The sequence below is a fragment of the Electrona antarctica genome (genome assembly GCF_951216825.1).
Source record: "Electrona antarctica genome assembly, chromosome: 12".
In the NCBI taxonomy this organism is placed as follows: Eukaryota; Metazoa; Chordata; class Actinopteri; order Myctophiformes; family Myctophidae; genus Electrona; species Electrona antarctica.
The window spans coordinates 29,155,829-29,277,724 of record NC_136793.1 but is presented as its reverse complement, the minus strand read 5'-3'; the positions used below and the strand labels follow the sequence as shown (position 1 = coordinate 29,277,724).

Sequence of the window (121,896 nt, the reverse complement as noted above, 5' to 3'; positions counted from 1 at the left end):
CGATCGGTACCCAGATTGATGCCATTCAAATGGAAACGTGGGTCACAGCCAGCTATAGTAAAAACGGTCAGAAAGGTTCTGAATCTGATATTTAAAAAAACAACACACCTGGTCTTCATCGAGGCATGATTCTGTACTGTAGCCTACGTGCTTACCGTCAGTGTATGGTGGAACGTCGTAACTAAGTACACAATTCAATTTAAAGTAACCTACTGTAGTTAAACTACCCTTACTTCTATACTCCACTATGTCGATCCAAATATTGTACTTCACGCCACTAGATTTATTTGAAAACTTAGTTACTTTGTAGATTTAGATTACAAAACATACATTAACCACTTCAGCCCTACACCTTTTGGCCGATTTTGGTATTTTAAGTACATTTTACTCAAGTATATTTTGAATTCCGGATTTTTACTTGTAACAGAGTATTTTTTATATATATAGTATTTTTGCAGTATTGATACTTTTACTTAAAACATTTGAGTACTACTTTCACCATCACTGGTTACCGTAATTACAAAGTAGTACAGTATGTGGTCCCTCGGTTGGTCTGAAGTGGTGACGGCTACCATCTAGTGGCCATTCTAAGAACCAGTAGCAGTGCTGTATAATTATTTATGAGCACCTATATTACACACATACATTTTTATTTTTGAACAAAATACAACAAAGCAATAATAAACAATTGGTCAATATATAAAAGCATGCAAAAGGGGGAGAAAGAGAACAAAACAAGGGGCTTGCTAAAAACAAACTGGACAAATTAGAGGAACAACTAGATCCTAAATCTTTTTTAAATTACAGTGGTATTGGTTTGTTACCAAGCAATAAACAAGTTGTGGGTATAAAAACAACATCTCTAGGTGCAAACATCGATGACAGAAAGTTAAGCGAAGAAGGCGACAGGGTCCCCCCTGTCCCCCTCTTCTCATTCCTTTCTGTCAAGGGGGCAAAAAAAGATATAGCAACAAATAATATCTACATATATACACAGACACTGTATGCCCATGCTATAAAATGTAATTAGCAGGTTTATAGTACTCCATCATTCATAAAAGGTAATTCTATACACTATTTGCTTTGGAAATGAATGCTGTGATCATTTCCCGGAGCTGCTGGAGGTATACTAGGTTCTCTTCACTGGCCTTTGAAGTAACACGCTGCATTCTGCTGCGGTCATCCTCCAGAAATTTCTGTATAGGATTAGGCAAATACATTTTTTTACAAGAAAACATTTTTATAGTATTTCAGTAATGCATTTTAACCACATGAACATCCCATGATCAATTAGTACAATATATAAAAACAATTCTAGTATTATTGTTCTAATCATCTTCTTGCTGTTCAGTTCTACAGTACATGAAGAAATTGCACAAATTGATTATAACTTTAATCCAAGCAGAACTCATAATAGGCAAATATTCGACAAAAATAGCTAATCTGCAAGCTCACAACACGTTGCAAGCTTGAGGGAAAAAAATTGGGAACCAAATATACTCTTCCGGGACCCCAGTCAACAAAGTATAGGGTTACGTGGTTGGAGATAGATATATACGTTTTAGCTTATACTGAGCTTATTTTCTGTGGCCAAATTCCATGTTTATTTAATGGTAGCACTCAATGAATTCAGTAATGCCTTAAAAACAGTAATTATTGTTAAAGATTGTATTATTTACTTCTTTCTATAAGAGATAAATCTAGAAGACTTTATTAAATCACTATAATTTTATTTAAACGTGTTTGTATTTATGTCACTGGAAGAAATCATGGCACAGTGACAAATGAGAAGGTAGGATTCATATACTGAAAACCACATCATTCGACACCTTACTTTCACAGCTAGCAGCTAATAGTCTCTGGCGTTAACTTGTCTGTCGATTACAATTCCCACTCAAATCTATGTAGTTTGCTGGTTTAGTTAGATTAATTCTTCCCAGTGACAGATGAATTTCAAGTTATTAAATTAGCTAGTGTGGCAAACCAGGGGAAACAGCCAGGCCTATTCCCCACATAAGGAGGCTGGGGGAGGTAATAGAGGGAGTATATTACCCTGTACAGGTATTGCAGCCAATGGGAGCCTGGACATGGACGCACCTGCAGCCAGTAAGGCAATCAACAGAAGCTTTTAAATAGCCTACGCCCAAGCTGCCTGGTGAGTCAGTTTGATTCTGACTCTGAGCCTGTTATTTTATTGTGAATCTTGCCTATTCTCCCCTGGGTTGCCACACTAGTTAAATAATCTTGTACCTCTATCATGAATACGTGGTTGGTAGCAGTGGTGCAGACAGAGGCCAAGTTGTTTGTTACTGTTCGTCTCTCCTCACTGGTCTCCTGCAGCACCAGGTGGTACCTTGGGTACACAGAGGAATACACAAGTCAATGTCTCCTTCTATTATAAATACTCATACATAACTGAATGTTAGACAGACAATGCTCACACACCAAGTAATCCTTCCACATGAATGTTTCTCTGAATAGAGAATAGACACTCAACCACAACCATGCCTTTAGTTTGAATTGAAATATAATACTCTAACATAAACATTCAATATGGTGATGTATGCATGAACAACACCAGGTGACTCATCATTGATCATCCCCTCCACCACAAACGTTCATCCTGTTAAGTGTTGTAGCGGTTTGGGGGGCGAGCTCGCGTCGGGGTACAGTGGATTTGAAGTTATAGCTCTAATGGTGAAAGGTAGATAAAGAAAAACACTAACTGCTGCTGCGTTGCCTTCTGTTTCTGCACAGCATCGTCATAACCATGAGTAACCTTGTCCTCAAGGATCTTCTGGTGGTTTTCAATTGAGTCCTTCTCGGTTGCAAATTTCTGCTCTTCAAGTGCCGTCTCCTACACACACACACACCCACAGTTGAAGGTTGTTAAATCAATAATTTCCCCCAAATGCAACCTGCTCATTAAGTCAGCAATTTCCAGGTGTTGTTGACGCAAAAACCTAATCAAATGCTAATAAAAAGCAAGGCTTTTGCACACCTACAGGCGACAGGTGTGTAGGAGAAGGATAAAGGGAAAACTCACGCACAGTCTTCAAAATGCAGTTGAAAAGATTATTAAGGGATAGGCAACGTTTCGGTCTATTCTATTCAACCTTCATCAGGCTATCTTTATGAACCAGACAGAGAGACCATCTTTTGTAGGCTGTCTAACCTAAGGTGGACCTTTCGGGTCATACTCATTTAAGGTGACAGGTATTCTGATATGGATAAAATGAGAGATAACACGGTGTTGCCACAAGGGGTCACCAAGGCACAACGTGCATTAGTGACTGCAGGTCTTATCACTGCAGCCAGGTTGACACTTGACACTGAGAAACTGGAAGAGCTCGGCTACACTAGAGATCACAGACTGGACCCAACTTATGACTGAAACTGCATCTTTCGAATACTCAATTGCCGGGAGGAACAAGGTCAAAGGAAAGTTCCAGGAAACATGAGACTACTTTTATTTGTATATTAAAGGATGGTTGCATTAACAATGTGTAATTGTAATACATTACAGATATAATCACTATTGTCAACAACAGAATGTGAGGGGTGTTGTCCATTTGGGGTAGTTTTTGACTGCTAGTTGTGTTTTGTTTTTTCTTGTCTTTTTCTTTTGTGTAAGGCATGTGTATTTTGTATGCTGTAAAATAAAAATAAAAACTTTGATGACAAAAAAAGAGAACAGTCATAAATCAGCTCAATACATTAGTATTAATAAATCAAATGTTAAAATAAAGTTGTTGAGAATCAGTATGCTCAGGGGAGCTGCTCTGGATGAACAACAGGTATCAATCAGCCACACACCAAGGCAGGCTGTATAGCAAGTTGACCAATGACCACATCACTCCAGTGTGATTCTGGCGAGTTACATTTCTACCGTCTCTTTGCGTGCATGATATACTTTACCTGCATGTCTTGTTCTGATCGTTCATCCAATTTGTGAATCTGCTCTCTCCGCTGCTTCAGCTGATTGTTCTTGTCCAAGATGTTAGAGGTCATCTGAGACAAACAAACACATGTCATTTGATTACCGGATTCAAAACTAACTGCAACACATTGTTGGGATTATCAGGGTTGACCAGAACAAGATGACAAACTCTGCCGGACTGGACAGTTTGTTAAAAAACACAATGCATACATGAGTCATGCCGAGTATACACTGTGACTGTATATCGATACAAATGTATTCCTTCCAGAGCAAATACCCGAAAGAGGGAGAGAGAGAAGAAATCAGCACAATGCAATAAATTGGCAACATGTTACCTGCTCAATAGACTCCTGCACGCAGAGCTTCTTGTTGGCCAGTCGACCGCTCTGCTCCTCCATGTCAGTGATCATCTTTCTCAGGGGGATCTAAACGTGCATAAACCAGTATGACTAGAATAGCAAACTCTAGCCATTTTCTAACACAAGGCACATTAGATAGGAATAAATGGAGGAAGTCTCTACAAATGCATTTACGCTCATGAGCCTAAGCACTAGGACAGTGATGTAAACTAGGGCTACCGTATGTTGTGGTTGTTCTAATGACTTTCAAATTATGCTGAAATGAGTCAAGAATACCTATAACCAAATGCTAGATACAGGTACACACACAACTGAACAAAAGCTACACAGTACCATGTACAAAATCCACAATAAGCTGTAATGAGCCGATATTAATATTCAGTAAATTATATTGCCAATACAAAGATAGGTAAAGCAAGGAATATCAATGTGTCTTCAAATACAGTAAAGCTATGGTATTAGACCAAATCTAAGTTTACCTGTATCTGTGCTTTATACTGGAGCATAGCACCAGGTTGATACATGGAGGTGGTCGTCATCTCAAAATCATGTCCACAGGCATTCTCTGCAGATGCTGGGATGAGCTTCAATTTACGGGCCATCTTATGGTACTCTGCCAGCTTCAATTCAACCTGTGATGTTGTGGAAGGAGGAAATGAGAGGACTAGGTCTAGGTAACCATATTTTACTCATGATTCTTAATTTGTAAAGACTGAAATGTGAGAACTTAAGTCAATGCATACATATCACAAAATATGAAAAGGTGAATCACTGAGCTAAACTAAAACACCACCACTATGGCATCTAGTCATTTTGTCATACCACACGGTTACAAATGGAATTCATGCTTCTGCTTATGTACTGAATATACATACTTTTTCCTTGATTGTGGCCAGACCCATCTCTTCCTGCCACACGTGTTTCTCTGCCTCTTCCTGAGCCTTGTTGAGAATGGAGATTGTCTGCTGGAGCTCTATCTTCTCCCTGTTGATCCTCTCTATGTCAGCTGGAGTGTACTTCTGATTATCCAGGAGGTGCTGCAGTTTGGCCTGTTCCTGCTTTAGAGAATCGAGATGACGGCCTGTAGAGGTAGTAGGGGACAAAAAAAACACATTACATGTTGAGAAAAATCTATTTCAGCAAGAGGAAATAGACCTTTGGAAAAGACTAATTTTTGTACGATTTTCTGGTATCGAGGTGAGTGAAAAACACTGAAATCAACAAAGATATTGGTACTATGGAATGCCAAGAAACTGGCTAATTAGAAGTTCTTGATGGCCATTTACCAGTGGTGACCACCTCTTCGCCTAGTCTGGCATCCTTGGTCTCCAGACTGGCTTTGTAGGTCTCTAGATTGCTGTGGTAAGTGTCCAACTTCTGGAGTTCTGTCTGCAGTTTCAATTTCTCCATCCTCTTGTTCATGAGAGGATCCTGGTGGAGAAAAGGTGAAGAAGTTGATTTATCTTCATCTTGCATTGGAAAATGTAGTGCAGTGTACAAAGATGAACTTGGTTACATCTTGTGCATCTCATAATCTGAAATCAGTTTTTGAGCACACACAATATTGGACAATGGCTGTCTGACTTTGAGATTAATCTCAACATCCCTCTTGTATATCTACACTACAGTGGTTTAAGTCAAATTCCAGTTTAAGGTATCTAGGCTCATATTATGTTATGCCTAAAGACTGACCTTACAGAGAACATATGCGATACCTACAATCAGTTTAGACTTTGGAGATCTCATCACATCCTAGAATTTACAGTCAAACCCAAGGACCATGGGTTCTATGATTTAATTCTCATACATCCAAATTCTAAACATTTAGTTTCCAGCTTTGTTGCTGCCTTTAGGGCGTCGGTGGACCCTGGTCAACTCTGCGATCCAATATCAGATGAGTTGTGGGAGGAGGGCCTGTCTAGTATTCAGAGCTGCTCTATCAATTCTGGATATAGATTGATTCAATTTAAAGTATTGCACAGATTGCATTACTCTAAAAACTTAGTAACATTTACCCAGCAGTCTCCCCTATGTGTGATAGATGTGGTTCTGCAGAGGGTTCTCTGTCACATCATTTCTGCCAGTGTCCAGTAATACTAATAATAACCAATTTCTGGGTAAATATATTCAATTGGTTCTCCAGACAACTGGGAAAGAATATTCACTATATTCAGCCAGATTGCAGGTTTAGCAATATTTGGTTGCTCTGATGGTTGCTCCAATTTCTCCATGTTTCAAGAGATGGCTCAACGAGATGCTCTCCACTGCTAAACTGGAACAAATTCGTCATGACGGACAGAATACACAAGCTAAGTTCCAAAAAATGTGGATGCCATTCCTTGCAGTACTTGACAATAGTTGAGTATATGTTCTGTATATCTGGCTGCTATGGTGCAACTGTGCATCTTTCACTATAGAGCACCAAAGTCTGACGTCAATATCGGTAGAGGGCACAAATCCACAGGTTCATGTACTTTTTATTTGCATTGTAATCCCCATAGGGGGATTTTAGTTTCTTTCATAGAAGAACTGTGACGTGTTAAAATGAACATGTCATCCTGGCCGTTTCACTCATAAGGAAATGAAGAATCAACTGACTGAGAGAAAACGCTATTGTTACTGCTACTGAATTAGTTGCATTTTCGCTAGAAACAGTATCATATACGAGTGACTGACTGTCGCAAACGATACAGAGACACCTCCCTGACAATAACGCTGAGACAGCTTGTTTCTTTTTGGACCACAATGCTTATATGAAACGATTAAGATGACCTCATGTTATTTTCCATAGAGAAATTACTTCTGTGAACCAGGCAGAACCAGGGGATGAGCGAGTGACGTCAGGACTTCAGCGCTCTATTGGACTCATAACTATCCCTGCCCTATCCTTGACAAAAAAAATCAAAATAAAGTATGTACAAAATAAAATTGCAATGCTTCTTACTGATTGGTTCTCTTTCTCCAGAAGCTCCACCTGTTCATTCAGCATCCTATATTTTTCCTCCGCTGAATGCAGCAGGCCGTCATCCACATTGTAAAGTCTCTCTATGGGAGACAGGCAGACACACCAACCAAATTGCTATCAATGTATATATTTTTTTTTAAAGACCTCTGTAGAACAAGCTGTAAAGTTTACTATATTAAAAACTGTTCAAACATGAAACTTCAATAAACAAATAGTTATTTTTACAGGTGTGTAACATCCCCTGAATACTTACTTAATCTATGTAAGTGTACATGATCCTCCTCTTCAAAAGTGTCTGCTCCCTGCATAAACTTGGTGTATGTCTCACCTATGTAGTCCAGGTAGAGCTATATTGAGAGAGAGGGGGGGAGAGAGAGAGAGAGAGAGGGAGAGAGAGAGATATGCAGAGAGAGAGAGAGAGAGATGCAGAGAGAGAGAGGGAGGGAGAGAGAGATGCAGAGGAGAGAAAGGCCATCCTCTCAATACAATTCTGATAAAGAGGAATGAAGAGTCAGTGATAAGAACTAGACAGGGTGTGATAAGACATTAATGTCATAGGACAGTTTGGGAATTTGGAAAGAAATACAAAATAAAACTATGAGTGGGGGAAAAACATCTTACTGTGATATACACAGTAATAAAACTTTGCCACATGTATCTGATGACTTTTATTACAGTGTAATGCTTACCTTGTTACGCTCAACGCCATCTTCAACATTCATCCTGTCTTCAGAAAAGCCCTTGAAGAGCAGGTTATCTCCCTCGTTCACACAGCTACAGTAGATCTGACAAACACACCATATTTTAAAGTGAATATTTATTCCACAACATAAAGTCCAGTACTGCACCAGACTAAATACAAAATCCAGGCATCATCATTTATATTTGAATCTCGTCTCTCTCCTCTAATTTCTATGGTACGGTACAAGATGCTGCTTACATTGACTGTGTCGATGAGCCAGATGAGAGCGCCCAGCACCTGAGGCCAGGTGTGTGGAGCTCCAACAGAATACATGGAGCTCTTAGATAGAGCAAATGGATACCTAAATCACAGAGGGAGACACAGATGGTCAGCAGCGCAGTTTCTTAAATCCAGGAGACGGGACCCAAATTGGGCCATGGAGTCTGTTTGACAGATGATGAAACTGCCGTTTTATTTAAACCAGAAAGAAAATGTGTTTACTCAACTTGCATCACATGCTGACAGTTTTACAATGTAGAGGAAACCTAATGTGGAAAAACCAGGAATGCTAATAATCAAATCAACCTTTATTTATATAGCACGTTATAACACAACCAGAGTTGACCAAAGTTCTTCACAACAAAATATAAAACAGAATACATCAAGCATAAAAACATAGCATATAGAAACCAGCGTGAGACATGGATAGTACTGTACAGGAGTGCCTAAGTAGGTTAAAATCAGTTCACATTGAAAGCCAGGGAAAAGGGTCAATGGTTTGAGCAGCTCTATGGGGGGAGGTTGTTCCAAAGCTCAGGGGCTGCCACCGCAAAATCACGGTCATCTCTTGTTCTGAGGGTTCGGGTTGTTGGCACGGTCAGCAGTGACTGGTCCGCAGACCTCAGAGCTCTGGTGGGGTTGTGGCGCTGTATGAGTTCAGCCATATATGGGGGGGGGGGGGGGGCGTTGAGAGATTTAAAGGTGAATAAAATAATCTTAAAATCGATTCTGTTTAATGGGGAGCCAATGGAGTGAGATTAAGACGGGTGTGATGTGGTCATACTTTTTGGTCCTGGTGAGGAGGCGGGCAGCAGCATTTCGTACTAATTGGAGTCGTCTGAGAGAGGATTGGGTGATACCATAATATAGAGCATTACAGTAGTCTAGCCTTGAAGGGGTGAATGAATGGATGACTGTTTCGAATTGTTTGTGGGGGAGGTAAGGTTTTATCTTGGCAAGTAGGCGTAGGTGGTAGAAACTATTTTTGTTTTTTATCCCACGATTTTGTAACCCATTTTTCACCCGTGTCAATTATCTAATGTGATCCTGGGCTCTACACACCCTCCGCCAACCTAGTCCCCATATATGGGGGACATGGGGAGAGCAACGGACTTGAACTCATGCTTCCTTCATGCCTGAGTGTCCGAGTTGCTCCTTTACACCTGACAGGGGGGAGTTTCCCTGGTTGGACGTAGTGCGTGGAAGGAACACGTTATTCCAACCAGTTCCTTTCCCCTCCATCTGGTGCCCCGGCTGGCCAGGGGGAGGCAGTTTAGAGATCAGGATTACTGCATGTTTTTTGTGAGGGCACCTACCCTAGGGGACACAGGGAGAACATGCAAACTCCACACAGAAAGGCCCTTTCGCCAACCCCGCCTCGGGTATGGGCACCGATGACGCGGAGGAGAAGACACGCCGCCAGCGCCCACAGCGTCCCGAGCGGGAATCGAACCCAGGACCTTCTAGCTGTGAGGCGACAGCACTACCAACTGTGCCACCGTGCCCCCTAGAAACTAGTTTTAACAACCGAGCTGACATGAGTGAATGGTAATAAGCACCATTCACACTGAGCACTATAACTACTATCATATTTGTTTTTATAGTTGGTATGTTTAATGTAACTCTGCCATCCACTTGACATAGAATGATTTTTAAAACAATATTTTCATAGTTGTTAGGGCTCAGTGTGAATGGCCCTTTACCCAGGTTAGCCTGGGGGAAAGGATTTTGGTTTTGCATTATATTTGTATTATTAATTTATTTAGCAGAGACAATTCACATTAAGTAACATCATTATGCTGTGATGTAAATGTGCCATGTTTAGATAAAAGGCTTTCATCTGTTGACCATGAAAAGCTTGATGTTAAAAGGTTTATCATATAAACTTTATATCTCTGGATTGTTTCCACAGTTCTAGCACTTAACATCGAGTTTAGATTTCCTGAGACGTTATGTTCGACAGAGATCTTCAGGTGTCTATGCAAGATTAGAGGTAAATTGGCAAAGAAATTACTTGCGCAAGCAGAGCGCGCAAATACTGTGGTCGGCTGCGTATGTATGGTATGCATGGTATGTATGTATGGTATGTAGGCCTGTCCTCGGTGGTCCTCGGCTGTTGATGGTAACGGAATTACTTGCGCAAGCAGAGCGTGCAAGTAGACCATGTATGGCCTACTTGTGTGCAAGGCGCAAGTTGGCACCACGACAGAGTGCATTTCTAGTTTACTCTTGTTCAGAGTTTTAAAGTTAACCTAGTTAACCGACAACTTCATGATAACGACGAATTTGCAGAAGAAATTAATACTGTGATAGTTCTATTACACATATGAAAAAAGCCAGACTGATTTACCCAAGGTCTTTTAGGATCCGTGGTACCTCTTCCTCTACTTTGGATTTTGGCAACTGAAAGGTTGAGTCCAGCTGACTGTAAATAAACTCAAACAATTTGAGGAACTCCTTGGTGGACGGAGACTGGAGGGTTTTGGTAGACACAGCCCCTGGGAAGCCCTTTTCTGACAGGAACTACAAAGAAAAAAAGACAATCAAGATACAGAACCAAATAAAGGGTCAAATACAGGCCACTTTTGAAAGAACTTTATGTCCTCCATCAAGCATACACAGTACACCGACGGTCAAACAGTCACTTTAATGTTGACCTAGGCTACAGGTACACAAAATATAAGTAAACTTTATTGTTTTTAGGCTAATGGCCCCTACACATTGCACGATATTTCCTCCGATTATGCTGTCGGGGAGCATTTTGGCGCTCGCCGACAAAACCCCCAATCTGACACAAGATTGGGCTTTGATCGCCGCGGTTTTGCTCGTTGTGTGTGAAAGGCTCTGCGGGAAGATCCGGCGTTGTTAAAAGTGATCGCCGATACATTCCCAAGCGTTTCTGAATATCTAGCAGGTTTGATATTTGGCTCTCTCGCCGTCTGGACATCATACAGTATGGACGGGGTTGCAGCGGCAACCCGAGAAGGTCTGTACTACAGCCAATGAGAGCACAGGACAGCACATATTGATAGCTATATTATCCTAATATTGCTGTTAAATTTGGACCACGTGTGTGTGTGTGTGTGCGCGCACATTCATACAGAGAGAGAGAGAGACAGAATTATTTCATGACAATTAGCCTCCTGTCTTGCTCTAGCGCATGTAGGCTATCACATACATTTCGCCCTGTGTATTCCAGTGTGTGTGCACGTGCGCAGAGAGAGAGATGACAGCCAGTTTTTTTAAAGACTCCTGTAGTGTGAAATACATAACGATCTGATGACTTTGTGATTTGTGAAGTAAATTCATGATTCTGGATTGGAATTCAATTCTAATTTCAGAAGAGGCTAAAGGTGGACAAGCCTATCCTTGAGGAATTTATTCTCAAAGCTTAAATGTAGTGAATACTTGCATACACCTGTACATAAACACTAAATTGAAAGAATGAGAGAAAAGATTAGAATTAGAAAAGGTTTATAGAGTACCTCACATAACTTTCGGATGCACTGCTGTACAAAGGATTTATCATGCAGAGGTCTGGTGTCCTTCAGTTTCTCAGCTCCTCCAAGCCCTCCAAAGGTGCTGTTGCGATGCACACCCATTCCACTAGTCCTGCAGTGATGAAGTTAAATATTCATTATTATCATCATCATTCGATATTAACTTGGATACAACAGAAATAATCATCTATACCCATTTTAAATCGATGTGTAAAAACACCCCAGGGAGTGGCGACTAAATTGAGCAGTTGAGACAGTAATAACATAACAGTGACTCTAAGTCCATAGAAATTATCCATAATGTATAAATGATGGATACGGTGTCAGGACAGATAGGCCATTCTTGGGAGGGGTCCGAATAAATTATGGACTTAGATTGTTATTCGTCTCAACTGCTCAATTATTATTATTATATCTTCCTAATCCTATTCATGGATGTACATACCGAGCTCCAAAGAAGGTGGTCCGTCTGTCAGAGGTCGCTGACGGGGGTTTGGTCATATTGAGTTTGCCAAATGAAGGCTGTTTACTGTAAATAAGTCAAACCATACCTCAAGTCATGAACAATGGCAACAATTAGAGCTGTATGTAAAGCACATACTTGTGATGTATCAGCACAACAAAAAAGCTGGAAAAACGAATGCCACAAGGATATGAAGCATAGTAATATGTTACCCAATCTCCTATAAAAAGCCTCCATGTGTATTTCAAAAGGTGTCTAAAATCAAACGTATCAAAATTAACAGCAGACTCAAACATAAAGTAGTTAACACAATGTCAGAAATTAGAACAGGACACACTAGTATACCTGTTCTTGGTGTTACATTGATGATTGTGTCTGAAATAACTTCCTAAATATGGCATATAAAATCATTCCCTTAGGTATGTGATGTGATATAATGCACCAACAATAGCATGGTTCTCAATGTGGAGACTCCCAAAATGATTTGTGAAAAAGACGACGACTGCTAAATGGTTGTTAGGGACCAAATGAATGCTTTAAAGGGTCTGTAGACCAGGGTCCCACTCCCAGAGATAGAAATCGTATAAAATGGTGTCTGTGAAATAGAAAAAGGTTGAGATTCACCCTGACGTAGACAAGAAATTAAGAACTAATGGGCTGTGGCCGATTAAAAGTAGGGTGTGCTACGGTACCTCTGTGGTGTAGTATACATGCTCATCCTGTTGGTATCAGCCACCCGTAGAGGCATCATATCTGATGGTCTACTGCTGGACGCTCGGTTCATCCTCCCACTAGAAGTGATGGCATGACATTGGTTGGTTAACATATTATAGCAGAGATTCTCAGAAGTGGGGTTCAGACGTTTCAGGGACCCCCAGGGCTCCTTGAAGGGATTCCAGGGGGTCACCAGCAAAGTCAATGAATATAGCTTTAAACCTGTATACAAAATAGGCTTTTTTTTTTTTTTTTAAAGTAGATTCACGAGCTCACAAGTTCAACAGATTGCATTGTGTAGATATGCCATTTTGAAAGAAATCTTGGAAATTGTGAAACATTTTAACAACACATCTTGTATGGGCCGGGGTCCCTGAGCTCTGGGAATGAAAAGGTGACTTTACACATATTAACCTCGGACACAAAACGACACATTCAAAAGTGAATAATAGTGACGATTTCAAAGGATGATCATGTCTGGGACTGGACTGTGGGCTCTACACCTGCCCAACACACAGTATGCCGATTAAAAACGTCCCGGCGTTTTGTTTATCTTTGTGGACGTGTCTGATAGTGATATATATTCAAATAAAAATAATCTGTGCATGGAGGGCTTGATGTAGTTAGTTCAATGACATCATTTGTTTAGAAACTATTGTAAATAGTTGCAGCGTAGCCCTAGGGAGAGGACACATATGCGGCTACTTGCAGCGTAGTACAGCACAGTGCGGATAGCTGTTTTGTTAGCATGGCTTGTTTTGTTAGCATGGCTAACAAAACAAAACTCTGGAATTATAACCGCCACAATTCTATATATAGTTAATTCGGGCTACGTTACAAATGTTATCACAGCGACTTAACATTACATTGTTTTATTAGCTTAATTGTTTACATACCGATCCATTTCTTCTCAAGTGTAAAGTAATCCGCCCTTATTAATAAATGGGTAAAACGCATTCAAAAAACTCCGCCAACACAAAAGGCAGCCAACGGCAGTTAGTTGATGACGTCTTAACAGGAAACGGAAGAGCTGCTTGTTGTTGATGGTTGGCATAAAGCTTATTGGTGCATTACCGCCACCTTCTGTTCCGGAGTGTCCATCGGTCTTTTCAGACGGGGAGTGACTTGATTGATTGATTGATTGATTGATTGATTGATTGATTGATTGATTGATTGATTGATTGATTGATTGATTGATTGATTGATTGATTGATTGACATGCAGTTTGCAGAATAGGTACATTTCAAACGAAAGCACAACTCGATACAAAAACTGTTACAGTGGACGGCACCATGATAAAACAGCACTTCTTTACAACAGGATTCACCATTTTCAATTCATCAGAACATTTAGAGACGTACAAATATACACTTTATATATAAAAAACAAAATGGGAAATCATCATAAAGGAAGTAAAAAGGGAAAAACATACAGTATTAGGGGAAAAGGGCCAAGGCCAAGGGGGGGGGGACTCAGACTTTACAGGGGCCAGTTTCGAAGGGATTCACATGTCTTAAAGCTGTTGGTAGGGCGTTCCATATTTTCATTCCCTCCTATAGGAGGGAATGAATTTAATCCCTTGTTTGAGCCGAATATGGACTCCTTAGCTCTGGTCCATATAGTGCATAGTGCATAGCCTTAAGTTTCATCTTTTCGTGCGTGTCATTGTCACCCACTTTAACTGAGAAGCAGTCGGCCTTGATAATGAGATTACAGTTTTTCCCATGGTGTAATGATAGTTTGTTACCAGCGAGCCAGCAGGTGCAGATTCTGAATCACACTTCTCTGAAAAACAGGAAATCATCATATAAGGAAATTTAAAAAAGGCGTGGAGAGAGAGAGAGAGAGAGAGAGAGAGAGCTCTCGCGGACGGAGGTGTGTCCAGCAGGACAGGTTGATGCCCAGATCATTGCGTCATCAGGGATATAAATCAGCAGTGCGGACTCAGAGATTTAATTCATTCACTGAGTGTTCTCGAGTTCACATCAGTCTATTTTGTCCAGAAGAAGTCGGAGTCGCGGACTCACCTGAGCCTACAAATCTGTAAGTTTTTATTTGAATTAGGCCTATAAGTAACGATATCACTATTGTTGGTGAAGTGAAGTGTTTGTTGGCATTCTAGCCCTTGAAAGTGGGTTTGCACTTTGCAGCTATAAGTCTATTAGGGCATGACTGGTTTTATGCGCACTAATTGTATTTCAACTACAGGCCTATTTGTAGGCTATGTTGTATAGGCCTAGCCTAATATCAGGCCTACTCTCACATTTATACCTACATAATTTATGACAGCTGAGCTACTTCTCGAGAGCCCAAGCCGCCTCCAGGAACAGTTTAACTATATAGCTTTCTTTTCTTTCCCTTTCAGAATGATGGACAGCATCAGCACCGGCCAGGAGCTTCGTCGGGGGGACGAGCTCGACAGTAAAAACAAGCTCTTCAAGGCTATCATGCAGGTAAAGCATAATATGCTTTTATAGGCCTATTATAATAATCATGGTAAAACATAATGCTAGGTAATATGCTATAGACGAATAACAGTTTAAGTCCAAATGTTATTCTGACCCCTCCACGAAAAGGCCTCGTTGTCCTGACCCCGTATACATTATGGATAATTAGTGCTTAAACTGTTATTATAGTATACTAGGCTACTCGGTGCTGATCTGAATGTCATGTTGTATACCAAGTAAATTAGTAATTACTATATGAGCCAGACAAGATATCATTACGAAATTAATTTTAATTTGTTAGTTTTAAATTGTTTTAGGGTCAATATAAGTGTTCATCAGTTAAGGGTTTTATTCTCCCGCTTACAGAATGACGGCAACTTCGTGGTGTACATGAAGAAGTGGCAGCCTATCTGGCATGCAAACACTGCAAATTATGGCACCCGGGTCGTTCTCCAAGAGGACGGCGACTTGGTCGTGTACAATAAGCATGACATGGCCTACTGGTCTACTGGCACCCAAGAACCTGGCGCTGACCTTCGCCGGATGCGTCTCACAATGACCGACGGCGGAGAACTGAAGCCGTCCAAGAACGGTAAAACTACCTGGATGTCCACAGCCCCCAGGCCAGAGCCCCCAAGCAGCTCTGCCTCTGATGATAATCCAGGGGACAAATTGCAAGAGAATGTCTATACTAAACAGTAAATAAGTCATCAGCATCAGCATGATGTATGCTGTTGAATTGATGAAATCAACAGCTCTAATCACACATTTGTGTCCTAAACTAAAATAAGAGAGGGACAGGACATTTTGAGAACACCAATTACAACAACAATTAATGTTTTAATATTTTGATTAGCCTACAAATGCGCGGTAAAAATAATACTATATTTTTGTAATAACATTCAAGGCCCTAATATTTTTTACAAATGTGGCAAAATAATATTTTTGTAATAACATTTAAGGTCCAATTTTTGTATTATTATTATTATTATTTTTTTTTTTACAATTGCTACAAAATCTGTGATATAGCTACTAGCCATGCAGTAATAATTTACAATAATTATTGTTGAAGGGTAAATAGGTATTTATGTCCATTTTCCAAATCATAGATTTATTCTTAATTTAGGGGGGGGGGGGGATGCCAATTTAACACTGACAAGTATCTGTCCTGCATCGAACTAAATGTCAATAAATGTCTCTTTTTTGTATACATTTAAGGGGAAAAAACTGCCAATGTAATGCTAACAAGTCCTGAATTTGAACTGAATGTCAATAAATGTCTCTTTTTTGTATACATTTAAGGGGGAAAAACTGCCAATTTAATGCTAACAAGTCCTGAATTTGAACTGAATGTCAATAAATGTCTCTTTTTTGTATACATTTAAGGGGGGAAAACTGCCAATTTAATGCTAACAAGTCCTGAATTTGAACTGAATGTCAATAAATGTCTCTCTCTGTATGTATTTTGTAGCCTACTTGTGTATTTTACTGTTAATATACTTGATGAGGGATGCAGATTTTATGACATGTAAAACTAACAGAGGTGGACCGTGGACAGTAACTGAGTAGGCAAAATGTGTACCACTGCCAGTAGGCTACAGATTCTGAGGTTCTGTTAGAAACTATTGTAAATGTCTGCTTGCAGCGTAGCCCCAGTATGTTCCCTCAGCACTTGACTTAAATCAGCATGCCCCCTGTGACGTCATGTGGCGGGCAGCCTGCAGGGCGAGCCGCGACCCTCTCTGTTTAACGAGTGTGATTTTTGTTACTTCTCCACTTCTGCTCTCACGCTATAGCTACTCTCACACCAGCGGCAGCAGGGTAAAAAAAAGGAAAGTATAATCCTGTATTCCTGTTATACTAAAGATGTATAACGTAGGCTAGTTCTACAAGTACACCAGTGCATGCAGTACAGGTGGTTTCACAGTTACTTCTGTGTTACAACTTACAATGTCCAATGACATAATTACAGCAATTCGTTGAAAAAAAATAGTCTACGTTTACCCTTGAATACTTAAGTAGGCCCTTATACATTTAAAATTAAATGTAATGTTTTTACTCTTACTTGAGTAACATTTTGACTGAGCTTTATAGGCTACTTTTACTGAGTAAAACTGAACGTCTGAACAGGTCGTATTTGTACACTTTCTTACTAAACTAAGAAAAGAAAAGGCAACTATTCAAGTATATAATATATCAGTGGTGTCATGCTCGTAGAACGCAGTACCACGAATTCAACTACTTTGCATAACAACAGCTTTAACTGTTTATACCTGAGCTGTTCTGTGTGCATGCCGCGATGCGATGCGCACATGCACGCGCGTGCGCGTGACATTCCGCGGTACCAGTAAAGAAAAAAATCACCATGACACCACTGCTCTTAATTATGGGTTGGTACGCTATATGGAAATGATTCCTGCACAGAGTCCTTTACCACAGATCAGAAATGGTCAGTGCTACACATTTACTGACGCTATTTTCTAACATAAACAGACAAGACCCAAATGGAGGCTGTCTGTCTAATCACCGCCCCCCCCCCCCTGCTCTCCTCCTCTGCATACATTTACAGGAGGTCTTCTGAATGACCCTGGCTATCTACGGCCTATCCTTGTACTGAGGGCAGCACAAGGCGATCACATCCAATGTCATCCATTGATTCAACATAGTTTCGCCCGAGTCGCTGCCCGATCACCTTGATTCCTTCGAGAAGACTGAGGAGAGAAACATATTTACATTATTTATATCCTACACACACACACACACACACATACCCCCTTCAGATTAACCACAAACCCTAGGTGCAGAAATATATGGTGATATAGCTTCTACAACCTCACAATGTGACGCATAGTAAGCTTTCAAATGGGATATTTTCATACAGTACCCCCCCCCCCCCCAAGTACATCTGTTCTTGCTGCTCATCATGTCTTGTTTTGCTACTATATGCTTCTGTTTTGTTGGCAGGTGCAGACGTTGTTACAGAAAGGCTTGTTGTGTGGGCTCCATCCTTGAATGTGGCAATTAGTGTTTAACAAAACATTTTTATCAGTGAGACATACCTTTATTGAACAAGAGCTCTTTCATGCTCTTTCTCTATTCAAGAGAAACACTGCATTGTTTAAGGCATGTGAAAAACAGTTTTGTTTCCTTTTTTTCCATGAGAAATGTCATCCAAGTCTAAAGCAGTGGTTCTCAACCAGTGGTCCAGGGACCACCAGTGGTCCTTGTGGAGGTTCCAGTTGGTTTTACAGTCTCAAGAGTTAAACATCAGTATTACAAGTTAATTTACAAGACTGCTACACAATTAGAGAATGTAGAAGACTTATTTTGATTGTTTTGGCTGTTACCCATTACACACACACGACCCTGACCTGTGATCTCAACCCATGTGTTCAGTAATAATCAGAGGTATAATGATAATGTCAATTTCTGGATTGTTCCTCCTAGCTCTCTCATATATCTTGTACCAGTGGTGGCTCATGGGGGGGGGGCATCACACATATTAGACGAGCCATCACTGCGGCTTGTACTACTCAGAACCACATAATTCATAAACTCCTCTTCCTGACATTCCTCATACAAGCCCGTCTGGTGGTTCCCTTAGATTCATTATGAATAAAGTCTTACCCTGCCATTTGGTCTTGTTGGTGGTGCATGGTTGTTACTAAATTAGATGGCCTTCCTAGCAAAGGAATAAAGTTGCACTTTAACTTTGGGAATGAGTTAAAGTACTAATGTTTTAAACTTAAGCAGCAATATAGGGTTAAATTTAGGCATGGATTTGGCTAGTGGGAATTCTGTCCTTTCTAGGATGACCATAAAACGACAACTGGGTGGATAACTGACATTAGTCCTTTTTATACAGATCCCACAATATTGCCGTAAAGATGAACAAACCTGTAATGTGTGCTTTCCATATAGCATGCCACCATTCCAGAACCAGAAGTGAGGCGTGACATTAACACAACAGCATCCGAGTGTTGTGATGCCTTTGCTATTCATGCAATATTAATACTGCTGTTGAAACGCAAGCAAAGTTGCTGTGCATTGTATACAAGTTGTATGCGATGGATAGTCAATGGCTGGGTTACTGGTTCAATAATAAATGTCAGTAAAAAAATATATTGCTGTATGTTCTGCAGCTATTATCGAATGGAAAGGATCACATTTAACACTTTCAGCAGACAAGTGACAAAGAGAAGTAGAAAATTTATTGCAGTATTTGTTCCACCAAAAGGGGTATGGATCCCCTTTCCTCTTATTTCTAGGGTGACCTAATACAACAAAATCTACATTTACAAAATATCCTCCTGCGATAGGCCACATATACTGCATGCGTAGTTCGAAATAGAATAAATTATATCCAGAACTCTGCCATTGTACAGCATGGACAAATAAAAGTGAACAAAAATAAAAATTCAAATTTTTTCCAAAGATCTAAAAGCTAAAAGGAAAAAACCATCAGGGTGCTAATAGTATAATAAACTCCAAAAACACTTTTTAATAAGAACATCAAAAAGACTAATTTCCAACATTCACTTAAGGTTTTATTCTTTTTTTTACAGCTTTTTTGTCTTCAGAGATATAAACATTTTAGTTTTTTGTCGTGTTAAACTATGATACAGTGGGAGTAGAAATGAGCGACTAGAATCTGCTGCACAACAGCGAAGGAGCTCCCACAACAATGTTGACATAACATTTCCCTCCGGTTCTCTTCTCTGATAGCCTTTTTAAGGAATAATTTGAGCAAATTATTCCTTTAATGCCTTCTGGATTCTATCCTCTGCACTTGTACACAAACAAAACATGAGCAGTCTCTCTAATATAGTAAGTCTTTTGTTTTTTTTGTTTCATTTTCTTTTTTGCAAGAATAACGCATGTAAAAGTATGTAGTGTCAAATATTCTTGCCCTCTGTTTTCTTATAAAAAAGGAGGGAGAGGAGGAGGGTAGGAATCCAGTGAAGTTTGGCTGTGTTGTCGGAGGTGGCAGGTTGAGGAGGAGCCGAAGCAGGGAGGAGAGGTGACTCGATAAAGTAGAAACAGGGAGAGGGAAGTTGGGGGTCATTAGCTAGCCCCTCCCTCCCGCGCTGCATACAGCGAGCGTAAAGTCTGTACTACTTTGTTGCTCAGTTTATGGTTGCTGGTCAAGGCAACCTTTTTGCAGATGATGTCCGACTCCTTAATAGTGTCCACCCAAGGCACAAGTTTGCGGCCATCCCGTTTCTTGGCCTCGGCCCAGGGTCCTGTGTAGGAGCCAGCCATCCAGTGGATGCTGTATCCGTTGGAGGTCTTCTGAACGACCCTGGCTATCTGCGGCCTGTCCTTGTACTTAGGGCAGCACAAGGCGATCACATCCATTGATTCAACAGTTTCGCTCATACGGCCTGGGTCCGAGTCACCGCCCGATCGCCTTGATCTTCGAGAAGACTGAGGAGAGAAAGATATTTATATTATTTATATCCTACACATACCCCCTTCAGATTAACCACAAACCCTAGCAGCTCTGTTCAGGTGCAGAAATATGGTGAAAATAGCTTCTACAACCTCACAATGTGACGCATAGTAAGCTTTCAAATATATTTCAGCAAAGAGATTTGGTGTGTACAGGGTAAAAATGAGTGGACCAAGTATAGATCATTTAAATAGTTTAAGTGGTTAAATGTCTCAGTGTTTCTATGACTCTCACCCCAGGGGTCCTCTCATCCCCATCGCTGTAATCATCATCCGTCTCTGGTCCCGCCTGATTCCGTGGGCTGGGTCCTGCCATGGGCCCAGGACCCCCCAGCAGGGCGTTTATGGCTTTATTTCTGATGTTAGCACTGGCAGATGCTTCTCCTTCCTCATCCTCCTCGTCTGGGTCCAGGTGTTCCATCAGAACTTTGAACTAGAGATGTAAGAGTTGAGAAGAATCAACACAACTCAATAAAAATACAACAATTGATGTATACATTTTCAATCGTGGAGTCAAGTGTTACAGACTTACATCTAGGTACTGTTTGACTATCCGTCTTTTGATCTCATCCGTGAGTGTAGCGTGGGCCATATCATTGGCGATGAAGTCAAGGGTCTGCCGGGGGTTGTAGTGAACATTGCTTTTCCTGTTCACCGCCTTGTCATACACCTTGGCAGACTCCGTGGGTGAGTACTTCTGGATTTTACTGTGTGAAGATAAAAAAGTCATGCGAGTTATTCACTTTCTCCCATAGCCTAGTGGTAGTGAAGGTTGAATACTTCAAATGAATATCTCGTTATATCAGCTGTGCATCTCACCTATCAGAGAATCCGTACTGGTTCTTGAGGTGTTGTTTGAGTACCAGAAGCAAAAGGATGCCCTGCACAGCATTGGAAAAGTCCCGGAGTGCTGTGGGGTTCTCTGGGAGACGTCTCATCACCTTGTCCACATCCTCCAAATTCAAATCCTCCAAGTCCGAGTCCAATTCAGAGTCCGAGGTCTCTGAATGCGCCACAGGTTTTCTGGTCTTCTTGGGCCGCCGTACCACATCTTCATCGTCTTCGCTGTTCTCTTCGTCACTCCTGCCAGAGTCGCAGTTCATCTTCTCCTCCTCGTCCTCCTCATCAGAGCCTCGCTTCTTCTCTTTCTTGACCTTTTTCTCCTTGCGACCAGGCTCCTTTAGCAGGAACTGGAAAAGGGAGGGAAAAGTGACAGGTGCAATTAGCAACACAATAATGTTTGTCCTTCTAGTTTATCAACATTATGAATGTTAAGTGCACATTTTGACTCAAACACCTTTCAGGAATGCTACCTTACCTCTTTGAAGGTTTGCAGGAGGTTGCTGCCAGACACTGACAGGGTGATGTCTATGTGGTGCATGATGAAGAGTGGTTCCTCTTGGCTCTGGAAGGGGAAATATGCCAGGTTGTCTGCGATAAACAGCAGCATGTTCACTGCGGTCCTCTGCAGAGTGTAAGGGAGGGAGACAGAGAAAGGAGGAGTGAGGGAAGGAAAAGAGTGGCATTGGTCAGCAGAGGCAAAAAAATATATATTCTAGTCACCGGAAGGGAGCTGAGCAGAAAAAAAGCATGGTGTGAGCTAGGAATGACCTACATGGAAATGTAAATTTTCACAGAGACTCATCGAGCCGTAGAATTAGTGCGATTTAACTCACAGAGCTGTCATCAAACAGGTTGAGCAGGGAGATGAGGAAGGCTCTCCGGTGCTGCCGGTTCCCCCTGACCATGCTGAAAAGGTGTGAGCAAAGCGCTGTGTTCGTCTCCTCCGTCCTGAACCCTCTGATGATCGCCTTACGGGATGACACGATGGCCTGCTGTACTTGGAATGACATCTTCAGCCCAGCAACTGCCTTCATCTTTTTTTGGAGATGACAAAAAGGTTCGAGCTCAGGCATAATTTGTTTGAAATGAATTGGTAGAACTATGTACCGTACCTAGCCATGTGACAGTCCATTGCTGAAATCTTTGCAAAGCCAATCCGTTGGCCATTCAAGTACAAGTTGTAATAGACTGGACGCTTTGATTAGTTGCTTGATTTAATACTAACAAATAGACAACTGACAATGACTTTGAAGTATTTCAGATTCACATCATTGCACCTCTCATATTTGTAGCGCAAGGTTCTAGTGCTGAGATGTACGAGCAGGCACTTGTAGGTTAGCAAGAATTTTTCATTCAATTTGGTAAATACATTCTGTCCAAATACAGAGGACTTGGATAGGCTTCATTTTGAAATGAGCCTGCCTGCAACACCAACTTACATGGATAAATCCTGTGTACTTCTTATCGATCTCCACCAGTTGCGTGTCTGCCTTGTTCCTCATGCTGAGCTCTGGGTCTGTTCCCATTGCGACGAGGTAGGGGACACACTGCGAGAGGTGACACAAGAAGATGACAGCTCATGAATGTTTTCCATATGCTGCACAGGGTTGCATTTTAATTTGCATACGAACATTTTCCGTCTTGTTGCCTCCCTCCCCTTACCTGTACAGGGTGAATGAGGCCTTGGTTGAGTGTGAGCGCAATGACGCTGAGAGCGTAGTGCCGTACGCTGGACTGCGTGTGGAAAAAGGCCTCCAGCACCTGCTTAAGATAGAGCTGCATGATGGAGCTGCTCATCCCTGATGAGATGTCCCCCATCTCCTTCAGATCCTCCTGCTTCTCCTGCTTCTTCCCTACGCCAGCACAAGACAGAACATGATTTAAAAACTTGGGACATTACCAGGCACTCCGATGAAGATTATGTAGGACAAAAAGTCTTGACATTAAAAAGCAAGTCAGAACATAATACCAAATGATTATGTTACCCCAGATTAACAAATGATGGCCTGGAATAGTGTTTGTTTTCTGTGTTGCTGTAGCATAGCTGTCCCCAGTCACAAGGTTATCCTATTACATTTAAACCCTAAATACTTTCTTCACCAGTTTCCCCCAGGGGTCTATAGTTGGTTGGTCCCCTCCTTTTTCTCCCCTCTACACAAAATCTCTAGCCGATCAGCCATTTTCGATATATATTATATCGCAAATGTTTGCGGATATTTCCTTCAAGAATGGGGAGGGCTAGGGTTGAAGGTTAGTTACAAGCTAGTCTCGCGTAGCCAGATAACTATTCCACAATCTCCGAATGCTATATAGTCTGGAACTACACCTCCTAAAATCTGAGTAAGGAAGCTGCCATTTCCGTTCTCAAAAATATATTTTCAAATATCTTTAGAGCTTATTTTTTCATTTCCATTTCTGCTAAGCAGCAAGCTATATATGCTTAGATGATTTTGATTTATATTAGGGTAAATATGCGTGACTGTAAAGACAAAACGGAAGTGGGGAGGAGGCTCTACTTCCGCTTTAAATCTTACTCATGATAGAACTTCCGTTGTTCCAGACTGTATGATGGAAGCATTTGTAAATTGCGAGAGGCAACAGTCTGGCAACTTGAGACTAGTTACAAGCAGGCCTGTACGTACATTCTCTGTCGGCCTCCTGCATCCGTGTGTCCTCCTCCTGCAGGTATGTCTGCAGGTTTTTGAGGATCTGGATCTTGAGGTTGATGGAGGAGCTGGTGTCTGCCAGAATACCGTTGTACAGGGATTTCACCTCAGGCACAAACATCTGGCTGGGATGCATGATGACGAGGAAGCCTGACCGCAGAGAATGACATAAGGAATATAAAAGACACCATTTCTAAAACCAGTTAATTAACAGGCATACTACCACATGTGTTAGCCTCTTTTCAAAGAAAGAGTATAATACAACTAAATGGAACCAAAAAGGCTGGACTGGAGTTGTTCTGGTTTAATCTGTGGCTACTGAAAGTGAGATGGATTTTTATTTACACTTAGTACAAGAGTGCAATTTGCAACAAAAGTTTCTAAAGTTATAATATGCATTCGTTTTTTGAAAATCAATGTCTAAAACGATCTGTTGAAATAAATTGAGTTAGAGTTCAGTTGATGAGCATGCTGTTAATGTATCTGCAAAGAAGGATTTGCAAATATCTAGCATGTACTCAGCGATGCTGTCACACATCTGTGCATGCAAAATACCGTAGAAAAAAACCTTTTGAAAACTGTCATATGTGAGGTATCCATTTCAATACTCCAGTTCAATCAGATATAGAAGACATTCTTCTTACCTAAGCCAATGATGGCTTTGCTCTTGACTTCTTCATCCTCATGTGTGGTGAAGTAAAGCAGCAGCTCCAGTACCTTCTCTTTAATCACAACCGCCTCCTGGACACAAGTACCACAGCCAAGTTAGACAGTGTTTCCTCTACAATCTGTAGTGGCAGTGATAAGCTGATGCCATTTATTTATTTCATTATCTTCTACTGTGGTGAAAAAGTATTGTGCAACATGTCGCTTGATAAGAATGAGTCATCTTTCATGATCACAAGGCACTTTTTCCACTGAACATAAATTAAGAGTCAACATCCTCCTACTTTGTTAGGGCCTTTAAACTCCTCAAGGTCAAAGTCAAAGTGTCGCCCCAGGGCACCCACAGTGAAGAGTGATCGCAGCAAGAAGGACTTGCTGTTTATCAACGTGGTGCTGTTAGGATCCTCCTGATGCTGCACTTTCAATTTGTTCAGCGCATCTAGGGGGAAAACATGTTGATGTTGAAGGTTAAGTGCTTACAGGTAAAGACTAAAGCCTGATTTATACTTAGTCGTATGACAGTTGTTTCAAAAATAATAATAATAAAGTATGGATAGACTTGTTAACGTAAACACAAGCTCCACACAGAAAACAGACAATTTGACTATTTAAATTGGAATATTGTGGGCAGGTGTGAAGTAATAATTGAGTGGCTGTTATGTAGATATGTGCAACTTACTATAGAACTTATTGAAGCAAGCCCAGACAAATTTGTAGTTGTGAGTGACCCTGTTAACAACAGCTCCAAGACAGCTCACACAGTGCTGGACCACCTAGAAGAAAGACAGAGGTGTTGAGTGTCAAGGAGAAACACACTCTTCTTGATATGTACTGGACTACCCTTTAAATATTAGCCAACTCCATGACAGTCTGAATAATATCCATACACAACTGTAAAAGGTAATCAATGTACAGTTTTCGTGCCAGCTCTAGAAGCACACAAGTTTAGAGCATTCCTCTAGGCTGGCATTTTAAGTGTAATGGAAAACAACAAAAGGAAAAATTAGGCGTTAGGTTCCAGCCTTCCATTGTCTGTGCAATGTGCAGTATTGTGAATGAAATAGTGGAATATACTGAAAAGCCTAAACAACTAGCTAAATGTGTTTCTGGATACAAATGTAAAAATCACACTTGTGTGATGTGAGGGGCGCTCTTATGATCATACATCATCCCATTCCGGCCAATCACTTTTTCCGTCCACACTTTTCCGTCCTCTTTTGAGGGGCGCAAGCCCCTCCTATATACAGCTTTTTGTCCTAACTCGTGTCACATTTGCCATTGGCAATGAAAGGAGTCATATGTGTCTGAGCAAATCGGCTTTTTGTGCCAACACAAACATTAAATGCCATTGACAATAAAGGAGAATTTACATCATATGTGTCTGAGCAAATAGTTTTTTTGTGCCAACACAAACATTAACAGATTAATCGCCCAGGACGAAGTTCTTTGTCCTTTCTATTAGTAACGCCCGACGCTCAGGACGAAGTATTGTCCTAAAGACGAAGTTTATTGATACGAGAACAGATCGCCTGGCTGTATAGCCCAGGCGCGCCTGCTGGGCTCTCCTCGGTGACGCGCAAGACTGAGACGTCATCAAAAAACTCCCTCCTCTGTTTAGCTGATGAAAACGAAAATCTTAAAACGTTCATAAATCGCGATCTAAATCATCCCGTCTTTTTCTGAAAAAAGATCCTGTGTTAGACGGCGCTCCGCGGTCCAGTCGCTAGTCTCGATAGATGTATTCTTGTCTCCCGTTGTTGTCGATCGATTCTAAAGTGCTGTGGCTATTGTTAGCTGCTACACAACATCATGAACTTCCGGCCGGTCCGTCCGGAAAAGGCGTCCGTGTTTATAAATCGACTGGGCGCATGAATGTAATGGATTAAATAGTTTCGGGCAATTAAAGTGTTAAATGCCATTGACAATGAAAGGAGAATTTACGTCATATGTGTCTGAGCAAAACAACATGTTATGTTATGATGATGTACGATGATAAGAGCGCCCCTCACTTCAAAGGGATGTGATTTGTTATCCTCAAATCCTTGATGCTCAGCCAATCAAATCATCGCTATGGGGTACACACAAACACAGAAAGCTTGGCATAGGAGGGGCTAGCGCATGAGGGGGCATGCTTAAAGCAAACATAAAAAGTCCATAGACTTGGCAGCCACGTGATGTTACGGGGGCATGCTGATTTGGTGGGGGGGTGAATAAGACAAACATTAAAAGTTCAAAGACTTGGCTGCCACATGACTAGTGCCCCTCAACAATCTGTGGGTTCGTAAACACCATTACTCTATGGTGCCTTGTTACCTACCGTCATGCCATATTTGATGATGAGCTTCATTAGGTCTTCTTCTATGGTGGCCAGGAAGGTCTCACTAGGGTGCTCCATCAGAGGAACCACCAGCTCCAAGATCTTTGCCACGTTACAGATAACCATGAAGTCATTGGCAGTCTGCAGAAAATAAATCATGTCAATCATAATGTCAATTATTAGTAGTCAACAAGAATGCATACAGTAATGTGCAGATTTCCACCAACACCTAAAAAGCTCCCAAATGTAATCATTTGGAAGCCTGAGTTTTCCTGAATGTACACACAGGTTGTGTCAAGTTTGGCCTGATAGTGGCTCTAACAGAAACACCATGAGCTATTGAGCTCATTGCTAGCCTGAGGGGAAACATGGGGTTGCAAGCCATTTATTTTCAGTGACAACATGACATTTCACCAGGACAGCGTAATGCACATGGAGGTTACACCATCTACCCTGCTTAAAAGGTGCCCCGATTAACCAGCAGGTCAGTAGTATGGCAACAGAATGAAATGTGTGGGTACAAGGTCAGAACAATTCCCATTTGTGCAAAGTATATAATGTAATCCATGTAAGGATGGATAAGGAGGTAAACAACTTACATTGCACTTTGTAGTCAGGTAGGGTTGCATGGTCATGGCATGTTTGACCATGAGCTGGGCCTTGATTTTGCTGAACAGGTACAAGGTTGTGATACAAGCCACCAATCTTGTCGAGTTTACACTCTTGTTGTCTATATGGGAAGGACAACAAATATGATATGCTGATAATAATACAGCAATTAATATTGTTAACTGCCGACCTCAAAATTTGGAGCAGACATCGTTTCAAAACTTAAATGATTAATGTTCTGGGCATTTGTTCATAAATGTGTTCAAAGAGTGGCAGCATTTGAGGTGGTAGTCAGGGGAGAGCCTATATACCTGAAAGAGATTCTTCGTATTTGAGGATGTGCTCCACCAGATTGTCAACAAGCTGACCACAAGCCTTTTTGGCTGGTTTGTAAGACGCGTCCTCTTCAGACTTAAAAAGCTGTAATGAGAAATATTCAATTTCAGGAGACAAAGACGTGGTGAGGACTCTGAGGAGTAGTACACAGATGTACTCTTCACAAAGTGATTCCTCGACACAACATGGAGTACTTACGTTCTGAAGAAGCTGTTCCAACCAGTCATAGCCAGTGTCTCTGCAGGCAGAAACCTGAGATAAATAAAGAGCGTGAGTGACTAAATACCAAACACTCAGGAATAATGTTTCCATAAACACAGAAAGGCCTTTAAAGATGCTACTCACCACGTCCGTGATGTTGAGGATCTTTCTTGTCATGATCTCCTTGTCGTTGCCGGGCGTCGGAGTAAACCATAGCTTCTGGAATGTCTCATTTACCAGTTTCTGCAAAGGACGCAGAGCAATACATCAGGATACAACATTACAGTGGGAAGCTGTCAGCTGGTCACATTCCCAAAACCCTGAAGAGACCCTGAAAAGAAAGCTCCCCCTTCTGCTTGTGTGAGTGGACCTATATACCTTAATGCCCTCCTCGTCGTTGACCCTGCGGATCATCCTCACACACATCTCAGTGATCTTGCTGAAGGTTGGCTGCTCCAGACAGATATCTCTCAGGATCTTGATCACACGCTTCCTAACACTGATACCAGTGTCCTGGAGATGGGGAAAAATTATGAATAAATAAATAAATAAAATCAGACATTATAGGGACTAAACGATACACTTAGAAACAAAGTATAATTAACTATGTCGGCAACTTTGGTTACACATTCTGACAACACAGGCCTATTCTGCTCAAACACACAAGACAACACAACAGTGCAATACATACATTTCACCAATAGGTGGCAGTATAAGACCATACAAAAAGCACTGAACTTTTGATGAACTCTTCAGGCCATTTCCATGACAACAGGCACAACAATTTCCATGCATTTACCACCAAGGCAGCATGTACAAAGACTAACAAAACCTTGTGCTAGATAACGTTTGCTAAATCAAGCCATCGGTGCCACAATAAGCTGCATCACAATGTACCAGTCTTAGACTGCAATGCATATTCAGTGTTTTCCTTATCTTTAATCGCTTTCTAGGCAAGTATTTGTTCTAAATCACCAAGTGTAATAAAATGTACAATAAAGCATGCATGTTCCATTTACCAGTATTCTTTCTATGAGCATATCATAGTACTGCTCTGTGAGTTGGGGTCTGCTGAGCACGAAGCGACCCAGAAGCTCCACAGCTGCCTCTCTCACACTGGTGGAGTTGTCCATCAGTCGACCATGGACACCACGCTGCATGTCCGACTGCATGGGAATGGAAGTGGAATGTTATACAATATAATGCAACATACAAGGGTTTACCCCATTCTGGGCGGGAACCCCTTTTGGTGTTTTAACCCATTTTGGGCGGGAACCCCTTTTGGTGTTAGCATCATGTTATGCTTTAGCTATTGAAGAATAGCATATCTACAAGCTTATAGCGCGCCACCGAGTGGCACGCTACGAGCTTGTAGGTCTGCTATTTTTGAAAAGTCGAAGAACGACTGACATAGAAACATCTTTTTCAGAAAACTGTCAGGATGTAGAAGACATTTTTAGAATCTGATCTCAGGTCAAAATGGGTTAAGCATTATGTTATACTTTAGCTATTGAAAAATAGCAGATCTACAAGCTCATAGCGCGGTGCTTGTAGGTCTGCTATTTTAGAAAAATCTTGAAACTGTGGCACAAATCTTTGAATATAATATATTATATTCTTTCAGAGCAAACATTTTTAACTCAAATATTTGCTTCTGGGGCGTCCCTGGAACTACATATTTTCAGATGGGGCCAGCAGCCAATTACATATAATCTTGGGGGTCCTTGACATGAAAATGTTTGAGAATGACATAGAAACAGGATTTAGAAGACATTTGTAGAATCGTCCTCAGGTCTAAATGGGTTAAATGTTCATTACACATTTTAGTTGACTAGCATAACATATACTAGAGACATCTATGAACAGACGCAATGTTGTATATAAATATAATAAAGGAGGGGTTGACATGAGTGTGGAATCAATGTGCAGACACAATTCAAGTAAACAATCCTACCCTTGCTAGGATGCTGGGGTCCACGGCCACCACCTCAGACAGACACTTCATGGCTTTAGTCCTGACAGCAATGGCGTTCTCCCCAAGGACTCGCAGAATCTAAAACACAATTAGGGAAATTGCCATACAATATAGCTGTGAATGTAGAATATTACAACATTAGGGCTGCAAGATATGGTACAAAAATGATCTTATTGCGATTAGTTTTGACAGATATAATGACTGCGATGTGATTCAAAGTAGTATTTTAAATAACAGTTTAAAATGGTGTGACTTGTTGGGGTCTGTACCAAATATATTTTTTTTCATTTTACATTTTGAGAATACAATTTGTAGGTCAGGGCAAACTCACGACACATCAGCTATTTTCAATGGAGGGAATAAAGGAGGGGGACTAGTCAAAAAAGTAAATGGGGCTTTAAGTGTTTAAACGTGCCATGTCTTACCTGTGTTAAATAAATATCAAAGCTCTGAGCGAACGGCCTCATGGAGGCCAAATAACGCACGATCAGACAGGAGTCGTCATAGTCCACAGTGTCCGAGTTCATTCTGGGAGAGACGTGAGACAATTAGGACATAGGATAATACAACCACCCAACCCAGAGTGAGATTGTAACTAACTGGAACTCAAGTAAAACTGTGATGTGCCAGTTGTGTCTAGTATTATCAATGAGCCAGCAAGTGTGTGTGAGAGGTGAGTGTGTGTGTGTGTGTGTGTGTGTGTGTGTGTGTGTGTGTGTGTGTGTGTGTGTGTGTGTGTGTGTGTGTGTGTGTGTGTGTGTGTGTTCGTGTGCGTGTGTGCATTCATCCTTGCTCTTACTTTAGTGTGGTGAACTGAGCTGGCGAGGCCTTAATGATATTGCGGAGGAACTTCTTGCGCTTCTCAGCACGCTGCATGATCTCCCCAGTGGTCTCTATGTCCTTGGCATGGTGCGGTCCATCCGACGAGTCCTCGTCCTTCTGGTTCTGGTTCCTCATGGACTTCTCAGCCTCCGTGGTGGCGTCCCGGAACCACTGAGCGATGTAGAACTTCCGGGCAAACTGGGAAGAAAGATGGGACCCGAGTTTCGGATGAATTCAAGTCGAAGGCTAACTGTTTACCATTGTTTTTTGAACAAAGACCCATGCAGAAACAGTGTTATAGGGACTTATTTTCAAGTTGGCACTGTTAGAGCAGTGTAGTAGTTCTAAGATTTTTCTGATCTGAGGTATGAAAGCCCTTAAACTCACTCTCAACTGACCCCACAGGGTCAGTCAGTAAACTTAACACACAATGAAAAATAAATAAATTCAAAGGAACTGAAATAATTTAGATATATTCTTTTTACCATCTTTATGCTTTATTTCATGTAGGTCAGGGTAGAGAGACAGGAAACCAAGGGCAGAGAGGAGAAACATGCGAGACAAGATGGGGGTTGGATTAGAAGAACCTAACGTCCTCCAACACACCGCATGACCATGTGTGTTTAAGACACCAGAGGACGAACATTCAGTCTGTGCATTACATCTGTGGGTGTGCTGCTCATGAGCTCAGTACGTCTGGCAAACATACCACCAATGAAGCATCTGTCTCCGCGTTCTCCTCCAAGTAGTCCAACAGGGCCTTCTGGAGCTTCTGTGTCTCATCGTTACCAGGGCTCTATAGGAAGACAGAGCAGCCAGGACGTCATTAAACTCCATAAACTCCAAGATGTACAGCAGGGTAGTCTGAACCAGAATTCAATCTCCCATGTTTCCAGGCATTCTGTACCTCCGACAGGATACGGTCTATGGACCTCTGGTCCATTTTGCTGGTCACTGCATCCTTCCTCAGACGGGCAGCCACTGTGCCCAAGTAGTCTAGAGAGGCAACCCTCAGGGCCATTTCTGTCTGCTTGTTACTGAACTGGTGCACCTGTGGGCCGGCACATAAGAGAACAGGATGAGAAACATGATTACCACAATATGCTACATTACCCTAACATACACTGAACCCTAAAACCATTGGAGGAGAAAAATGGAATAAAAAACTGCAAACAAAACAGTGCAAATATGTATTATTCCTTTAAGAACAATTACAAATGTCCATGCCAGAAATTGCTTCTATTCAAATTGTCTCTTTTGTGTAAACTCTAACAAATATATCATCATCCTGACTCTGGGCCTGGACTATACAGTATAAATGCAGATGCCATGACTGAAACCTGACTCCTGAAAAAAGCACATTCTTTCCAGCATGCACCCCTAGTGGCCATTTGTGGAACTACAAAAACAATGGCTCAAAACAAGTTCCTCATATGGGAACGTTCATTCAGTCTCAGTGCTGTGGGCCATTATTTTACCCATCATCTACATTGCTCCTTCATAAGCAAAATAGATAATATGATGTGTATCTGGGTTCAACTACCTTAGTCTAGTCTAGTGCAACAGCACTGTTCAAAGTGACATTTTTACACACATTTGTCCAGTGAATGGTGTGCTAAGTAACAAGTGTACTGGTGAAACTAACCAATAGTCTGCCAAGTAGACTGAGGAGAAGCTCTGCAGCAGGCCACTCTGGTTTGTTGACTGTTGACAGCAGGTCTTGGACAAAGTTCTCAAACAATGGCCGATAGTCCTCCTCTCCCTGCTTACTTCCACATCTGAGAGAAATAGAGGAGGGAGGAAGAGGAGGGAGGAAGACGAGGTGGAAGATTAGATGGAAAGCGGGAAGAGATGGGGGGGAAGACAGTGACGTTGAGATTAACGGTAAAGACAAGAGGTCAACAGGAAGGTCAACAGGAACAATGGGAGTACAAAGTTGATAATTTGACAAATCGGTAGTAAAAGCTAATCGGTAGTCATATAGCATAATTCAAAATAAAAATAAAAATAAAGAGCTTGTGTGTTCTCATTTGATAAAGAACACATAAAAAAATACTAGGGCAAATTAAATGCTAGCAAAACACCAAAAAAGAGAATACATAAAGATGGAAATCATACAGTAGAGTAGACGGTTAGGCTCCTACTGTTAAGTGTTCATTAGAGCATGGGCAGCCACAATACAAGGATATACGTATATATGTTTAAAAGTAGAAAAGAACATGACATTACTTCTTGAGGAAGACTGAAAGGAAGTTCTGAGCGGTACGCATGGCTGTCTCATAGGAGTTGGTAATCACCAAATCCTGATCCTGCTGAGGGGGGAAACGCAACCATGGGATTCATTCCTTAGCAATGCTATGCGTTTGTACATGAGATACTGCACGTAAGCCTATTTCCACCATGATTAATGTTTACTTGAAAGTATTACATTAAATTAATTTCTTTGTATATTCAAGTTATTTGTCATATCTGCCCTGTGCAATTATTATTTTCCAAAGCTAAGATAAAAGTATTTAATCACAATAATTTGGATGACAACTAATCATCAAGTAACCCATTAAGACCTAAGAACAGATTCTACAAATGTCTTCTAAATCATCAAATCAAGACCTCCAAGAAGCTTGTCTTTACCTTGCTGTCGTACTCCTCCAGCGTGTCCTTGTCACAGGCTAAGTGGACTACACACTGGATGAGCTGAAGCACCAGAGCCGTCACCATCTGGATGTACATTGGCTCACCCTCCTGGTCCGAGCTGTTCAGCCTGGGACACAACGGGCCAGAAAACATCATGATGACGTGTTGTTCACTATGTGCCATCTTTTCTGAGCAATGAGCATCAGGCGTCTTTCTTTAATACTTATTAATGATTCTAGACCGGCTGCTAGGACCCCTGCATATTTGACAGTATGTCTTCATTGCTGCCTAGTAATAATAAACATGCAAAACCAAGTCATGTACACATTAAACCACATACCGAAAGTTCCTGAGGGACCGTTTGCTGGTGGGCAGTCTAGCAAGAGAAGTGAAGATCTCTTCCAGGATCAGTTGCCGATGTTTCTCATAGCGTGAGAAGACCTGGAGATGGAAGACAGGTGAGGTTCGTCTTAAACTTAGTAAAAGATACTTGGTAAAGAAGATAGTTCATAGAAACTGCTTGATCATCTGTTCAACCGTTCAGCCCAAGTAATGTAACAGACCTTTTGACGGACAATACATATTAAACACATTATTTTATTTTTTTCCAATTAATTTGACTTTAGGCCTGTTCTGTGCCTTTTAGGGAAAACCTTGAATTCAAAGTTTACAAACATAGTAACTGATCATCATCGTGTTGTGTTCATCTCTGAGTTGTTGTCCACACAGCACAAATAAAGTTCAGAAAGGAAAATACATTTCATTGAATTTAGTTGAATAAAAGGAAATTTCATTCCTTTGCTTTTAGAGGTTACGAAGCACCAAGAACGTTTCAGCACCAGTGCTCTGCTATACTTGGCACAATACTTACTGCTGTAACCAGTTTGATGCCACACAACTGAAGCTCACTGACATTCTCCACAAAGAATGGAGTGATCCCCATTGAAGAAACCTAGAACAACCCAGAGGAAATAGATGAGAAAGGAGAAAGCAAAAGAGTAAAATAAGAAAGAAAAGTTCAGGAGAGAGAGGTTTATATTATATCATCTGCTTTCCATTTAATGTCTGTTCGGACAAACAATTGATGAAATAAGTGCCGTCATGGTATTGTGCCCAGTAGTTACCTGGAGGATGGTGGTATCTGTGAGCAGTTGAATCTCCAGCAGTTCAGAGATGTTGCTGACAATGTCACACACTTTGTTGTACAGCATGATGATCACACGCTGCTTATGTGTAGAGCATTTAGCTCGCTTCGCTCTAGAACTCAATAGACCACCTGTAAGCGTAAGAGAAGTCATTTTCAAGCTTAGTTGCTCTGGACGAACAGAGTACCAGTAGACATTTTCTAGACTACTACTGTTTTTTGGGTTAATAGCTATATAATAGCCAATCTGGGAACCCATCTGCAAAAAAGGAAAAAATAGCACCCCGTTTTCATTTGAATTGGGGAAAAAGGGCACTTGTTATTTTTCCCTATTCTCACCTCCGTGAGGGTCAACCCTGTAGACGGGGTCATACTGTGGATACAGTGTGTTTTGCAGGTGAAACTTGGTGTACTGCAGCACACGCTCTATAACGTCTTCTATGTACACGGCCTTGGGCATGCGTGTTGAGGTCATGATGTTGAGTGCAGTCAGACAAGCGTCAGCCGACTTGGTTACTCTTTCCATGATCAGGTCTCTCCAAAGCCTCTCCTCATCTTCTCCATCGTGGTCCTGAGCAGACGTAAAAACTCAGGTAAGAAATTGTTTAACCTTTCTAGTCTTTGACCCACATGCTATACATTTTCTGTAAAGGATCTTGCTGTATACGTGTCTTTTTAAATCCATCAACCGACAAAAATCGTTAAGCACACCCACCATCCACACTGCAGTGCGATGTGCATTATTCTATTAGTTGCGTAGGTTACAGCCGCAAAACAATACCACATTATAGACAAGATTATGCGGGGGAAAAACAGAACAATTAGCCTGGTACAAATTTTCTTTTGACGGACGTCAATTTCAGTGGGCAGTGTGTAAACGTGTTTGACACAACATGAGCTCGTATTTCTTTTAATGTGCAACAATGTCAGATGAAACATTCGGGCTCAGTGGGCAAGCTCCTGTACAAGGAGCAGTGTAGTTAAAGTAGATAAGAAATAAGAGGAGCTCACTGCGTTCATCAAGGTGCTGAGCTTGGATCCATCCTGGATGTTCTTCTCCAGAATGTTCAGTAGCTTAACCAGTTTGTCTGATGGGATCTGCAACAATAGAGAGAAGTTAGGAGGAGGTAGCCTGACATCTGAAGCACTACCCCTGATCAAGGAGACATCAAACATCCATCTAACAGACAGGGAAAATAAACACTAAACACATTTTTGCATTTTGCAAAGTAAGGAATAAACAAATACTTGGATCAGATAGTAAATAGTACCCTGCTGGAGATGCCCATGGCCTTAATCTTGGCTGACTCACTGCCCAGCTCGCTCAACTGGTGTTTGCCTAACAACAGTTCCTGAGGGATGTCATCGTCATCTGTTAGACAGACACACACACACACACACACACACACACACACACACACACACGATTGGAATCAAATCAAATGCAATATGATACATTTTATTATAATAAACTCTTAAATCTTTTTCTTCTATATACGTACCTAGCAAATAACGTCCCATAGCTTGGGGGTACGTATGTATTCGTACCCCCCATATACTCTGTGTATATAATGGGTGAGCTCCAGAGCAGCTTTTAACATTGATCCGGTTGCTATGCAATGCCTCCGTCACCACCAGCTAAGGGATGTTACAACTCCTCTCCATTTACGACGCAAAGCAGGATTTTCAAACCTCCATAACTCGGAATCTAAGAGAGCTCTCCTTGGTGATCAGCCACCATCCAAAGTTCAGATGTCATTTGTGACTTTGTTTCGCATCGCTCCCGACATGTAAACATTTCTGACGACAGGTAAACAGTGTGCGCTAATGCTAATGATAGCCAATGGATACAGTGAGTGTGTGCATGGGGCTGCAGCGGGGAGGAAACAGAGACTCTTAAAGTGCACGCTGGCACAGCTTAACTACATTTATGCTACCAGCTAGCAGCAAACAAAGATTTAAGCTTTACATGGTACTTTTATGAAACATGAACTATTCAACACAACAGCACAAATCTACCGTAGATATAATTTATGATTGTGACTAAATAACGATTGAAAATGAAAACCTATCATTTACCTGCATTAGTAAAGTCCATGTCCTCAAGATTCTCCAGTATATTATCGATACTGTTCAAGAACCTCTTGAACGTTGAAGAGTCCATCAGTTCTTCTTGGGTCAACTTGGGTTCATACGCTTTCCTTTTCTTCTGCTTCTGCTTCTCCTTCATCTTTCTGGCAACTGAGACATGACAAATGTTTTAGGCAATGGTTTGGATTCAGTGATGTAAATAGGTTTTCAATGTAATGAGTCCCGGGATGCAGGGATGGTCTTTTTGATGAGTCCCAGGGACATTTTACGAGTCCCACTTCAACGACGTTAGTCATATTTCGTCTTTTTTTTTTTTTACAAATTGCAGCATTTAACTCCCATTTCATTTGATATGGTTATATTCATGTAGAAAACAGAAGAAGAAATGATTATTATAACCGAAGCTAGAAAAAATAAAACCCTATTTTAATCTCTGTGGATTTATTACTAAATTCTGTGCATTTGAAGATACAATATCCATTTGACATACATACAAAACATATATAGAAGACCGCACACAGTAACTTCGTAAGGCTCCCAGTCAAGGATCAATTGATTAAAGTTTCGACAGTCTTCATCAGACTGAGTCTTCATCTCCATTCTTTTTTTTTTTTTTGCCTTTTATTGATAGTTTCAAGTGGAGATGGACAGGAAAGAGGGAGAGAGAGAAGGGGAGAGACATGCAGCAAAGGTCGTCATGAACGGGACTCGAACACGCAACGCGCTGACAGGCCAAAGCCTATATGTGGCATGCACCTGGACCACTAGGCCAGTGGGTGCCCCCTTCATCTCCATTCTGATGAAGAGACTGTCGAAACATTAATCAATAAAGTTACAGTGTGCAGACTTCTATTTTTTATATTGCCTTATCCACTGTTGGTCTTGCACCTGCCGTCCAGTGGATGTGCCAGTTCTATTCTTTCTTTAGTGTCAGCCATTTGACATACATGCCATATTAAATGCAATTGGAAAATAAGCATAGCGGTCATGAATACTGTTTCGACACTGACCTTCACTCATGCTGGGTGGTGGCGACCGGGATTCCTCATCGGAGGAATCCCGGTAGCGACTGCCTGAGACTCGCCGGCTGTCTCGGAACCCTCCGCTTTTCCGATGCTCCCCTGAACCCCGACGCTCCCTAGGCTCCTCAGTCTCCCAGGCCTTGTCCGGTTTTTCACGACGATGGCGCTTCCTTGCAGCTGCAAATATGAAAATAAAAAGGTCAGGTTGTCAAAGAAGTCAACAATTCGCATTGGGAACCGTTTTGACCTAATGGACAAATAATCAAAACGAGGTTGAGGGGCAAGCGTAATCAAATTAGTGTAGTTTATAAAATATCACATTTCAGCGCAGATAGGCAAACAACATTGCACACACATTTCAGCATTTCACAGTTTCTATGACACACGCACCGCAGAAGTGTGCACCCAGACCACACTCTGCAACCATAGACATATATAAACACAGCAGCGCGGAGCGGAGCGCCTGATAACACCGGCTAATGTTATGAGCTAACTGCAGAGCAAGGGGACAGATGCAAAACGGAGACAGTGCTTGTTTCAACTGACAAATATGACTGTCATCATTTCTTGTTTCTCCAATACTTGAAAGACAATAACATCAAGTTGAAAAAATCACGTTTTAAGCAGATACTCACATTCTCCGTTGGCGTCATAGTCATCATCTGAGCTGACCTCTGCATACTTGGGCTTATCATTGACAGTGCTTCGTTTCCTCTTGTTCATCTTGACCCTTTCACAGAGTGGCATGGTGGACTCAATTTCTGCCAGCAGTTCTGGCGGAAGGTCCTTCAGAACACTTGGGTCCATACCACCTGTTGGTTGAGACAGGATGTCAAATTTAGGTACACATACGTGTCAAATTCAAAGCAACTTTGTTAATCGTAGGGGCAATAATTTACAGGCAGCTTGTTTAAAGAGAAACTCAGTAATATACAAAAACAACATACAAATACACCAAACGGCTAAATGTAGAATGTGTGTGTGTGTGTGTGTGCGCGTGCGTGCGCGCGGACATACATCTGTGAATCTGACGAATACACAGACCCCCCCCCAGGGGATGCTTTGGACCAACTTGGGGGTCCGCGAACCACCTGCCTAATAAATCATACTATAATTCACTCAATGTCTGTCTGTCTGTCTGTCTGTCTGAATTAATTAATTAATTAATGAATTCATGAATTAAACACTGCCGCTGCTTCTCACTGCCTGCACCAATCGCCCTCACTTTTCACACAGGCATTTACCATAATATTATGGAGGTCTTAACAAAGCCCTTTTTCCCCATTTAACAAATTATAAATTAATAATTACTTTATTAGTGAATTCAAATATCCCCATCTACTTACATGGGAAAACGCGCAACCTCACACCTCCGCCCCCTAGCGACACCTGCATCACAGGCCACTGTTCTCGGCGTTACCCCACTGTCATGCTTCCTCTGCTACCGCCACAACACGACAAACAGTGGCCTATACAATTTTGTGCCTGGCCCAGCGCCACATTGTGACACACTAGCCACTCAGTGGAAAGGACTGTTAACATTCCACCACGGCGAACACGCACGGGTGACGGGTTCATTTGGTTACACTCCCAACGACAAATTACTGTGTACTTGTCATATCCGTTGTATCATCAGATATCGCGAAGATAATCCACCACTAGGGAGGGGGAACACAACTACAGCTCCTGCATGGAAACGAGTGAGCTGCCGCGACAGGACTTCTTTTTTTCTTCTTCTTTTATAACCAACGCTGACCTGCGCGCGACCACAGTGAAGCGACTGAAGCAACTGGAAACATATTACATATCTTCAGTGTGTGTGTGTGTTTGTGCGCGCGTCAGCACGTGTGTACTGTGCGTGTGTGCACACGCAGCCAAGTGCACATTTTGTGTGTACTGTGCGTGCGTGTGTGTGTGTGTACGCGTAGCCAGATGCACATATTGAGTGGGGCACTGGGGCTGCAACCGTCTTCAGTTCACTATAAAACACAACACGAGATACAACTGTCTTGAACGTGCTCACAGCGCATGTGTCTGTTCACAGTGTGTCTCTCCCTAGCTCTCAAAAGTGGCTACAGCGCGTGCTCCAGCAAAAACAGGTTGCAAAAGCCACTTTTCTCAAGCCCCAGCTCAAAATTGGGACCATTTTGGACACAAATGCACCTGCAAATGGATCTATGCGACTTAAATATATATATTTGGGAGTACCTGTGCGACTGTCCATACTTTGCGGTGCATGTCAAACTGGGGGTCCTTCATACTTTTCAAATGGGGGTCTGTGGGCTAATAAGTGTAAATGTTGCGGTCCTTGCCATGAAAATGTTTCCCTACCATGCATTTGTAAGAATACTTGAACATTATAGTGCTGTTTTTATTCATTACAAAAAAAACAGTTAAAATATATTCAGAACAGGTAAGGACTAGTAATATTAATTTTGTGCCCATCCCAACTTCCCAGGCTCATCCCTTAACTCCCTCCCCCAGCCCCAGACTATGTACACCTCAAAATACATACATCAATAATAGGGATGTTGGTAACGGTTAATTTGCCAGCCGGGTAGCCGATGGCATTATCCGGTTAATTAACGGTTGTTGATTTTTTTTTAATAGGCTACCCCAAATGTAATATGCATGTATAGGCTACATAATTAAAGTTGGTAGACGAATGGTATACATTTATTTATGTTCCTTTTTAAAAGACAAACAAAAAAGCAACATTTAACAATATAAATAAATTGTTGTAGGCTTAATCAATAAACAACGCATCGCATCTGCATGCATGCATCTGCGCGTCTACAGTACAGAGGTCCGCCGGTTCTAGTCCAAAACATAAATAAGTCCAGTCCAGATCTGAGCAGCCATACCTATAAAGCCACTGGAAGCATGGGCTAAGCCTTTTTTTATTTTTTATTAAGGAAGATCAGCATGACTTTTCGCTGACGAGAAAACCCTCAAACATCGATAGCACAACATGGCTAACTTGATACCCGTAAGCCGTGTCAGTGTGGGGAGGAGGAGGCGGCGGCGGCTGTAAACGTTCTAATAATGGATTTAATAATGCCAAGTAGGTCTCTGCATTGATACGGTCGACATGTTGTGTTAATCTCGTCTCGCTGTCACTCGCTTAAGTTTTGACTACCGCAAAGCTACCGTTGTTGTAGTAGCCAACTAGCCATTGAAGTACAACAGAGAACTTTGGGACAACGACATTGCGGGGGCAGAAAACAGCGCCCGAGCGCTGCTGTTCATGCAGCCTGGAGTGTGACAAGCTGGCCGGCGCAAATAACAGCAATTAGGCATGTGTGCAACATGACAACTGTTTTAAAGTATTGTACAGTGACAACTACAGTCTCTGTAATGTTTATGTTGTACTATTACTAAAAACGATCTAAAATAAGAGATTTAAGATCAGAACACGCATTTATTATTATGCAAATTAACCGTAAAGCTGATAAGCATACTCGGATATTTCTTAACGGTCGGCTAACCGGCTAGCCGGCTAACCCCTGACATCCCTAATCAATAATATGATCTATTACATCACATTACTCACGAACGGTTAAGGACTAGTAATAAAAAATAAAATAAAAATAAAGATTCCAACAATAGCTGTCAGGGGCCAGGGCATTTGTTTCTAATATATTTTTTATCCCACGATTTTGTAACCCATTTTTCACCCCTGTGTCAATTATCTAATGTGATCCTGGGCTCTACACACCCTCCGCCAACCTAGTCCCCATATATGGGGGACATGGGGAGAGCAACGGACTTGAACTCATGCTTCCTTCATGCCCAAGTTTCTCCTTTACACCTGACAGGGGGGAGTTTCCCTGGTTGGACGTAGCGCGTGGAAGGAACACGTTATTCCAACCAGTTCCTTTCCCCTCCATCAGGCGCCCCGGCTGGCCAGGGGGAGGCAGTTAGAGAACAGGATTACTGGTCCCTAAACTGTGTCCCTAGGGGACACGGGGAGAACATGCAAACTCCACACAGAAAGGCTTTTCTACAACACGTTGACCATATGGTGGCTCTTCTGGGCAGAAGTGAAAGTGCGTGAGGCCCCCCAAAACATAATTCCAATTTGGAGTTGACTGGAATCTGGTGACTAATTAGAGACAATGTCATGAACTATACAAAAAAAAAAACCTGTTAGTTGGTCACACACATTTAATGCTAGCTGCTTTCTAGAGGATGAATAAAGAATTCAGACATCTTTGTTTGACTCAGATTTGAACAATGTTGCTGTTTCTATCTTTTACTGTAAGGCTGAAACCAGCAGATACAACACAAGCTCACACATTTTTTGTGTGCCAGAGGCCTTTCTTAATGTTTACACTTAAAAGGCCCTAACACATTCCTGCCTGCTAACAATGTCACAATCAAAAAGAGACATTAAAAAAAAAAAAAAAGTTTTCCTGTCACAGTCTGAGTGACCATGGACATGACTTTGATTCCCCTGCAAGCTGCTACTACTGTATTAATCAATGTTCCACATTATCCCAATACATTTCTTATAATGTTTGGTCTCTATGCACAGCTGCCACATTGGTCTTCCTTCACAGGTCTTACTAGGCTCTGTTCCAATTAGAGTTCTCATCGGGCCTGAAAATTAAGGCCCGGCCCTACCCTACCCTAACTGGGTCGGCCCGAGGCCCGGCCCGACCCTAACAATTACCATAATGTCAGGCCCGAAAACCCGAAAAAGCCCGAGTGAAAAAAAAGAGAAAAAAAGGAAAAAGAAAAATGCCACTATATTGCCATGGCGCCGTGGATTATTGAGACGACCGTGTCAGAGAACGCACTTATAGTCTAGTCGCCGAAATAAAGGATTTATGTAACTCACGTCAATTGGCTGATAATGTTCCATTTTCAACATTCTAATGGTTTCCAGCAATTTCCAGGGGTGAGTAAACATCTTCTGATTCAAAGTAGCAGCGATCCTCTGAAGTGACGCAGTTAATTATGTCCAATAGGCTACTGGCAATATTATGACAATTGTCAACTTGGCTATAATCTACTAGGTTACTGTATAGTTTACATTAATCATTGCCTCTCAAACCCACATACCACGCGTAATGTGCGTTGCCTAACCAAAAGAACAGACATACAAACCATCAACATGCCGCTCGATGGCGTGTCGAGTCTGTCGACAGCTTGCAGATCTTTTATTTTGGGCAGTGGGCACACAACGAGGCGCGCTGCGCTACGATGTGGAAATTAAATAGCTGTAGGCTACAGCGCGCTGCGATCCTATACAGTGTGACTGTAACATTGCTTGGTCATCATGTAACTATATTACGTGCAGGCGCTTTCATAGTTATATGGAGCATTTACCGTTGATTAGGTAGCCTAATTTAGCTTATTCACCCAGCTGGGTTCAACGAGACAGCAGTGTCTCGTTAAGCCCCGACGTTTCCAAAACGAGCTATTGCGGATAAATCGATGGTCTTATAAAATATTTAAGCATATGGCAAGTTGACTTAAGTTATATAGTTGATGCTGAGCAGTAAAGCAGCTCATTTGGTTGGCAAACCAGAGGCCAGCCAGCGGTAGCAAGTTCAACAACCACCGTTCTATTCTGTCACTTTGGTGCGCTGCTGCCTGCTGCTGATCATCGCCGCCTCCTCCTTCAATAGTATAATAGCCTAAACTGTAAAAGTTAATCGCCAACATTCACCAGCTCAGCCCTCTTCATATTAAATACATACATTACACAAACAGAATTGTTATTTTTGTTATAATAAAATTATAAAAAAAAATAAAAGAAATCACGGAAAATCACAGAGCCCGAGGCTCGGCCCGGCCCGACTAATTATCGTGCATTTTGGGCCCGGCCCCACCCGAAAATGTCGGGCCGGGTCGGGCCGGGCAGAGATTGAGAACTCTAGTTCCAATTAGTGTAGCACAGTGGTTCTCAAACTTTTCAATTCAAGGCCCCCATAACTCTAAGTGTACAAATCTAACAAAATGAACTATCACAGGTCCATTTGGACACTCTCAGAGTTGGACAGAAATGGGACATTTGGAACCCTCTCAAGGAAACATGAGGCTCACTGGGCCTCTGATGTTGCAGAGTGTTATCAGTGAGCCAAGATGCACAATATCAAAACACTCACTCTCTTTGACCAGAATGGAACAGAGCATTCATTAGTATCAATGGTAACACACCTCTAAAGGAAGTATGGAAGAGGTCCAATGTCTTTCCAATATGGCTGCTGCCTGTGCATAGAGCAAAAAATGCACATTTGAAGATTTGAAGCCATTTGAGTGACTCAGTTATGGCTTCCTTGTGAGGCGTTTGTGCTTTGTGGACTCTCCAGGAGCAACATGGGCCGGGGGTGGGGGGTCTTGGCGTGCCGAATAGGAAAGGACAAGGCCGGGACAGGTTCTTAGACAGAAACAGCACTACAGCAACAACACTACAGCAACACATGTCCTTAGACAGAAACAACACTACAGCAACACATGTCCTTAGACAGAAACAACACTACAGCAACACATGTCAGACAGAAACAACACTACAGCAACACATGTCAGACAGAAACAACACTACAGCAACACATGTCCTTAGACAGAAACAACACTACAGCAACACATGTCCTTAGACAGAAACAACACTACAGCAACACATGTCAGACAGCAACAACACTACAGCAACACATGTCAGACAGAAACAACACTACAGCAACACATGTCCTTAAACAGAAACAACACTACAGCAACACATGTCCTTAAACAGAAACAACACTACAGCAACACATGTCCTTAGACAGAAACAACACTACAGCAACACATGTCCTTAGACAGAAACAACACTACAGCAACACATGTCCTTAGACAGAAACAACACTACAGCAACACATGTCCTTAGACAGAAACAACACTACAGCAACACATGACCTTAGACAGAAACAACACTACAGCAACACATGTCCTTAGACAGAAACAACACTACAGCAACACATGTCAGACAGAAACAACACTACAGCAACACATGTCAGACAGAAACAACACTACAGCAACACATGTCAGACAGAAACAACACTACAGCAACACATGTCAGACAGAAAAAACACTACAGCAACACATGTCAGACAAAAACAACACTACAGCAACACATGTCAGACAGAAACAACACTACAGCAACACATGTCCTTAGACAGAAACAACACTACAGCAACACATGTCAGACAGAAACAACACTACAGCAACACATGACCTTATACAGAAACAACACTACAGCAACACATGTCCTTAGACAGAAACAACACTACAGCAACACAAGTCAGACAGAAACAGCACTACAGCAACACATTAGTGCTGCCAGAATTGTCCAAAAATTACATTCGGATATTCATTTCAAAAACCCACGTGGATTCGAGCAATTCGAGCCATTCGGATTTCGATTTCGATTCGGGGCCATTCAGATTTTTTAATAATTATATTTACACCAATACAACCTGAGACATAACATTTAAGATCGCATTGCTGGCGCAACTCTCTCTCTCTCCGCGCATTGGCGCGGCTGAAAAACGAGTTGGAACACAACACATGCATTCTCCCTTCTCCCGTAAAACCTCACCGACATTTTTCTTAAATGAGCCATCCTACCACACATAGCCTTATCAAAACGAGGCACGGAGGCAGTATTAATTCACAGAACAGAACACTGCATTGCTGCTGCTGCCGGACCGGCGCCGCAGTTCATCCTTACGCATTTTATTTATCTTTTTATAATTTCCTGAAGGATAAAGTCGCTTCATGATTGAAGATTGATGAGTGATAGATCCTTCGTATGTTGTCTAAAAATATACTCTCCCGTCCGTCCGAAACAACACCGAAGCAAAATAAAACAGTTTCGGTGTTCGCTGTTGATGGAAGATTTCACCCTTCTGAGCAGCGTACACTCACTGCGCAAAGAACGTAAAAGGCCCCCGCGGCCCCGCCCGCCCTGTGCTCACCGTTCTTTGCGCAACGTCCGTGCGCAAATAACGTAGCACGCTCTTTGCCGACTTTGCGCAGGGCGGGTGGGGGCCTTTTGTGAATCGGGGAACCTACGCAGCCTGCGTAGTCTGCGTTTAGGAAGAGTGCGAGGCAGCTGATTTATTCTTCAATGTATGCCGATGTCGGCGTGTCGCGTGGCAAATATAAATAATCTACAAGCTCACAACGCTTACCCACGGCACCGTCTCGCGAAAACTTGCACAGCATTTATTTTTAAAATTCAAACCTTAATTTTATATATTCAGTTATTCATTTATTTTTTTTATTCGAAAATTCGTTCGAATATGGAATATTCGTTGGCAGCACTACAACACATGTCCTTAAACAGAAACAACACTACAGCAACACATGACCTTATACAGAAACAACCCTACAGCAACACATGACCTTAGACAGAAACAACACTACAGCAACACATGACCTTAGACAGAAACAACACTACAGCAACACATGCCAGACAGAAACAACACTACAGCAACACATGTCAGACAGAAACAACACTACAGCAACACATGTCAGACAGAAACAACACTACCGCAACACATGTCCTTAGACAGAAACAACACTACAGCAACACATGTCCTTAGACAGAAACAACACTACAGCAACACATGTCAGACAGAAACAACACTACAGCAACACATGTCAGACAGAAACAACACTACAGCAACACATGTCAGACAGAAACAACACTACAGCAACACATGTCAGACAGAAACAACACTACAGCAACACATGTCAGACAGAAACAACACTACAGCAACACATGTCAGACAGAAACAACACTACAGCAACACATGTCAGACAGAAACAACACTACAGCAACACATGTCAGACAGAAACAACACTACAGCAACACATGTCAGACAGAAACAACACTACAGCAAGCAACACATGTCCTTAGACAGAAACAACACTACAGCAACACATGTCAGACAGAAACAACACTACAGCAACACATGTCAGACAGAAACAACACTACAGCAATACATGTCCTTAGACAGCAACAGCACTACAGCAACAGCTTCTTAGACAACACTACAGCAAGACATGTCCTTAGACAGAAACAGCACTACAGCAACAGCTTCTTAGACAACACTACAGCAAGACATGTCCTTAGACAGAAACAGCACTACAGCAAGACATGTCCTTAGACAGAAACAGCACTACAGCAACAGCTTCTTAGACAACACTACAGCAAGACATGTCCTTAGACAGAAACAACACATGTCCTTAGACAGAAACAACACTAGAGCAACCCGTATTTACTCAGTCAGAGTTGTAGTGCTTTTTGCTGAGTATAGTGCTTGTTGCAGAATTGAAGGGTGATGCACACACAGATTAGACACACCAACATGCGGAAACAACGGTTGGACATGCGGTCGGACATGCGCTGCTCCCGTGCTTGCGGTTAGGTTTCTGGTTTAAGGACTTCAGTCGGTCTACTGACAGTTGTAGCTACCAGGGGGAGTGTACATAAAATTGTAACTTGCAGCTAGTGGTAAAAGGGCAAGAAGTGATACACACTACAGCTGAGGGTAATCCTAGTGTGTACATCCTTGCTGCCGCCAAAATGATGTATCCATACTAGGCACTTCAACTTAAGATTCCAAATCGCAGCATAGACCCTCAAGTACACTCCCTCCCTCGTGATTAACACACTTCCGGATAATAATAGGCAATGAAGGTTACAAGTTAAAAAGGTGCACGTGAACAAACATTCTGAAGAACAAACTAACAGACTGATCCGTATGTGAAATAAAAATCACACCCATGTGAAGTGAGGGGCGCTCTTATCATACATACATCATCTCATTCTGGCCAATCACAATTTGCATCCTCACTTTTGTCTTCAATTTTTGTGTTTACACACGTTTGTCTTCAATGTTTGTGTTTACACACACGTTTGTCTTCAACGTTTGTATTTACACACTTGTATGTTCAATGTTTGCGTTTACACAGACCCTCAAAGCTGGACATAGGAGGGGTTAACGCTCCTCAAAAAGAGGTTTAGGAGAGCACATCGTCTCTATGAGAAGAAATGAGAAAGACTATGAAGATTTGTCCTTACTTTTACTGGACTTCCCCGAGGAGAGCCTGTTTCTTCCAGACCTGCTGTGCCTGATGATCCTCTGGACCTGCTCGATGGAAAGCTTCTTCAACACCACCACAGGCTTAGGCCTCTTCTTAAAGTCCTCGATCAGACCTAGCCTCTCCAGCCTAACCTTGGGTTCGGCCCAGGTCTGGGGTACCAGACCTGGGCCTACCCCAGGTACCAAACTACCATCCTTGTCACGTTTGACCTGAGAAAAAGAGAAAAGCGTTTGACAATTTTGTATAATGTTTGAAAGCCAGAAACAAGTTGGGTCCTCAACTATTATGTTAGTAGTATCTGATAGGAAGCTTTGGGACAAATCACTTTTGGTTGAACTAAGGACAAAAACTGATTCATGTATTTCCACCCATTTCACATGGTTAGGCCAAGTGTCTGACAACATGTTAAAGATGGATTGCCATGATTATTTTACTTTTTCTGTTTTGTATGTGTCTATGGAGTTAACATTACTTTAAATAGCCCCCAGGTGTGGTGTATTTTTGGTTTCTTCCTGAAAGCTGAAAGTCTTTGAGTCAAAAGGACACATTTAAATACACCACTTTAGTGACATCATAATAACCCTAACCCTCCCCCATTATCTTACACCAGCTGTGGGCGAGGCTTAAGTTCAAGTGGGTGGTGCAAAGGTGAGAATCAGGTATACTTAATGAACTGGTGGGTGTGGCCACATAAAAACATAATTTTAACACATTCTGAAATAAAATAAAATAAAATAAAAGTTGTAGTATAATCATAGTACCTGATGATCATGTTTTAGGGGGAGAAAACTCACGACACCCTATCTTTAACCAAGTTTTCTCCAAATATGTAAATTTTACTAACCATCCCTATGCAAACCAAAAGTCTTAAAGATGGCAATGATTTAAAATGAAAACTAAAGCAAATGAGCACTGAGCAGTTGCATGATTTTGGTTAACCCATTGATGCCTGAGGCCGAATCTGGGAACGCCTTCTAGGGCCTGACCTAAGGTTTCTAAAAACCTTCAAATTCGGATTAATTATTTTTTTAAATAGTTATGCTGCTACATGTATAGCAATAGCTGATGAGACGCAGAGAGCACGCCGGCATCAAGGGTAGAACAACGTATACGTTGCATCAGGCATCAATGGGTTAAATGAGTTTGCAGGCAGTAATGGCATAATAATCAGTGGGTATGTATTTCTTTGAAACAGTCCAGATCACCTTAGGGATCTGGAAATTTTTCAACGTTCCACTTTGTCCTCCCAGGAGGTGAGCAGGAAACGAGTCTGGAATCTTGCCACTAGAACCAGAGGACGCTGGTTTGGGCACGTCTGGCCTGCTGCTACTCCGGCCAGGATCTCCAGAAGAAGAGGACCGGTACCCAGGCTTGTCTCGATCATTCCGGTAGCGGTCCTCAGGCGACCGCCGATCCCGACTGTCTTTACCAGTTTCACTTCGATGCCTCTTCTCTCTGTCAGAGTCTCTGTCCCTGTCTCGCCCGTGTTCCCCACGGCTGGACGGCTTGTTGGGCTCGCCCCTTCTTTCTGAGGAAGGCTTCCCATCATGCCGGTGCCTTGATGCGTCTCTGCCATCTCGTCTGCCATCGTGTTTATCCAATCGGTTCTTGATCACTTCTGGTCGCCCGTCTGGTTTCAGCCGCAGAACGGTGTCAGAACCTTCTGCTGCTGCGGGTCCACTAGCTGGTTCTTCAGGCCAGCGCTGGGCCTCCAGGGCTGGGATAGGGGCAGCCAGACAGGGGTCTAGCTGGCCATCAACCCTGCCTGCATGCTGGAGGTCGATGCTCACCATGAGGGGAGGACGGCTTGCTCCATTGCCAGCAGCGGAGGCCTCTTGAGGGGTCAGCTTTCCGGCGTTACCTCCTCCCGCCGGTCCACTGCCCGGGGCTCCAGTGGGGCCACCTGGCCCCCCTGCTCCCGGTTCCAGGGGGAAATTGTCCTGCTTCCTCTTCTTTAACGGCTTGTCTGCAGAGAGTGGAAAAATGACCGGAAGGAAAGACAGAATTAAATAAATAAAGAGAAATCAGATTGGACAGTTAACGGCAAAGAAACACCCAGAAATTCTAATTCTGATCGTAATAATGATTAGAGCATAAGGTTGGGTCGATGGGACGAATATATCGGCAATCATGGATTGGATGAGTCCATCGCCGAATATTTGTATTAACAGTAACAGCGTCTGAGAGGCTGTTACAGTAGTGAGACACGACGTGAAGCGGAGTGTCTCCGACCCTCTCAGAGGGTCAGAGACTACGCCCCTCAGCCATTATAAAATGCCTGGTAACCTGAGACTTCTTGTGGCTTATTGCTTTATCATAATTAGCCCGTCACTAAGCCCCACCCACTGACTGGATTTCTCCATATAAATAATCGATCATTTCAGTAGCAAGAGCTTGAAAGAGCAAGAGCCTCTAAATCTAGTCAACAAAGCCTGCAGTAGGATATGCACTGGACAAATGTGCATGACATTATTTCAATAAACTAGAAATACGAGGGAGAAAGTTGAAACAGCTATCAACTTTAACAAGCACCCCTTTCGACAGAAGTTTTGCACGGTAAGACTACAGTGATTAGTATCGCCATCACCTGGGGTAGGTGAGTGTGTAACTTTCCCCATGTTAAGCTGTGTAGGCTATTATGTGTTCCACAACACAGGCATGCAAAATAACAGCTATGTTTCCGATGCAACCAGCAGAAGCACGCACACGCACACACACACACACACACACACACACACACACACACACACACACACACACACACACACACACACACACACACACACACACACACACACACACACACACACACACACACACACACACACACACACACACACACACACACACACACGTGCACAGTTTTTGCACGAGAGAGAGAGAGAGAGAGAGAGCATAATCAGGTGGCTCTGGCTGGATCAGAAATACTCAACACAAAAAACAGGCAAAACATTCTTAGGAAATTAACAATTTGCAATCAGAATTAAAATGGTACAAAAAAACTGGACATTTTCTTTTCCAAAGCCCACATTGCAAAGATGACTTTCGTGTTTTTAGTTTTTACGCTAGATGGCGTTCTTTGCTAACCTATGAGTCACTAAAGCTGAAAGGCTCCGTATTTATCAACCGTCAGGGGATCAATCGTAGAGGAGAGAAATACCCTTAAAGGGTGAGAGGAAAAACTGAAAATCGATGACAGAGGGTGAATTATTTATTTACTCCGGCAGTGAATGAGTCACATTGGTTGGATATTATTTTTGAACAAACGTGAATATTTTTTGCTTCTGAAAATCTTTTGAGATGCGTGTCCGCAGCCAAATGCATATAATTTTGGGATTCCTTGACATGAAAACATTTTAAAGAAAACTGTCTGTGTGTGTGTGTGTGTGTGTGTGTGTGTGTGTGTGTGTGTGTGTGTGTGTGTGTGTGTGTGTGTGTGTGTGTGTGTGTGTGTGTGTATGTATGCATGTCCCTAAATAATTCGGGCATCTGACCAACCGACTTAAAACTTGGCATGTGTCGCAGGTGACAGGAGAGATGCCTCTAACTGTGTAACACATACCTATAAATAGTACTGGATAACTGGAACTGGAAAAACTAATAATTTTGTCTCTTCATTTCTTCCAGAGCAGTAGGTGTATTCCATTGAGTGTCTTACATACCTTTGTCTTGCACCTCCTTAGAGCATTTCTCACTAGCCGACTCTCGCTCTATCCTCTCAATCTCAGCCAAGGCATCCAACTCAGCCTCATCATAAGGGGAGGAGGGAGGCTGGAGGCCACTGGCGCCCCCCGTCTGCTGGGAGGCCTGCTGCTGCCGGGCACCCAGGTTCTGCTGGAGAACAGGTACTTGCTGAAAACCCAGCTCTGTCTCCATGTTGTCGTTCTGGTCCATGCCTGGCACAGAGTCTCCTGGGGAAGATTGTAAAATACAGTTGTCAAGTGCTGCTTTGGTGGTATTCAATTCATCACTGAACATACTTTATGAAGTCAGTGAAGGGAGGTATGAAATAGAGGTAGGGTAAACATGGGATATTGGACGCCAGGCTGAGCCAAATCAAACTCTTAAATGGACTACATTTGAAAGTTGTTTTACAAGAAACTTACCTGGTGTGTCAGACTCATTGGATTTGACCCTGGATAGCTTGAGCGTGAGTTTGGTGGAGTCCTTGTTTGGAGAGCTTACAATGTCATACATGTCTTTCTCCTCTTTCACCGCAGGGCCTTTCTTCCTCTGTTGGAGCTGCTGTTTCTGGTCAGGCCCGCCCTCCCTCGGTGAAGCAGCATAGGGAGGGGGCGACTGTAGGATCAGCGGGGGGCGAGAACCCGCTGGGAGAGAACAAGGACAAGATGAGATCAGGTGAAATACTGTCACAATAATAAAGAATGTATGTGACATACAGACCACTAAAGAAAAAAACTAAGCAAAAGATGACTACGATTACATCAAACTGCTCTTTATTTGTGATTAATGTGAGCTGTAAAGAACAGATAACAGCTGTTCCTATAAATGTGAGAGGATATGTCTATATTTGTACTTACATTTGGGTGTTCCATCACTCCCTGCCGGGGAACAGCCAGACTGTGGCGACCTCAGAGGAAAGGAAGCATTCCTCATAGCCGAGTCTCCCTCCTGGACACAGACCACATACACACATACACACACACACGCTGAAAGGTCCGAGCATAAAACAATTCCAACACCCAAGATTGACCACAGAAGCGCCTTGAGGCAAGTCAGAAGCAGGCCAAAATATCCATCCTCAATAAAGATTCTCAACTCTCTTTAGAAGGGTTGCCCTCTTACCTCATTACCCAGTCGGTGCACAATGTTCAGGTAGTCCTCAGTGCCATGTCTATCTGGGTGGTGGTTTGCAGCATTGGCCATCTGACCAGACACCTTGCCCTCATGGATGTTTCTTATGCCACCAGGAACCATTGGGCTGGCCACAGACACTGGCAGATAATGGAGAATATGTTTTAATTTTTCTCCAATGTATTTTTATTGTTCATTTATTATCTGTTCAATTGCAATATACAATACTAATAGAACCACCCAATTTTTTTAAAACATAGAAACAACAACATAGAAAGATTATACAAACAAATACAGACAAGTTAAACATTAAACAGACAAAAAAAGGAAAAAAGAAAAGAAAATAAGAGAATAATAGTGACAAGACAAACGAGTGCACTACAGTCTTGACATGATTGTACATTCCAGGTTACCGGAGTCCTTTTAGTTTTTTCGCTACTGATCAATAAGGTACATTGAAGTGCAGTATAGAGGGGTCCAGAATATGTTTTTATACTAGTAGGGAAAATCATAGTCTCGCGTTGCCAGACTATTGCCTCTCGCAATTTTCAAATGCTTCCGTCATACAGTCTGGAGCAACGGAAGCTCTATCAGTAAAATATAAAGTGGAAATGGAGCCACCTCCCCACTTCCGTTTCACCAAACAGATTACTCAGATTTCGGGAGGTGTAGTTCCAGACTCTATATAGCATTGGGAGATTGTGGAATAGTTGTCTGGCTACGCAAGACTAGACAAATCGGGATATTATATCAAACACATAAAAAGTAGAGTCCACACACTGCACAAGTTATTTTATTACCACCACGGGCTACTATCATTGCAAAATCTTTGGTCTGAGGAAGAGCTAGTAAGCTCAAAACATCCCTTGTGGTGGTAATAAAAACAAATCACTTGTGGAGCAAGATACAGTGTGTAGTATTTTTCCTTTTTTGAGACCGTCTTTCTCTCCGGCACCTGATTTTAATCACTGGATGTACAAGCTTTGATTTTTTTGTTTTTGTTTGAGTGGTGCAGGCACTCCAAGGCACAGCAATGTCTGTCTGTCCCTATGTCCCTCCCTATGTCTATATGTTTAGGGTACCAACAGGTGCTAAAATGGCACCCAATTACAGAAGAAAAACAACAAAAGAAGTGTTTCTTCTTCTAATTATTTGTTCGGCCCGAAATGTTTTGTTTGTTGTCATGATTTACTCTTCATGTGACCACCGCGCTCTGACTACAGGTGCGCTTCAAAACATATCAAAATAACAGTAGTGGGTCGCACACACCAAGACTTCAGTTCAAATTGTTTATTTCATATTTGAACAGGGACAAACGTTTCGGCTATCCAGCCTTCATCAGTGTTGCACTGATGAACCAGAATCAGAAATCATCTACCACTCATACCCTCACAGCTACTGCTAACTTAAAGGGTAAGACCACTTTTTTAGAGGTTTGGGTTGTTTTCTTACCTTATTATGGGCAAACTATTCCATTCCATGAGTTATTTCGCTCCGTTGTGTTGTTTATTAGCAATTTAAGAAATGAAAAATAGGGTCCATTGACTTCCATTGTAACGGATTAACAGCTCTCAAAGTCACTATTTTAGCACATAAATGAACGCAACAAAAGCTGATTCTGACAGTTTATGACATCAGGAAAACTCATACGGTTTTATTTTTAATAAAAAATGTCAACTTTGTCTTGTTTTGACTAATTTGTGTAGAAAGAAGATCCGGTAGGTATGCCTACGCCGACCAAATCACTGCTGTGAAAAACGATCTGATTGGACCAAAACTGTACACCACTTCCTTATTGGAAATGACGGGGATGTAAACACATGGATTTGATCTCGTCCGCTTGTCACTAAAAACATACACAATGGACGTGTTTGAGGGAGACACTTTAGAAGACACTTTAGAAGAAGTGTGTAAAGTGTCGGTGTCTGGAACTGCTCATATGCGAGGCTGCAGCTGGATGCATCTCAAACAGCGTGGAGACTTCTGTTTACAAACGAAACCTCGCAAGACGATCCGCGAGAGTTGGGAACGCCGTAGCACTGCTTCAGTCTATCTCCGACTAAAATAGTAACTTTATAAATCTATCTTAAAAGACGAAAATAAAACCGTATGAGTTTTCCTGGTGTCATAAACTGTCAGAATCAGCTTTTGTTGAGTTGGTTCATGTGCTAAAAGACTGACTTTGAGAGCTGTTTCCCCATTACAATGGAAGTCAATGAGCGACTTTTTTTATTTCTCAAATTTCTAATAAACAACACAACGGAGCGAAATAACTCATGGAATGGACTAGTTTGCCCATAATAAGGTAAGAAAACAACCCAAACCTCTAAAAAAGTGGTCTTACCCTTTAACTGATCCAATCTCCAGCCTCACTGTCACACACATGCATGCTCTCTCTCTCCACCTGCAACTCCCTACCCACAAAACATACACACTGAGGCTGAGCTATTCATTAAAGAGCTATGCTACTTTTATAACATCAGGAAATGTTGAGTGACACGTTAGTCATGAATAGAATGTGAAATTGACTTTAAAAAAATGTTTTTAATTCAATAACGCCAGTTATGAAGCAATTTTGTTCCTATAACAAAATGTCATTCACCATCACTACAGCATTCTGACACTTTCATTCCCACTCCAGCTGCGAGGGAAATGTTATGTACATTATACAAGGTCGAGTGGCAAGATTGACTGAGTGAAATACAACTGCAATCGACACCTGCTATTGTTCCCACATGACGCCAATATGGAACATCGCCAGTGGATTACCGGCTTTATATGCCTGCGGGAAATGGGCTTATTACACGGCGGACCAATTGGATCTATGCCAGAACAAACCTTCATCACCTACATTTTATCCTACATAGTTCTTAGTACTTTCAGCATCTACAGTATATGTCTGATACGATCAAAAACACAGCAGCAAAAGTCTTTGCATGTATCCATGCTATGTCTCCATTTCCAATATGCACTCACATATACTGTACATTACAACATACCACACTCACTCCCATCACCTTGCTGTATCTGTTGGTGCTGGTTGTAGCTGGGTGGTTGTTGGTGGGGGTACTGCTGCATGTAGCCAGTGGCAGGGCTCTGAGGAGTGTAGGGGCTGGGCACTGGACTGTTCTGCTGGCCCATGTTGTATCTGCTACTGGTGCCGCTTTGGGGAGACACAAAACGACTGGGGAGAGTGAAGGAATGGGGAAGAGGGTGGAGGAAGAAGAGTAGTAGAATTTTGTTTTTGTTTTTTGGGGGGGTATTTTCCAATCTTAAAAAAATATATTGTAGACAGTAGACACCTTTCAATAACTTTCTTCAATAGCACTACAGATATTAAATTGGAATGGATACTGCTAAAGGAATCAGGAAAAGAGGAACTGAAAAAGTCAAATGAAAGCAAATGTTAGAACAGGAGGAAGGAGTGGTCATTGACTGTGCCATTCAACACATGCTGCCTTACCTCGATGGGTTAGGAGAAATGGCTGCCTGCTGGAAGTTCCCAGACTGGGCCGGGCTATGCATGGAATTCTGGGACATCTTGTACGGTGGTACCAGTGGCTGCTGCATGACATCTGCTTAGGAAGAGGAAAAACAAACTAGTTCAGATGGAGCCATTACATTTGACGACAAAAATAAATGCACATGAGAACATCTGTATGAATGTGCGTGTTCTTGTCAGTGTCTTGCCATACTTTTCTCCCTGAAGATGCCGGGGTTCCTGGCCAACATGGTCTGCAGCAGCAGTGGTGCATCTCCCTCTGGCTCATCACTACCCAGGTTGTCCTTTAGCTCTCTGGAATTCAGAGAAAGGGTTTGATCGCATTATTCAAATATCCAGAAAGCCAAATGGATCACACAAAGTATTAAGAATGAAAGGAATCCTCAACGACAGGCAGTACTGCACGATTCTCAAATGTGAATCTCGATTTTCCTCCACAAGAATTGAGATCACGATTCTCACACGGCTCTTTTTGTTTCCATGAAAATATGTATTGTCTTTAGTCCGTAGTTGCTGAACATTACTAGATTCAAACTGTGTACACCTGTAGCCAACTACTGTGGCTTTAAACAGACATCAAAGTGCTTGACTTAAACCGCTTAAAGTCGCTCTCTTGTAGCAAAAACATAAGAGTAACTCAAATTAATTGGACAGCCAACTAGTGCTGCACGATTCTTGCTCAAATGTATTAATGAGATCGCATGTGTCTGAATCTCAATCATTTTTCTATTCATTGTGCAGCACTAACGAAAGGTGCTGTAGTCTGCATCTGCAGTCTGAGTGCACTACATTCTCCCTTCAAAGTTCCAGGTAAACTGTGAGGTTAATGCTGGAAATCCTGATTTATTAACTGATGGTATAAGAAGAGGGGCCAACATTGAATGTTTTGTTTACAAAAGGCAAGCGACAAATCCTACTCGTTAAACATCTGCGTTGATTGTGTTGAGTGTCTGTGGCCAAAAATCTGTTGTAATGTGTGCAGTGTGTATGCCGTGTGTACACGGCCGTTGGTCGTAGCAAGGCATTGATCGTCAGATGTTGATAGCAGCGGGGTGGCAGACAGGGGGCAGAGCTCTCTGTGATTTTTCTCGTTGTTGCACTCTCTCGTTAGTTTTTTTCCCTATTACAGCAAGTTTACAGTTCGTCACCCATTTAAAATATAAGATAACATGTGCTCAATAACCAACTCAAGGGTAATGCTCCGTCTCTTTTTGTCAATGCTGCATCAGCTTCCACTTAAGACTGCAGACCACTGCCACCTCCTGGCATGGAGTTATTTCCAATTATTTCTTACTTTGGACCAGACTGATGGTGCAACACCAATAATAAGTAGTCAGGACAACAAAGTTTGTTGTGTAGACCTCTTTAAAACTGCAATCCGTAACTTTCATGTCCTACCCGGGATTTGAACCTGGGTCACCAACATGGGAGACATAATCCCTGCTTGTCCTGGGAAGTCATTGCACCTATGAGCTTCAGGCACTACTACTTGCCAACCAGTACATTTCCTATCTGAGACCAATGTTCTACATTTTTCAATGGAAGTATACAGATCAACTCCAACCAAAGAAGATGCACAAGTACAAGTTACATTGTAATAAGATACGCTCCATTTCCCCCCGATGTAAGCATCCATCTGTAGTTATAACTCTATACTGCCCAGTCACTCAAAGTATGTTTAACATTGCTTCTAAATAATACAAATATTAAAGGTCATCTGCATGAAAATGTTGCCCGTGTTGTCTGCACAAAGCCCGTTGCTTTTCAACCAGACAAAGCATAATAATCTTTTATTGAGCATGTTTCACATCCCCAGTTTGTACCTAATTTGAACAGTTGTTAAAAGCACATTGGTTAGTTATAAAAAAAACAACAGATCTACATACAAGCTCTGTAAATATATGGCTGTAAATGAGCTTGTCATCAGCTCAGCTGCAGAGATATGGTCAGTAGCTGTACGGACGTGTGGCAATGTGTACATCAACAACAGATCTACATACAAGCTCTGTAAATATATGGCTGTAAATGAGCTTGTCATCAGCTCAGCTGTAGCGATATGGTCAGTAGCTGTACGGACGTGTGGCAATGTGTACATCAAGTAAAGTACATCAACGCACCACCCTTGATATTTTTCAGACTGAGGCCAATTCAACTCAACACCATCCCAATTAAGAGGTAAAGTTCTGACAATGTTTCAATGTGGCAGTGTAAAAATGATGGAAAGCTAAAGAGAATAATGACAGCACTCACATTCTGTACTTCCCTTCCAACATAAAAATAAAATAAGTACATGAAGAACAGAACATGTGAGTGCTTGCATTATTCTCTTCATGTTGACGTGCACCCAGTTAGGATTATATAACAAGCACATACATGTGCAGTGGTTGGAGGTCGTCTCCCTACTCTTCCATTGAGATATGTAGACCGTGGTGTCAGGTAGGGCACCTACTGGTTGACAATGGTTCTTAAACTATGGGTCGCGACACAAAGTGGGGTCGCGGGGAGGTGCTGTTGGGGTCGGTATTGGCAACAAATTTGTTTTGTTGTTTTTTCAAGAAACGGGTGGGGTCGCCGACTAATGACCAGTGTGAAGTGGCCGTCAAAGACTATGTGTGTATGTATGTATGACGTCCTCATACACATACAGCTCTAACCGTCCGGGACCGTCCAGGCAGCAACACAGGAAAGCAGGAATTAAGTTCAATAGGAGCGGGTGGCTAAAAATAGTTTTTGTAAATATGAGATCACGAGGGTACAAATACATGGATCACAGGTCTATTTGGTCCCATTTCTGCCCTCTCCGAGTTAAATTAACATCACTAAATTGTCGCTGGACGGTCACTGTCACTGACTGTGTACATTTTACCTACTAGACCTGTAGGTGCCCGTCGGCCACCGGCCTACTTGGGAACGATGCAACTTGGAAACCTAATAATACCCGTTGTCATAGTAACCCGTTTTACCGTAACTATCTGTCTGTCCCTTTTGTGCCCATACTGTATATGGAGATCTCTGTAGTATGCAATACCTGTTGTCATAACACCCATTTTAACTGTCTGTCTGTGTCCCACATGGCTGTCTGCCTGTGTCTGAAGATTGCAAACTCACTGAAAAGTGGACTGGTTAAGTAATCAATTGGCAAGTGTGGGGTTGCCATGGCAATAAATTGGCTAAAGCAGAGGCTGGAAATTGCACAGGTGAGGGGATTTAGGCTGATTAGGCCCACTGGCAGAGCCTGACCAGAGCCTTTTGTGGTGGTTCTGGAGAACCGTGGGTCCAACCGATAACGGGCACTGCACTCCCTGAGGGGGTGTGGAACGCATGTGTCGAATTTGAAGTCGGTGGGGCAAACGGTTCTCGAGTTACGTGCATTACAACCGTACACGCACGCACGCACGCAGAGACGTGGCGCATTTATAGTAGGATTGTTTGTAGCCTGTGTGCCAGAAAACACAATAAGCCCCCAAATCGGCATTTGAGTCAACTTAGCCTAGCCCCGCCTGTGTGATTTCCGGTATAGATTCAAATTTGCCGGCGAAAACAGCCGGTGGATCCTATTGGTTCACCAATCTGTGGTGTAGTTTAGCTAGATAAAAAGCAGTCGTTTTCAAAGAGAGATTTGGCTATTGACTAGAGGGGGGGGGAATACTTCGTCAACGTGTGACTACTGCACTACCATCCTCTTCATATGATCAGCACCAAACATGACATGATATATATAACTTAATTATCTACCCATTTCTGCCACACTTGTACAGGGTGAGTGCTTTTTCTCACTGCCTTTAGTCCAATTAAAGCATTGCATGTTGCCCAATCTGGCAGCGGGCTTAAGAGCAAAGAAAGGGGGTCATCAGACGTCATTTCTTTCTTTTTTTAAACTTTTTATCCCAAGATTTTCACCCAGTGTCAATTGTCTAGTTTAATCCTGGGCGCTACACTCCCTCTGCCAACCTGGGGAGAGCAATGGACTGACCTCATGTTTCCTTCAATGTAGGATGCCGCGATCCGATCCACGGATCGGATATCGGGCCGATATCAGCCAAAAAACGTGATCGGGATCGGACTACAGCGAAAATGACCCATCAAACGCTCCCATCCAAGCACTCCATTCCACTAGTCCACTCTGGTACTTTGTTCCATCCAGCCTAGTCGCAGCAATGTTGTTGCACTAGCAGAGAGGCAGCCAGTCAGAGTGCACAGTGCAGGGCAGGCTGCTTCGCTGCTAGCCACTGTCCACTAGCCAGCAGCACTAGGCTGTTGCTGCTCCTCGGTTGGCGAAAGCAGCAATGCAATGTAGCCGCAGCCGTATGGGAGTATTATAAAACAAAAAAGACCCAACAGCTGAGTGCAAAAAATAAAGAGATGGATTCCCAACCGTGGCAAGTTTGACAACAACAGCAGCAAAGTTTCAGCCTTAGCTCCATGCAAGCTAATCTTTAGCTTCGATCAGCGTCAACAATTATCTTAGACGAGAGACGGAACAGCGCAACAAGCTGACAGCTGAGCATGACAAAACGCTCAAGTTCTTAAAATGATATCTCGGACTTTCCTTAATGATTATATCTGGTTTCAGTATTTATTGCCAAGCACAGCAGAGAACACGCCCCCAGCGCCCAGTGTCCCCAGCGGGCATCAAACCAAGGACCTTCTAGCTGTGAGGCGACAGTGCCGACTGTGCCCCTCAGACCTCATTTCTATCAGTGCAGAATCTTTTTCCCATGGTGCTGCGCTGGCCAGCCAAACCGTGGGCACACAATGCCACATTCAAGACACTCATGGACATTTCGTGGGATGGACAAATGGCGCATGCCTGAGACGAAACATCCATGGACGAATGGCGCATGAGCAGAACATACTGTACAGCGAATGGCCACCCCACTGTGCCATAGGCTTCAATGCATTCGTGCTCGTTTTTAACCGTAATAAACAAAATCAGCAGGTTACAAATTCTACCCACTAGTCAGTAACAAGTAATGATGACACCCATTTCATGACACCAATGATCAAGTTTGCCTTATCACACTTATCTAAAAATAATTAAAAAATAAATAAACTCATCTGCAAAGTCATCTGCATTTTTGCTCCATCATTTTCTCAAATCCCATTTTAGAAATCTCATCAGGCTGGCAAGCGAATAATCAGGAGGGTCTACAAACTTCACTGATCACGTTTTTTTTAAATAAATTTCAATACATCAATCCATTTCAATATGACACCAATCAAAATTTCCAGCAAAATAGCACGAAAGGTAGTTTAGTCATGTGAAAGTTAAGTGTTTACTGAAGGTCATAAGCTACATCAAACGTTGCCGAAAGAATTATATAACATCAGAGCATCAGCATATAAAAAGAGTTTTGCTTCTTGTCAAATAAGAAAAAAGCAACTTGGACTGCATTCATTGTCACTTGCATATTTACCAAAAGGTAAATACTATTTCGAAACCTACTTATAGCCTATACTATAAAATGTGTTGAACCATATTCTTTAGGTCATTAAGCTTGCCTAAAATCAAATGGTGTGGCAATGTTAAAACAAACCAGTGTCGGCTCCGCACAGTCACATTCTACCTCAAGTCGGTGATACAATTTCCTGAGCTGTTCTGATGGAAATTAACAATGCCTCCGTTTTGTCCTCATATCCACGTTAATCATAATTCTTACTCAAAAAACACAACTAATTGGTTTGACCACTGATGATGTGCTTCTTAATGTGATACACGTTACTATGACAACCCTAACAGAGATTCCTGCTCATATACTCACATGTGTTCTGTGGAGACCTGGTTGAGGCCGTGGGCAAGCTGAGAAGCCAGGTTCTCATCCCGACAGGCCAGCAGGCAGGTGACATCCTCTGCGATCCTCCCATTGTACAGTAGGCTCTTAGTGGTAGTGGCCGGGAGAGGGGAGGGCAGGGGCAGCTGGTTCAACACTGAGGCAGCGAGAGAGAAAAATGATGAATGAGATAGATGAATGATAGGGGGAAAGCAAGAAAGACAGGGAGGTATGGAAAATTGTGGTAAGAAAAAGGAGGTCGACAAAGACGGGAATGAATATACAATCAAATCTATACATTTAAATTAACCTGTCATGGCATTTTCCTGCTCATATTCTAGAGTGTTTGTTAATGGGCTTTTTTGTTTTGTTTAACTCACAGTCTGTGAGGCTAGCGATCCCAGCAAGAGTGGTGATGGGAACATGAGGCATATCCCCATTCATGCTGAAGGTGGGGGAGTGTGTCGATACACAGGTAGATCAGGGGGGTCGATGGACGACACACCCGTCCTCACATCTCCTGACACCTGGGAGAAAACAATGTCAGAGGAAAGAGAGGAATTAGGTGGGATGAGAAAGTTGCATTTAGGAGGGAAAGAATGAAGGGAAGGAAATTGTAGAGATAAAATGAAGACACAGAAGAAGTGAAGGAAGTAAACGGGAGACAAGGGTTGCAGATTTTAGCCTGAAATTATCCAAACTTCTCATTAACTGGCCGGCCGCCGACATCTGCCTAATCTCCGATATTTAACTCTGATTTAAGGAAATTTGTCTCCCAGTCAACATGTAACTGGTTCCATAACATTTCAACACCACATTTTCAAACTATCTGCATTTCAACAAATGCAGTAAAGTGCTTACTGCAATGAAAGCCTAGTAACCACATGAGCTACTAGTACAATAAATTGGCATGTTAGGGCCCTATGCTGCATTCAAAATGTCAAATTCCTTGTCAAAATATGCCACTGACCTCCCAGGTGGGAGGAGAGAATCTGGTTGCAATTTTCTAAAAATCGACACACAACCCACGCTATAAGGAAATGACCAGAGAAACTGGGATACTGCATAAGCCTGGTTTCCACTACAAACTCGGAATAGCAGCGAGGAGCATTCTTATGCAATGCTTTGTTTTTATTTTGCATATGGCTGTTAATATAGAGGCAACGCAACAATAGGTCCCATATTTTACCAGAAATATAACCTAAATAGTTTCCCTAATGATGTGTTTTCTGAATCTGCTCCGCTACATCATCAATATAAGCCTCTCTAAATAATCTCAATTGAGTGCTTATGGCAGCCTAGATGAGTGAAACCACAGCCTAGCCACTGGTTGCTGGTGGAAATACCTTTCTGAAGAACTCTGTTCAGTCTTGGTTGGACCCACTGACATTTCGGAGAAAAGTCCTACTCCTACAGAAAAGAAAATGTCACTAAATTAGACACCACGGAACAGATTTCTTTGGATTTCCAATGTCCTGTCAACAGCAATTAGGCTAAACATCAAACCAGTGTATTATTCCAAAACACAGATTACATTCATTGACAAACATGCATGGAATATCAGCTGTAATAAAGTGTCTAGTACAAATTATAGTGTGTAGTAGATAGTGATACTGCAAAGGTATATGAATACTATATAAAATGTCTGCATAAACACCTACATTACACACACATGCATGGGACAATCAATCAGCAGTAATATAGTGTAGTAGGCCTAGATGTGATAGGGCACATCAGATGTAAAAGCTATACGATTACTATGTAGTGGGGGGAAAAAGGTATGGATAAAACCAAAATGACACACTTAATGTAGCTTATGTTGTGTTAACATATGAAAGCATGCTATTTCGGACTCATTCACCAAGGACGCATTTGAAATACTCAAACTTCACAAGCATGGCCATGTATACAGTAGGGTGGATAATGTAAACAACACCAGCTACAGCTAGCTTTCGAACGCGGTCTTTCTGCCCTATCTCTCTGTAGGCAGCGAGGGGCTTGGCTGACAGCTGTGAGACTGACAGGCAGGAGGCAGCACAAAGGAACAGATGCACTGTGATGGTGGTGATGGTGGTGGCGGTAGTGGAGAGGGGGGCTGCATCCTCCTGTAGCTAACAGTTACCATATTTAATTAGCACGCTGGCTAACGTTAACAGTGAGCTTCATGAATGTTTGTTGTGGTGGAGACGCAGCCACATTTGCGTGGTAGAACGTCATTATTTAACAACATTTCCTTGCCTACCAGTCTACTCAGATGTAGCTCAATGTTGCATGTACTCAGTCAGCCAGAGGGAGGTCAAAACACTTCAAAACAGGACACCAATCAAAACTAACATTAGCCGACCCGACCAATCTTGCAAAGTCAAAACATAGCCTCTTTGAATTGATCATACGGCAAAATGTAAACCTAGAAGCCCACCAATGACCATCCACCTGAATTTATCTTCTTACGAAAGTTGCAGAAGCAAATCGCTGCACACTATTTTGCAAGAAAAACGACCAGGGTACCACGAAGTTATCCGACTGTAATAGCTGTGGGGCTACCGTTAGTAGCTGCTGGTAACAGTCGCGCTTAGCATCAGCTAACTAACTACGCTCCCTGGCTGCTAACAACAATAGTCGAGTTTTTGCGGCTAGGTGGTTAACGCAAACTAGCACGGCACTGTTGTTATTTAGCCACTAACGCTTTCCGTCGATAGCTAAACACGCTAACTAAAAACATCAAATAGGGCAACCGCTGTGCAAGTTAACATCGCTAGCTACCTTTATGTTAGCTGAAAAGAGAGGCAGAGGACTCGGCCATGTAATTCCGAGGCAAACGGCCCCGGATCCTCGGGCTCGACAAATGACATCCAGTTGAGGCCGCGAGCCTCGGCGCAGCTAGTCTCGCGTAGCTAGACCTCCGTCTATGGAGGACCCCCGGCGACACGGAGCGCTAGCTACGCGAGATTACAGCGGGCAGGCAAAAACACACCTAACGCTAGCCCGCTCAGCTAGTTGGGTTAGCTTCCGTTACCTTTCAATCAGCGGAGAACGACGCTACGCTGGTACGCAGCGCCACATTTATTCCACGATGCTGTTAATTATCCCGATTTGGAGGGTTTAATGCACAGAGGTGGATGGAATGGGTGAATGTACCTTCGGATGTTGCGTTCAAAGGGAGGGAGGGGGGGTGTTTCAGCTCGATCCGTGTCCGTATCTCTAGCTCCCCCTTTCTTCTCTCTCGCAGCTCGCAGAAAGGAACTCGACTGGCTCGCCAGCTAGCCTGTCAGCTAGCTCGCTAGCTATCAACAATAATCCGGGTCGGTCCGATTCGCTCTTCTTCCGTCACGCAAGGGTGAACGTTTTAACGTGAATGCATGGGGAAACATTCGTTCTTCGGTGTTTTAGCCGCTCCACGGCGACATAAATAAAGAGCGTAGCCAATTTCTCCAGTAAATGATAAATATGACGATTGTTGCGATGATCAAGAGGCTCTCCTCCTCTCGCAGAACAAAATGCCGACCGGAAGTTCTGCCGTCTGACTGAGCGAACCAGCATCTCTGGAGTGACTCCCTCCATCGGCGCCAAACGAAATGCCATGCCACACATGCCTATTCAGGACACTAGAGAGCGCTATAACATAAACCTTCGATCCGACCCTTGGTTGGATCTGTGTGTTTTTGATTGATTGATTGAAATATTTATTAACAGTTTGCAGAATTACAGTACATTTCAAGCACAAACTCAATACAAAGACTGTTAACTGTGAGTGGACGACCCAATTAAGCATTACACTTGTTTACAAGAGGGTCCACCATGTTCAATTCATCAAAATGTGTTGTGTGTACAGTGTGTACTGTTTACAGTATGTTGTTGTGTGTGTGTGTGTGTGTGTGTGTGTGTGTGTGTGTGTGTGTGTGTGTGTGTGTGTGTGTGTGTGTGTGTGTGTGTGTGTGTGTGTGTGTGTGTGTGTACATCATGGATACAAGAAAAGTGGGCACTAAACATCATTAGTATCGGACCTACTCACCTACATTTATCCTTCAACTTCTTGTTTATTGTAGAAATATTAGACCTGAATGTTGAAACGTCTTAGAATCATGTATAGCCTATAAATTACACAATTTTCAAAATATTTTATTTTTTGGGGAAATAGCCAATTTGACCTAAGTGCCCACTTTTCCTTAGTGCCCACTCTTCCTGTTATCATTTTAACACACATTTAACACACATGCAGCAAACCATCTCTGACCTGACCCCTGTGGTGTTAACAGGAGGCAGTATATTAACAGATGGTTTACAGGAGATCACATAAGATTAATTTTATAAAATATATTGCTTTGACATAATGTGGTCCTTCAACTTGCTTCAAGGGACAGAAAAGCCATGTTATATTCAGAATTTCCGATCATCAAGTCTTTGTTCAGTAACAGGGGTCTCTGTTACTGAACAAACAGCTCTTAGTAAACAGAAAATGAATGTTCAGGTCAGCATACACATTTTATGCAGTCATGGGAGGAGAACTCATAGAATACAGAATAAACATGTGCAATTGGAGGATGAAACTAAAACAATCTGGAACTGTAAAACAGTTGATGATCTTAGGTTTCTCTTCTCTCTCCCGATTGGATCAAATTGGTATTCCGACCTGAAAATGTATTCTGTCTTAAGAGCAGGACAAATATGGGATACCTTGTTACTGAACTTACTGGAGTAGAATTCTTGAAGGAACATGAAAGTGGCGGCACACACTGATAGCCAAAGTGCCAATATTTTATTTAGGACGCAGAGTAGGACAGAAAACCCATGATGTTTTGGCTGTGAAGCCTTCTTACAGAGCATAACCAAATATGGGAGTAAAATAACGAAATAAGACCTGTCTCTGTGGTTAAGCAATCGGGATCAGGGTCAGGTGATGTCTCACGTTCAGATTAAGGACGAGTTATTATACCCCAATAATAACTACAGGGCCTATGGAAAGGCTCTGGAATATTAATTCCTTGCCTGAGAGACAACTAAAAGTGTAGCAGATACATTTATAAAATGGAACCATTCCAAAGGAAACTTAGCCTGTGTGTGTGTGTGTGTGTGTGTGTGTGTGTGTGTGTGTGTGTGTGTGTGTGTGTGTGTGTGTGTGTGTGTGTGTGTGTGTGTGTGTGTGCGCGTGCGTGCGTGCGTGCGTGCGTGCGTGCGTGCGTGTGTGTAGCAGAGTGGCTCACAGCCTCAAAAGTCTAATATCCCCCCCCCAAGTCATAGGAATATCCCTTTTAATTAGTGGTTAAGATGTTGGCTTTCCACACGGGAGACCTGGGTTCGATTCCTGGGTGTTACAATGGTGATGTGACCTGGATCGAGGATGAGGTCAAAAGAGGGGTGAGTGCAGTAGTGGTTCACAGCCTCAGCATGATGGCCTCAAAAGTCTAATATCTTCCCTGTGCCATAGGCAATTGCCTTTGGCTTAGCGGTTAAGATGTTGGCTTTCCATGCAGGAGACCATGGGTTTGATTCCTGGTTGTTATTATAATATAATAGAAGCAGAAGGCATACATACAAACATATTATGTTTGTATGTATGCCTTCTGCTTCTTGTACATTTGTAACTGCTGCTACCTGAAGAGGTTTATCATATTTGCTGTGGTCTGTCACTCTGTCTTTTGATTGATTGATTGAAAATTTTATTAACAGTTTGCAGAATTACAGTACATTTCAAGCACAAACTCAATACAAAGGCTGTTAACTGTGAGTGGACGACCCAATTAAGCATTACACTTGTTTACAACAGGGTCCACCATGTTCAATTCATCAAAATACTACTAATTGTTTTTCTTATTTGTTACTCAGTAGATTTGTTACATTGTATTGTGTTAACATAGTCTCTGCAGAACTTGTCACACCAACATTTTGATCTTGTACCTATGTATGAATAAGTGACACTAATAAATCCCCTAAATTATAAATAGTGTAATTAATCATGACCCGCCTGAGCCACACATTTTGTGCGTGTGCGTGTGTGTGTGCGTGTGTGTGTGTGTGCGTGCGTGCGTGTGTGTGCGCGCACGCGTATTGTTGACCTAGTGTCTGCAGTTCGAAAATATGTGCCATCTAGTGCAGCAATGTATAAACATGCAAGTGCGTTACCACATTGGTTTAGCTGTGCATGCAATGTCTTTGCGAACATCCCAAATACACCGGATGTTGTTTTTGTTGACAGTTGACACCAGTCACAGGAGGTGGGCTTTGATTGATTGATTGATTGAAATATTTATTAACAGTTTGCAGAATTACAGTACATTTCAAGCACAAACTCAATACAAAGACTGTTAACTGTGAGTGGACGACCCAATTAAGCATTAGGGCCTACACTTGTTTACAAGAGGGTCCACCATGTTCAATTCATCAAAACATTTAGAGACGTACAAATAGACACTTCTATATAGTCAAAGAACAGAACAGATCATGAATTCATCTTAAAGGAGGTAAAAAGGGAAAAGAAACATATACAGTGAGGCAGAGGGGGGGGGGGGATTCAGATGTTACGGGGGCCAGTTGTGTGCGTGTGTGTGTGTGTGTGTGTGTGTGTGTGTGTAGGGTAGGTAGGTAGGTAAAACTAATTAGATTCTCCTACATACCAGTAAATCAACAATGTGAAATGCTCCAGAAGTATTTATACAGTGGTGTCTAGTCTACACTTGTTATTCTGAGTTAAAGTCCTTTAATTGACCTCCAGGTGTCAGCAGAAGCACTTGTAGAATATTGCACATTTGGTCCTCATATGTAAAATTACCTCCATTAGCATTTTAAATATTACTGGACACAGTTCACCATAAATTGAACACCAATCATCAAATCAAGTGTGGAACTTTGCCATAGTGTAAAAATCGTCTATTTCAGTGTTGTTTCGGTGTATCAGACCTTTTACCTATAGTTTAATGGAAGTACCACAGACGAATAACAGTCTAAGTCCACACTATTGATCCATAATATATAAATGATAGATAAGGGTTCAGGACAACGAGGCCTTTTCGTGGAGGGGTCAGTCTGAAATTTGGACTTAGACTGTTTTTCGTCTGTGGTACTACAGTGAATGTGAGAATGCCAGTACTTGGAGAAGTCCCTCTTATATTTTGGGTTCGGGAGGAAAATAGAAGACATTCATCCCCGAACATTTATAAATGTGTCCCGGAGCAAGGCACTGAACTTCCAGCTGTTATTGTGGTAGTACTGGGTAATAATTCCCCATTAGTCCTGCTTCTTTTGCACACTATGCTATAGGTCAGTGGTTCTCAAATGTTTTTGTTTTTTTAGGACCCCCATAACTCTTTGAGTGTTCAAATGTTCCATTTGTACACTGAATTACAGACCTGTAAGGGTTTGGACACCCTTGAAGAAACCTGAAGGTACCTGCTTGGACTGAACTTTGAGAACCACACTGCTATAGCATAACAAAAAGGTGATAAGAAGTAAGGGTTGAATGGACCTGCCTAAATGTCTATTACTGTCTATGCATTACATTTGTCAAAATATAATTACTTTGGCAAGCAGAGCACACAAGTACTGTGACCGACTGGGTATGTATGTATGACTGTGTGTAATTGTGTGTATGTATGTATGTATGTATGTATGTATGTATGTATGTATGTCAGGGTAAGAATGGTGGTCCCTTATTGGCTGTTGGTGACGTAACTAAGGTACGTTTCAAGGATGGTATAAGGTCAATAACGGGTCTAAAGGATTTCGAACAGCAGTTGTAATAGACATTAGTTAGTAGCAGTGCATTTCTAGTTCATAATTCAGAAACCTTGACCTAGCCTATATTCATAATAGATACACAGACATTTTATTTTCATTTTATTTAAAAAAAAATCTATACAAGGGGAAAAAAACTATTCATGTTGTGTGTGTGTGTGTGTGTGTGTGTGTGTGTGTGTGTGTGTGTGTGTGTGTGTGTGTGTGCGTGCGTGCTTGTGTGTGTGTGTGTGTGTAAATTCACAAGAGAAAGTCATACAAAACTATACCAGCAACTGTAAACAAGGGAACTATCACATTTTCTCAAGTGTTTGTATAATAGCATTTGGTCCATTAAACCAGCCAATATTGCCTCTGTAAAAGGAAATGAGAGTTCAAAAGGAAGGTTTTTACAGCATCTTATTCTCAAGTCCATTTTACACTTCAAATCTACAGTTAACATACACACATATCTACATTTCTCCATATAAATATATTCAGAAACATATTCTATACAAAGCAATGTCTATCAAAGAAAATAAATGAAGGAACAACACAACTGAGCTTGGAAAATAAAATGGTGAGGCAAAGTTAAATCTGGTACTTACAGGATTCATTAATATTAAACCATATAAAAGTACTATTACTTGTATCACCTACATCAGCTTGAATTATAGGTTTAGTCAAGATAAAAAAACTAATTTTGGAAAATGTAATTGCCCTAATATTTATTTTTTAATGTGTAATTGAAAACAATTGTAAAAAATATGAACTGACTACAGACTACAAGAATGCATCAACAATATTATTTGACCTCCATGGCCATGTTAGAGGGCGTGTTTCTGTTAAGAGCTTAGTGCAGTGAGTCAAGGGACAGTGCACTCCTCAGCAAGTATACATTGCTCTCACTCTTTTCGAAACAGGATTTGGCAATTTATTCATTATTTAATTTATTTTATGCAATTGTATTTAGATTTTGGTGATTACTTTTGTTTTTGGTCAAAGTGTCATCAGAAATGGTTATGGAGAGTTATTTTGGTAATTGGACAAATATGTCTCATACAAACGCTTTTAATATTAAGCAACTTGCAATTAAAACTTGGCTGAGCTGTTTTGGTTTATCAGACATTATGATTGGTATGCAGAACAACTCAGAAAATAATATCTTCGTGAAATGTTTTAGAGCTTGAGGCGATGTCGACAACCCCCCCCCCCCCCCCCCCCCCCCCTCTGCCCGCTGCAACAATGGTCCTTACAGCCTCATATAGATATGATGAAACTATGATTCCATCATACTATTAAAACAAGATAATTCCAAAACAAAAAACAAAAAAACACATTCTGGATAAAACCATGACCAACTATACAGACTTGTAAAAAGAGCCCTTCTTTCCCCAAAGCAGCCTGACCCATGTGCATGATTATCCAACTCCTATCTAGTACCACTGCCACCATGGCAATCACCATGGCAATGGTTTTATTTTGCTATCTGTATACCCAAATCCCCAAATTTAACTGGACAGTGCTTGGTACGCGTTGTATGCTGTTGCTTACAGAATCAACCCTGCCAGCAACACTGGGAGGTTACACATACTAGTTTTGTGAGGAGTCAGATAGCACACAGACAGACCATGGACCACCAGGATCTACATAGTTCATGCTCAATAGTAAACAACTGCCACCCTATGGCATGCATATACACTTTGTGTGCCTATGACAACATGATACAACACAGAACCGTTTGGCAAATGCATTCATGAAAAAGATTCTAACTTGAACTATTTGTATTAAACCAGCCTTTTTGCAAGGAAATGGTACTGTATAAGCTCTGACGTCTGGAATAGACGTGTGCGGAAAATGGTTCAACGCAGCATTTCTTTCAGACAACGAATACAACCACTTAGAAAATCTTCCTTCTACATCTTGGTCTCGCTGTCAGCAGGCTTCTCGTTCTCATAATCATTTTCTTGACAAATAAGCTGGTACGGCTTCTTGTCTGTCTCTTCCACCACCGAGTTGCCCACTTCTGGATCCTTCTGCTGTAGCTCATGGCGGGACAGATGTTCCACGATACCTGCACCAATGGAGTCTCCAAGAACATTGGTGGTGGTGCGCAATCGGTCCCTGGAAGAGAGAAGAGGAGATCTAGAGATATCTCTTGGTGTGGCGATAATTCCCTTGGAAATAAATAACTTTCTTTCCTTTTCTTCGGTGTCATTGAAACAATGTTTTCAGCCATCACAAATGTTCATAGCATAAGTCAGCCTGCTAAATTCTGCTAAATTTCTACAAGCAAAAAAGAAGGCCTAAGGGTATGGTCACACCGAACTTTGATTCTGCCTATGCGGCAGATGTATTATTAATTAATTAATTGATTGATTAATTAATTCATAAATGTATTTATTTATTTATTTTCATAATCCGCCACATAGGCAGAATCAAAGTTTGGTGTGACAGCACTCTAAACAAGAGGAAATGCTCATTAAGGAGTGGAGATGAGGAATTTAGGCTTGCGTATGGTTTCTTATAAAGTTTGGGCGGATTTGATTACCACAGAGGTATAAGTAATACAAAATACAGACATAATGACATCATGCTCCTTCATCAGAGTAAACTGCAGTTTACAGCAGTGATCCATGTATGTGTGCATGTATAAAACTGTCTGTGTATGACAATTTTAATTTAGGCATTCTCTGAAAAAGTGCAAGGTCAGAGTAAGCACCCTAAACCCTAGTAAAACAATCAAGTCTGCATACAAGACATTTAGATTTCCGCAACAAGCTTTGCCAACTGAAAACATGTGTTGGGGATTTACATAACTAACAGCATCTAAGATGATTTCCACTGAATGTAATCCACAGAATACCTGAGGTATATTTTAATGGTTCCAAGCAATTATAAAACCACATGAAACAACTTGGTCAATAGATTGGAGGCAGTAGATCTATCCAATGGAATAAGATGCAGACAGAATCAGAAACAGATGGATTGAGGGACATGGAATGTGAGGGGAGTGAATCTGTAACCAACTCTAAGAACTTGCTGATCGCCAACTTGGCCCAGCCCCTAAGAAACTTGGCTGGAATTTGACAGAACTCATACAATAGTATGTCCTTGACAACTCTTCTACCAGTAGCCTTGAAATGAATAACAGAATTCAACCTGATGCGGGTATTCAGAATGAAACATTCTCACAGGACAAAACCCTCACATTATGTTATAGTAACAACAATGTGAAATTACATAAAGATTTAGGGAATCACATTTTATCCCAGCTTTGATTCTCAACCTGGATTTTCAATTATAGAAATTCTCCTTCTGGGAAGGATAAAAAGCAGGGAACATTAACATTTTTGATTGATATTTAACCTCTAGATCTAATAATGGCTTTCATCTATCCGTCCAACACTTTACTACTTACAAACAAGGTATCTCAGAAACAATTTGGCATGGAATTTGTTATGCCCCTTCATGCTCCCCAGAGGATGCCCCTACTGATTTTGGTGACCTCTAGTTCCAAAATTAGGCCAGAATTTCCAAAAGCATTCAAGATATTTCCCAATCTAATAGCCGGATTGCCATGACACTTGCTGAGAGCATTTATTCTCCCTGGAGAATGGACCCTCCACCCTTGACCAAAATGTATGTTTAGGTCTAAGGTACAGCACTGGATCTTGGGACTGCTAACTATAGCAGTAATGATTTGAGCACATGTTGAATGTGACAGACTCCCTGTCAATTTCTTTTGATTGACAGTTCTATGGCTCATCAAATCGTACACTGAAAGTTATCCCCAACAATGTCACTCGCCATGTGGATAGCCCTTTATAATCTTAGTCTTGTTTTTTCAGTCAAGCAGCCAGTACTTACAGGAACCAATCTACAGCAATAATAAGTGAGATGTCATCTGTAGGAAGGCCGACAGAGGTCAACACTATCACCATCGTGACGAGTCCAGCCTGAGGGATTCCAGCTGCTCCAATACTAGCGGCAGTGGCTGTAATACTGGAGAACAAGAGCAAAGCAAGACAACAAATACTGGTTATATCTTAACCACATGAACATTAGTGTCCCTTTTCTGGGACAAACATTTGGCAAAAATAGCAGATCTACAAGCTCACAGTCACAAAACAAAATGTTGTGAGCTTGTAGATTGACTATTTTTAAGACATTTAGCGTAAAACAAAAACAGGAGAGGGCCTCTCCTATAGAGCCCTCTGAGAGTCTGGCCAACTACGTATAGGGTTTGTGTTAATATCAGGACAGGAATAAAGTATTAAACACAAATATGATACTGTATAAAAAGTATCCCTAGTGAAATGTTGTCAAATAACCCACAGAAGACAATAATATTCTATTTTCAATTTATTTTTAACTGGAAACCATTTGGGGTTGTTTCAGTTTGGAGACAAATAATCACACTAAACATGCTGTATGATGAAAGGAATTTGTGAACATTGTTAAGGAGCAAAAGTATGCAAACCTGATAGTGAGAATCTGTCCAAAGCTAAGGTCATAATTGTTGACCTGAGCAATAAAGATGGCTGCCAGGGCTTCATACAGGGCTGTGCCATCCATGTTAATGGTAGCACCAACAGGAAGCACAAAACGGGTGACACGCTTATCCACCTTGTTATTTTCTTCCAGGCACTTAAAGGTGATGGGCAGTGTAGCAGAGCTGAGAGAGGAATGCAGGTTGATGGAAGAGAGCGAAAGAGAAAAAGTGAAGGGGGAGGGGTGCAGAGAAAAGAATAATACAGTGAGACATATCCGAACTTGTTAATGATGAACAGTACCACAATTTGTTTTTGTCTTTTTCATCAACAATTAGTCAATCAAGATTCATTCAAGAGTTTGATTTGGAACATGTGAGATCATAAGAGTGAAGTTACAAGGATATGGAATTGGACAGACACTTTACATTAGAAGTCTACATACAGTCTGACTGCATACCAAGGTCTACAACAAACAATAGACAAGAGTTCTTTCTGGATCAAGGGTGCAATGTGGTTCTATAGATAGGCTATACTATAGTCTGGACTTCACATGGCGGCCTCTTACCTGGATGATGTCCCCAGGGCAGTGATGAGTGCCTGAAGAATTCCCCCAATGAAGACAAAGGGGTTCTTCCTTGTGATGACGAAGTAGAGAGTTGGCAGAACAAAGATGGCATGGATGGACAGGCCACAAATGACGGTCACTGTGTACATGCCCAGCTGTCCACCCATGGTTGAGATGTCATCCATCTCCACAATTTTACCAGCAATCAGGAACAGGATACCAATGGGTGCATACCTGGGCGGTTAGGGTGTTGAGATGGTGTTTTGTCAGGTTGCAATCATATTATTTATTTAGGTATTTTATACTAGTATAATTATTGCTTCCCCCACACAGATAGTATCTTTGTCAATCAACATATTTCACTTAATAACAACTTAAACATTATACTTTGTGCATCGCTAGGGTACATGTGGTTAATCCCTCCCCTCCTCTACTCACCACATTATGATAGCGACCAGTCTCATTATGGCTTCGTTGAGAGAGTCAAAGAAGTCTCTTAAAGGTCGCCCCTTCTCCTTCATGTTCCCAATGATCAGACCAAAGGTCACGGAGAAGACAACCATGCCCAGAGCATTCACTCCATTCACTTCTCCTGGAATTGGGATCTCCTCCTCGTATGATAGCTGTTGGCTACCGTTCAGTGTAAACAATGTGTCATTCACTGTGACACTCACTTGGACCACTCTCTTGCCATACTTTGTCTTGAACTGAATTTAAGAGAGAAAGGATGGTGGTGTTAAAACGAGCCATTCCTTGGTCAGTATCTGTTGTGTTGAGTTTCTGGATTAATGTCAGGTTAACAAAGTTTTTAATACAAGCACATTCAACATGGACATTGCGGCTAATTGGGAAATACAGCTTTAAACTATAAAATGCATAATTGTGATCTATATATCATAGAAGGGGTACTGTACATAATTCACAATAAGATCAAGAGAGAGAGGAAGAAATTCTTGTATAACCACCACCTGATACTAAATGTCACAATCCTGCCAGTTACATACTGTACCCAGTTCTGCCTAAAAAGAGATTACATGAGGAAGAGGAAGTAAAAGCATCTTGGCTGGCAGACATGGCACATAAATTAAAGGAGCTATAACATAAATTTCAACTTTTTCCATTTCTTTTGTGTTTTTGGGGCTCCCATATGTGTTTTCTATTCCCACAAATAACCAACTTTGAACATTCAGGCTTTCATATCATATGGGTGCTTTAATGGAAATTGCTCTCAGGAACAGCTCGACTGATTTTGTCCTCATCGTGATGTCATCAATGTCACCCTACTTTGTATAATTCCTCCTATTCTTCAGTCTTCAGTTCCAAATTTGCATTTCCACTTTGTTTACAATGTCCACCATTGTTGATTTTCCAAGCTGGCATGGAATTGAAACAAGCCTGGTTTTATCTAGCATCAGTATTATAATGACTCAAATATTAAATAATCTGCATATCAGCACCCCCACCACCTCAGGACATTGTGGTACTGTAGCTAAAACTGCTTTCAAAGTCCAGAAAGAAATGACAAGGACTGGTTATATCAGAGTGGTGATTGAGGCTCAAACCATTAGAAATAACTTTGAGGGACATAGAAAATATGATATTAAATATTAAAAGCAGTTTTAAAAGGCATGTTATTTGCGCTTTAAGCTATTTCAGGTGGCAAGCCTAGCAAACAATGATAAAAGAAACATGAAGAGAGTGTAAAGTGAAGTGAAAAAGAAGATGTGGACTTTAGAGTTACCTGTTGGGTGCATGCTTGCACAAGATTAGGAGGAAACATGTTTCTGTAATAGAGAATAATAACAATACAACTGCATTAGGTTGAGCAAATTCATTGCTTAACAAATGTACCTCTTTTGCTTTTATATAAAAACATATATTATATATAAACAGTCCTGGAAATATAATTTTCAGAGAGGGTGTGTGCATGTGTGTGCGTGTGTTTGTGTACCTGATGAGGTCCAAGAAGGCATCAGGAGCGCTGATCCGCCCTATCTTCTGCTGGTTTTTGAACTCGTCTTTAGATCCTTTCCCAGGGTGGATGATGAGCACCACGACGATACCAATGAACACAGCAATGACAGTGGTGGTAGTGTAGTACACCACCGCTCTGAGGCCCATCTTACCCGACGCACGGCTGTCCATTGTAGCCATACCTGGAGAGGAGACAGCACTACAGGGTTAACCCCACACTTCCTCTGTCCCTACTCTATATATATATATATATATATATATATATATATATATATATAATCTACCCCCTGCTATGAGCAAATACTGCAGATGCACACTGTATTTCAAAGCATTCATGTATTATATATGCTTAAATCACAGGAATCAAGACCATATTTATGGAATGAATGGTTGATGTCAACTTCTACCCATTAGGTAGTTTGTATGTTGTGCAATCTGCACTCCAACTACCAACACAGGGGGCTGCAGGCCGATCCAGTAAGGCAAACTTGAGGAGAGGACAAATATGTTTCGACTCTTCATCAGAGGCAAACTATTGAAACGGCTATTACGTTTTTAAATATCCCAGCATAATAAGGCACTCATACAGCACTGGCTGCAAAGGAATAAGGAGGGGTCTATCATTGACCAATACTGTATGTAGTCATTCAAGGGAACAGGACGAAGAAGTGCAACCAATATTTAAAGTATTGTTGAAGTTTTCTACTACAAAGAATTCCTATTGCAGCAAAATGCAGCAAGCATGTAGAACAGGGGTCTTCAATGATTTTTAGACTTCTTAGCTGAGAGAGAGATGAAGCAGGGACCCCCACTACATATTGCATAACCTTTTAGTTTATTTTCAGATATTTAACCTAAACCCTCAAAACTTGACCCCTGTGTTTGCTCTTTTTTTCCCCTGGCCTACACCAAACCTCTTCGCTGTAAATAGCCGGCTGCAGCGTGTTGTGAGTTTATAGATTGTCTACTTTCTGTGACTTTCCCTCCCAGAATAGAGATGCTAGGGTAATGCAAATAAACAAATAAATCCTATCACACAAAGATTTGCCGACCACCCTTTAGTAACTCTGAGGACCCCCTAGGGGTCCCGGACCCCCATGATGTAAAGTAGACTATTGTCCCTCCATCTGTTGGTGGAGTCAGACGAGCAGGCAAACGTTGTCACGTCTGGAACATTCATTCAGTCAGTCTATCAATAGTCTATCAATAGACAGTTTTGAAGGATCTGCTTTGAATTAGGTACTCGAGGAAGGGGGGATTCTAGGTCATCTTTAGTCATGCTGTCCCGTGACTTACATGCAACATACACTTCCTCTCCTCTTCACCGACTCTACAGTTGAAAAGGGTGCAAAGCCTGGGAAAAGGTGCAGCAATTATTGGTGCTCGTATCAACACGAATACCCAACGGAATTATCTGTCCATGCGTCAACAAGAACAAAGGCGAACAGCCTCAGAGGAAGAAACACTATCAGACTCTAACCTTTAGTGGTGGGAAAACAACCACTATAGCCCCCTGGGGCAGTGTAGATGTGTATTGTAAATAGGCACACACACACATGCTGAGAGAAGGATGAAGATCGCATCAGACTATACATCAGACAGAGAAATGGCAAGAATGTGACGAGAAAAAAGACAAGATCTGCACCCTCTAAACTTAAGATTTGATGATTAGCCAAATAAGCTAAATTTGGGGCTCACAAGCTCACAAGTCACATTATGAGGCATTGTGATCTTGTAGAAATGAAATTTTGTTGTTGTAGGGAAAAAAGGAGGGGACCAAGAATATTCCCCAGGGACCCCGGCCAGTCAAATTGGGAGATACAATACAGCAGAACAGTTTTACATGGCTATCCTCTGCTTACTTCTAGTTAGCACAAATCGTTCAGCTAAATCAGCAACATTCAGCTAAATCGTTGCCAAAAGACTGTGGAGAAATAAATGTTGAATGAAGGAAAAACAAGGATAGTGGTCTGGTAGTTTAACTGGCTACAAATCCGGTCACCTTTATTAGATGGACCTTCACAATAACCCACAAGTCAGTTTTAGGTTGTACACAAAAGTCCTCTGTTTTGAAAATGTGGGTTATCTGTTAAAACTTTGAAAACCACAGCAGAGAAAGACTCCAACTGCCAGCATAAACTTTAACAACTTTAACACACCAGTGAGTCTGAGAACCCCTCCTCCATCCCCAACAACATAAAAAAGACACTATAAAGAAAATTGCAAAGGGGTGCCTTGAAAACGACAATATTCAATAGCCATGGCGTGTAGTGTCGTATTTTCAAAGTGTCAGGCCCTATTATGGCCTATTATCTTCATTCAGAGCTGCACAAACTAAAGACGCTTTGTGCAACAGGAGATGTATGTGCTCCTTTCATATGTGGCACTTTGATTTGGTGTCCGTCCCCACATGTATGAGTGTATAGATGCTTTATGTGTGTGTGTGTGTGTGTGTGTGTGTGTGTGTGTGTGTGTGTGTGTGTGTGTGTGTGTGTGTGTGTGTGTGTGTGTGTGTGTGTGTGTGTGTGTGTGAGAGAGTGCGTGCATGCATTTTAGGAGGGCAAAATGAAAATACCCTAAAAATAGCAGATCTAGCTCACAATGCATTTTGAGCCTGTAGATCTATTATTATTCAGTGTATGGCTCACAAGAAAAACAATCTTCTATGAAATAGAATATGTAATATAATAGAGAAAACTTTAACCCAAAGCCATAAACCTCACCTCTCTAATGCCTAATCCTAACCCCAACCTGAATCTTTACCCAATTGTGTGTGTGTGTGTGTGTGTGTGTGTGTGTGTGTGTGTGTGTGTGTGTGTGTGTGTGTGTGTGTGTACGCGCACGGCGCGGACGTGCATGTAAGCGCACCACCGCCCCCTGTTTGGCCCTCTCTTTGTTCCTCTTGTCCCAACAAGCCCAGGAACCGAGTGTGTAGCCACCTCTATTTTCATCCCCCTCCTCCTCCTGCCCTCCGTCTCTCTCCGCAAACCCTTCACCTCCTCTCTACATGACCCCTCCATCTTCACCTCTTGTTTCAACCTGCCACCCCTACTCACCCCCCCGGCCCTTCCTAATTCTCTCTCTCTTTCTTACATAGTGATGTTATTGCTTCAGTCCTCTTTCAGAGATGACGCGACACCCCCCCCCCCCCCCCCCCCCACCCAGTTCTCTCCTCCCTCACTCCTATTCCTTTTCTGAGAGCCCTGGGAAAACTTGTTGACTTTGGTCTGCCTCTCCTGGACACAATGAACCTCAGACCGTTGTCCGGGCAACTGCAGATGCAGCCTCACCGATTCCATCCTTTCAAAAGAAGGGAGTGAGGCAAAAACTCAAGAGAGAGGAGGAGAAAATTACTTTCTGTCTTGTATGGGGAATGTTCATCGGGCAAAATATACTCTGGATGGATAACTGGGGACAGAGAAACTGTGAGAGGGGGCATGCACGTTTAAGACCAATGAACATTCACGGCTGCAAGGCAAACAATGATTCTTCAGTTTTCAAAGACTCTGCCTGCAGGCGACAATTATGCTGTGTCTATTGGACAATGCTTAATTCCATCTGATTACTCAATCTGACAGCATGAGTGATAACATGTACAGTAGTTCAATAGTATGCAATATGTCTTTTACAAACCACGCCCCAATAATTTACATTGGCTACGCTGTCCCCCCTTTGGCTGAGTGGAAGTGATGTGTGCCTGTGTGTGTGTGTGTGTGTGTGTGTGTGTGTGTGTGTGTGTGTGTGTGTGTGTGTGTGTGTGTGTGTGTGTGTGTGTGTGTGTGTGTGTGTGTGTGCCCGAATGATCTGTGTAACTGGACTGGTGTTTCTTTGGAGTGGAAAGGAGCGGATAACGAGACGGTGCGCATCTCTGAATCTGTGATCACTGACCTGTCAATCAACGCACGCGCAACAGTAAGCCGCAGCAATGGAACAGCAAGCGCGCTCCCTACCAACGGAGCGCGTGTGCATCTTCTAGTGCTCAGAGAGCAACATAGAAAACGACGCTGGACAGGACTGCGGCTCAAAAGAAGCTTGCTTGCCTCCAGTCAGCTGATCACTCCGTGTCCCACTCAATTCTAAAAAACGCAGCGATTGATGAGGATATTCTCATCTTCACAGTAAAGGCACGCCTCCAAGTGCTGCCAACCAAATTGAATCTCTCCATCTGGTATCCCAATAATCATGACCCTTACTGTCTACAGTGCACCAATGGTCAGCATCAGACCATAAAGTCTATGTCCCATATATTAAACGTCTGTAATATTTACAAAGGACTGTATATAACCAGGCATGACAGAATTGTTAACATTATTGCCAAAGATGTGTCGCCCATGTTTGATACTTCTGTTGTGTTTCACAAGAATTCTTGTGTGAAACCAGAAATGTTTCAATGTAATGACCCAACCATATTTGCAAATATAACTGCAAATACTAGGGCTTTCACTTCTAGTGATTTTGACTAGTTGACTAGTTGCTTATAGTTTACTAGTTGACTAGTTGTTTAACTAGGCCTACCATTAAGAGATTATTTTTAAATAATATTTGTACATTTAAAAAATGTGTACATTGGTGACTAACTATAATCTAGCTGGTTTTGAGGCCTACAAAAACAGGAGAATTGTGTGTGTGTGTGTGTGTGTGTGTGTGTGTGTGTGTGTGTGTGTGTGTGTGTGTGTGTGTGTGTGTGTGTGTGTGTGTGTGTGTGTGTGTGTGTGAGTGAGTGAGTGAGTGAGTGAGTGAGTGAGCGAGCGAGTGAGTGAGTGAAAGGCAGAGAAAGTGAAATTACGTTATGAAGTGAGCTTTGACAACAACTGAGTGGGTTATCCCACTTTAATAATAGGTAAGCCTTGCTGAGCCATGAGGCTCATAGGGCCTATTGTTTCTGTAGCATGAGGCCTGTACCCCTGGACATGTCGCAGGGACTATCCAACTTTAGCATATTATTGGGAACACAGCCTTTACGTCTCTCAGTGAATGAATGTGCTCAATTTACCTTGGATTAACTCGTCAATGAGATTTGTGATTGTATAGTGTGAAATAAATGCAAAAGCTATAGTTGTTAATGTATATAATCTACCAACAGCGGCTCCGATTCTGGAACGCAGTGCTTATAAGTGTTCCTGAATTAAATTAATAAACCATGGTTAGTGGATGGAGGTGTAGGCTACATTGAGGGGCCCTAGGAGTTTGGGAGGGCAGCCACTCACTTGATCACACTGTAGTCAAGGATTCGTATTACTCCTATTCCTCATGCCTCTCTTTCTACTTCTCCTTCTCATCACCTCCCTCTCGCCCCTCTATCTCCTTATCTCCCCTTCAAGAACCCCTTTTGCCTCTTAGTTCTCCCATCGCCCCGCATCCACTCTCCCACACAGCCCGTCCCTCTATAAACTTTCTGCGGCGCCCTTCTCTGGTAAGGAAATGCCTGCAGGCAATATGGCTTTTGCAGAAAATTCAGGGTGAGTGGGCAGCACTGTGGAAGGGTGGTGAGAAAGAGATTGAGAGAAACAATGTGTGTGTGTGTGTGTGTGTGTGTGTGACGTGTGTGTGTGTGTGTGTGTGTGTGTGTGTGTGTGTGTGTGTGTGTGTGTGTGTGTGTGTGTGTGTGTGTGTGTGTGTGTGTGTGTGTGTGTGTGTGTGTGTGTGTGTGTGTGTGTGTGTGTGTGTGTGTGTGAGAGAGAGAGAGAGGGAGAAATAGAGAGAGACAGAGATTGAGAGATAATGTAAGAGGTGGGGTGTTAGATGGAGGAACAGTTCAAGAGGCCCCTAGGGTTTTATCCATTTCACTGGATCAGCGACTCTGTGTCTCTCTCTCTCTCTTTCTCTCTCTCCCCAGGCCCCACCTCACTCTCTCCCTCTTTCTATTTCCCTGCCTCACCCTTTCTCCCTCTTTCTTTCTCTCTCTCCCCAGGCCCCACCTCACTCTCTCCCTCTTTCTATTTCCCTGCCTCACCCTTTCTCCCTCTTTCTTTCTCTCTCTCCCCCTCTTTCTCCCTGCCTCACTCTCCCTTACTGCCTCTCTCTCTCTCTGACTTTTCTCTCTCCCAGCCTTACTCTCTCTCCCTCCTTATATCACCCTGTCTCCCTCTCTGTCCCTCATTCACACCATACAAACCACTCTGTCAACCTCTTCCCAGGTACCATTGATTTCAAACTTCAGTTTTCCTGCATGTCTGTCTGTCTGTCTGTCTGTCTGTCTGTCTGTCTGTCTGTCTGTCTGTCTGTCTGTCTGTCTGTCTGTCTGTCTGTCTGTCTGTCTGTCTGTCTGTCTGTCTGTCTGTCCATTCTTCTGTTTGTTATTCAGTTTCCAGACCAACTACCAGACCCTGCTCCAACTTTCTGCACCACTGATTTGAGCTTTACAGTAACAAAGAGAAAGGTTCAAAGTTCCTCCAACTGACACACTTGGATAGAAAGGCAGTTTATCAGAGTGTTATTTCATAATAGAGCTCCGATGTTTGATGCCGTTTTGACCGATATTTATATTTATTAAATAGTTCTAAATTAAAAATGTTCTAATCAATTTGAAAAACGTAGATTTGATTAAAAAAATTCTCGTTGAGAACATTTCATTAAAAATAAATAAATAAACGATAAACACACATAGATGAAGAATTAAGACATTGTTTTGTAAACATTTATACTAACATGACACACCTAAAACAGGGACGCCAGGTTGAAAGTTGCGACACATCGGCTACATAATTGCAGATACCGTCATGCCGCAATTTCGGCCAATATTGGCCTTTTTCACAGAGGCACATATTAATTCAGAATAATTAAGAATGAAAGGACAGAAGTCACACAAGCTTATAGCATAATGAGCTCTTAGGCTCTGACACATGTGCTACTTATAGTCATTACTCTCTTAGCTAAGCATAAACACTACTCTTTCTTCCTGAAACTATTTACTAGAAGCCTCCGAAATCACTTTTGGTGACATCACATACTCCCCAAATGAAACAAATAGTAATTCCGGTCTTTTATACTTGACTCCTTTAAGTGGGCAGTAACTGTTTCCCATGCTATGATAGAGTAGTAAACACACATGTACAGTTGGGTGCCACCGATATTGTCCCTTATCATTTGACCCATTTAGGCCTGACCTCAACATTTTAAAAAATCCTTATAAATCCTCCAGTTTTCTGAAATAAATATTTTCACGATTTTTCAAAAATAGCAGACCTACAAGCTCGTAGCGCGCCACTCGGTGGCGCGCTATGAGCTTGTAGATCTGCTATTTTTCAATAGCTAAATTATAACATAATGTTTAAAACACCAAAAGGGGTTCCCACCCAAAATGGGTTAACTGTCCTTTTGCGCAGATCACGCAAACCTCAGCAAAAAGAAAAGGACAATATCGATGGCCTCCAACTGTACAGACCTTGCGACCACATGTCTGTACTGTACCTATAGCAATGTACCAATTCCTCATGGGGCAGTACTGAGGTCATCATATCACCAAAAATGATGAAAGAAAAGGGAAAATTATGGGGATTTCCCATAACAGCTAGTAAATCAACCCATACAGCAGTTTTATAAGCCAACGTCTACTGCTGTTGTGGATGACTTTTGCAGATGTTCAGAAAATGCAGTATACTGGCCAATAGACATTGCGTAATAGTTTTGCCCGTACCATTAGTGAGCTACTGTAATAACAGCACAGTAGCTTTCACAAGTGTGTTTTTTATTTAGTGAAACCGTTGTTTCAGAACCCTGACCTTATTCAACTCTAGCGATCTGATTGGCCGCAGATGATGACCACATGGTATCTGTAACGGCATTTGGCAATTAAAGAAATGTGTTCATATTCCAAAAGTGCTGTGGTGAATTACAACTTATTTCAGGTTATTTTACTTCTTCATTCAAATGTTTAGTGAACAGAGGGACTGTGGGTATTCTGGGTAAAATGTTTTACAATGCGCGTTTCCGTTCATTTCTTTAAAACACCACTTCAATCCACTTCAGCCTGTCTTTCCTCCTCTCTCAGGCTCCTTTTCTACTCTGTCCTTTCATCTTCGCTACACAGTACAATCCTCATTATTGAACTCTGAGAATTACGGGTTCTTAATTTGGTTATGTTTGTACACTCTTGGAGTTACAAATGGACACACGAACAGAGGATTTCCCTGTACTCATTTGACTCTAGTACCTGCCGTTCCCACTTCCCCCTCATTTATCCATCACTTCCCCTCTATCTGTATCCCTGATTCATTCTTTGTGGAATGACGTCATTCGGGCTCTCTCTTTCTCTCTCCATACAACAGCCATCTGGGGAAGCTCTGATCTCAGTTTGGATAACCACTGAAACCCTGTATTCTTAATCAAATAGACTTGGGTTGCAACTGTACATCGCTGTTTTCTGTCTACTCTATACTACATCAAATCTCTTCGCCAAAAATAGACAATCTAGAAGCTAATTAGCTAATGTTCCCCCCACAACATTCAGGTTCAGGTGATTAAGCTCAATCCTGGGTGAAGTTGGATGTGACCCTCATGGAAACTTCAAAGCCAAGACACATTGTGCATACATATCTATGCTAAACAAAGCAATAGCACTGTACAAATTGAATAAATTGTTCAACATTACTTCTGTCCGAGCATTAGATTTTTCTGTGATGTTTTCAGACATGACTTTGTCAGCGTATAACCTTTTGACGAGGCTCAGAAAAGGGATTATTACCTATTGAATCAAAGCCAACAAACAAAACAAAATCATACAGACGATACATCTACATGTGAGAGCCTTCTAGCTTCAAAGGAATCTTTCCCATGAATGTTAATGATTGAGTCCAAGATTGTTTAATTTGGTGGTTGCCGCTAATTATATAGTGTGTGGGACTTCATCCATATTCAGCATGCTTACACTTTGGTGCAGCGTAACCAGAAGTACACAGCCACACAAATGCACATGTTGGGCTGATATTCATTTTGCCATAAAAAAGGATTATAGTAATGTTATATAATCTGAAACGGAAATCACCTCAGCAAGCATACTGTGTATTTGATAAGTAACACTTTGTGTGAAGACACTTAAACTGTTGACAATGTCTACTTGTGACTTTAAGGGAGGAACAGTGTCATCCAGGCTGACTGCCTGGCACACATGCACTCGCATACGCACACAAACAAGTGCATGTGGGTGCGCACGCACACACACACAGTAGGAACTGTTTTGACCAGAGAACAGTGCCTTTGTTGGCTTCTACATGTGCTAGCTCCTGTCATGTGACATGATGTCAGAGGAGATGTTGATGCTACAAGCTACTGCAGCACAAAGCAGCTTTTAATTGGACAGCAGATCTGTGTCATTTCACAAATGGATTGGCCCATGGGACTATCAATCACTGTCAGTCACTGCTATCAGCCACTGTGATTGGACATTCAACATCCTGCCTAGCCTATATCTTTCAAAAGAAAAATAAGCTATAGACCAGTTGGACTTCCACCGTAAATGGATTATATTTATGTTGCAACGGTTATTTTTTTATGTGTGACACCGGAACACAAGTATAAATCAGGGTTTACAGTTACTGTATATGGATGGCATGGCATTTGACTGAGACTGAGAACGAAGAAATCTATTGTAAAGCCTAAATTTGCTCCATCACACGACATTTTCAATCACATTGCGCACGGAATATAAATGAGACTTAACTTTTATCAGAGGACGTCTCCTCCCCTTTCCCTCACACTTACTTTCTCTCTCATATCTCATACTTTTGCTCTCCCCCTTCACTCTCATGTGAAGTCATCTTAACTTCATCCACTTATGGGCCCAAAACCAACAGTTAGTGTCGGCTGAATAAACACTTGAGACAGACAGGCTGCTGCCAGAGGCATTGGAAAAGTGTGCAAAAACAAAACAAAATACATGGAAAACAACCATGGCTGACCCATGCTCATAGACAACCAAGGAAAATTATCAGAAACTGCCCTGCACATAATAATAACTCTGTTTATAAAGCACTTACTGTAACAAAACAAAGTTATGAATTGCTTTACACAATATGGAAATAAAATGAAATAGAAAAATTAAAATACAAAACACGATAAAGTGCAGTTACCAGAAATAGTGTGGCTACAATTGGACTTCATGTGGCATGGCTGTGATATCATGTCATCTATGACATCAGTTGTCTATGACATAATCTATGACTTGACTTCCAAGTTCCATCGATCATAAAATTAAGTTAAACATATCAAATAGTATACAAATATACAGCATGTGAAGTAAAAAGCAATGGAAGTACTTCAGTGGCCCACTGGCAGTATGCACAAGACCTTTGGCACACACACACACACACACACACACACACACACACACACACACACACACACACACACACACACACACACACACACACACACACACACACACACACACACACACACACACACACACACACACACACACACACACACACACACACACACACACACACACACACACACACACACACACACACACACACACACACACACACACACACACACACACACACACACACACACACACACACACACACACACACACACACACACACACACACACACACACACACACACACACACACACACACACACACACACACACACACACACACACACACACACACACACACACACACACACACACACACACACACACACACACACACACACACACACACACACACACACACACACACACACACACACACACACACACACCAGTACCAGTACCAGTACCACACAACTGGTTAAATTCAACAATTAACTTGCTATTACTTAAAACTTGCTATTACCCCAAAAAATACTTATTTTCTATCAATTACACGCCCTGTGAAGCCTTGAATTCATGAAGATTTGTTAGTGGGTGTCGCATTCCTGAGCCAATAGTTTGATGACCGGGTCATCAGCCAGTAGGAGACTCGGAGACTCCTACTGAGACACCACAGGTCATCAAATTATTAGGCTTAGGAATGCGAGAAAAAATAAGTCATTTTTAGGTGAACTACTCCTTTAACTTGCTATTAATTAAGTACTATCACTATACTACAGGCTACTGTAAATTAACACGAATGTGTTACATGTACACACAGTAACATCCTTAATTTAACTTAATTTAACTAAAAAAGCTTGGATTTGACTGTGTGTATATAGTGGGAATTGAACCCGGTCCCACACCCATGCTGAGCCCAGTGTGTGTCCTCCTCATCCATACCTGTGATGAGACTGGAAACCAACAGGGGAAGCACCAACATCTGAAGCATTCTCATCAGCAGCTCTCCAGGGAATGAAAAGTACTTCATCTCACGGTAGGACATGTTATATGGTCGCAAGGCAAACCCCAGGATTATACCTACAGGAGGGTAAAAGCAATGTGTTAAAGCTGAAAACCGTAACTTATCTTAATGAATGAAGTTATTTTATATATATATATATATATATATATATATATATATATATAGAGAGAGAGAGAGAGAGAGAGAGGGGGGGGGGGGGGCGCTAGCCCCTCCTATGCCCAGATTTGAGTGTTTGAGTAAACACAAACATTGAAGACAGAAGTGAGGACGCAAATTGTGATTGGACGGAATGAGATGATGTATGATGATAAAGGCGCCCCTCACTTCACACAGGTGTGATTTTTTTCCCTTTTTTTGAATGAACCAATACTTTTCCCACTTTTTATCCCAATATAGTTGTTATGCCATTTACCAAATTCCCCATACACTTATGTGCTGTTGTTACTGCAGTTGATCACTGTACTACTAGTAGAAACACGTATTTGAGAGAGCCAATGCTGAAACCTTTTGTTCTGAAAAGAATTGTGTTTAACTTTTAACCAAGTCAATTCTTACTCTATGACTGTCTTTTGATTCCTAATTTCGATACCCAACCCTATCATTGTGTTGGGTAGAACTGCTTGAAGCCCAATTCTTTTCACAATGACAGAAGAGGGTGTATTCTCTCAAAAGACAGTCATCATCATAAACAGTAGCTGTGTACATTTGTTCTGTCATACATTTTACGTAAAGATCACACCTATAACATTCAATATTCAACCCCGTTGGAACTTTAATGGCCAAGCTTATTTGATTATAGTCTTAACAGTCAGAGCACCATCTTCAAAGTTGATAAAGGCATCAATCAATTCACTTGCCAGTTGGTGGGCACAAGAAGCCAACTTTGTCTTTTCAGCCATGAAACTAGCTTGAATTAAATTACTATAGTTCTATAGTTTGGGGTAAACCAAATGCCCTTGTTGTTTTAATTCTAATATGCGTGACTGTCCTTTGTTGAAAGTCTTTCCAAACAAATGCAGCTTGTTCATTGAATCAGTAAAACTCTGACATGCCAGCCCAGGTGGCTGACCCTGAGGCCAAGAATAAACTAAGTCCTAAAGTTGACAATCAATCATTTGATTCTTTTTGGGCAGTAGTGTGTAATTCCACCAGGGCCTTAGAGGGTGAAGAACTGGGTGGGCCTGGCCCACCTCCTACTGGGCAAGGTCAGAGGTTAATGGCTAGGTGTCACGGGTCAGCTTAGGCCTGGGTCTCAGATAAGAGCCAGTCTGTTAAAGATAGTTTTTTCTACTCCCTTTGATTCTATTCTATTCGTTCTTCCTTCCTGTGTTGGAATGGGTCGTCAACCCAGATTGACGCATGCACGCGCGGACGCGCACACGCACGCACGCACGCACGCACGCACGCACGCACGCACGCACGCACGCACGCACGCACGCACGCACGCACGCACGCACGCACGCACGCACGCACGCACGCACGCACGCACGCACGCACGCACGCACGCACACACACACACACACACACACACACACACACACACACACACACACACACACACACACACACACACACACACACACTCTATCTTCACGTCAAAACTAAAAGAAAGTAGCCAAGGAAAGCAACCCCCCGCGCAGGCCGAGCTTTACCTTCTAATACAAACTCAGTCAGCTGCCTCGGTAGTCTAGTGGACTACTACGCCGAATTGCAAACCATGCTTCACGAGTTCAAATCGCTGCCACCACTATGTTTTCAACAACCACAGACTTTTTTTATTCACTGGACAATATAATAGTTTTTGGTGAGGGATGCGTTAAAACGACCAGATTAAGGTTGGTGGTCCCTACCCCACTGACAACCAATCACAAGCCGAGTTTGGAAATGGTCGCCTATGAATACAATATTCGCATACTGTACACTAATCAATAAAGGCTAATCAAATAAAGCCCAAAGATATATCTTTAAAAAAACAAAAAACGTCAAACTCACCCACAATAACAGCAAGAACGGTGAAGATCACAAAAGCATTTTTCTTGAAGCATCCCTGTACATCATCTTTAGTGATGCTCCCCACTCTCTTCTTGGCCTGTAGTGAGCGAAATTGGATGCCATCCCGGATTTGACGGAGGTTACTGCGGGGCCGCTGCGGGTTCTCCCCGTTACTCTGAGTCATGGCTGCTGCTGGGGCAGGTAGACCAGGATGGGTTTAAGACAGGTTCTCCTACAGCAGAAGTGAGTACTTTCACTCCACTCTGGCTGTGATGGAAACCTTGAAGGTTTCAAGTCCCCGGTGTTGGTACCTGTTGCCCTTTTGTTCTCTTCTCTTCACTCTGTTTAAAGTGTTGGAAGATAAGAGGAATGAGACAATGACAGGTAAGTAGGTTTTTAGACGATTTGAAGACGATTTGCTCGTCTACAACATATGACGTAAGTTTTCCCTTCATTGTCAATGGCATTTAATGTTTGTGTTGCCACAATTTTACATCATATTTGGCGGACATTTTACCTAATTTCTCCTTTCATCGTCAATGGCAAATATGAGACAAAAGGGGCCCCTCAAAAATCACACCTGTGTGAAGTGAGGGGTGCTCTTATCATATCACCCCCCCCCCCCTTAAAGTGAAAATTAGAGTGAGGAACCCATTAATAAATTACTAAATACAATCCAATGATGTGATAATGGCTAATGGGACATTCTTTCTGCACAATGACCTACTTTTTAGTTTGTTACTGTGATTGATGCCAATACCTTTATAACTTATAGAATTTTACTACTGTGTAGCTTTTACTTTAGCTCTGGTCCATAGCTCTAATGCTGTTGCATTTAGAGCTATATGTTACTGTCGACTTCCGGGGCTCGCATAAATGCAGACCAGCCTCTTGTCTGTAGCGTAAATATAAAGAACGTTTTTTCTACTCACCAATACAAAGGCGGCTTGTGTTATTAGTAAACCTACTTTCCTTAGTGGACGCACTCTGAGCCCCCCACCACACATGTAAAATGCACTTTTTGGCCAGAAAGGGATTTTTTTCATCAGAGGAAAAATCTTGTCTATGAGGGTTTCTCTTGGCAATATCGGTAGAGGGCGCAGTGGAGTAACTAAAAGTATTTTTTTATACGTGTGGTGGGGGGCTCAGAGTGTGTCCACTAAGGAAAGTAGGGTTTCTAATAAAACAAGCCGCCTTTGTATTGGTGAGTAGCAAAAACCTTTATATTTACGCTACAGACGAGAGGCTGGTCTGCATTTACGCGAGCCCTGGAAGTCGACAGGAACATATACCGGTAGCTCTAAATGCAACATTAGAGCTATGGACCAGAGCTACTTTTACTTGAGTAAAGAAGTATTTCTTCCACCACCACTGCACAGGTGTTAGCAGAGTACCCTTCAGTAACTACTGCCACTCCATATCAGAGCTGTCCATAGACATTTTCAATTCTCTAAAGACCTATTTATTCTGGTATTTCACCCATATGCCCTTGCCCATGCTGCAATGTTTAGATTAATTGTTTGTTTTCTGTTATTCTGTTGTATTGTATAATGTTCTGTTAACTTGTCTTGATCTGTAGGCCTATAGCCCTTTGGTTGGCCTTGGTCTTTTTAAATGTGCTTTATAAATCATCTTTGAGTTGAATTGAGAGTAGTTCTGCCTGAAGACCAAAAAAAGCCTAATATCTCCCATGGCTATAAAGGGATTCTCCTTTGCTGAGCAGTAGATGTTGGATTAGTTATGCAGACCTGGGTTCAAATCCAGGTGTTACACAGGCAAATTTGAGGGAATTTATTTATGTAGGCTAAAATCCATCAAATAATGTCCCATTTTAGCACTCCTACTAAAGTAAATTATGATAATTTATTATCTACTTGCAGTAGTTACTTGCGCAAGCAGAGCGCACAAGTACTGCGATCGGCTGGGTATGTATGTATGTATGTATGTATGTATGTATGTATGTATGTATGTATGTATGTATGTATGTATGTATGTATGTATGTATGTATGTATGTATGTATGTATGTCGGTGTCTGTCCTCTCTCATCCAAGGGACCACCATTCTTACAATTTACAATTTACGTAACTAAGGTACCGTACGTTTCGAGAAGGTCAATAACGGGTCTATACTCTATAGGGACGATGAAGCAGTGATGCCATTTAAAAGTGGTGAGCGCACCTCAATGTGCGCTCTGCTTGTGCACAAGTAGGCCTACTTGTGTGCAAGGCGAAAGTTGGCAGCTCGACAGAGTGCATTTCTAGTTGGTCTCTGCAATACCGGTATAATATTAAAAATAATTAAGCTTCAAATAATAGTGTCCAAAAGCATACACATTTGCATTTGACTGAATGTCTGATGACCTTGCCAAACCATAACAATGAATTATTTTTGGTCAAATGTCAGAAATAGATTGGCATTCAATTGGTAACTAATTTGTAGCTCAAAAAATTACAAATTGAACGTGCTTTACACTAATGGAACCCTTTGGTTATTGTGTAGGCTTCAAACACACTTGAACTATCAGAATGTTATAGACTTCCTCATTATGCTGCCTGCTCCCTCCACATGTGGACACGTTGGATTGATTCTATGCGTGTGCACACACACACACACACACACACACACACACACACACAAAGTTAAACAAAAGTTAACATATTGAAAAGTTGTTCCTTTACCTTTTTTGAGTCGAGCAATAACTTCCCATGTAATTTCTAATTTCCCAGCGTCCAAGGGCTAAATTTTGTGCTTAAAAATCCTCGGCTAGCGGAAAACAGAGGAGCTCTTTAAACTGCGCTGCTTGTTGGTGCTCTGCGAGCGACTAGTGAACAACTGAGTGACTGAAGTGAACACTCACAGAGAGGGAGAGAGAGAGTGAGAGGGGGGGGGGCTGTGTGTGTGTGGGGGGGGGGGGGGGGGGAGTGGCAGAGAGAGGACAGAAATCACAGAATGAAAAGAGCCACGAGACTGCACTGGAGGCGGTGGGTGAGAAAAGATACTAGAAAAGGAAAGTCTACCGCTTGACTCGTGCACCGAAAATAGCCGATCTATAAGGCCACAACGCGGTTTGTAATATATTTGTCGCACGTGACGTGACAGCCGTACGACGAAATATAAATCAGGCTTTACTCGTAGTCTACTACCTTGTCCTTGTGGTGTTTGAAGTTAGTGGGGGGTGTGCATGGGGCGGGGCGGAGACTACACAGCGTGAAGAGTTGAAGACGGTGAAGTAGCCAGTAAACGTAAGGAGGGGGGACTACTCCATAAACCTCAGAAATAGTGAGAGAAAAGAGAAAGGGACTTTCTGTGGGGCTCAGCCTCATTCCCTAAGTCTGCTTTTCAAACCCCTTTTCACGCTTCATATGTTCAGCCAGGCTGATCTCCAATCTCTGGAGATGCCCGTGGAGTGATAAACAAAGAAAGAAAGAATCACAACTGGCTCCATCCGTCACAAAAAACACCATGGAAGAGCATGATCCATTCATAGATTTACTTTGGCTAGTGGCCGAATAGACACTGATCATTAATCAACCTCAGTCCCACCCCTTGGGTGCCTTTGCTGCTGCATTCAGACAGACAATTCCTCCTGCACACTTTTCAAAGTTCACTTTGGTCTTTTTTCTGAGAAACCATGGAGCTCTTTGCTTGTGTAAACAGAGCTGGTAAATGTTTACTGAGCACTGGTGGCACAACTAGTGCTTTTGGCTGTGAAAGAAACAGTCTGTGCAAATATGAGTGATGCAAAAACCTGTGCATGGGGTCTGAGGTCTGATGAGGGGGAGGGAGAGGGGGGGTGGTGTTGGTATCATGCAATGAGTTGACAAATGCGGTTGTATTATAAACATGCACAGTAAAAGACTCGTGCTAATTTATCAATTATTTGTAACTAACACTGTACAACATTTAACTGAAGCAAGAGACCACTAAGACCAGACAGGGCTTACATATCAAAATAGCTTCTTGGGTGGCTGAAGTCGGCTGAAGATTTCAGGATAATTTTTTTATGGAACATGATGCAACAGTTTAGGCTGGTAATGAAAGAAAATAAATCAATAGGCTACATTCAAAAGTTTATTAGGCATAGCTTCCGTTGGTGAAGAGTAGGTGTGAATCCAAGTCATCACTTTAGTCATAATAAGTTTAACCCCATTTAACTCATATTGGTGTCATTCTTTTCTGTGTTTAATAAAAGAGAGGTCTATCTTACAGATATTATTTTTAAATTTTATTATTTTATTATTATTATTATTATTTTATTTTATCTCAGAAACACTGCACTCTCTGAATATTATAATGACATTCCAGTGCCATTTTATTCATAATGTGTCAATTGGCTTATCCATGGCTTATCCATCTGTTACTTATTTATACCCTTTCTGATAAATGATAATGACGGTATCAAGTCAATACAACCAAGTAAATGTGTGTAAAGTAAACAAAGTTAAAGGCAAGTTTCTGGTCATTTATTCTCCTTACCTTTCATTAAAAAATAAATTGATTTCAAAAGGTGACCAACCAACCAAAGTGAACAAACAAGTAAACGATTCAGATTGTGGGTGCATAATGGGGGAGGAACACCTTAAGTACTGGGAGTTATATTTTTTTACCTATACTCGTTATCAACCATGTTAAAGATCAACAAGCATTGCATTTTGTAATAAAAATAATACACATGGATGGACGCACCACCTGCAAGACAGAAAGTGTGTGGGGAATCATTGGAGCTGTCAGCTATCATTATTCATAATAATACTGACCCATAAAAGGACGTTTTTCTTGTCAGTTCAGTAATCAACCCTCCGAGACATGATAACCATCATTAGCCTCCATGAAGGCATTTTGTTGCTGAATAGCTGTGAGAGAGAATCTCCTCTGTTATGATTGTCCTCTGTCATCCCATGGGCCTCAGAAATACTGGATAGGTTCTCTCTGCACCTACACTGAGAGCTGGAGTGGAGAGTAGGCCAGAGCCACTCAGTCAATACATTTACTATGGACTCAAATTATTAGTGGTGCTAATCACTGCTGCTATGAAAGTTAGAGTCATCGATTCATATAATTAGACTGACTAATTTAGAATCTTGTGATGCCAAGTTAGAATTCACTGGAAAGTGGAAACTACAAGTTGGTTACAATTTATATTACAGATATGAACACTGATGATGTCCAAGTTTGTGCATTAGTACATATTTTATTTACGGAAAAAACTCTGGGGTGGGAGTGACAACCTGAACAGACTGGGCGACGAGTGACAACCATGAAGAGTGTGGTGACATCTGGAGACTGAGAGACAGAGGATCATGATGGCCGTCTTGGCCGACCATCTGAGGTGAAACGTCTGGCAGCCCAAATCGCTTTTTCCGTGAGGAAGAACCCAACCGAGACCGAGGTGTTTTGCTGTTCAGTGGCAACAACGACGCAACGCAAAGAAGGACTGCCACACTTATGGTCAGACGAAGGAGGAGCCAGGCCCACAATGCCTAGGGCCCTAGGCCCTAGAGGCCCTAGTGTTGCCAACACCTGCTGCTAGCATCTCATCAGTCATCTTCCCCACTGACTGTCTCTCTACACCCCCAAGAGACAGTGGGGACAGTAGCATGCCACTTGCATGGACACAGGCCGGGGTCGGCCTCTTCGAGTCGTCTGGAGGAGGGTGTCTGTTACAACTTTGCAAGACCTGAAACATCCAATGATTCCAGATAACAACACTGATGTCCAAGTTTGTGCATCAGTAGATATTTTGTTTACTATATTCAGCTACAAATGATGCCAATAAGAGACATGCAGACAATATTGACAGAGGCCAGGAAATGTAAACGTAGTGCTAGTACAGTGGTTCTCTGACCTGTGGGTCGGGACCCGGGTTTTGGTGGGGGTCCCCAGATGACAGTGAAATGACAATTTAAGGCATTTTCATACCTTTTTAATACCTAAAAAAAGACCATTAACAGTAATAACAGTAATCTCTTTCTTGGTAATTTAGTTTTCATAATGCTCCTCCTTTTTTACTACTGTGCCTCCTAACTCCTGTGTTTCTCTGCCCGCTACCGCAGAGGACTCCACGAGGACAGTCCAGAGGACAATAAAACCTGTGTCCTAACGCAAATCGTTTTGTCAAGGCACCCGAAATTGACTTTCACAGGGCCTTTGACCTAAGTGTAATTTTAATATAAATGAATGACATTTAATTACATGTAATTGTCTAAAATGTATTGTCATGAGGAATAGATTAATAATGGTAATGTTAGAACAGTCACTTTAATTTTTCTAAGAATTTCAAGTGAAGTGAATTATAGTGAAATTAAACTACTCCATTTGGCTGGGGACCCCCTGTACACCCTTCATGCCATCTCTCTTGATTGTCCCTTTATCCAAGTATGCCACATTCTATCTCATCTTCGGCTTTGTCTCAACAGAAGGCAGCTGCCAGCTCCCTGATAGCCACTGTCCATCTAAGGCAACATTATGGGTGGACAAATATATACCTTGAAAATGAATGATTGAGACAGCTAGGCTTCCAAGCCAGGAAGGTTGTCATTTATGGCACACATATGGAGGAAAAATTATATAATTTCAACCCATTGTTGGGTGTGGGGGCTTGAAATGAGGGTCGTTAATATCGATAATATCAACAATAATCCAGTTTGTCAGCCTGACTTAGAGGCCCTTCTGTTGGCTTAAGTCTTAAACCACCGCCACGCACTTCACAAAAGTTATTTTGTTACCAAATGTCACATGGCTACCCCCTTTTGTGTTCCCTTTACTATCGGTTACTGCCCGTATTCTTTTCAAAACACTGGTGATGGCATACAAGACACTCAAGTGCATGGCACCCTTCTGATGAATTGAAAATGATGGACCCTGTTGTAAACAAATGTAATGCCAATTATCATGGTGTCGTCCACAGTAACTTTTGTGCTTTCATATGAAATCTACCCATTCTGCATACTGTGAATACAATTTTTAATCAATTTCAATCTTACCAACAGGATCCATCTCCACACTGCTTCCTGCTCTATAGATAAAACAGGAAGTCTGTTAGTCCATTCCTGACACTCCAAGCAACCTGGCCTATTTCCCCTCCTGGCTCCCAAGCTGTGAAATTAGTGAACCCCCCCACCAGCACTCACTCAGCAGTCTGAAAACTCACCTCTTCAGAACCTCCTCCCCCCCAGCACTATGTGCTCTATTTGTATCCCTTCTTTCTCGTCATTCTCGCATTCTTGCCAATGTTTGCGCACTACTATGCAGATATACATACAGTACGTTGGTTTTACTTGGTCACATTATGTTATGTTATTTAGATAGCCTACTGTTTGCTTGACCACAGAATGTTATTTAGATAGCATGTTGTTTAGACAGATGTGGATGTTTACCAGTCTCGTAACCTAGTTACTCTCAAGCACTAGATTGTTTCTACATGACAATTACCTTGTCGTTGGGGTTCATTCCATTATTTGCTCTGATCTCACAGTTCTTAGTCGCTCTGGATAAGAATGTTTACAATTGGCCATATTCAGACCGCAGCCATCTTGCCAGCAAGGTGTTACCTATAGGTGATACTTCCCATAGACAGCCCATTTATCCAAACAGAAAAGTCCTATCTAATTATATTAAACAACGTCAAAATCACCAACATTGCAGCTGTAGGGAAAGCTTGAATTATCCTCTTTCAATCTGTAAAGTGTTTGTTTCATAAAAATCCACAGTAGACGTGTCCCACTCATTTCATGGGACACGTGAGTCAAAGTCACGACACAGGACACATTGTATGTACTACATATTTTATATTTAAAAACATTAAAGTGGCATGAGGTCCAAAAAGGTAGTTTGTTGCGTGCCATAACATACACTGAGGGTTAAACATTTTCAAACAATCCTCTTAACAGCTAACTAGCCACAGTATGTATCTGTTTAAACTGGTTTAGACTTTCCATAATTTAATATACCATTTCCATCAAACATAACATAAAAATGTGTCATTTTGTTCATTAAAAAAGAACGTACTAACTATTAACAGTTATTGTAAGGACAGGGTACTGCCAGTGGTTAATATACTCTGTCATGGTTCAGAAGCATTAAATACACATCATATAAATGATAGCCTTAGACATAACACATTAAAGCATTCCCATATTCAATAAGGACTTAAAGCCCCCCACAGAGAACTAGCAAGTATATTCCACTGACGGTGACAGTTTATCTGAATTGTTGGGATGAAATGTCCATACAAGACATACAATATATACTCAGTCAGATGTTTTACTAAACCTCCACCAGAGTATTGTAAACATTCACAGGTGGCCTTGGTTATTAAAGTCTCTTGATAAAGACAAATGTTGTGTATACGTCTGTTACAGTATGATAAAAATAAACGTAATTCATTTATTTGACTGGCCCTGTCTCTCAAACCTCTATCTGAATTCTTAGCATTTGTCAACAGTTACTTCTATTGAAAAGGCCATATTACCAGTGTTCATTGTCTCCACCAGGCCGAAGGCATGGGGAGAGAGTATGTTTTGCACTCCGTCCGTCCGTGTGTGTGTGTGTGTGTGTGTGTGTCCGTCCTTCCGTCCGTCCGTTACCAGCTAATCTCCGACACCGTTAACCCGGTCGATGCCAAACTTTGCACACACACTCCCTGGATGCCAACGATGAACCTCTGCCCCACATTTTCCAGAACGGCCTGTTATAGCGCCACCATGAGGCAGCTTTTCACATTTTTTACCTAAAACTGCACCGATCTGCGTGAAACATTGCATGCACACTCCCTAGAGGCCAAGGACAAACCTTTGACCTGCATTTTCCGCATCTGCCTTTTATAGCGCCACCAGGAGGCCGACTTTTGTAAAACAATTTTTTTGATATTACTCCTCCAGATTCTGTCCAAAAATCTCACAAATCGTTACACAGTATCTCTATGGTCATGTGCTCAAGTCGGATCTGTCCGATATTTCATATTCCATCCTAATTGGCTATAATTGGCTTTCACAGTTTGCTTTTTGATTTTTGCAAATGCCTCAAATTATCAAAGGCGTATGAAGAAATGGCACCCTTTTCACATTGGCCTATTATAGCGCCACCAGGAGGCCACAACCTGACCTGCCCTGGTGGAGACCTGTGCCCCGAGGGGCACTTTTTCTAGTTTTCCTATGATATTGAATGTTTTATGCATCATTATAGAGATGTAAGTGAAGCTAGGATGACATTAAAGGGCACTGCTACTTGTATGTTATGTGCATGTTTATAATATATAAACTGTAACTATTATTAACAATGTTTGTCTTCCATCTGACAATTGGAGTTTGAAGAATGATATTTCCTCTGTCAAATCATCATGCTGTAGTTTTTGGCCCTTCTTGCTTATTTGACAGAAGATTACATTTCATTGTAAAAGTCAGAAATCTGAGAGTATAAATATTATACCCTTAAGAGTAATCGTACTCTTAGTTACTTCCAGCAGTAAACAAATGATATTCCTGCCAGTGTTGCGTTGTACTACAACAACTAGACAATGTATTCAGAACAACCCGTCTCTGGCCTGTGCCATGTCTCAGCGGTCCAGGCACCTTGGCCGGTAGCCCGAGTCTGGCAGTGGTTCGACTCACGATCCCGACGGCCTTCACTGCATGTCACTCCCCCATTTCTCTCCCCCATTTCCTGTCAGCCTACTGTCTGTCCCTCTATAAAAAAGAAATATATATATATATAGGTGAAAGCCGCAAAAAAAAAAAAAAAAAAAGAACAACCCATCTCTTACTATGAGTCAGCTCATGTGAGTTAAAATGCAATATTTCCCCGTCCAAATAAAATAAATATTGTCTATTTCCAAGAAAATTATTCTTGCCCATTTATCGCTGAACAATAAGTGAAACAAAGTATGAGCTTGTGTGTGCTTTGAAACCAATTATGTGTATGTGCTTTGTCTACACAACTACAGTACCATACTATTTTGTGCATTTGGGTGTGCATTGTAAAGGAAGGTGAAGGAAATTACCGTTTGGATGTCCAAATGGGACAGATTCCCGATTTTCCCATCACTAAAAACCATCTGGAATGTGTTGGATTCAGGACCCCGTCATTCCTTAAGCTCACCACAGTGACCCATGGTCCCACACTCAGTTATCCCAACAAGCAACAACAGACTCCTTTGTCCTCAGACGACACAGGCAGGGATCTGGTAAGGGGTTCAGCTAGAGTCTGTGAATTGAGTTGTAAGATGACAATTCCATTCAAGGAAGAAAGAGTGAGGGACAGAGAAGCCGTTATATGACACAGAGAGACAGGTTGAAGTGACATGTCACCATGGATGCTGGGTTGAATTTTAACCTAAACCAAAGGACATTTCGACTCAATCAATCAGTGTGATTGATGGATTTAGGCCAATCTATGCACCCATGATATATATATATAGGTCTCAGTCTTGTACAAATAATTTGATTATTTTAGGGTGTGTGTGTGTGTGTGTGTGTGTGTGTGTGTGTGTGTGTGTGTGTGTGTGTGTGTGTGTGTGTGTGTGTGTGTGTGTGTGTGTGTGTGTGTGTGTGTGTGTGTGTGTGTGTGTGTGTGTGTGTGTGTACACAAAAGATAAAACATGGATTATTAATCTCTTCTACAAAGAAGTGGAAGAGATGAGTCAAAGAATAAAACAATCTTATATTTCACGATCTCTGTGGAGAAGTACATTACTGTATACACACTACTTGACCACCAAGGTCAAACAGTTCCCTAGAGAAGGGATTAAACCATCAAAGATAAGAGGTGAGTTTGTTTTGTACTGTATACCAATAACTAACCTGGCCTTTCCCAGCTGTGTCAACTAAAATATCATCTTAAAAAAAATACTCATGCTGCATTGTGTTTGAAAATACTGTAACAATTGTCTATATGATGCATTATAGACATACTTATGATTAATTTACTTATAACACACTGCCTGCCAGTGTGCTTAGTATCTTTCACCCCTCCCCACCCTTTGTTTCTTCTCCCTCTCTTCCAGCATCTCTCTCATCTTCTCTAGTCCCAAGTTCCTGACTATGTCCTTTGCCAGACCAGCATGCACCATGGACCCCAAAGCCAAAATACCATGTGTTGATGACGACCCTCCCGAGCCTTTGTGCCTTATCCCTAGCTGAGCCCTGAACATGCATGCCGCACGTCGCATGCCTGCATGTGGTGCTTCCATGGTGCCCAGGCTCACATATGTAGCTCAATGCCCTGGCAGTCTATGCCCTGCGAGGCTGCGACTCATGCCTCCATCACATGCGGTGCATCCATATATGACCATGTCCCTGGATTGCCAGTCTGCACCTTACCTTAATTGAAGGAATTAATGAACGTGTGGTCATTACTATAGCGAATTAAACTGTATGATTAGATGTCATCAGAATAGTCATAGAATAAAGGGTGTTTTCTGGCTTGCCGAAGACACCCATACAGTACACGTCACACACGCATGCATGTCAGACACACACCCAAACCACACAAATAGTGTCTTATCCCACCCTACCCCTGCCTCCACCAGATGAACACACACATACAGCACTGTGCACAAACACAGAAGTATAGCCAGAGACAGGCTGTGCCCTAAATCTCTCCACAGTACTATGTGTAACTCTAGCAGGCCCAGGCTGCTCTACCAGGCCAGTACAGTAGATTCAAATGGGAGTGGCATGGTCCCCTGAGGGGTGATGTATCCAGGACAGGTTATAGGATCTCCAGGCTATGGTGGCCCTCAGGGGACACCCAAACTGGGCCCACATTGTCCCCAGGCATCATTGTGTACCAGGGTTTCCCATGGATCAAATGTTATGGACTTCAAACCCCAGGGTCTCAGCGCACTCGTAGCTGTTGTTCAGCGGGCACGATGGGGGACAAGGCTGTTCACACACACTGGCTGTTTCTCACTGGTCTGAATGAGGCCACCCTGGATCCGGTCCCAAAGACCAAACTTCTGGATTTAAATTATTTGGGAGAGCGAGTGAGTGAGAGAGAAAGAAAGAAAGAGGAGATGTTTGGAAGATGGATAAGTGTATGAACGAAGGCGTGAAAGAGGGAAAAGGAGAGAGAAAGTCTAAGTTAAAGAGGAAAGACAGAAGACGTCTAGACAACTGTTAACTGTAGTCTCTCTAACAGTAAAACAAACATAGGAGGCCAAAGCTGAATCCCGAACAGTGGAAATATTCTACACCCTGGCTAAGTTACAATATATAAGCACTTAACAGGGTGACTACTCAACCAACACTATGGTCTGGAAAATACAATGGCAAGAAAACAAGTGCCACACAAGTAACTAAAGTAATTTAGCATACATGTTTAATTAACATAATATATCTAAATAACATACATGCTTGCTTCTGTGTGCACATGCAAACAGCATAGGCTACAATACATGTAGCCTATACCTAAGGGCTAAGGCTAATACATATGAACAAGTACCCAGCTGAGTATACATCTGGATAACTATAATTATCATCTATCTAAATAGGCAGCAATTACAGAACCACAAGGGTACTACATGCTAAATGGAATACAATTCAGAAGTAAGTAGGTAGGCTAGATATGCCAATACAACTGTAAACAGTGACTGGCTTCACCAACATCATAGTCAGCTCTAATGGTTGGAGCTTACGCAGTTCTATACTACTGTTCACAGACTCCCCTGCGTCATTCACAAATGAACAACGCGGTAAGGAACACTTATGTTGTAGAGATCAATTTCATTTAAAAAAATGTCCATGAATAACTTGTGGTACTTGCGATGTATACATGTAATTTAGCAAAGATGGCACAGGGCTTATTTTCTCACTAATCTGTGGTGCCCTGTGGTGCCAAAGGGAGTGACCTGAAACCTAACCATGCTTTTGTTAATTACCTGTTTAAGGTTACACTTCTCCACAAAGAATAAGCCGTGTTTCTCGTCTTTTATCCAAGATATCAAACCTCATTGTCTGGTAAACAACTGCCACAAGAAGCCCATTATTTCAAATATCAATGAAAGAAGAAAGAATGACAATAAGATAAAAGAGAGGATGATAAAGTCAAGTTCAAATAAAGGCGAAATAGAGCTGTATTTTGAACCATGACAACAGTGTGTGGTGAGTTCAAACTAGTACAGTATGTCTACCAGTCACTGTTGAACCATGACAACAGTGTGTGGTGAGTTCAAACTAGTACAGTATGTCTACCAGTCACTGTTGCAGCAAGGGCTTGGTTTCACTCTCACAACATTGCATCACCAATTCAAGTGAACTAGAAGTTTACAAGAGAGGATGCAACATGACAAATACATTATTCAAGATGCTTTACTGTTACATCCTATTATACATGAACAGTACATATATAATACATGTATAATGTATAAGTATAATAGAGAGATATAATAGAGAATAGAGAGAGAGTATAATTCTTGGATTTTGGCTCCTCTACATTGCAATCTTTCAAGACAAGATATAAATAGCAGCAAAATAGTACAAAAATATAATTGCGACCAGAGGTCGGCGGTCGCAGATAACTATGAAACCTTGCGTTTTTGTCACCTCACTCACAATCCCCGTCACTCTGACACGTCAACTCAAATCCCCGTCGTTCCACCCCAGGCAAGCCCCCAGGTCATCGTGACATCACGTGACACCAGTCCCCTGGTCTCCCCAGGCAAGCCCCCAGGTGCGTGTGTGTGTGTGTGTGTGTGTGTGTGTGTGTGTGTGTGTGTGTGTGTGTGTGTGTGTGTGTGTGTGTGTGTGTGTGTGTATTTGTGTGGCCGTACACGCGCCTGCACGTGCATGCATGTGTGTATGCGTGTGTGTAACAGTCAAAAGGTTGTTAGTGTCCATTGTTCATAATAAGTCTGGTGGAAAAAGCTGCCCTGGAGCCTGCTGGTCCGGGCCCCGAGGCTGCGGTACCACTTGTCAGATGGTAGCTGGCAGCTGCTGAAAGACTGCATCCATGGCTGGGGTGGCTGGGGTCTTTAAGGTATCATGGATGGAGTAGTCTCGCGTAGCCAGACGACTATGTATGGAGGGAAGCTCATACCTGTTATGACATGGCCTCAGCTGCCTGACTCAGACGACACATAGCTGCATAAGCATATTGATAACCATGACATGATGATTGTCTACTACTGTATCAGAGTGACTGACTGTACAATATGATATGAGATGCAAGCGTGTTCCTGCTCATTCTGTTCTTATCATGGTTATCAATATGTTTTTCAGCAATGTGTCGTCTGAGTCAGGCAGCTGAGGCCATGTCATAACAAATATAGTGGTTGCAACTGTATTCATTGATTGCCCGAGTCCTGGTGGGAGTTCTGCTCTGGTTTTGTTGAAGTAGTTCCGGTCATTTTGTGGGGGCATGGGGGCCACGCATTAAAAGTAAATTGATTGGCCCAGGCGGTGGCGTAACCGTCTGGGCACCCGACTGGTAATCCAGTCGCAGTGTGCCGCGGGTTCGACTCCCGAGCCCGACACGGCCTTTACTGCATGTCTTCCCCCATCTCTCTCCCGTTTCCTGTCAGCCTACTGTCTGTCCCTTCAAAAACCAATAAAAGGCGTAAGCCGCAAAAAAATATCGTAACAAAAAAAAAAAAAGTAAATTGATTCACAAAACTAGCGTAATTTGTATTGTTGACCTAATTCTACCATATAGTGCAACTTTCGTTCATTTTTGACCCCGGCACGCCTGTCCAATATTGTTCAAGCCAACAATTTGAATGGATATTTACTGAATTAACAGTGATATCATATAAGACATTATTTTCAGAAACAGTCAAATGTTCAGTGTTTATTTATCCATTTGTACACTCTGAGTTAAAATAACATTTAGGCTTTGACAGTGTGAGAGTATACTATTGTGAGTGATTGGTATATGATTTAACCTGTATGGTATGATTTAACTATTTCATTTTATCAGAATGAAAGCTGCTCTCTTTTTTTTTTCTTCAAAAGGTATCTCACCAAGAATTAAGAAAGTGACGCATCTGTTAAACGGATTGCATCCTCTTGTCGATCATCTTTGAAGTATGCCCCGTTTAAGGGGGATTATAACATTTTAGGTTCCTTCACGCCATCTACTGCTGATACAGGTAAACTACATGTTTATCTAAAATCAGGTAAATTGGGGGTTTCATTCATTTACATTGATCTATTCTATTATGGCAAATAACTAATTTACAATACAAATAAAGATATAGCCACTAGAGTCTTCTAGTGTTTCCTTTATATTTATTAATGTTATTTACGAGGATATCAGGCTAGTTCAGTGTTCCCTTTTAAATCACTTTCCAAAACAAACTTTGATAGACATTCTTACTTGATTAGTCTGTTGTGTTTAGCTTTTTTTTCTCTTTTAATGTGATTATTATGTTGCATGGACTTTCGTATCCTCTTATGCTTTTTAATGGTTTCCATTGCCTTTGTACTATTTGATTTTTGTCCCACAACTTTTATGATGTTATTACATTTGTTGTAGGCTACTCTCAGTTTTTTTTATATCCTTTCCTTTCATGCACTTTTATTATGCTTCTAAAACATTTTATTTGTTTATCGATGTTGTATTTAATGCTGTGTGAAGTGCTTTGTAACTCAGTTTTTTAAGTGCTATACAAATAAAGTACATGATGATGATGATGATGATGATGTTGATGATGAGGCCATGGAGCCTTAAGGCCCATAGGCAGGAGCCTATCTCCCGTTTCTACAGTGAGGGCGGGGGTGTCTGTCTGGACATGATAGCTCTCAGCAAGCACGGTCAGGACTTGGAGGACGAACTAGTGGCGTCTCGATTGGGGCCAGATCAAGTCAAACCAAGACTAGTCAGATCTGGCCAAGAATATCACCTGATTTCAACCAATATAAATTCTGCCCACTAAGACGGACGTACCTGGATGAATCAGAGAGTCCGATCGAGGCCAGATCAACTTAAGTCAGGTATGAAGCTGCGGGCCTATAAAAGTTGCCCCAGGGCCGCAGCTCGCACTTTGGACACAGCTGACTTAAGTCATATAATAACTAGTCAGATCTGGCTCAGAATAAGCTATTATTTCAACTGAAGACATCCTTGAAATGACGTAAAGATCATCCTCATATGGGCTGTGATCTGGCCTAGTCCTGAACGTCATCAGAGGAGTCAGAAGACGTCATCATAACATCATCATGACGTCATCATGACGTAATTTGGCTATGTCGCAGGAATTTACCCCAATCCAACCCTTTATGCTGAGTGCCAAGCAGGTGCGTGGAGGCATGCAGGTCCCATTTTTGTAATGTTTTTTTTTGTGTGGCTTTCGCCTTTATTTTTGAGTGGTGCAAACCACTCCAACAACTGACTTTGTACCCGTGTACCCGTGTTTGTTCATACCAAAAAAACGAGCATGGTTGCTATGGTTAGCAACCAAAAAAACGAGCATGGTTGCTATGGTTAGTATGTGACGTCACTGACATCACAGACAGATATCACGTCACAGATGCTTTCCTGGTTCTAATGTACAGTAACTATAACAATAAATGTGTAGTTGCACCACTCAGTTCTCACGGGTGTGATGTTTTTATATATATTTTTGGAGGGACAGACAGTAGGCTTACAGGAAATGGGGAGAGAGATGGGGGGGTGACATGCAGTAAAGGCCGTCGGGATCGGGAGTCGAACCCACGCCAGACTAGATTACCAGCCAAGGTGCCTGGACCGCTGAGCCACAGCCCAGGCCGCAGGTCCCATTTTTGAGGGGTGATAACCCCTCCTATGTCCAGCTTTGAGCGTTTGTGTAAAGGTGACAGGGTCGGTTTTGATATAGGCCAGTGCCGGAATGGTTCCTGGGAGCTGGTGATTAGGATATCACCTGCACCTGCTTAATTGGGTGGAGCCTTTAAAATGCAGACTGCAGTACAGAGACAGGGAGAGCAGTGCACAGAGGGAAGAGAGCTGTGGAGAGGAACAGAGGGCAGAGGACGGAGCTGGCTGGAGGGAAGGAGGGTGGGCCAGGCCATGAATGGGGGCCGGAGTCGGGGCACCGAGGACAGGGACACCCCAGCCGGCGAAATGGTTGCTTGGCACCAGGCGGGGTGTGCCCTGTCTGCTCGTGGCAGGACCCGTCTGTGGAGGGGCTGCGAGAGGATGCCAGAGGAGGGAAGGTGAGAGGAGGTGAGCGGCAGACTGTGAAAGAGGGGAAGCCGAACCAACTCAGCAGAGGGGCCAAGTTGCGACTTGCATGCATGTACGTACGCTGCCTCACAGACATAAAAACCTGGATGCAACAAAACTTCCTAAAACTCAACTGCAGCAAATCTGAAATAATCATCATCGGTCCCAACTCCTTCACACGCTCCACCCAGGACTTCTCACTCAACATCGATGGTCCCTTGTCACAACCTCCACACACATCTGCAACCTAGGTGTCATCTTCGACCCTACCCTCTTATTTCCCCCCACGTAAACCACATCACAAAAACAGCATTCTTTCACCTCAAAAACATTGCCCGTCTCCGCCCCTCCCTGACACCCTCAGCTGCTGAAACCCTCATTCACGCCTTCATCTCATCCCGACTGGACTACTACAACAGCATCCTCTATGGCACCACTGCAAAAACCCTCAACAAACTCCAATACGTCCAAAACTCAGCTGCCCGCCTGCTCACCTCCACCCACTCCAGAGATCACATCACTCCAGTCCTCCGTGACCCCCGTTAAACACAGAATTGAATTCAAAGTACTCACCACCTACAAGTCACTGCACAACCTGGCTCCCCCCTACCTCTCCGCTCTCCTCAAGCCACGCATGTACCATCCCGCTCCCTCAGGTCCAGCGACGCTGGCCTCCTTGTGATCCCCAAGAAGATCAGGCTCAAAACCTGGGGCGACAGGGCCTTCTCTGTGGCGGCCCCAACCCTCTGGAATGCCCTTCCCTGCCCAAACACATCCGAGATGCCCCCTCACTCCCCACCTTCAAAAACGCACTGAAAACCCACCTGTTCAGAATAGCAGTCTCGTATTCCCCTAGCTGATGTTACACTCAACTTGTTACATGTACTGCTTTTATTGGTTTTTATTCTTATTTTACTATTTTTTTCCTAATAAAGTTGTCCTTTTCCCGGCCCCCACACACCTTATTTCTTTCATCTTCACATCAAGCGTCTTTGGGTATTAAGAAAAGCACTATATAAGTCCCAGATATTATTATTATGCCACTATGCGGTAACTTTAAGAATAGTTTCATTGTGATCCTGAAAAAATAAATGTCCAGACCTATGTTTCGAGGGTCAAGGATCCTTGACCCTCAAAACATACAGTCTACTCTGGACTATGGCTGTCACTATGGCTATAGTGACAATTTTTCGATTATGGACATTTGCGTAAAAATGGTAGATCATGGGACATTATGACAACTTTTTATTTTCAGCACTTTTTTAATCATAAATTAGACATATTAATTATATTTCCGGGGGGTGCATGCATGTACGCTGCATGCGTACCCCTTCTTCCCACTAGACCAGATTAATGTATTTGGACTACAATACCCATAATTCAAAATAGAGCTACAAGAAACACGTGTGCTGTTACGCAAATGTTTCAAAGGTTGAGTCAGTACACTACACGCTTCGGGAACAAAATGTTATTGTGCGCCTAGTTGACAGGCTGACAGACTTGTATTAGAAGCGAAGACTCTAGAAGACTAGAACGGTAAGTAATACACCAGATACTACTACCAATATGTTATTTTTATGGTATTTCATCATTGGATTAATTCATCTGAGTGTTTTTCTCCAATACTCGGCTATATCGTAATGTGAGACATCGTCTGGGATTTGGGGGGGGGGGGGATGTTTTGATCTCAGTAGCAGCTGTTATGCTTATACATTACTAACTGGAGCATCTTATCAGCTGCATGCTGCATGTTCTGTTCTGTTGAGATCTTCTGTCTCCCTTTCTACTACCGCACAATGAAAAAGAATATAATGAAACAACATTATACATTCCCTTGACCTCCTGTTCACTACTAGCGTGTGTTGTCACATAGTTTGATCATAGAAGCAGTCAGACAAGTTGCTGTTTTGGTACATTTCTCATCTCATTTGCTTACTTCAATTGCAACTTTAAATACACATTTTCTTCTATACAAGTGTCGTATCTTTCTTAACAGGGGTCCGTGGATTATTACCTTATTTTCCTAATCACAAAATGAGTTGCGATTCCCAGGCAAAGTCCTTCTTTATTCAAACAAGGCATCTCCCATAGTTACATCAGGTTACAAGCATCAAGCCTTCGATCCCCTTCCAGGCAGAGAGCCTGGTGGCTACCAGTTTCCCTCAATTCTAACTCCTGATTCTAACTGTGTCTTTATACAAATATAACATGCAGTGGGTGTCACCTTTGTCCCTGTGTGTGTGTGTGTGTGTGTGTGTGTGTGTGTGTGTGTGTGTCAGGGGAAGTCAAAGACCCCCACTGTGACAGACACTGTAGTAATAAAATGCATAGAGACAAACTGTAGCCTCCTACCCTAAATAATGGCTCTGATCAACCAGGATGGCCCCAGGTGGCATCCTGAGTGATAAAAGATGTTCAAACAGACCCTGTACAATTATGACTAAGCATGTAGTTATGAATATGCTATATGATTCATAATTCACCACACAAGCTTTCATAATTTGCAGTTTTCAGGAAAGTTTTGAAGAATACAAGGAAAATAGGTCAGATATTGAAATGGCCAACGACATTAGAGCTATGGACCAGAGCTAAGGATACGGAATGGTAATATGTGAGGTTAAAATAGCAGCAGATATAGCATAACATGTTGTGCACTGCAGCAAGTATCAGAATGACAACTTGTGTCATTATTTACAAACAAGATCGTCAAAATATAGGACTAAGGACTAAGGTTTTGATTGAAAACACTTCAAGAAGATGCTACACACAGTAGTAAAGTAAGTAAGTAGAAGTCTTCAAGGGACAAGAAGGTGGCCGGCTGGCCGCACACACTGGTAGCCAAAGTGCCAATACTTGTTACAATATTTATAGGATGCAGACAGAGTATAGAAACCAACATTTCAGCAGTTAACTGCCTTGTTCCTTCTTCAGGTTCCTTCCAACACCATCTAGCCCCTGCCTTCTTCCTTCTTCAGGGTATATATACCAGTATACCCTGAAGAAGGCAGTTAACTGCTGAAACATTTGTTTCTATACTACAATTTCAAGTACAAAGCTACACATTACTGTGTTTGGGACTGGGAGACTGATTGCAAGAGATTGGATTGGAGAGGGTACGTTCACATTTGCTTTGCAATTACTGTTTGTATTGTAATTTATTCACAGACCATGTCATTACGCTACAGAAAAGAAAAGGACAAGAATTTTACAGCATTGCACAGCACAAAGGGAAAAAACAAGTTCAACTAGTTCAACTATTTAGCATGTTTACCTGGATTGAATAGTATTATATATATAACGGAGAACAATGGCACAGCACATAATCATTTGCATGAATGGGCCAAATCATCTACCATGTGACTGGTCAGAGAAATGTACCAAAGCAACTGAGAAAAACTATAAATAAGATGAACTGTTTTACTACCATAGAGTTATTGGTTGGTGTTTGTTATGCTCTTGAACAACAGTTATTAGGTTATTACAGCATGATCAGTCCCGGCGTCATGGAGAGGGGGCTTGCCCCCTCAACTGGACGGTCTAGCCCCCTCAGTCAAGACTGGCTGTTAAAAAAAAAATCACACCTGTGTGAACTGAGTGGTGCAAGGTCTTATATAGCCTGATCAGCTGTGGTCTGACGTAATGTAATGTCATTGACCATGGTAACCATGCTCACCTGTGCACGGACAGGTATGTGTACAGGTACACAAACATACAGACAAAGCTGGTTGTTGGAGGGGTTTGCACCACTCAAAAACCTCATGGTACTTTTTCATTTCAGTGTCAAGCCTTCCTCAGCGCGTTAAGAAAGTGGTGACCGTGACAGTGCTGTTGTGTCTACTAGAAGGGACTGATAGACAGAAATTCGTGTGTGTGTGTGTGTGTGTGTGTGTGTGTGTGTGTGTGTGTGTGTGTGTGTGTGTGTGTGTGTGTGTGTGTGTGTGTGTGTGTGTGTGTGTGTGTGTGTGTGTGCGTGCGTGCGTGCGTGCGTGCGTGCGTGCGTGCGTGCGTGCGTGCGTGCGTGCGTGCGTGCGTGCGTGCGTGCGTGCGTGCGTGCGTGCGTGCGTGCGTGCGTGCGTGCGTGCGTGCGTGCGTGCGTGCGTGCGTGCGTGCGTGCGTGCGTGCGTGCGTGCGTGCGTGCGTGCGTGCGTGCGTGCGTGCGTGCGTGCGTGCGTGCGTGCGTGCGTGCGTGCGTGCGTGCGTGCGTGCGTGCGTGCGTGCGTGCGTGCGTGCGTGCGTGCGTGCGTGCGTGCGTGCGTGCGTGCACGCGCGCGCCTTTCTTTTTCCGTCTGTGCCAGTCTGCTGTCATGAGTGTGTGACACCTTATGCAGGTGCTGCTGTCGTCATCAGTATGAGTGGTGTTGCACTAGCCATTGTGATAGTGGTAGTGTTCTTCTTGGCCCTGCACCTCCTCCACCGATATGGAGACTTCCACAAGCAGCCAAGCATGGTCCTGTTTGGCACCCTGCTCAGCTGGTACCTGTGCTTCCTCATTGTCTTCATCCTGCCACTGGATGTCAGCTCGGTATGAAGCTGTTCAACCTACTTGCTGTGTGTGTGCGTGTGCGCGTGCGCGTGCGTGTGCGTGTGCGTACTTTATAAGTATTAACCTTTTGCCCCGGTAAGTTAAAGGGATATTTCACTTTAAAAAAAACCTTTGGTCATTTCATCATCTTCTCAGGCTTATGTGAACACCCCAGACAGTTTTTAATTCTTATGTGAACACCCCAGACAGTTTTTAATTCTTATGTGAACACCCCAGACAGTTTTTAATTCTTATGTGAACACCCCAGACAGTTTTTATGTTGCTTGATTCAGTGTTTAGACATTTGATATTAATTTTAGCTGCCCCGCCCCCTTCCTATATAACCCATTATAAATTCAAACTATATGATAGATTCATCGAAAACACCCAACCTTGTTTCTGTTGACTGATACGGTCCTTCCAATACGTGAGGGGGCCGTGCTTTTTCATTTACTGTTTTCATTTATTTTTAATATAAGTTTGTATTATTTAGTCTCCTCTGTCGCGCTAAGTGGTCTGCCACATTTTCCAAAATAATTATTAAAAATAAATGAAAACAGTAAATGAAAATCCATGGCCCCTCACGTATCAGAAGGACACTATCAGTCACCATAAAAAAGTCGGTGTTTTCGATGAATCTATCATGGTTAAAATGGAGTTTGAAGTTACAATGAGTTTGTATAGGAAGGGAGTGGGGCAGCTAAAATTAATATCAAATATCTAAATACTGAATCAAGCAACTTAAAAACTGTCTGGGGTGTTCACATAAGCCTGAGTAGATGATGAAATGACCAAACGTTTTTTTGAAGGTGAAATATCCCTTTAACAGTCATGTCCTGTACATTGTAAAATCCTGGGGGTTAATTTAAGTGTGTTAAACGGGTAGTCTGTCAGACTTGTATTGTGAGCTTTGTTGTGATTTTTAGTTAAAAAATAACTGCAGCAGGTTTTTACTACTGTGTGTGTGTGTGTGTGTGTGTGTGTGTGTGTGTGTGTGTGTGTGTGTGTGTGTGTGTGTGTGTGCGTCTGCGTGCGTGCGTGCGTCTCCTTTTTGTAGACCATCTACAATCAATGTAAGTTAGACAATGCAGAGAAGCCCACTAATCGGACAAACTCCACCTCATCTACTTATCCATCCCTCAGGTAAAAGCAACAGATCTTTACGTTCTATTAATTTATGCTTCAGTTTCAAGATCTACAATTATGACTTGTGCTATCTAGCGAAATACATTATTATAGTGTCTACAGTTTTATTCAACAGAGGGCTTTGGGTGCACCTGCTACCTGTCTAACCCAGAGGTTGTCAAAATGTTCATGTCAACGACCTGCAACTTAAAATGGCTTTGGCCACGGACTCCCATCTGAAAAGATTTCATGAAAGATTTCTTTGAAAATAGCAGATCTACAAGCTCACACCTCTACATTCACAGTAGTACAGATAAGGGTGTTGACAGAACAAATGGTGTTGGAATGTGGAAATTAAACCGATACTTTTAGCAAAGAGTTGAGAGAATTGAAGCTTTCAGCTTCTTACAAACAGACCAGCAGTACTTCAATACTTCAACTTTACAGTGATGCAAATAACCTGCATCTTGCATCCTTGGAGACTCACTAAATTGAGAAAGGACGCAATCATGTCACCCTCCGGGGGTCCTTGGATGCAATACTGTACTCAGTACTGTACTTTTTTGCTGCACACACGCAGCAAATGTCGTCGCGATTGGGACTCGAACCCGCGACCTCAGTACTATACTATAACGTTGTTGAAGTAGGACTCATAAAATGTCTCTTGGACCGATCTAAAAAACCACCCCTGGGTCCTGGCCTACCCATTACATTGAAAACCTATTTACATCACTTAAATCTGTGCCATAATACAGTAATGGTAAACAGGTGAGATGTATAATACCTATAATGTATCTAGAATGATAAGCCTGCACGTACTGTATGAGCCAGCAGTTTAATACATAATTAGATTTCTATCTCTCCTGTATAACTTTTGAACCATTTATAGTTTACTATGAAAACCTGCAAAACATGTCAGTGACGCTAAATTTAACCTGTCAGTCAGTCCAGTCCGTCCGTCAGTCACACCTCATGACATGCTCCATATATGGCCAATACAGAATTGCAGTATCTCAAGACACTGCCCCCGCTGCCACCCTTAGATCTCCATATATGGATGGCCAATACAGAATGAATTCCATATGTTGATCTGACCTCATCAAACCCTGTACACTCAAGACACTTCCCCCGCTGCCAGATAGCAGTATATTTCATGGCCAGACCTCATCAAACCCTGTACACTCAAGACACTGCCCTTGCTGCCATTCTGCCATTCCATATGTTGATCTGACCTCATCAAACCCTGTACACTCAAGACACGCTCCATATACTGTATGGCCAGTACAGAATTCATTCATTCATTCAGTTGATCTGACCCCCCATGCCAAAGCTCCAGTGCTCGCCCAGCAGTCTGCCGTCACCCAGGCGGATGCATGCACGCGACCTCGCCCTCAGGCGTCTTACTGGTAAACTATTATGACATTTATCGCTGTGTACATGTGTGTGTGTGCGTGCCTGTTTTATGTGTATGCATTTCAGTGCACAGAAGGTATGTGAAGAGCCATGGAGCTACATCCCAGATGGCATCCTACCTGTGTTCTGGAGAGTTGTCTACTGGACTTCCCAGTGTCTCACCTGGTGAGATTACAATAATGCCAATCATTCACAGAATAGGTTGTTTCTCAGTCACCATCAAAACTATCAGTGGTAACAAGTACAAGGGTTAGAGGCAGCCAAAGTTGGATGTGTAATATCTCTTTAAGAGATGAATTTTCAGTTTCTGGCATATATCTATTAAAGGGTAATTTATACTTGGTCGACCGACAAAATTGTGTCAGTGCCCCCCAACAGTATTGCATTTGTTGTATGTACCAATGCATTTTCAGTTGAAAATACGCTGTTGTTTTCTTCCAACTTGGCCGAGCGTCCATATGCATACAACTGGCTGTGATTGTGGGAGGAAAGCTTATGGGACAAGATAATTTCCATGACGACTAAATTGGGAGAAAAAAGTATATGGGAAAGTTATTGGCAACTCTAAATGAAGAGAAACAAAGATTTTTGTGTTGCAACACAGTCATTCGATGAAGTGTAACTGTAAATTGACCTTAATTCTGACTCATACTCTCTCTTTTAATCCCTCTTTGGTGTTTGTGTGGTAATGGTGCACGAAAGGCTCCTGTTGCCCTTCATGCAGTCATATGCACGCTCAGGGGCCTTTTCAATCGTCGGAAAGATCAAAACAGCTCTGATAGAAAATGCCATCTACTATGGCACCTACCTCCTCATCTTCATCTCTCTCCTCATCTATGTGGCCAGTCACCCACAGTGGCAACTCACCTGGTAAGTATACCATACATACAGCAATATTCCCAACAGTCCTTGCATGTAAAGAAATAGCTACAGTGCAATAGAAAGCACCATGAACATAAACAAGTGAGACTTTTATGATGGCTAAATCTAGCATTACTGAAGATAAGTCATGTAGCCATGGGTGGAGTACCTCCATGGTTTACTTTTATAGCTCAGATTGCCCTCTATAATCACCTGTCTATCTTATGAGGCAGCCGGACGAACGGTTTGCGGAGCGGTCTTGATACCGGAAGGTCGCCAGTTCGAATCCCCGTACCGGCACGTTAAAAATTACCACCGCTGAAGTGCCCTTGAGCAAGGCATTGAACCCCAACCATGAAATGTTCTATGAGCAGGGCGTGGCTGTAAACAAGCATCTCGAGCTTAGTCCACTTACCATGGGTAAACAAAGAACTTTGCTTTGCTTTACAGTATCTGCTGGCTTGGTCTTTCCTGGTGCTTGTTTCGTGTTCCGTTTATATTTTGTAAGTTGAGATATCCACTTCGAATCTAGTGTCCCTATTTTGGGCATGTTATTAGGCGAAGACGATAAAGAAATTGCCAACCTTTAAGAAATAAAATAAAATAGCAGATCTATAAACTCACAATACTGTATGTCATATTGTGAGCATGTAGATACAGCATTCTTCCTGTGACACAGTTGTAAGACAAGGTTTTTAGTGCTTCCTGGCTGCCACACATCAAGAAATTGTTTGTCAGGTCTGATTTATTGAAGGTTAAATCAGGGGTTCCCAAACTTTTTTGGCCCAGGTACCCCCTTAGCCAGGGGGTCTGGCTATGCGTCGCGGACCCCACTTTGGGAACCACTGGGTTAAATAATACATATTGCAACCTATAGTTCTGTAACCTGACTCCGCCAGCAAGCGTCTTCCATCTTCACTTTAACACATTTGCTTCAATGCACGGTTGATGTTTTAAATTTGACTAGGAGGGAGCTTCAGACCATTGGCATCACGGCTGCCAACACATGGGGCCTCTTCCTGCTTGTGCTGTTGCTAGGCTATGGCCTGGTGGAGATCCCGCGTTCCTATTGGCTCTCGTCTAGCCATGCTTATCTGCTGGCCAAGACATACTTCAAGGCAGGCAAGATGACCACTGAGAAGGTAGACGCTGAGGAGAACTTGGTAGATGTTATGGAGGTGAGAGAACAGCAACGTGTGTTTGTAGGACTGTCATGCATTAACTACAATATTTTACTGCTGCCATCAGTATTAACTCACCTTCACAATATATTACTAACCTGTGAAGTCAAACCATAGTACATACATTACAACAAAATAAGCAAATAAATAATTAACCAAACCAAAATTAATTGGTTTTCTCAGGAAGTGGCAACTGTCCATGAAACCGTTAAATACAACAACCCTCTCAGGAGGTGTGTTGACAGCATTTTGAAAAAGGTGAGGACATAAAACCTTTAAACACCACTTTGCAAGCTTGTACTATATCCCTATATCACCTGCTGTAAAATCCAGAGTATTCAACGTAAATTCAATTAAATGTTTACCTTAACACTTCATTTCAGTGTCCCACTGAGTACCAGGAGCAGATGGGGAGGGATGTAGAGAGTTGTGAGGGCAGCAGTGATGGGGAAAACCAGCGCAACATTCTTCCATCCAAGTGGAGCCTAGTGAAGCTTCATAAACAAGTATCTATAATTTATATCAAATATATGTGTCATTTTAGAAATGGGAAAACAGACAAATTAAATTAAAGGTATTATGCAGCCACTGGAATGACTACATTGGCCCATGTTATTACTTAAACTCTGAAAGTGGACGTATGGGTCCATTTGCTTAGTGTACATATGTGCACTAAGCACTGAGTTACAAATGCATCAGTTAACCCAAAAACCCATTCATATCAAAATATTTAGTTCCAGGGACCCCCAGAAGCAAAGATTTGAGTAAAAAAAAAAGATATACATATATATTCAAAGATTTGTACAAATTGTCATGATTTAAGAAATATTGCAGATCTATTTTTGAATAAATAATGAATAATAATACTTTTTAGCTCAAATATAAAAAGACGGATGCTTTCCCAGTTTTAATGGGTTAAAAGCATTCTACTGTATATTTCAGGTGATCTCTGCAGTGCAAAGGCAGAGTCAGACTCAGGTCCAGTGGTCCATCCTGTTGGGCCAGGCCTTTCATCTAGAAGATGTGGCCAAGAGCCAGAGCAGCCCAGCCCACCAGTTCATCCACAGCTTCAGCTCTCAACAGTACAACAGCTGGCTCCACAGGTTCATCTACACTTCTACTGTAGGTGAGTTCAGCATATCGGCCGTAACATCTAGAATCGGTGGTTTAGGACTCTCCAAAATAAGCGATGGACCCAAAAATCTGGCATCGATCGGCTCTTGCAAAAACGTAATGTAATCCAGCCACAGCAACAAGTAGAACAAGACTGTACTCTGTGCAGACAGTGCATACCTTCACCTATGAGATGCATGGTGTGCTATTTCCACCTAGTGCTATTTTGATATGACATTTGTCATTTTTACATCACTTGACTGTGACCTTGACCTGTGAACATATTGACCCACTTCTTAGCTAATGGTCAGAGAAGCAGAGACAAACTGTGTGTGTGTGTGTGTGTGTGTGTGTGTGTGTGTGTGTGTGTGTGTGTGTGTGTGTGTGTGTGTGTGTGTGTGTGTGTGTGTGTGTGTGTGTGTGTGTGTGTGTGTGTGTGTGTGTGTGTGTGTGTGTGTGTGCGTGTGTGTGCGCCTGCGTGTGTGCGTGTGTGCGCCTGCGTGTGTGTGTGTGCGCCTGCGTGCGTGCCCAGAGTGGTACTGGGAGTGTGTGCTGAGACAGTGGTTCTACAGGTTACTGGCGTTGTTTCTGTGTCTCCTCTCCGTGGCGGTGGTGTGGTCAGAGTGTACCTTCTTCAGCACACATCCTGTCCTGTCTCTCTTCGCCGTGTTCATCCAACTGGCCGAGAAGCAGTACAACTATATTTGTATTGAGGTAAACTCATACATGGACACACGTATAAACACAGACACGCGTGCGCATGTGCGCGCACACACACACACACACACACACACACACACACACACACACACACACACACACACACACACACAGTTCCAGCTTTGATCACTACGGTCGGTGGCTTCAACGTTGCCCAGCAGGAGATCACAAACAAGCAGTAGAAGATGACAGGCAGAACCACAAAGGGCTGTTCTTCATGGGTGCGGTCCAAAAGCTGAAGTGCATGGCTACCTTAATCATGAAACCATTTTCAGCCCTGCGCAGCAGCGCAGGTTCTACTCTAGTTACACGGATCTTGTTGTACTTTCTGTAATGGAGCCGATCTGTTCTGTTGCTGTTTTCTGGATCTAAACCAAACAGTTTTTGAAGCCAGATGTAAAATGATTCATTACATCACTAAACAAAAAACAAATGCCTGTGTACCTAGGCTATTGCATCATAAACTTTTTAAAATTGTGTAATAACAAAATATGGGCATGGTACCTGTTTTGGTACCTGTCTTTAACATACACTTGCCACCTCTTTATGGCTGTTGTGGTGTTTCCTCCCCACCAGATGGCGTGCTTCGTCAGCATCTTCTTCCTTTGTGTGTGTGTGTACTCTACTGTCTTCAGAATCAGAGTATTCAACTACTATTACCTGGTGCCACACCATCAGACTGATGCTTACAGCTTGCAGTTCAGTGGGATGTGAGTCTACGTCATTTTTATTTATTTTTTTATTTTAGGATGTAGTGGGGCATAATGATTCAGAAATTAATTAAAAAACCAACTGTTTTTAAGTTTGCCAGTGATACCGCATCAGAGACAGTTTTGAGGAGTTAAATTAGATGATTGATGTCGTAATAGGTGATGATCCGGAGTGCTGCTGGACTAGCGGTTAAGCAATTAAGTTTGATGTCCAAACCTTTGCTGCATGTAACTCCCAGGCAAAAAAAAGAAGAAAAAAAACAATAATATATAATAATATGCGAACATCCAGCAAAAATAACAGATCTCAGAAGCTGATATTCAATTATTTTTAAATCTATTAAGCAACTACTGAAGACATCTCACCAATATTTGAAGTTACATCACGGTAAGGTAACTAACTACACAACCCAAACTTTTTCCAATATTTAATTGCTTTAAGTTTAAACCTGCTATGCTTTTTCTTCTACCTCAGGTTGTTTTGCCGTTTGACCCCTCCTTTGTGTCTTAACTTCCTGGGTCTGATCCACATGGACTCAGCTATTTCACACCAAGACAGAATCCAGACCTCCTATACCTCAGTGGGTGACTATTACTAATGACACACACACACACGCAAGCGCACACGCACACATATTCACAATCTCACGCAACCTCCCCCCACTACAGTAAAATCCTCAGTGTTAATTAATTTATTTTATATTTATTGCAAATGCATTGAGCCCTAACTATGGAAGCCAGGCAGAACAGTGCAGTTAGCTGTCTAACGTGCAGTTAGCTGCCTAACGTGTGTGTGTGTGTGTCAGCCTGCCACAACAGCGCTTCGTTGTCTAACTACTAACGTGTGTGTACTACACAGAGCTGTCTAACGTGTGTGTGTATGTGTGTGTGTCTGTGTCAGACTGCCATAACAGCGCTTCGTTGTCTAACTAACGTGTATGTACCACACATAGCTCTCTCTGTGTGTGTTATTGCAATTTACGAGCTGCGTCCGCTTCCCGCGTTTGCGTGTCTTACTTGTTAATTTATTTGTAACTCAGAGTTAAATGAACCCAGGATTTTACTGTGTACCATCTTCTGTGTAGACCAGATTGATCAGGAAACTACATCTCTCATGGTTCTTTTCTCTCTCTGTCAGATCATGGGCTCCATGCGTCTGCTGTCCTTCATATCTGATGGTTTCTACATCTACTACCCCATGATGATATTGCTGCTCTGTTTGGCCACATACTACAGGTCAATCAGTCTAACATTCGTTTCAGTGTAGTTTAACAGGTCCATTTCGTTTCATTTGTACACGTGTCTGAATACACAGAAGATGAATATCATAGTACAGCAATATCATTTTAGTTTAGAACAAATATACAACAATAAAACAGGAGCAGTTTGAACTCCCACACATCAGGTGGGAACTGGCAGCCATGATGAATAAATAACCCAAATACTGCCCACATCAGCAGCCAATATGTAGGCTATTGGGTAGGTATTAGAAATACTACTGACATGACATCTTGTAAAAACACAGATAAATAAGATCATAATATAAGGAATTCCCACTTGGTCAGGGGAGATATTGTGTGCTTTTGAGCTTTTAGGCAGTAGTAACTGACACCGGATACTGAAATGTCTCAACGCAAGAGTAAGGGAAACCACCACCAACCACTGCAGATCTACTGTATTTATATTGTATAACACACTTTACCATACAGATTGATTCAAATAGCATTTTATTTGTTACAATACGTTCTGGATTTCAGCTTTAACACAATGTAACAATATGTGTAACAGTGTTTTTTTGTGTGTGTCTAGCCTTGGCTCACGCTGTTTGAACCTCCTGGGCTTCCATCAGTATATCACAGATGATGACTTGACCTCTGATCTAGTTGATGAGGGCAGGGAACTGATCAGAAGAGGTTATTCATTCATTGTTCCTTTATTCTGGTCACTTGATTTATTTGCAATACATTTCAGAGGCCATCAGTTCATTAACATGTAATAATAACTCAATATGTGTGCTTCTCTGTGTAGAGAGAAAAAAACAACAGAGGACAGAGGATGGCGAGAATCGTAATTGGGTTAGAACAATTTGTTATAATTTTTAACCTTTGAGTAACGTTTACCAAACATTTTCAACTTAAATAAATTATATAATATATAATAATAAATATAATACAAATAAATATTTTTCTCTGTAGAATTTGACTGTGTAGATTCACTAGTGTATTCAATTGTGCGTGCGTATGTTTGTGTTTCAGGGCTGGAGGGAGCGATATGGGCATCAGGGACTTGTAGGCCGTACCAAAAATGGTTACTCCCAGTTAAAGGACGACTGCCCTTCCACAAATATCAATTCAAATGGTAACGTGTGTGTGTGTGTGTGTGTGTGTGTGTGTGTGTGTGTGTGTGTGTGTGTGTGTGTGTGTGTGTGTGTGTGTGTGTGTGTGTGTGTGTGTGTGTGTGTGTGTGTGTGTGTGTGTGTGTGTGTGTGTGTGTGTGTGTGTGTGCAGCGGTGGCCGAACGGTTTGCGGAGCGGTCTTGTTATCGGAAGGTCGCCAGTTCGTATCCCCGGACCGGCACGTTAAAATTACCACCGCTGAAGTGCCCTTGAGCAAGGCATTGAACCCCTACCATGAAATGTGAGCTTAGTCCATTCACCCTGGGTAAACAAAGAACTTTACTTTGCTTTGCGCGTGTGTGTGTGTGTGAGTGTGTGTGTGTGTGTGTGTGTGTGTGTGTGTGTGTGTGGGTGTGTGTGTGTGTGTGTGTGTGTGTGACTGTGT

At 42.1% G+C, this 121,896-nt stretch overlaps 5 protein-coding genes across 15 annotated transcripts in view; 2 read left to right on the top strand and 3 right to left on the bottom strand.

Moving 5' to 3' along the window:
* Window positions 1-633: 633 nt before the first annotated feature.
* Window positions 634-13,951, bottom strand: ndc80 (NDC80 kinetochore complex component). The gene is made up of 17 exons (XM_079515321.1): window positions 13,799-13,951; window positions 12,881-12,979; window positions 12,171-12,254; window positions 11,711-11,837; window positions 10,576-10,748; window positions 8,205-8,307; window positions 7,954-8,049; window positions 7,518-7,611; window positions 7,244-7,344; window positions 5,586-5,730; window positions 5,175-5,380; window positions 4,779-4,931; window positions 4,276-4,365; window positions 3,919-4,011; window positions 2,727-2,857; window positions 2,251-2,353; window positions 634-1,196 (listed from the first exon to the last, which is right to left on the bottom strand). The coding sequence occupies exons 1-17, from the start codon at window positions 13,804-13,806 to the stop codon at window positions 1,068-1,070; spliced, it is 1,935 nt and encodes a 644-aa protein (XP_079371447.1). The 5' UTR covers window positions 13,807-13,951; the 3' UTR covers window positions 634-1,067.
* A 1,317-nt stretch (window positions 13,952-15,268) lies between these two features.
* On the top strand, window positions 15,269-16,051 carry LOC306934370 (B-type lectin plumieribetin-like; the record flags this gene model as incomplete). The annotated part of the gene is made up of 2 exons (XM_079516939.1): window positions 15,269-15,355; window positions 15,716-16,051. The coding sequence occupies 2 exons, from the start codon at window positions 15,269-15,271 to the stop codon at window positions 16,049-16,051; spliced, it is 423 nt and encodes a 140-aa protein (XP_079373065.1).
* Window positions 16,052-19,538: 3,487 nt separating this feature from the next.
* On the bottom strand, window positions 19,539-65,853 carry nipbla (NIPBL cohesin loading factor a). Of its 9 annotated transcripts, none has more exons than XM_079515290.1 (49): window positions 65,451-65,853; window positions 63,659-63,722; window positions 62,693-62,839; window positions 62,304-62,469; window positions 56,735-56,835; window positions 56,503-56,617; window positions 56,039-56,223; window positions 53,031-53,179; window positions 52,766-52,856; window positions 52,331-52,552; window positions 51,887-52,135; window positions 49,430-50,190; window positions 48,202-48,433; window positions 38,762-38,938; window positions 38,115-38,303; window positions 37,093-37,254; window positions 36,285-36,385; window positions 36,025-36,111; window positions 35,353-35,584; window positions 34,994-35,145; window positions 34,741-34,821; window positions 34,210-34,310; window positions 33,867-33,996; window positions 33,465-33,547; window positions 32,881-33,013; window positions 32,143-32,286; window positions 31,945-32,031; window positions 31,213-31,433; window positions 30,839-30,941; window positions 30,393-30,491; window positions 29,458-29,604; window positions 28,817-28,951; window positions 28,583-28,681; window positions 28,436-28,489; window positions 28,213-28,321; window positions 27,892-28,022; window positions 27,293-27,433; window positions 25,655-25,748; window positions 25,260-25,414; window positions 24,954-25,050; window positions 24,286-24,459; window positions 23,306-23,496; window positions 23,083-23,190; window positions 22,477-22,677; window positions 22,119-22,265; window positions 21,620-21,990; window positions 21,333-21,507; window positions 21,036-21,233; window positions 19,539-20,776 (listed from the first exon to the last, which is right to left on the bottom strand). In XM_079515290.1, the coding sequence occupies exons 3-49, from the start codon at window positions 62,754-62,756 to the stop codon at window positions 20,414-20,416; spliced, it is 7,707 nt and encodes a 2,568-aa protein (XP_079371416.1). In that variant the 5' UTR covers window positions 62,757-62,839; window positions 63,659-63,722; window positions 65,451-65,853; the 3' UTR covers window positions 19,539-20,413. The 9 variants fall into 9 exon arrangements, with proteins under 9 accessions (XP_079371416.1, XP_079371420.1, XP_079371421.1 ...); XM_079515294.1 differs by having other exon boundaries at window positions 33,465-33,544; XM_079515295.1 differs by having other exon boundaries at window positions 56,057-56,223.
* A 5,425-nt stretch (window positions 65,854-71,278) lies between these two features.
* On the bottom strand, window positions 71,279-93,151 carry LOC306933200 (excitatory amino acid transporter 1-like). The gene is made up of 10 exons (XM_079515322.1): window positions 93,014-93,151; window positions 90,335-90,675; window positions 88,261-88,398; window positions 77,032-77,236; window positions 76,822-76,864; window positions 75,519-75,787; window positions 75,081-75,314; window positions 74,503-74,697; window positions 73,890-74,024; window positions 71,279-72,143 (listed from the first exon to the last, which is right to left on the bottom strand). The coding sequence occupies exons 2-10, from the start codon at window positions 90,516-90,518 to the stop codon at window positions 71,936-71,938; spliced, it is 1,611 nt and encodes a 536-aa protein (XP_079371448.1). The 5' UTR covers window positions 90,519-90,675; window positions 93,014-93,151; the 3' UTR covers window positions 71,279-71,935.
* A 15,735-nt stretch (window positions 93,152-108,886) lies between these two features.
* Window positions 108,887-121,896, top strand: part of LOC306933197 (G-protein coupled receptor-associated protein LMBRD2B-like) — a 14,920-nt gene continuing 1,910 nt past the window's right edge. For 2 of the 3 annotated variants that reach the window (XM_079515319.1, XM_079515317.1), the window contains exons 1-16: window positions 108,887-109,007; window positions 111,767-111,993; window positions 113,051-113,136; window positions 114,598-114,696; window positions 115,234-115,401; window positions 116,360-116,570; window positions 116,757-116,831; window positions 116,957-117,079; window positions 117,516-117,699; window positions 118,219-118,400; window positions 118,983-119,116; window positions 119,592-119,697; window positions 120,255-120,352; window positions 120,926-121,029; window positions 121,145-121,191; window positions 121,372-121,474. In XM_079515319.1, coding sequence (XP_079371445.1) covers window positions 111,820-111,993; window positions 113,051-113,136; window positions 114,598-114,696; window positions 115,234-115,401; window positions 116,360-116,570; window positions 116,757-116,831; window positions 116,957-117,079; window positions 117,516-117,699; window positions 118,219-118,400; window positions 118,983-119,116; window positions 119,592-119,697; window positions 120,255-120,352; window positions 120,926-121,029; window positions 121,145-121,191; window positions 121,372-121,474 — 1,894 coding nt within the window. In that variant the 5' untranslated portion in view covers window positions 108,887-109,007; window positions 111,767-111,819. The remainder of the gene's footprint in view (window positions 109,008-111,766; window positions 111,994-113,050; window positions 113,137-114,597; window positions 114,697-115,233; window positions 115,402-116,359; window positions 116,571-116,756; window positions 116,832-116,956; window positions 117,080-117,515; window positions 117,700-118,218; window positions 118,401-118,982; window positions 119,117-119,591; window positions 119,698-120,254; window positions 120,353-120,925; window positions 121,030-121,144; window positions 121,192-121,371; window positions 121,475-121,896) is intronic. The other variant, XM_079515318.1, reaches the window with a different exon arrangement.

Excerpts from the sequence above, each read along its gene's own strand:
- nipbla (XM_079515290.1), bottom strand. The coding sequence starts at position 62,756 with ATGAATGGGGATATGCCTCATGTTCCCATCACCACTCTTGCTGGGATC. Across the intron at positions 33,548-33,866 it reads TGGAGGAGTACGACAGCAAG|CAGGATCAGGATTTGGTGAT; the intron begins GTAAAGACAAGC and ends TTCCCCCCTCAG. Across the intron at positions 27,434-27,891 it reads ACCTGACTACAAAGTGCAAT|ACTGCCAATGACTTCATGGT; the intron begins GTAAGTTGTTTA and ends TATTTTCTGCAG.
- ndc80 (XM_079515321.1), bottom strand. Across the intron at positions 5,731-7,243 it reads TGGAGAAAGAGAACCAATCA|GATCCTCTCATGAACAAGAG; the intron begins GTAAGAAGCATT and ends TTTCTCCACCAG. Across the intron at positions 4,012-4,275 it reads TGCAGGAGTCTATTGAGCAG|ATGACCTCTAACATCTTGGA; the intron begins GTAACATGTTGC and ends TGTTTGTCTCAG.
- LOC306933200 (XM_079515322.1), bottom strand. The coding sequence starts at position 90,518 with ATGACTCAGAGTAACGGGGAGAACCCGCAGCGGCCCCGCAGTAACCTC. Across the intron at positions 74,698-75,080 it reads GCCCTGGGGACATCATCCAG|CTCTGCTACACTGCCCATCA; the intron begins GTAAGAGGCCGC and ends TTCCTCTCTCAG. Across the intron at positions 72,144-73,889 it reads ATTGCTGTAGATTGGTTCCT|GGACCGATTGCGCACCACCA; the intron begins GTAAGTACTGGC and ends TCTCTCTTCCAG.